At 39.9% G+C, this 144179-nt stretch overlaps 6 protein-coding genes across 6 annotated transcripts in view; 3 read left to right on the top strand and 3 right to left on the bottom strand.

Moving 5' to 3' along the window:
• Nucleotides 1–37656: 37656 nt before the first annotated feature.
• Nucleotides 37657–68466, bottom strand: LOC127620318 (cytosolic 5'-nucleotidase 1A-like). Its single transcript, XM_052093511.1, has 7 exons — nt 68066–68466; nt 58126–58170; nt 55418–55585; nt 55068–55197; nt 41833–41955; nt 40191–40375; nt 37657–39856 (listed from the first exon to the last, which is right to left on the bottom strand). Exons 1-7 carry the CDS (start codon nt 68210–68212, stop codon nt 39500–39502), a joined length of 1155 nt encoding a protein of 384 aa, XP_051949471.1. The 5' UTR covers nt 68213–68466; the 3' UTR covers nt 37657–39499.
• Nucleotides 68467–80380: 11914 nt separating this feature from the next.
• Nucleotides 80381–97438, top strand: LOC127619854 (serine/threonine-protein kinase 3). Its single transcript, XM_052092867.1, has 11 exons — nt 80381–80538; nt 80866–80946; nt 81034–81162; nt 81290–81404; nt 87784–87948; nt 88050–88217; nt 88376–88513; nt 90319–90444; nt 90566–90767; nt 91025–91197; nt 95835–97438. The coding sequence occupies exons 1-11, from the start codon at nt 80516–80518 to the stop codon at nt 95991–95993; spliced, it is 1479 nt and encodes a 492-aa protein (XP_051948827.1). The 5' UTR covers nt 80381–80515; the 3' UTR covers nt 95994–97438.
• Nucleotides 97439–102384: 4946 nt separating this feature from the next.
• LOC127619554 (2-iminobutanoate/2-iminopropanoate deaminase-like) lies at nt 102385–111772 on the top strand. Its single transcript, XM_052092412.1, has 6 exons — nt 102385–102547; nt 105831–105936; nt 106056–106110; nt 106211–106279; nt 110410–110465; nt 110897–111772. Exons 1-6 carry the CDS (start codon nt 102483–102485, stop codon nt 110987–110989), a joined length of 444 nt encoding a protein of 147 aa, XP_051948372.1. The 5' UTR covers nt 102385–102482; the 3' UTR covers nt 110990–111772.
• On the bottom strand, nt 111567–118609 carry LOC127619555 (mucin-19-like). The gene is made up of 4 exons (XM_052092413.1): nt 118204–118609; nt 115494–115700; nt 111790–111840; nt 111567–111702 (listed from the first exon to the last, which is right to left on the bottom strand). The coding sequence occupies exons 1-4, from the start codon at nt 118280–118282 to the stop codon at nt 111683–111685; spliced, it is 357 nt and encodes a 118-aa protein (XP_051948373.1). The 5' UTR covers nt 118283–118609; the 3' UTR covers nt 111567–111682.
• Nucleotides 118610–126556: 7947 nt separating this feature from the next.
• LOC127620030 (60S ribosomal protein L30) lies at nt 126557–128224 on the top strand. The gene is made up of 5 exons (XM_052093102.1): nt 126557–126656; nt 126770–126818; nt 127578–127723; nt 127841–127971; nt 128123–128224. Exons 2-5 carry the CDS (start codon nt 126798–126800, stop codon nt 128173–128175), a joined length of 351 nt encoding a protein of 116 aa, XP_051949062.1. The 5' UTR covers nt 126557–126656; nt 126770–126797; the 3' UTR covers nt 128176–128224.
• A 6477-nt stretch (nt 128225–134701) lies between these two features.
• The window catches only part of LOC127619536 (lysosomal-associated transmembrane protein 4B-like), a 15257-nt gene continuing 5779 nt past the window's right edge, over nt 134702–144179 (bottom strand). Inside the window, exons 6-7 of the mRNA XM_052092384.1 lie at nt 143560–143655; nt 134702–136705 (exon numbers count right to left, since the gene is read on the bottom strand). Of these exons, the coding sequence (XP_051948344.1) occupies nt 136631–136705; nt 143560–143655 (171 nt within the window). The 3' untranslated portion in view covers nt 134702–136630. The remainder of the gene's footprint in view (nt 136706–143559; nt 143656–144179) is intronic.

The raw sequence follows: 144179 nt of genomic DNA, 5'->3' as shown, positions 1-144179 counted from the left end.
ATGAGGGGCTTTCTCAACAAAAATTTGTATATGCGATTAAATGCGATTAATCGGGACACCATGTAATTAATTTGATTAAAAAAATTAATCGTTTGACAGCCCTAATATATATATTAGGGCTGTCTATGTATATATATATATACAGTGAGGAAAATAAGTATTTGAACACCCTGCTATTTTGCAAGTTCTCCCACTTGGAAATCATGGAGGGTCTGAAATTGTCATCGTGAGGTGCATGTCCACTGTGAGAGACATAATCTAAAAAAAAAATCCAGAAATCACAATATATGATTTTTTAACTATTTATTTGTATGATACAGCTGCAAATAAGTATTTGAACACCTGTCTATCAGCTAGAATTCTGACCCTCAAAGACCTGTTAGTCTGCCTTTAAAATGTCCACCTCCACTCCATTTATTATCCTAAATTAGATGCACCTGTTTGAGGTCGTTAGCTGCATAAAGACACCTGTCCACCCCATACAATCAGTAAGAATCCAACTACTAACATGGCCAAGACCAAAGAGCTGTCCAAAGACACTAGAGACAAAATTGTACACCTCCACAAGGCTGGAAAGGGCTACGGGAAATTGCCAAGCAGCTTGGTGAAAAAAGGTCCACTGTTGGAGCAATCATTAGAAAATGGAAGAAGCTAAACATGACTGTCAATCTCCCTCGAACTGGGGCTCCATGCAAGATCTCACCTCGTGGGGTCTCAATGATCCTAAGAAAGGTGAGAAATCAGCCCAGAACTACACGGGAGGAGCTGGTCAATGACCTGAAAAGAGCTGGGACCACCGTTTCCAAGGTTACTGTTGGTAATACACTAAGACGTCATGGTTTGAAATCATGCATGGCACGGAAGTTTCCTCTGCTTAAACCAGCACATGTCAAGGCCTGTCTTTAGTTTCCAATGACCATTTGGATGATCCAGAGGAGTCATGGGAGAAAGTCATGTGGTCAGATGAGACCAAAATAGAACTTTTTGGTCATAATTCCACTAACCGTGTTTGGAGGAAGAAGAATGATGAGTACCATCCCAAGAACACCATCCCTACTGTGAAGCATGGGGGTGGTAGCATCATGCTTTGGGGGTGTTTTTCTGCACATGGGACAGGGCGACTGCACTGTATTAAGGAGAGGATGACCGGGGCCATGTATTGCGAGATTTTGGGGAACAACCTCCTTCCCTCAGTTAGAGCATTGAAGATGGGTCGAGGCTTGGTCTTCCAACATGACAATGACCCGAAGCACACAGCCAGGATAACCAAGGAGTGGCTCTGTAAGAAGCATATCAAGGTTCTGGCGTGCCCTAGCCAGTCTCCAGACCTAAACCCAATAGAGAATCTTTGGAGGGAGCTCAAACTCCGTGTTTCTCAGCGACAGCCCAGAAACCTGACTGATCTAGAGAAGATCTGTGTGGAGGAGTGGGCCAAAATCCCTCCTGCAGTGTGTGCAAACCTGGTGAAAAACTACAGGAAACGTTTGACCTCTGTAATTGCAAACAAAGGCTACTGTACCAAATATTAACATTGATTTTCTCAGGTGTTCAAATACTTATTTGCAGCTGTATCATACAAATAAATAGTTAAAAAATCATACATTGTGATTTCTGGATTTTTTTTAGATATGTCTCTCACAGTGGACATGCACCTACGATGACAATTTCAGACCCCTCCATGATTTCTAAGTGGGAGAACTTGCAAAATAGCAGGGTGTTCAAATACTTATTTTCCTCACTGTACATAGATACTATATGGCCAAAAGTATTGGGCCACACCTCTTAATCATTGAATTCAGGTGTTTCATTCAGTCCCATTGCCACAGGTGTATAAAATCAAGCACCTAGCCATGCTTTACAAACATTAGTGAAAGAATGGGTAATTCTAAAGAGCTCACCGAATTCGAACGTGGTACTGTAGTAGGATGCCACCGTTGCAACAATCAGTTTGTGAAATTTCATCCCATCTAGATATTTCATGATCTACTGTAAGTGGTATTATTGCAAAGTGGAAGCTTTTAGGAACCACAGAACTCAGCCACGAAGTGGCAGACCACGTAAAGTTACAGAGCAGGGTCGCTGAGTAATGAGGCGCATAGTGCGTAAAAGTCACCAATGCTCGGCTGACTCAATAACTGTAGAGTTCCAAACCTCCTCTGGCATTAATATCAGCACAAAAGCTTCATGGCATGGGTTTCCATGGTCGAGCAGCTGTATGCAAGCCTTACGTCACCAAGCACAATGCCAAGCGTCGGATGGAGTGGTGTAAGCACAACGCCACTGGACTATGGAGCAATGGAAACGTGTTCTGTGGAGTGACGAATCACGCTTCTCTATCTGGCAGTCTGATGATTTATTTTGTATGTGTAATATGAGCCAGTTAACTGACATGAAGTGAAGCCTCTTCAGCAGTTTACATACAACAGCTCTTCGTGATTGCATGTATTAGTAGTACTAAAGCTAGGAAATAACTTAAAACGGCTGTAAGCGAACAACTTCAGCATTACGGCTGAGACACAACAGAATGATTAATTACATGAACTGAAGGTGCTTACCTCTTACCGGAGTTTCCACATTGGAGTGGACACACTGTTTAAAATGGAGGACATTGCAGTTTCTTTAGTGAATGACTCTTGCGCACCGGCTACCACGAAATGGGGAGAAACACCGCTTGGACAGCTATTTTTCCACTGAGAAAGCTGATCTTCAGAAAGCTGACAGCATCTCTGCTTGGGAGTGGCAACAGGTGACGCACATGCTCCATCTCTCTCTCTCTGTCTCTCTCTCTCACACACACATACACACATCCATCCAGCCATCCTTGTTTATCCAATAACTTGTTAGAAACAGCACAAGCCGTGAAACTATTTCTGAAGTGAACTTTTTGAATTACTAACGAATGCTTGGACACATCTTTTGGTTTGAACCAGCAATGGCAGATTCTGATCTGCCATGTAATATAGTAGTTCCATGCACAAATGCGATTTTATGACTGTATTCAGTTTAAAAAAAATAAAAAATGATTTACTTGTTCATTGAACTGTTGTATAAAAAGCAATATCACACTCACTATCGTGCTGTATGGCCGTAAATCAGTACTGCTTATCTACAGCACTCAGCCTGCAGCTGAATCATAGCAGTGCTGATGTAGGGCAATATTGCACTCTTGCTCATGTGATATTGCTTAAATATATATATATATATATATATATATATATATATATATATATATATATTAGGGCTGTCAATCAATTAAACTTTTTAATCAAATTAATTACATGATGTCCTGATTAATTAACCATGATTAATCACATTTCAATCGCATATACAAATATTTTCTAAGAAAGCCCCTCATATAACAATATTTCAATATGTAATGATGAAATAATTATACATAGTTATCTTTAAATATAATATATATATATATATATATATATATATATATATATATATATATATATATATATATATATATATACATATTCAGATAATTAAAATGCATTACATTCTTGTGGCAGAAGGGTTAATCATTGATGAGACAATAGAAAAGTGGCTTTAGAATACAATGTATTGTTTACAACCATATACTACCATTTGTCAGTCAGTTCGAGATTTATTATGAGGGCTTGTTTAAGGACACATCAATTTCAACAAGCATCAGACATGCTTGTGTAGCGTCTCAGGTGCGTTGCTTCATAAACATAAATTTTTTAGGTCACTGTGTCAAGTTAAATATAGTTTAAAACTTAGAACGATATTTGCGCTCCATCAAGTGTTTTGAACGCAAGAACGTGACGCATGTTTGTGTTCTTCTGTCTGCTGAAGTGTTGTTTTGTTCACTGTATAAACTGAGCATTGCCACATAGCTGAAATTTAAATTACTGCCCTCTGGAGTAAACAGGTGGTACTACAAGCTTGCATTTCTCAGGAATCGTCCTTATTTCAATCCGGAGGCACGTTACATCGACAGCCCTAATATATATATATATATATATATATATATATATATATATATATATATATATATATATATATATATATTCTATGAATAAGTTGTGACATTGCATACTTGTGCAGGCCAGCATCAGTTTCATTAGAAGATATTTTTAGCTCAAGCAGATGTGTTTCTTTGAAAAACTATTCTTGATAGCATAACCACATATCCTGTCCTGTACATTTAGCTGAAGAACATATTTATTTGTTGCCTGTAATAAATTCTGATGTTTAGGCTCTTAGAAGTAATAAAACAAAACTTTTAATTTAAATGGAAACAGTGGACACTACCCCACATAAAGCCCTTATAACCCTATGTTACTTCTACGGCATGAAGTAAAGAAGTAAGTTCAGCATTGTTCTGCAAAACACTGAAGTCCAGTGTAAACAAATGAATAATATATATATATCGCAGTTTTAAATTGCAATAAACAAGAATTGCAATATCGTATCATGACCCATATATCAATATAATATTGTATTGTGTTAGGTTTTTCTTAACCTTGTTTGTCAGTCATGAAATTGCGCCTGGCAGCTTTACCATTCAACATATGTTTAAAAAAAAAGGACAATCTGCATGCTCAACATTCAGAGAGAAATATCAATATCAAGTACCTGACAATTCTGTTCCCCTAGATGAGATGACATTTGTGCATATTAATGGACCATCAATGACAGCTCTCAAACAGAAGAAAGAGGATGGTCAATTTTCTATTAAAATGTTAATAAGGTGGGGCCAATCTGACATTCAATATTAACTTCAAAAACAAAAAGTGGCAAAGTTATATAAATTCCATTCTGCTGTTAGAATAAACTTTGAGGTACACAGTAAGAGCACTTGCAGTCAGACTTTGCGAATTATTGTTTGTTATTCCCATTACAATTAGCTGAAATTGCCTTACAGTAGTAGTTCATGAAAAACTGAAATTCTTTCATCATTTATTCACCCTCATGTCGTTCCAAATCCATACGACTTTATTGCATTTGTGGAACACAAAAAGAGAAATAGTGAAAAATTTACTTGGCTCTATTTTCAATGAAATTTCAAGGAATGGGGAATGACAAAATATGACAATAATTACAGACTCTTAAGCATGAAGAGTTAAAAATTCAGTAACCTCTCAAAAGTAGCTAATAATTCAGTATTTTTTAAATATGCTATTAATTCAGTATCTCTGATAGTAGTATGTATTAGTATGTTTTGTATTTTATATATTTTGTTTTGCATTTTTATTTAATACATTTTAAGTTTAATACATGTTTAAATTTATAAACGTTTATACATTTTTCTAAATGTTTCAATATTTGATTACATTTTGGTCTGTTACAGTTTGTCACTTTTTTTGACATTTTGCACATTATCATCATATAAAGCTTCTATATAAAATTTGTTATTTTCATTGACTAAAATAGATGCCTTTTTAGCAGAGTAAAATGAAAATTACAGTATTGAATATGACGACTAAATATTGACTACATTTAAATTACCTTTTTGTCAAAAGACTAAAACTATGAGTAAAACATAAAACTGTGCAAAAATTAACACTGGCTATTAATCAGAGAACTTCTGCAACCAAATCATTAATCTCGAGAACCTTTTTTGTCAGATTCATGAATGAATCATTTAGACCAGTTTGGTGAACCAGAAAAACTGATTAATTGACTCAAAAGAACAATTAATTCACAACTCAGACATCAATACTCCTCTCATGAACTCTCCTTAATGCACCAAAAGGGGGCTATGGCGGACATCAATATTTTCAGTGAATGAAAACTTATTTCATTCTGTTCCTCATATAAAGCTATCATATGTCTTCAGAAAACTTGGAATATAGAACTCAAGTCGTATAGAATATATTTATGGTACTTTACGTTGCTTTTGCCTAATTGTTTAAACTAGAACTCTCTAGTCCCAATCATTGTACAGCTTGAAACTATAGTAATAAAATATAATAATATACCAAATAATAAATAATATAATAAAATATACTAAATTGAAGCCAAGAAACACAAGCGCATAACTTCGTGCATCTGCAATGCAGCCCAAGATCTTGTACGGAGTCAGTCCAGAGTCAAACTAAAGTCTTGTATAACAGCAGTTGAGCAGCAAGAGACTGAAAAATGAAAAAAAGATAGAAAACAAAGATAAATTAATAATGATGGTGGAGCCCACCAGCAGCAAGAGTGTGTTGTTGCAATATTGATGAGATCTGAATAGGAGCGAGTCTGAATTCTATGCATGTCTGTAAAGAGGCTCAAAAGCATCAGGAAAAGCTTATTATTGCATATTACATATATTGTTACCTGCTTATTAAACTACATAAGGCTAAGTTTTGCCTCGCAGACAGTCTATTTTGGGAAAGTCAGCAAACTTTTACCAAAAAAAAAAAAAGATACATAATAATGTTGTTTATTCTGCATTGTTTGCTACAAATTAATATGTTTCCTCTAAAAAAAATTCATACATTTCTTCTAGGATATAGAATAACCCACACAAGCTTTGCATTGCAATTTCATGTGCTTGGGTTAGCTTTCACAAATTCTAAATCAATATCTGCTGTACCATCCTTGAAATGACACATCACATTTTTTGTAAAGCATACTGTAGCTGGTTTGTACAATATAACCCAACCCATAAAATGCTGAATTATTTATATAGAAAAGTGCTGAAAGTGTTGATGTAAAAACTGTGAGAAAAGTATTAAAACAAACATTTACCAGTTCTTGTTGAATAAACACAAAACTTTTGAAACACAGAGACATTCACCTGTTTCGCCTGATTTACTTTGCCTTGCTACTGGGTGCAGAATAGATACAGAATGTTTTCTTCACTGATTATTATGTAAGTGGTGGCCATTTTGTCCAAATGGGTGAAGTGTTTCTCATAGGACCAAAAATGGCCACTTATGACAATATGTTGACAATATTGATGCTAATGAATTAAATTGTTATGATGTGACCATTTGTTCCTCTCTTCTCTGACACTAAGATACACATTCACCAATCACTGCAAACCTCCCATCAAAAACCTACACACATACAGACAGAACACAGAAAAGCAGTCAGATTAATAACATACAGCAAATGACGCAATGAGAAGATTCTTAATGGTCATTTGCTTCATATTGCTTTGCAATATTTGGTATTAAATTGTCTCATAGAAATCTGGAAGACATACAAAATGCTTAAACCAAAGGTATGTTGAACTCATTTGTGATGAAGAACTCCATCCTCGCATCAGTCTAGCTGGAAGACTTGGTGTTTGGGAATAACATTTTAAACAAGAGGTATCATATTTTATGCATAATTAATTCCTGAAATCTAAAGTGAATTATAAAATGATATAGTAAGTAACACAGAGTTGTTCAATGCTTTCTGTGTCTTAGCTTTTTATCATTTTTTTGACTTTTGATCAAAGAGACTCGATCTTTCCTTTCCCTCTTATAATTAGGATAGATGATGGTCACAAAAAATACGAAAACATCTGTAGAATTCCCAGAGACAGAAGTGATTATGAGAGCATGCACTCACACCACAGAGTTGCACTCTTGCTGTGGCCAATGGCATGATGTCAACAACCAAAAAATAGCACATGATCTTAAGGTGTTTTTAGGGTAGAAATAATTAAATAAATACAAGTCATAATAACCATAGTCAACATATCATTAAAAGTGAAACATGAACAATTAATCATAACTCGTTATAATTAATTATGAACATTTGGAACGGTTAATAGAATCAACTGGAGGTAGCTGAATTAACATTAAAATCAATTTATCTGTTCATCCAGCGAACACTCAGTATTGTTTGTCTATCAATTCTCAGAAAGGATATTTTTCGTAGCCACACAAAAATAACTCTTTCTTAGCATGGAGCTAGAATCAAATTATAAAATTTTCGTTGATTACAAGCAGACCAGAATCAACTTGCAAGAGTGTACACAAAGGTTTATTTAACTAAAATACGAACACATAACTAATCTAAACAAAAACATACAAACAAATCACTCATACATGGGAAAGGGATGAAGGAAAATAAAATGAAACCGGCACAGATTAGGGGAAATGCAGTTTTGAAAAGAGTCATTTTGACCATCTTAGAGAACCATCAAGCTCTTAATTTTAAAAGCACCTGTGGAGCAGGGGGGTGGGGGGGGCTTGGGGCGTGCTGGAATGTCACACACACGGTCCCCAATCGGCCTGATGGGGCGCATGAGGGATAAATGCGAATTAGGGGCTTGATGGTTCCTTGGGTCAATGGCGTGGAAGTTGCAACAAATTTCTTCCATGTTGAATGAAGAAATAAGGATGAACTCTGGTGTTCATTGACTCTATGGTCCAGGTAGTTTCACGTGGCTTGAGGTGTTGAGGCCGTTCGGCCTGTAGGCCTCGTGGTCAGCAGGACCAGAAGCCGAGGGAAGAGAGACTCAGGGGAAAAAGAAAGTATGAGGCTGGACGTGTCCTTTTAACTCCTAATGGAGGTCCCACCTCTTGAGTCTGGCTTGACCAATGGTGAAAGATGCAATTCCCAAGCGGGAAATGTTCCTTTGTTTGAAAGCTGACTCATTTGCATGATTGGAGGGTAAGTTGTTAATGTGTGCCCCTTTATGCTCTGATTAATATAACATTAATTAATTAATTAATATAACAATGCATGCTATCAGAATTATATATATACCACTTTGCAGTGTGTCACATAAGGATTCATTTGAAAGGAAACATGTAGATACACTAATTGTACATTTTCTGGTAGTTCTGTCATCAGGCATGAATAATACAGTATACAGTACAAAAACAATTTACAAGACAGTAATGATCCTATACACAATGTCCTGGAGATATACATGTGAAATTATGGACAGTTTGTATATAATTTAATGAAGAAAGGTCTGTTGTTCTGGCCTTTGTGTCCATTGCCTATAGTGGACAGGATTGAATCACGCTTTCTGCCATCCTTTGTTGATAACGATCAGACATAGATGGAGCCTGTGTGGGCCTCTGCTTGCTACAGTCTTGAGACATCTGTTGGCTCATTAATTAAATATGACTAAATCTGTATCTGATTGGTCCAGATGCTACAACATGCTTATAAATGTGAATTCTTGTTACAGGTGCACTCAGTACATTATTTTCTTTATTATAAAAGTTTTTCCCCAAAATAAATGAATTGTAGCTACTTTAGAAAAAATCTATAATTCACTGTTACATACTGTATAGTCCTGGAGCGTATTAAGGTAAACATATTTTGGGTTGCGGAGGGCCTTGAGCGTGGGACTTAGCATGAGCTCTGAGGCTTCCTCGCTCAAAGAGCACATCTAGGTGATGATCAGCAATGAGAGCCCAGAGAAACCCCGGACAAAAGGCTGGTCCCGGGAGCACCGTTATAATGGCAAAAGCCGAAGGCAGACTGAGCGGTTACTGCTTGTGGCTGCCTCACATAGGGTCTGCCCAGATACAGGAAAATAAAAGAGATTGAAATGGATAGGTGGAGATGGGGACCGCAGCTGTAATGACTTAGGTGATGGCCACAGCTGGGGTGTCTTCGGATATGTAGTCACACAGCCCGAAAGACATGCTGCGCCTCCTGGACAGAACATTCGTGCTGCTTAGGAGATGTATTGAGTCAATAGCTGGTTTTGGTTTCGCAAGGCTTAGATGCACTGCCCAAGGAGAGGATATTGCAGGCAGTATTATGGGACTTTTCCACTGCATGGTACAACTCGACTCTGCTCACTTTTAGGGGTTTTCCACTGTGGATTGTACCAGATACCTGATACGTTTTTATTACCACCTCGGTCGAGGTTCCAAGCGAGCCGAGCCGATACTAAATCTGATGTCAAAATCTTGCAGATCACTGATTGGTCAGAGAGAATCATCACTACTAGCATCACTGGATTTCTGACACGCGACATCAACCCACTAGTTTTAAAGTTAGTTACACCGATAGCAGTATAATTTGTTCACTTTTGAATTGTGAAAAAAGAAATGGCTGTGTGCAAAACCAGAGCATGGTCAATTAATGAGGTGCAGACGGTCCACTCTTTAGCGATGAACAAAACGAAAATGTCTCTCAGGAAATGTCTCAGCTGTTGGCCGCACACAGTTACCACCGGACCTACCAACAGTGTAGAGAAAAATACAAAATAAATAAAAGTGACTACAGAACCATCAAGGAAAAGTGGAAGTGTTTCGACCAAATGGACGCTATCTAAACCGGCGAGCAATGGGAGGGAGAGGGCTCTGGAGGATGGTACATTTTGTTACGTTAACCCTATACTCTGCTTGAAAGGTTAACTTTATTTATTTATTTAACTGTTACACTTGTGTAAAATCACCTTTATGCAGCACAATGAGCTAGTAGCTAACAGCTAGTGGTCGTGTTATTGTTTTGGTCAGTTTGTGTCGTGTTTAAGATGATGTCACGGCAGTAGAGGTGGCGCAACTATGACCATCAGCCTATATCTATTTAATCTATTTAAAATGGCGGCAGACTTTGCCAAAAAGTGACTCTTATGTTGGGATAAATGACAGTTTATTTTAATAAAGTAAAAGTGAAAGTAATGATTATATTGTTACTCATAGTATAAATGAGTATTTGCTGACTATAAGAAACATGTGCTTGATATTATTTTATTGAAAACCTCTCCTTTGAAATCCATGTATCAAATATGATACAATAGGTCTTTTAGGTATATCTCTCAATCACCATTCCATTCCATTCATGCCCACCACCACAAAAAAATTAAAACATAAATAAATATAAAAAAAAAAAAACACAGAGCTTTAAAAATTCTGACAGATACTTTTTATAAGATATATTTAAAGTGTGAACTAATATGTCTGTGGATTTTCATATATGCAACCTGCTCTGTCATTATAAAGATCTCATTATTTTATATGATGTCATCTTACCATAAGTTCCTCAGACCCAGCAAAAAAAGTTTTACAATTTCCCCTTTTAAATGTCAATATGGTATTTGGTGCATAAAATACAAAATTGTTTATTGAAAAAAGAATGTTTTATTCATATTGTATTTGATGTGCTGAATTCATCTGTGATACATTTCAATCCATATTTATAGACCATGGAGAGAAAGTTCTCATGGCCAAACTCTCAAACATTTGGGATCTCTGAAAAATCTCAGTAACTGGAATAAATTAATTATGACTGACCAAGACTAACTCTTTTCTAAAATGGCATGTATGACTTTTATTATCAATATACAGAATTTCAAACCAATAAAATACAGGCATCAAATTTTCGCCAGCCTCCTATCCAACACTTTATTTTAGGAAAGGAAACATCTCCAAACAAATTAGGTTACTCATTTCCTATTTATTTATGAAAAAATAAATAAATAAATGACTGATGTATCTTAATAACTTGTAATACGTTTCCCTTGTCTTGTTCCAAACCATGATGTTTTCTTGCTTCCATGGAACACAAAAGTTATTTTCCTATTAAAAAAAGTTTGTGTGTGTGTATGTGTGTGTGTGCGTGCGTGCGTGCGTGTGTGCATGCGTGTGTGCGTGTTTGTGTGCGTGTGTGTGTGACAGTAGCAGTAAATCCTTTTAAAGTGAGGATGTAGTAGAATAACTGGCTTGATGAACTTCTGTGACTTTTAGGCCAAACTGTAATTCTCAGTTGATGCTCTACCTTATTGAGATGGGTCAATGTGATCTGCAAGGGATCTTTAATGGGTCTTATGACTCAAAAATCATGCTTTCCAACTGCCTATTTGTTTAGATCAATGTTCATATCTTCTGTGGACATCAGAATGTTTGTTTCAGTAGCAATAAGCCTTTGGAGGGTAGCTGGGCAAAACTTTTGTGCATATCACTTTACACATGCCTCGCAGCTGTTCATTGTGTGGAACATGGCCCTTCAATAATGTATAGCTAGTAATGCACACTTTGTCCATAATGTACAGTGGAACTGTTGGAAAATGAGAACACAATTCGAAAAGTTTTCTTTGATAGATATTAATCAAGAAAAACTCTCGGACACATACAGTGGCTTCAAAAAGTATTTGGACACTTAAGCCACATTTAAAATATATAAATGTCTTTACATTAGATAACAAAATATCAAATCAAGTGTCATTTATTTTAAAGATGTATAACACAAGCCCTTTAGTCTGGGATTTGGAGGGAAGGCCAGAGAAAATTGTCAATGACAATTGTCCTTTCAGTGTAAATGGTCCTTTCAGAATGTCTTATTAATCAGAATCCCACTGATCTTCTCAGTATCTCTTTCACTTTACTGAAAACATTTCTCTGTTTGTTACCATTTACTCATGACGTTTTAACTGTGAAATCTGCTGTACATGTGTCTCTTACCCAATCTCTGTGTATGTCATCACTAAATGTCACCAGTACTTGTCGCTTGTTTAGGAGAGTGTCTCTTTTTATTGTGTCTGAGCTGCCAGCTCTAAGCTTTGGACCAATTTCTCATCCAATCCATCATTATGATGATACGTTGCTTTTGATGCTATAGTGGTGACTTATTATTTTTTAATATCTTGTCTTTTTTACAATATCCTTTATACAGTATGTCAAAATACGATATGATATTTTACTCTTTACTCAAATCTATCTGACTCATTCCTAAATAATAAACCTGGAACAAAAGAGAAATGAATATCAAACCAAAGCTTATGGACTTCTACTTCCTTTAGTGCAGTGCAGTATGCTAACATGATCTATCTAAGAGCGTTATGATCAAAGAGCAGAGCATATCATAGGAGCTATCTATGTAAACATCAATTACATTTGCACCAGTCCAATTTGAGACCGGCTTCACATGGGAATGATTTTAATTAATGTGGATTGCCCTAATTAGCCTCTTTGTGACTGTCTTAATTACTCGGACAAAAACCGGCACATCCCAATCTGAATTAGCGTCATGCTAGAGGATTCTGAGCCTTATTTTTATGCAGCAAGGTCAAATGTTTCCGTTCTGCTCTCCTTGCATTAATGAGAATGAATTTGCATGTGTATTGAATTAGATTTGACAGAATTTTGTTCATTTGCTAATCTCTGCCATTGGTCTCCAGGGAGTATTTTTGAAAATAAAACTCAATAAAAACTTTAACCATTACCACAGGAAAGTATCTAGAGATTTGAAATTGCCTGAACTATGCTGATGTTCAAAAGTTTCACATTGTCTTTGGAGAAATGGCCAAGAAAAGCCAATACAGAATAAGTGTTGAAAACCTATTTTCTAGGTACAATAAATGCATTAGGCTATACGCACAATATTTCTGAATTTCAATTCCATCCCAGGCTCACAAAACAGAAATTTGCAATAATACCATATCAGAAAAGCCTCTGAACCTGAAGCAGAGGATTTGAGGAGCTCCTGAAGTCAGCCTGGCAGACAGCAAGAGACATTACACATTAAGTCAAAACAAACATAACTCGACAGAGCTGATGCATGAAAAGTCGTATGCCAAACAGCCTTTGGCAGCTAAGAAGCTTTAATTAAATGGAGATTGAAGAAAGAGAAGCTTCAGCAAAAGGATTGAGATTCCATGGCAACAAAGCTGGGACGGTTTAATTTATGTGTGTGGGATCTTAAGAATTTTCTTGCTCTTGCTCTCTTTGCCCACATTATGAGAAGTCTCAATAAAGGCATCAATACTATTGGAAAGCCTTGTCATCAAGGGCTGTTCATTGGTCTGAAGATACAGCTCATCAGGCACTATAGCCTAAATATAGCATCAGCGCCGGTAACATATGAGGGCAGATGAATGGTCCCTGGAGTAAATAGGTATTTTAAGAGACATTTGGCAGTAGATATCTAATATCTATAAGTTTGGGGTGTGGCTACTTGTTCAGCTGGGGGAATATGAACACCCATAGCAGACGTGTACAAAGGAAAAGAAACACAGAGACAGAGAACAGATTAAAACCAGAGTGATCATTGCTATCGCCTTTACAAGGTGGAAGACTTTGAGGGGGTTTTTGGGGTTCGATGGAGACGACAATGTTGCAAAGTTACTTCTCGATAGGTTAGCTACACTCAAGGTATTGCCACACAAGTTAGCTCATTACTGTCAAGCTCCAGATTAATTCACAAGATACTCGAAATATGTGTTGTTATGCTTTCTAGTTACCAGAAGAACCAATCTACCTCATGCACCGGATCACCCGCACATCCAGCTGTCATTCTAGTTGATGTTATCGAACGACCCGATTTCGGAGGCGGGATACGCCGTAGTAGAGTACTTGCCGCTACCATCCACCCCAACAGAGCAGCCCTGGCCATCTTCCGGGGGACGGAGGAGCCCGGCCGTCTGGAAGCGGAGGAACGGCCGGCGACCGCGAGGAGAGAAGGGGCTCACTGCCGACCGCCTGGAGTGGGTGAACCGGCAGCTGTCTGTCCTATGTGTGTGTGTTTGTGTCTTTTGGTTTATTATTTATAGATGATTGAATCCTTAGATGTGTATGCGACCATGACAAATAATGCTGTAGTAGAACCGTTTATCAAGCGCAATGTTTAATTCATTCAAATGGAAGAGCCTACATTGCGATCAAATGGGAGGGCACACGCTGCGATTCGAACGGGAGAGCCTGCGACCAATGCACTGAGGCTCACACTGCATTCAAATTGGAAAGCCAGTCCCTGGAAGTAATATTGATGAACCCCTGCAGATGGTGCAATTTCAGGCATTTCTGCAGTCAAAATAGTTATATTTAGTTGAAACTAATACTAGGAAGACATTTTACAACCCTGTGAAATAAGAAATAATCTGTGAAAAGTTAGATCCATGGCAACTGGAGAGTGGGCTGCACTTGCACCACCGGCAGAGGGAAAAACCTCAGACTGCTAATTCTTATTTGAGGAGAAAGCATGCAGTCGGCATGAGTCTAGATAGAAGAGAAAATAAATGTTAGTGACATTTAGAAATAATAAAGTTACAACTGCATACAATTGTCTAAGAATAAAGCGCTGCAGCTCTGCACTGCATATGGAAATGCAGGACAAATGGTCATCCTGGGAAATAGAGCTTTAGAAACAATGTGAACAACAGCATAAAGTTATCTGATAAATAAAAGAGCTTTATAGCTTTAGAGCTTTATGCACTGCATACGGAAATGGGAACTGAGTGGGTAAGGGAATATTGGAAAACATAGGGGACCAGACTGGTCTAGAGACCATGGTGAGGGGAAAAGGGAGGACCTGGTTGCAGGTCTGGTGAAGCAGGACGTGGAACGTGGCCTGGAAAGACAGGACATGGAGGCAGAGACCCAGGAGGTGCAGAGGTGGCGGCCATGGCGATTTGACGTGACAGGGTGGCCATGGCGACATTGCAAGGCGGGGCTGCATGAGTAGCCATAGCAAGCATAGTGGCTTGTTTTATATATGTCTCTCATTAACACAGGGAAATAAACTGGCGCTAAAGTTTACTCTTTGAAGGAATAAAGATTATTTACATTTTCTTTTAACAGTTGTAGCAGTTAATATGACTCAGTGTTAGTCTGTTCTTTCTTGATGGGCCATCTGAAAAGACTCTTGAATGATCTTCACACCATATGATCTGGAAGCAACCCAGTGTACAAGTAGGTTGCCATGGTGAGCAGGGAGAAAGGTTCACCCCGATGGAGACTGACTCAGACAAATTCGAATCGGGCAAAAATTTGCAAGGAGATTTGGCTACAGCAATCTAGAATGGGTTTCCAGCACCTTAGTAAAAAAAAAAACTCCACTATTGTTTCTTTTTTTTTTTTTTTTTTTGTTTATTTGTTCTTCATTTAGCATAATGCAATCTAATGCACCCCCATTTCTGTTCATATACTGTTCATCCACTGTTTGATATTCAGTAGCCATTTTGCTTGATTTATAAAAAATTACCTTCTATATGTGGTGGGAATCTGTTTGCATCAAAAGCATAGAGCATACCGCATGACCAATATATATTAAATATTGTATTATTTATCCATATATGGGTCAATGACACTCTTTTTCTATTAAATTATTCAAAAATACATTATATGCACCTCTTCTATGATGAGCATTTTTTTAGTTACTGAGTTCAATGTTATTTAAATATTTTTTCTGGGGCTTAAAGTAAATAAATGTCATGTAACCATCCAGAGTTGAGAAAAATGACTAGAATGAGTAGTTCGGAATAATCTTTTATTATTATGAAATTTTATATACTGAGTGATTATTTGCACTTGGTGTAAAAAGCACCTGCCACACAGCATGGCTGTTTGCACTCCAATAGTCTGGTGAGAACACATGCAGACATTAAAGACAAACTGCACCCCTAGTGTTGTTGCAGTGACGTGGGGTCATGTGGACAAACCCCTTTTGTCCCACTTTTTCCCACCCTGTTTCCACTCTTAATGTTTCCTTTAATACAACTTATAATAATAAATACAAAGTAATATAATGGTTGGTTGCCTCGCAGTGATTTAGTTACAGTAAGAGAAAGGTTTGATCCGGGTAAAATTAACCATGGTTTTACTATAGTAATATTGTTGTATGGTTCCTGTAATAAAACCATGGTTATGTTTTGAAAAGGAAGGTTAGGGTTAGGTTAAGGGATAGGGATAGGGTAATCACAATAAACATGTTGCAATGATACTCTATGTTAGGTGATTATATACTATTACTAACAATATTTTCACTTAGTGCAAAGAAGATGCTTTTTGTTGTGCACACTAAGTGTAAATAGTCTCTGCCTTTCTTTAAAAAATCAAGCAGTGAAACTATTTTATTTTTAAATATGATTAGTATTTGAAAAACTTTTGTTCACCAAATCGAAAAATTGTTCACCAAATTTTACAAATATATTTGCAAACGTTTTGGAAACTAATGATTACGTTTCGTATGCTCTCATTTATTCAAGATGCAAGGAAAGTATTTGAATACATTTTCATTGATAGTTACACTACACTTCTTAAGTATTTAAAAAATATGTTTTATGTTTTTTGTAGAACATTTTTTAAAACGTGTGAAACCAACATGGATTCAAAGATTACATTTGTACAAACTTGATACATGTGTTTTCAGTTTCATATTGCCCTCAAGTCTCTGGTGACTTAGAATAAGATTAAGTGATTATAAAAAATTCACAATTATTACTGGCTTAAGGTGCACAATTTGAGTGACCTCAAAGAAGACATGTAGTGTCTGTGCACCCAGGGTTGCTGTTATTACATTAGCCTCTTTTGATGAGCACGACCATATGAGGATAGCAGTGCAGTCTGTCAGGGAGTGAGGATAAGTCAACAGTGTTAGGGGTAGATGCCTGTTGTTCAGATCAAACTCACAGAGACATCAAATAACCCTGATTTCTTGGAACCAGCATTTCACACATAGAGCGAATTGTGACTCAACAGTTTAAATGTCACTGGGAGGTGAATGAGTGACCTTTACAGCACATTTTGTTTCTAATAAAAAGCTACTAAAATTAGGCCATCAATATACCGTAATTGTTGGAGGATATGCACAGAGTCGCATATCTGGGGGCAGTTTAAGTCTATCAACTCCCTTGGATGTGAAGCCCAGCTGGTTTTTATTTGTTTGACTACATTATGATCAGTCACAAGGCTTTGGATCATCACATTAATATGTTAGCTTAAAAGGAAACTGTTTGACATCACAGCAAACGTCAATGCCTCACAAAATGTTCTTTAAAACGTCAATGGGTGAGGTACTAGTTTACGTCAGTCCAGAAGCTAATTTAGGAATTCAACTGAAATTCTGTGTGGATACATGTAATTCTGGGACACTCAGTCAACCAGTCAATGAGCAAAACATCTGGAGATGTTGTTTATGGGTAATGTTAACCGCCTCCGCTTCATCAGACTGTTCCTGAGAGTTTTTCAAAGTCATTTAAAAATAGGTAACACTTTACAATAAGGTTCTATTTGTTAACATTAGTAATTGCATTAGACCAAAGATTTACTGCAAGACAGTCCACTCAGCCACCATCTTGGGAATGCTCCAGGGCAGCTGTTTTCAGTGGATACTAGCAGCATGAAAGTACAGCTCCTCTCCTTAAATGGGAGAAGACTGAAATATCCAGAATGGTGGGTGAAGATTATGTTCAAAAAACATATTTCAAATCAGCTGTAAAATATGACAACAATGGTGTCATGAATTGCACTTCTTCAGCTCAAATCATGCAAAAAAAACAATAAAATAAAAAAAAATTCAGGCTGGTCCAGCTACTGCGCATGCACATTCTTGAGCTGACTGGTGATGTTTGTATATAAAAAGTAATTGGCTCTTGTACCTGTAAGGCAGGACTTCCTTTCAGTACATCAGTACATCAGTACGTCAGTGACATCCGGACAATCTCAATGCTGATAGGCTTTCGCGACAACGTGTCATGTGGATTTTTCGCTCAAGTTGAAAATAATTAACTTGCGCGAATACGCGAACGAAGTGATTTCACGCGTTCGAGTCACGCCACTTGCTTCATTCGGCCCTTTGGCATGAATTCGAGTCTATTCGCATCTTTGCATTGATTTTGTATGTAATCGCGCCACGCGAAATGCACGCTTCGCGTTGTTATTGAATGCACCATTAGTGAGGCCAGCAGGGGGTGCTCACCCTGTGGTCTGTGTCTGTCCTAATGCCCCAGTATAGTGACAGAGACACTAAACTCTAAAAAGGCAATGTCTTTTGGATGAGACATTAAACCAAGGTCCTGACCCTGATTATTAAAAATCCCAGGACACTTCGTATAAAGAGTGTAACCCTTTAATCATTAATCATGGCCTCCTAATAATCCCCATTCATTCATTGGCTCTAAAATTCTGCTCTCTCATCTCCAGCAATAGCTGGTGTGTGGTGTGTGATCCGGCGCACTATGGCTGCCGTTGCATCATCCAGGTGGATGCTGCACACTGGTGGTGGTTGATGAAAATCCCCTGTTCACAATGTAAAGAGTGTAGTGTCAGAAAAGCGCTATTTAACTATAACATTCATTCATTCAAAGTGGAGATTAGGGTTAGGTAAAGTAAAAAATGTATTAAATATTGATCTGTTTCTTCCCACACCTATTATATTGCTTCTGAAGATATGGATTTAACCACTGGAGTTTTATGGATTACTTTTATGCTGCCTTTATTTCCTTTTGAGCCTTCAAAGTTCTGGCCACCATTCAGTTATGTTGTCCAGAGAGCTGAAATATTATGAAATATTTTTTTTTTATCTTTGTTTGTGTTCTTCAGTAGAAAGAAGGTCATACACATCTGGAACAGTATGAGGGTCAGTAAATGATGAGAACATTTCTATTTTTGGGTGAACTATCCCTTTTAGCTCACTGTTTGTTACACACATTGTAATGTTATCATCAATGGCCTCCATAGCAGGTGAAGTGATCAAGGGTTTTAGGCCATTCCATTTCAACCCACTGCACATTTCTGGCAGGAGTGGGCATTTGAGCAACTTAAGCAATGACGTACATCCAAGTCTATTATACGGAGTCATTTTAGCGAGTGAAAGGCATATTTTCGTGACTCCAGTGGTTTCAGGAACAGACAGTTTATAAGCTGTAGACATTCATCTTTATTTTCTAAACATTTTAATTATGTTATATAATTGTAAAATAACTTATTTTGTAAAATTGGAGTGACCTTGCAGCCCACTTGGAGGTTTGCTGAGGACCCCTAGTTGGCCCCAGCTATTGTTGAGAATCTATATTCCATGTCGTGATGTGCACCCGGTAAGGAAGTGAATAGTTGACGCATATATTTTTTCAGTATTATTATTATTATCAGGGCTATAAATTGAACACATTAATACAAATACAGTTTGATGGAGCGCAAGTCCGAAGACATGGATCTCACCTGTATTTCTAAGTTTCAAACTTTGTTTAACTTGACACAGCGACATAAAAACGGTATGTTTATGATGCAACGCAATCGAGACGCTCCAAAGGCGTCCGTCTGAAGTAGGTGTACTTTGACCATAGACAAGCCCTTCAAATAAATCTCAGACTGATTGACAAATTCAGTTTAAAATGAATTGCTGTGAACTGTATGCCAATGATTGGATTATGTTCAATAATGTGGAAATAAACAATATATTGCATTCTAAAGCCACTTTTTGAGTTGTCTTTTTTTAATGCTTTAATTGTGTGCCTAAATAATGTCATGAATTTTAATGTATTATATTAAATTATGTATTATACATTTTTTCATTATAGATTTTATTTATAATTATTTAAGTATAACTATTTATAATTATTTAATCATTATATATTTAATTATTGTTGTTTGAGGGGGTTGCTCAGCAAATATTTATATATGTGTTTAATTGCGATTAATTCGATAAATTAATCGGCATACTATCTAATTTATTCAATTAAAAATATTACTTTATTGACAGCCCTAATTATTATCTTTATTATCAAGATTTTAGATTCAAATTTATATGAATATTTTAGGGAAAGTGAACATTTTAAGTGCCAATTTCAACATTTTATGCTCCAATACTTCATATTTCATGGTCCCATTCCTTGACAAATGAATCTGTAAAAAAATTCCATTGAGTTATGATTATAAAAGAATGAGTAAAATGCTGTTTAAAATAGTTTTAGATGGAGCTTTGCATGTTGTGAGGGACCGAGAAGTCAGGAACAAGGAACACCAGCTTTGTAATGAAAAAATGGGGTTTATTTGAACCCAAAAAGAAAAAAACAACTTTACAACTCATAAACTTCTTACAACAAAAATAAACAAACAGAAAATGAAATCCGGAAACAATTAAACAAACAACCAAACAAACTAAAGCTGACCTCTGAAATGAACAAAGCAACAGCTTATAAAGGAAAGGATGGGCCCATTACAAATTAAGAGGGAAAACAATTTAACTACTCATTCAACATACAACCTTACATAAATCAAAATCAGGACAAAAATAGAAATATATAGTAAATAAAATTAAGCAAGCAAAATGCAGTCAAATACCACAAACGTACAACTAAAGAAATCAATTAATAAAAGATATTAACATTCCTTCCTCCCCGGACCACTCCCAGCAATGGTATGTCCGGGCGGAACCAATAACCCTTAAATCTCCGTTCCTGCCCGGACTCTAATTCTCATCGCGCCAGGATACGGCCGTCACTTTCCCCACGCCAGGATACGGCTGCAGTGGACCATGCCTGAAGGTCACCGGTAAACTTAAACTCAAAATAGAGACAAATATAAGTGACAGATACAATGTAACTAATTTGCGTGCACTTCAAATCAGTAACAAAGTAAATAAAAATGTGTTGTAAATGTAAACTTAACAATAAAGAATTAATGGATGTTGTTTGTTCCGTGTAGTTATTGTCCCATTATACTAAACAAATAAATGTGAATGACAAAATAAGGAAAGAAACTTAAGGATTCTGAAATGAATAAATTAATGTCTGTGTAAATGAATGTGTGTGTGTGGGAGCGATGACACAACATTACCGCTCTTGTGCGGACTCCACCTGGGCCGTCACACATGTCATACCGCAGGACAGCCAAAAAGTATTTTCATCTTTACTTTCAAAATAAATATTTCATTTCAGACCCAAATATGGATAACTAAAAGAACAATTTCCACTGAGTTTTCAAAAAGACAAGCTACACAGCATGTATGTCTAGATTGAATGGAAATCACTGCAGCAGAGCACATGCTCCTTGTGGACCTAAAAACCCAAAGCAAGCCACCCACCACTGCCCCGTCCACCCACAACCTGACCGCAATTTTAAATCGAGGTGTAAGGAATAGTTGTCTAAATGAAGCTTACTTTGCCAATTCTCATTATAAAAGTTAGACTTTGCAGCAGGTTAACACATTCAATTTTCTCAGAGTTCTCTAGACGTGGAAATAGAGTGAGTTCAATTATTAAAAAGAAAATCCTGTTCTTTTGCGAAGCCCAAGTCAAGTCATGGAAGATTGCTCTAACAGTGCTACTAGGGCTCTGGTTACTATATGCAGACATCAGTAAGCTGTTTCAAAAACCATAGATTGCCCACACGAGGAACAACTTCATCCTGTTACCATGGATACCTCTTGCTGGCCCCTAAGCCCAGGTTCAGCATAGCGAGATATTCAAATAAATGAATTAACCACTTTACATTACAATAAATTATAAAAATTAAAGCTTGAGGTTACATAAAATGATTAAACACTACAATCATATCAGCACATAATCAAGATGTCAATAATAAGTAGTAATAATATAAGTTTCCATGAGTCTCAATTCTGCACTGCACTGACGTCTGCAGAAAGATCACTGTTATTTTTTTAGAAACAGGTAAATGGAAATCAACGCGCTGCAGTGCATGAGCTTATTGATTAGACATGCATGTTTGCTTAGGAGACATTTCAGTATAGCTGTTGATAAGAGAGAGGAGCTATCTACCAGTACTTGATTTCTTCTACCACAGTGTCACCTGTTCAGGCCTGTCATCAAGAACTGATCGCTCTGTCTGCATTTTGGTGAAGCTTGATGGATCTGTCAGGACCCATTTACTCTCAAATTGGGCTGTCGGTCTTGGTCCATAGGAGTCCTGACATTGGTCTGATTAAGAGATGTCTGTGTTGGAATAGAAAATGAGATAACACAGTGAGAACAAAGAGAAAAGACCATATTCTTGCTTATCTCCTATGTGCTCATGCATGTGGATGCATATTGTCCCGTTTAAATTCCCTTTAAAGTTAGACATCCTAGCCTATGCATTGCACTGTATGATGCACTATTTAATGTATAATTCCTGTTCTTTCCTCTACATCCATGGTTTGCAGCCAGCGGTGTCCACGGAAAAGATATTCGGGATATAAAGCACAAAGAATTTTCATTTTTCTTTTAAACTATGAATAACCTTTTAGAATGAACATTAACTAATGATCTGATAAGTATTATATAATGTAATATTGTTTTTAATGAAAGTTACTAAAAAGTGTTGCTAAGAAAATGTCTTTATATGGGGGTTGTAAAGGTTAAAAACACCTGCCCCACACAGACTTTCAGTCATTATAATGTGCATAGTTGTCACAAATTTTGTGCCAGTGAATTTTTTTTATGCTGGTTTATTTTTGAAAGTCAATTCCTGCATAGCCACACACCTTAACGTCATGGCTTATTAACGTATTGAATACTTTCACCATTGTTGGCCAGGAAAAAAGATAAAGTTCATTGAACACATATTGACCTTTTGTGCGGGGCAACATTTTTCCAATAGCAGGGCATTTTGTCACACTATATAGGGTAAATTGTCACAATTAGAACCTGTTTTAAACTGGTGTTGTTGGTTTAACTTGAACTACCATCCCAACCACCAAAACAAACTCTATGCCTCACTTTAAATCTACTCCTGCATTAAAAAGGCTATTAAAGGCTTTTTAGCAAATTAATATATATATATATATATATATATATATATATATATATATATATATATATATATTATTTTTCTCCCCATTTCTCCACAATTTGGAATGCCAAATGCACTTTAAGTTCTCATGTTAGCGTAGTGACTCGCTTCAATCTGTGTGGCGGAGGACGAATCTCAGTTGCCTCTGCATCTGAGACTATCAATCCACACATCTTATCACATGGCTTGTTGAGCACGTTACCACGGAGACCTAGCGTATGTGGAGGCCCACGCTATTCTCCATGGCACAACTCACCACACGCCCCACCTAGAGCGAGAATAATATTATAGCGACCACGAGGAGGTTACCCCATGTGACAGTTTGGTTGCTTAAGAGACCTGGATGGAGTCACTCAGCACTCCCTGGATTCAAACTCGTGACTCCAGGGGTGGTAGCAAAATTAAAACAAGTCATTATTAATTAATTGTTTAATTTTTTTTATTTGCTAAAAAGCAAAGGTTTTGCTAAAATAATTATCTTATTATTTAGTGAAGGATGACCAAAACTTTGAAGCCCCAAAAATCTCATAAAAGTTGCATAAAAGTAATCCATAGGACTCCAGTGGTTTAATCCATGTCTTCAGAAGCTATATGTTACTTGTGGGTGAGAAACAGATCAAAATCTAAGTCCTTTTTTTTTACCATAAATCTCCAATTTAACTTTCACAGTCTTTCACATTCTGAAAGTGAAAATGGAGAATTTATAATACAAAACAAAAAGGACTTAAATATTGATCTGATTAAGTGCTTGCATTGCTTCTGAAGTCATATTAAACCACTAGAGTCAAAAGGATTACTTTTACGCTGCATTTATTTGATTTTTGGAGCTTTGGAGGTTTTGTATTGTATGAACTTACAGAGCTGAAATATTAATCTAAAAATCTTTGTGTTCAGCAGGAGAAGGAAAGTTATACTCATCTGGGATGGCATGAGGGAGAGTAAATGATGAGAGAATTTAAACTATCCCTCTGACGTTAAATCAAAAAAAATATCAACCCTATTGTTTTGTGTGTGTGAATGGGGGATTGGGACACAGTGTAAAGCGCATTGGTAACCTCTACGGTTAAAAAAAAGCACTATTTAAGTGCAGACCATTTGCCATTTTGTTTTGGCCAAAAAATATTGTACTTGATAAATTGTATGAATTTATGGCAAACATGCCCAGACTTGACTTTCTTGAAAAATGCCTTTGTCCTAAGTACACATTTAAACCTTGAATAAAATCTTCCTTTATAATATAGTTAACCCTTGCCTTGATGTATGTCAATATGATTTGATTATGTTCGCTTATTTACCTAAGAGCTATAACAAAAATTTTTACAATTTTAAAATATAGAAATATGAATGTGAATTATAATCAAAACTCACTAAAATTATTCTTATTTAAGAGGGTTTCAACCTAGGTGTTTGATACCAAAATACAAAATATCTGCAAGAGAAAACATATATTTGTGTAATTGGAATGAATAGTAACAGTAATCATAAATAAATTATGTAAAAAACATTCCCTTTAAAACCAAATATTGTAGTCAGTCATTATGTTGGATTATAATGATGATTAACTCACTGGGCCCATTCCCCATCCCCACATTTTCCCTAATTAATTTCTGCAGCTGCTGATAGAGACTAATTATTGTTATTAGTTGAAAGTCTGGCAATTACCTCACTATTACCTCATTGCCACAAAGGCCAATTCATTGGCTACCTTCAGAGGGGCATGAGACAATTGTTTTCAGACAGGATATTAAACATTAGCTGTACACCGATCTCGATGCAGCCCATCTGATAAGAATCTGTGGAAAATATTTGCTAAAACAGTGGCCTGAATACATATAGACACATCAACACTGGAGACTAAATGATTAACTGAACCGAGCCCAAGCTGAGGGTGGGGGTGTGCTTAGCTGTGGCAGGAAGTTGATGTGAGTTCACAGCACTTTTCCTCATTTGTCCGGTTTATATGACTGCAGTGTGCTGGTTCAAAATAAATCTTCCACCCAACCCTGTTTAAATAATGTAATATCTGGTTCAGTCTAACAGTATAGCGGTGCAACTACTGCCGATACATACACAGAACTGCAAACATCTTATTATGACCAAAAATGCTTTTATTTCTGCACTCTGCATATTACTGTTGCTCTAATTAGCAACTGTCTCAACTGTCTAGTGAGGTCCAATTGGTTTGGATGTGCATTTTAAAAGGGTTAGGTTACCCAAAATAGAGAATTGTGTCATCAATTTACTTTCATTCATCTTTTTTTTTTCTAATAATGATATTTATAGGTATATCAATTCTGAATGGTGACCACGGCTGTTCAGCAACATTGTCATGGCAATATTTTTAGTGAATACCAACTTCACTTTCAGTCTCAAACAAACAACACTATCCTATAGATTTAGAAGTCTTAGGATGCTGTATACAGAAGATCATGAGTCCTATTATGCATTTATGGTGTTTTTGTTTGTTTGTCGTTTTTGGAGCTTTGACAGTCTCTGGTTCCACTTTCATTGTAAAAGAGCAGAATGAACATTCTTCCAAACTTCTCCTTTTGTGTGCCACAAAAGAAAGCCAAATGCATTTCGAAGACATGAGGGTGTATAAATGATGACTGAATTTTTGTTTCGGGGTGAACTATGCAATATTGTGTGCCTCTTTTGTGTTTGTCATATTATTCCACTCTATGAGACCTTATCAGGCCAGCACACGATGAACTGACTTAAAAAAGGAAATAAAAGTGTTGTGAATTTTCCTGAGTGAATAAAAACATGGTATTCCCTTAGCATCAAATCAAGTTTCAGCATCACCATTGATTTGCAGACAGAATTAAATTTCTGCTTGAGTTTTATCACACATAATCTATTTTAAGTGTCTCCAGTGAAGCCAAATTATTTCTAATAAGTATTCTCATTTATTTAGATTTTTCATGCTAATGGGTGAATGATGGTAATATAGCAACAGTTCATCATATATTTAATGTTCCATTTCATTACATTTCATTATATTGTTGCTATACATTTGTAACAATGAGTATTTGAAAGTTTATAGATTGTCCAAATTCTTTTCCATTATAAGTGTATCACTGTAACAGAGATTTTTCCTTTTTTAAAGAAAAGGAGGGATGCGTCTAAATAAATGTTTGTGGTAATCAACATTATGCCACAAATGCTGTCGATTGAGCTGGATTTGTATTAAAGGGGTCATGACATGGGTTTTTTTATTGTATTATTATGTTCCCTTAGGTGCAATTATAGTATTAATATATTTTTTTTAAGAAAAACTTTTAAAATCTAGTGATTTATGACCTTTTCCCACCCTGTTTCTCATCCTCTGATTCAAACAGTCTGTTTTGGGGGCGTTTTCCATTTAAGACTTCAGTGTTAATGCCCACTGTTATGATTGGCTAACGTCAGTGCCTATGTATCAATTATTGACGCTCCAGCCAGAACAATATGCAAGTAAACTAAGTAAAAACACTGTGATTATTCATAATGAATGAAATTGCGCTTTAAAAAGTAGTTTAAAGTTTAAAATAGATTACTTACAGTTTGCGTCGTCGTTGTTCCCAGAATAGTCGGCACGGACTTATCTTTGAGCAACAGTTTTCTGGCAAAGCCAGCATCATTTTGAGATTTGTTCTCAAAACAGTCATCCTTAAAATGTACAGAACAAACGCTTAAGTTAACACTGCCGTGACTGGGACGTCCGCAAAAATAAACTGCATCCATTTTTCCCTGACGTCTGGATCTTTCGGCAGCTTATTCAGAGGTTTTGTTTGACCACAGCCAGGAACAGCACATCTGTGTGGCATCGTAATTTTCCTGTGCACAAGTAGTCTCTGTCAGAGCTCGCTGTCCATCGACTGAACACTTGTGAGGCGACGGCGATACTGAAATGAGCGTAGTTGTCTTGGCGCTTAAAGCGTAGTTATCTTGTGCTGGAGGCGGTCATATGCAAACGCTGGTACGTCACTTCTAACCGTCACGTCACTTCTAACCATGAATCCAGAACGAGCTGTATTTTGAGCTTGATTAAATAAATGATTCGTTTAGAATGGGGAGGACGTCTTAAAATATTAAACTTGCAGGACGTTTTAATGATACAAAGACCTCTTATATACCAAAAGATCAAGGCAAATTTGGTTTCTCATGTCATGACCCCTTTAAACCTGGAATATTCCTTTAATGCAAATAAAATACAAAATGGAAAAAAAACGTATTTGTTTTGTTCTGATTTAATCAATTCCCAATAGAGGTCTATTTAGCAAAGGAATTTACATTTACATTTACATTTATGCATTTGGCAGACGCTTTTATCCAAAGCGACTTACAGAGCCTTTATTACAGGGACAATCCCTGGAGCAACCTGAAGTTAAGTGCCTTGCTCAAGGACACAATGGTGGAGGCTGTGGGGATCAAACCAGTGACCTTCTGATTAACAGTTTACAAGTTATGTGCTTTAGACCACTACACCACCACCACTCCACTATTTTCTTGTGTTTATTTAAAGACTTGAGAATAGTGTATTAATAAAGTGAGCCAGATAGCAGTGGTCCCTCCAAAGCACTTCTCCGTAGTAATAAAATGTAAACGATCTGATCTCTGATCATTCAATTTACACAGGGTGGACACGGATGGCCTCATTACCACGAAAGCATCTCAGAGGCACAGTTGCTTGATAGCCCTCAGGTTTATCACAGAAACTGTGTCTGTGGTTTAGATAGACTGTTGGTGCTGGGTAACTGGCTGAGTTGCAATGATTTTTGTGTTTAATGACTGCAGGAGAGCACTGAGCTGAATTATTTGTAATAAAGGTCAGAGATCACATGCATCCTATTGTTTTGTTTTTTTTTGTACTATAACACAGAACTCAAATTTGAGACATTATATAGACTAATACACAAACTAATACACTGCTTAAATTTAGTGTTCGTGCATCAATTATTTAAGCGTTGTTAAACATTTGTTTTGAACTTATGGTCACATTAACACTTTGCTGTCTTAGACTTTGAAATCATTCAGGATAACATGAGACGTTGCTGCCATCTAATGGTATGCTGAAGAGGTGCATGCCAAGAGCACAATAATTCAAAACAGTTGCTGCCTCCGAATATCCATACTTTCCTATTATAAAGTATGCCAAAAATAGTATGCCAATGGAGTAGTTTATCCGAATCCACAGTATTCATGAAGCAGTAAGCGAGAAGTATCCGGATGACCTACTATTTCCGGTGAGATTCTGAAGTGTGGATCGACTGTACACTTAACGATCCCATAATCCCTCAGGAGCTGATGGGACATCACGTTCAAAACGCTGAATTTAAAAGAACGGCAGTGAATCACGAGTCGGATGGCTCTTCTTCTTGTAATTGCTATATATACCAAGATATTTATTCCATGTGCTTAAATGGTGCTTGTTTAACAACCTGAGCAGATAGTTTTCACGATTGTTGTTCTTATGCCATATATTCTGGTCACAGGACCATGCGTATGTTCCCGGATGTTAGTATGTCTGAAATCTATTCATACTACTCACATGCATACCTAATAAAATGTACTGATTTGCTGGCAGCTAAGTGCAATCTTCATAAAATACAGTACATATTGTGACAGTAAGTGGTTTCGGATGCAGCTACTGTTTTTAAAACAGCACACTTAACACTGATTAGGAGACAGCCGAAATACAATTATAATGTTTCCAACTTTCTCCTGAACGCAGAAGTGTTCCAGGATTCGACTGTTTTCTATTTCCGGTCTCCAGTGTTTTCACTCGCATCGGCATATATTCTTAGTGAGTAATGTAACATTTAAGTTATTACATTTGTAAAAAAAAAATGTGTCAAAAAACATGCCGATACTTCACTGAGTCGAGATGACCGTTTTTATTGACAGTGCCACACCTGAGTGTAAAGACGACAGGAAGCGATGGTCCGAGGTGAGTTATGTTTATATAATTATGTTGTGAATTCCTTACATTTTCAGTTGAAAGTTATTTTGGAATGTCCATAATGTGCTATATCTTGTTACGTAACTACCCTAGTAGGTGTTTTAAAACGTGTACGGACTTAGCGTAAGTTTCGTATTCACTATGGTACGTTACCACAGTGATCAGGCTTCTGTGTTTACCATTCACGTGCAGCGCTCGTAGGTGCAGGGTAAAGTTTGTGACAAAGTAAGTTTCACTCATGAATGTATGTGGTTAATAACTCGGATTGCTTGAATGTATCACAGAATGTTTAATTCTTGCTTTGTGTTTGTTGTGTTGTTGATGATTAGCGATCTATATGAGTGTTATTTTATCATGTTTAATGAGAGGATTATTTCCGCCAGCGCAGCTGCTAATATTTTACTGTTTACGACATTTATTCCATTTAAGTGTAATATTTCTCTGTAAAATAATACATTCCACATTTCATTATTATTACAGTTTTGTATTAATGTTACATTATAATGTTCATGTCTTATTTATATTTCTTTGTTCTTTTATACCACATTGTACTGTATAAAAGTTGTTTGTTTTTGAGGCTGTAATTTACACTTATGTCTATAGAAGTATACAGATTATCTGTATTAATTTACATTTATCCTATTTATTTCAAAAACTACCTCAGACACACATTTGATTTGTGTATATGGTTAAAACTGCACAAATAAAAGGCCAATACCTATCTGATGACTCCGACTCCCTTACCAGAGTTCTGCAGCGGTCAATATCCTTACTTACCAGTTTTCAGTGGGGCAATCCCCAACATTGGTCCTTCGAGCCAGAGCTATTGATTACTGCAGTGATGTCATCAGAAGATAAATCAGCTTCTCTCTCTCATACTGAGACTTCAGATAGACCCTCAAGGCAACGTTGCACACCCAAGCATCTTGAAGAGTACATCCTTGACTATAGTCAGCACCGACCTATCCTTTCCTCCCACTCTACCAGAAAAGAGTCAGAGGAGCAGAGAGGAGCAGCAGGTGGCATGACTAGTCAAGCACAACCAGCCTCCAGCCAGGGTGAGCATCCAGCCACATAATCCAAGCTCCCCAGACTTAAGTATGGGTTCACTGAGGAAATTATTGGAGTCTATATCTGACAAAGAGAAAGATGAGGCTGCTGACATGGCCCAGCTTCGCAACAAGCTTAAACAGTATGAGAAACCACAGCGCCAGGAGCTGATGGAACATGTCACGTCATTCTTGAAGGAAGAAGGGGCGAAGAGGATGATCAAAGTGTAAAGACTGTTACACCTCCTACAAGATCACCTCCAGTAAACTCTCCCTATCAGCATTCATCTTCAAGTAGTTCTTCCCCTTTGTTACAGTCTCCTGATATCAAGTTACATAGTTTAGAGTGAGATAGCGGTAATCCTCACAACACCAGAGGTAAAACCAAATGATGCTCGCAGCTTCCAGAGTTTTACTCTGCAAGTCCACCTTTTAGTGAGTATGCTATTGTCTTTTGAAGGACCTAGAGGGATGGAGCTAAACTCAGAAGGAAAGTGCTGCTGGAAATGTGCTCGTTCCCATGCACTTGAGATTTGTAATTTAAAGAAACCCTGCAGTGACTGTGGTGGCATTCACCTTCAAGTGCTTCATGGTGTGGCCCAAATTCATATGACCAACACATCATCAGCTATCTCTGAGAGCATACAGTGAATACAGAAGTATTCACAGCGCTTCACTTTTTCCACATTTTGTTATGTTACAGCCTTATTCCAAAATTTATTAAATTCATTATTTTCCTCAAAATTCTACAAACAATACCCCATAATAACAACGTGAAAGAAGTTTGTTTGAGATCTTTGCAAATTTATTAAAAATAAAAAAAAATAAAAAATCACTGCCCATCGTGCAGTACGACCAGAAACTACTCACCTCAGTGGCTCCAAGATGACCTTTGAAATCTCTCCCAGAAATAACCCAGAGAAACGTTATCAAGTATTGGGAACATTTACAGACATACCCAGTCCAGAAACTTCAGAGAAGGTATGCACACCTAAGGGGAGTTCCGCTACAACCATTTTACAAGGTACGTCCCTAGGCTTACTGCCTAAGAGCCTATTAGGCAAGGTGCCAGAGGGGGTCCATTAGCAGTCCGTACAGCTCATGGGTGGACTCTCCAAGGAGTAGAAATGAGTACTGCAGACCATGCACCAGTGCAGCAGTTTTTCTTCCTTTCAACTGTCAACCCAGATTATCTTCTCTACCGAAATGTGGAAAGGTTATGGCAACTTGATGTTCAACCATTCACAATGAAAAACTGGTGGTCTGATCTAGGGAAGATAAAGAGGCTGTGCACCTTCTTGAGTCCTGAACTCAGAAAGTCAATGTCAGAGGGGTACAGCGTTTCGCCACCCCTCTTCTGTGGAGACATGGTGCAATTCAACTTAAAGGCTCCATACAAGCTGTACTTGCGAATCTGAGGAGCACTGAAAGGAGACTCAAGAAAGACCATGAGAAAGCCTCAACATATTCAGGAGAGATTGCTAAACTGATTGGGGCAGGTTATGTAGCCAAACTCAGCCATGAGGAAGAAACTCAGTCAGAGGAGGTGTGGTACCTACCCCACCATCTGGTGAGCCATAACAAGAAGCAAAGACTGGTTTTTACTGTTCATTCAGACATCAGGGCCTATCCCTTAATGATCAACTCCTGCCAGGTCCTGTGCTTGGACCGCCACTGTTAGGCATACTCCTATGATTCAGACAGCCTATTGTTCCTAATGTCAGACAGACCTTTTCTCCGATTCATTTGGAGAGACATGCAGAGTGAGGACCGTCCAGATGTATAAGAGTGGCAGGTTCTACCATTCGGTACAACTAGCAGTCCATGTTGTGCTATCTTCGTTCTGCAGCATCATGCTCACAATTCTGAAGCCAAATATCCAGGTTTGCTACAAACAGTGCAGCAAAGCTTCTATGTGGATAAATGCCTGACAAATGTTCCTACTGTCTCTGCAGCCAGAGAAACAGTGGATCAGTTACGCAGTATGTTAGCAATGGGAGGGTTCAACCTCAGACAGTGGACAAGTAGTCATCCAGCTGTCGTAGCTCATCTTCCAACTGAAGCACGCTCCTCAGTTACAAAGCAGTGGTTAGTTCATAACCGAAATGACCCTTTGGAGCCCACCCTAGTCCTCAGGTGGAACTGTGCAACTGACACACTTGGCTATTATTATCAGCCCATTGCTCATGCAGCACTGACTATGAGAGTAGCCTACCAGGTGCTGGCAAAAACTGGTGGTCCGATCTAGGGAAGATAAAGAGGCTGTGCACCTTCTTGAGTCCTGAACTCAGAAAGTCAATGTCAGAGGGGTACAGCGTTTCGCCACCCCTCTTCTGTGGAGACATGGTGCAATTCAACTTAAAGGCTCCATACAAGCTGTACTTGCGAATCTGAGGAGCACTGAAAGGAGACTCAAGAAAGACCATGAGACAGCCTCAACATATTCAGGAGAGATTACTAAACTGATTGGGGCAGGTTATGTAGCCAAACTCAGCCATGAGGAAGAAACTCAGTCAGAGGAGGTGTGGTACCTACCCCACCATCTGGTGAGCCATAACAAGAAGCAAAGACTGGTTTTTACTGTTCATTCAGACATCAGGGCCTATCCCTTAATGATCAACTCCTGCCAAGTCCTGTACTTGGACCGTCACTGTTAGGTGTACTCCTATGATTCAGACAGACTAATGTTCCTAATGTCAGACAGACCTTTTCTCTGATTCATTTGGAGAGACATGTAGAGTAAGGACCGTCCAGATGTATATGAGTGGCAGGTTCTACCGTTCGGAACAACTAGCAGTCCATGTTGTGCTATCTTCATTCTGCAGCATCATGCTCACAATTCTGAAGCCAAATATCCAGGTTTGCTACAAACAGTGCAGCAAAGCTTCTATGTGGATAAATGCCTGACAAATGTTCCTACTGTCTCTGCAGCCAGAGAAACAGTGGATCGGTTACGCAGTATGTTAGCAATGGGAGGGTTCGACCTCAGACAGTGGACAAGTAGTCATCCAGCTGTCGTAGCTCATCTTCCAACTGAAGCACGCTCCTCAGTTACAAAGCAGTGGTTAGTTCATAACTGAAATGACCCTTTGGAGCCCACCCTTGTCCTCAGGTGGAACTGTGCAACTGACACACTTGGCTATCATTATCAGCCCATTGCTCATGCAGCACTGACTATGAGAGTAGCCTACCAGGTGCTGGCATCTCAATATGATCCACTGGGTTTCATACTACCATTTACCACCAGAGCCAAGGTGATCATCCAACAGCTATGGGCTAAAAGGAGAGACCTGGATGACCCAGATTTACCGCCAGACCACCAAGCCACCTAGATCAAGTGGGAAAGTGAGCTTGAACATATCAGTGCAATATCCATTCCTCGTTGTTACTCACCAGCATCCATAACTACCACAGAACAGCACAATTCCCTCCATGTGTTCTGTGATGCCTCTGAACGAGCATATGGAGCAGTGGCGTATTTGGTAGTACATACAAACAGCGATATTCACATCTCCTTCATTATGGCCAGATCGAGGGTCGCTTCTAAGAGGCAGCAATTCATCCCTCACCTGGAGCTTTGCGCTACCTTAGCTGGAGCCCAGTTAGCCAAACTGGTGAGCGGTGAGATGACTCTTCCCATCAGTCAGACAATCCTATGGACAGACTCCATGACTGTGCTAGAGTGGATTCAGTCAGACTCTGAGATACATGAATTAACAGACCACAGATCATGGAGGTCTGTAAATACACAGGATAACCCGGCTGATGACATAACAAGAGGTAAATCCTTCCAAAGTCTTGCCGAGCTTAGTCGATGGAGTCAAGGGCCTTCATTCTTAATACAGAGCCCAGAACACTGGCGTAAGAGACCTAAACTCACACAGTCAGAGGGAGCATCTGAAATGAAAGGTTTTCCCTGCTATTGCCTAATGGCAGTTGAAACCGCATCCAACCTCCCTGATGCCACTCAGTTCAATGCATGGTGGGACTTAGTGAAGGCCACTCAACAAGCCTGTCAAAGGGCGGCCACATCAAATACTGCAAACAGTAATCCTATAACTAAAAGAGAGGCAGAAGCTGTTCTGTTGAGGACATGTCAGAGCTGTCCAGAAGAAGTAGCTGCCCTTAAGGCACATAAACCTATCCCTATACACAGCCGAATATCCAGTCTTGCTCCTGAGTGGGATCCATTGGCCAACATGCTCAGATTTAGGGGGCGACTAAGGAGGCTGGTGAATTCAGATTCAGAACAGATCCACCCCATTGTGCTAGACCCCTGACACCCAGTAACAAAGCTGTTAAGGAAATTGATGAGCACCTGTTGCACCCAGGAACAGGCAGTAATGAGGACATCAGGCTGTCATAGCGGTTCATAGCCAGAAGGGGCCAACCAAACGAGATCCATTCAGATTGTGGCACCAACTTCCGTGGGGCGGATAGAGAATTACGGGAAGATTTTTCTGTCATGGAGCCAGAACTGAAAAACCATCTTGCCGATTACCAGATCAACTTCAAGTTTACCCCACCCAGCGCTTCACATTTTGGTGGAGAATGGGAGCGTGAAGTCCGCTCCATAAAAAACGCACACCAGGTAGCAGCTGGGAACCAAGCCGTCTCGGAAGATGTTCTGTCCACAGGCCTAGTGGAGACAGAGGGGATCCTTAACTCAAAACCACTGGGTTACGCTTCAACAGACGTTGCTGACATCAATCCTATCACGCCTAACCTTCTCCTTATGCATCACTCCCTCAAGTAGCCTATGCACCAGGAGATATGGGGCGGTGGAGATGAGCGTCACTGTCAAAACATGGTAGATCAATTCTGGATACAGTTCACAAGAAACTACTTGCCTATGCTCCAGACAAGACAGAAGTGGCACAAAACTTAAAAAACCCTGGAAGTAGACTCTGTTGTACTAATTATTGACCCTCAACTTCCTAGAGCTCAATGGCCTATAGGCAGAGTTCGAAAGGCACTACTCAGTAGTGATGGATGTGTGAGGACTGCGGAAGTTGTCATTGGCGGTAAAACTTAAATCAGACCAGTTGCCCATCTGATACAGTTGCCCGCTCTAGAGGGTAACATTAAACACAAGTGGAGAATTCCCTTAATTACCCATTTGCTGCTCAAATGTGGGGGCGGCTGTTGTGAATTCTTTAAATTTTCAGTTTAAAGTTATTTTGGGATGTCTGTAATTTACGTGCTATATCTTGTTACAAAACTAGCGTAGTAAGATTTTCAAAACATGTACGGGCTTAGCATAAATTCCATATTTACTATGGTATGTTACCGGAGTGATCAGGCTTCTGTGTTTACTATTCACATGCAGCGCTCGTAGGTGCAGGATAAAATTTGTGACAAAGTAAGTTTAACTCATGACTGTATGTGGTTAATAACTCAGATTGCTTGAATGTATCATAGCATGTTTAATTCTTGCTTCGTATTTGTCACGTTGTTGATGATTATCTATATTAGTGTTATTTTATCATGTTTAATAAGAGGATTATAACAGCCAGCGCGGCTGCTCATATTTTACTTTTTACAACATTTATTCCATTTAAGTGTAATATTTCTCTGTAAAATAATACATTCCACATTTCATTATTATTACAGTTTTGTATTAATGATACGTTATAATGTTCATGTCTTATTTATATTTCTTTGTTCTTTTATACCACCTTGTACTGTACAAAAGTTGTTTGTTTTTGAGGCTGTAATTTACAGTTACGTCTATAGAAGTATGCAGATTATCTGTATTCATTTACATTTATCCTATTTATTTCAAAAACTACCTCAGACCCATATTTGATTTGTGTATATGGTTAAAACTGCACAAATAAAAGGCCAAGACCTATCTGATGTCTCCGACTCCCTTACCAGAGTTCTGCAGCGGTCAAAATCCTTACTTACCAGTTTTCAGTGGGGCAATCCCCAATACATTAATTATTCCGAGGTAGGACCACTAACAACTGCACAAGTTGAGCATGAAAGAAATGTTTACTCCAAGCAACACTTAAATGGTTGTTGTTGTCTGGATTGCTCATTTAGGCCGTTTTTACTGGCATCTCGAGACCAGAAATAGAAAACAGGAAATTAGAATCATCATGGCGCTGCCCAGTGGTTGCTCAGGAAAACTGTGGATATTTGTCTTTTATACAGCATTTGTGTGAGAATTTCTGTCATTATAAAAATGTGCATTCCTTGCAATTTTATGCTTTTATTCAAGGGTGATTTGTGCATTAAATTCTAGATGCAAAGACCATGAGCAAAAATTCACTTAGTCATAAAGGATTCAAGCCATATACATAGACAATACAGATTCTTCATGTGATTATTGTGAGCTATACACTTGCACAATGAATGGTGAAATTATATTTGCTTTTCCATTACTCTTCCATTGCTTCATTCTAGAGTTAGCAACCATATTAGCATCCTGCTGTTTTGAAGTATAGGTTTTTGCAGTATTGGAAAAGTCTTAAGTTTAGCATAGATTTTTAGAAAGAATCTGACAGTGCTGATATCTTGATAATGTATTATCTTTATCTCTATCAGTGACATTTGCAGATAATTTAAGATAAGCAAGATATGCCATATCTGTTATTCAACAATCGTCATGAAAATCAAATGATGGCGTTGAAATATTTCTTGGCAAAATTAACTTAATCTTTATAAGAATGGTGGGGGTTGGGGGGTATTGTGGTTGTTGGTGTAGAAAGACTAACTAAATGTGCCCAAGACAAAAAATGACCAAAACAGCTATTGCGAGTGGGGTGGCTAGGCTTTGGTCCATGGCCACAGCCGCCCCTGCCTCAGACTAAATCATACTTTTCCATAATATAAGCATTCTTATCATTCAAAATGTATAAAGCAATAACAATTCCATCTAGCTGCACAACTCCATAATATCAGGAGAATTACTGGAAGGCACAAATAGAATCTGTCACAGGCATAATTTAAGGTAGATTTAACAATGGGCTGAGAATTAATTTAAGGAGACAGGCTAAATATGTCAACACAATTTGTTTTAATGTTTATAGGATGAATTGTGTACACATTACTAATCAGCACAGTGGTACAGGAAATCAAGGCACCAGAAACATGTGAATAAATAATCACATCATGAAAAGGAAATTGTCATCACTACCCCACACTTAAAGTAATCAGCTGCCAATACAGGATGAAATAAATATTATATATATATATATATATATATATATATATATATATATATATATATATATATATATATATATATATATTATATTATTATATACAACAGTTAGTTCTGGTCCTCGAATCTGATTGGACAAGAGGCGTTCCATGAGCACTGATTGTCTTACACCATTAGCACTCGGACGCTTCACTGTGTGTGTATCACTCCACTTGTGTTCATGCTGTTCTAAACTAAAGTGTAAGAGCAGTGCAGATCTGTTAAGAGCTATGGTTTGTCTTTTTTCTTTTTTGACATTACATATGTTAGCCAGCAGGTGGTGGCAAAAGATTATTTTTATGTTTAGTGAAGTGAATCCACGTCACACCGTTTACATACAACAGCTCTTTGTGATCGCTTACTACACTTACTATACTATGCTACTAAAGCTAGGAAATAGCTTTAAATTACTTTAAACGAACAACTTCAGCATTTACACTCATCACAACTGAGAGACATAACAGACTGATTAATAACACAATGGGTGCTGTTTAAAATGGCGGAGGACATTGCGGTTTCTATAGTGATCGACTCTTGCGCACCGGCTACCGTGAAATAGGGAGAAATACCCCCGCTTGGATTGCTATTTTACCATTGCGAAAGCTGATCTTCAGATAGCTGACTATGTCTCTGCTTGGGTGTGGCAACAGGTGATCGCACTAGCTCCATGTCTCTCTCTCTCTCTCTCACACACACACACACACACATACTATTTCTGAAGTGAAATTTTTTAATTACTAATGGAGGCTTGGACGCATCATTTGTTTTGAACAAGCAATGGCAGATTGGTCGCGTAAGAAAGTAGTTCCATGCACAAATATGTTTTTTATGACCGTCCTTAGTTTTTCCAAATTTTGAAAAAATGTACTTGTTCTTTGAACTGTTGTAACTTTTTTTTTTTTTTACTTTTATCTGTATGCTTATACAAGGATTATATGTAAAAAAAAAAAGAAGGTAAATTAACTGCATGATTAATGGATCGCCCTGTCTGTAGATATTTTAAGCTGTTTAGATGTTTTGTTTCTATATTTTGAACAAGAAAGCGACTTTCTTCACTTTATCATAAACAGATATATGCCCAAATATTTCAAATTGTCTGAGCTGGGAATAAATAAGTACATTAGTTGATCACATATATTTTTATTAATAAGGCCTGTGGGCACATCTGGATCAACCCATGAGGCATTATTTCTGTCAACAAAATATATTATATGCAGACAAAATAAACAGAAAAGTACTTTTTGACTTTACAGATGAGAATATGCCATTCATTACTATTTAAAGGGATAATTCACCCAAAAATTCAAATTTTTAGAAGAAGAATCTACAGCTTTGTAGGTCCACACAATGCAATTGAATGGTGACCAAAATTTTGAAGCTCCAAAAAGCACATAAAGTCATCATATAATCCATCAAACTCCAGTGGTTAAACTTTGTCTTCTGAAGAGATATGATAGGTGTGGGTGAGGAAAAATATCTATTTTAAGTCCATTTTTTACTATCAATCTCCACCTTCATTTCCACATTTTCCTTTTGTTTTTGGCCATTCGCATTCTTCGTGCATATCGCCACCTTGAGGGCAGGTGGAGAATGTAAAGTAAAAAGCACTTAAATATTAACAAGTTTCTCACACACACCTATCTTTTCGCTTCTGAAGATATGGATTTAACCACTGGAGTCATATGGATGCAAGCTGAAAGCTCTCCAAAATAATCTTCAGTTTAGTATATGCCAATGAGTAGTTGTGAGGCCTTGCATAGTTCACATAAAAATAAGGCCAAAAAAGAGATCTGTCCTGATCCAATGTGTGCATAACTGAGTTTACAAAATAAGGATGTCTCCCACTTAAGAGTCTCTACCAAAACAAGAAGGACATTTGCCATATGTTGCCTATGGCATCTCCTCATTTTTTTCCAGCCTGTTATTTTGCACTATTTGCAATTTTCTTATGAGGGCATTTCTGTGCAATCCCATATGGCACGTGAGCAGCAATCGCACCCATCTCTGCAGCCCCCTCCACATGGAACATCTGGTCATCAAAGTAGATGTGGGGCCGTATTTTCTCTAGCATGGGGCCTTTAGGTGCCCCAGCCAGGAAAACAGCCTCATCGGTCTCTAGTCCCCAGGCGCGGAGAGTTTTTAAGGCACGAATGCCTGAGCTTGCTGCACTGCGGGCGGTCACGAGATAGGTGCGGATGGGACAGTCCATACGATAGCCTTTAGCATAGAATTTCTTCTGAAGCTTTCCAAGTACTTCCAGGAAACTCTTCAGTGGGCCCTATGAAATGCAGACATTATTTAGTACATCTACTGCACAAAATATGCAAGAGTCAGAAACCCTCTAGAACTAAAATGCTCAGTTCTGCTCCTGGAGATTTTCCTTCTTACTCTTAATAATACATTTTACAAAAAGTGTTTACTGACCGATGATATAGGAGAACCTTTAACCTTTACCATCAATGTACTCTATGTACAGGTGCTTCACAGAACCCAGGAGGACATATAATGTATTATTTAAACATCAATTTATTATGTGCATTGTAGCATATTTTAGGGTTTGCTTGAGCAAAATAAACAGCACCAAGGTGTAGCAATCAAATTCCTGCACATACATGATCTAACAATGTGTTTTCATTTTCCCTCTCATGCTCGAAGAACTTGTCCAGACCATGGGCTTTAAAAATACGCTCAGACTCATCAGAGAAGAGAACAGCATCACCATCGAATGCCACTCTCAGCTGGGTCTCTGACACCTCTGTTTGTTTTTCCGTCATAAACATGGTGGCTGCTGCAATCCCTGTTAACAAAAAAAAAAAACTCATCAACTTTAGAAAAAGCAGTATGATAAATGGCAGTTAAAGGGATAGTTCACCTAAAAATGAAAATTCTCTTATCATTTACTCACACTCATTCTATCACATATGTGTTTGAATTTCTGTCTTCTGAAATTAGAGACAAATGGAGATTTTTAGAAGAATTGCTCAGCTCTGTAGGTCCTCACAATGGAAGTGAATGGATACCAAAACGCTGAAGTTCCAAACTCACATAAAGGCAGAATGACAGTAATTCATACGACTCTGGTGGTTAAATCCATGTCTTCAGAAACAATATGATACGTTTGAACAGATCAATATTTAAGTCATATTTTACTATAAATCTCCACTTTCACATTCTTTTTCTTTTGTTTTTGGCGATTCACATTTTTTGTGCATATCGCCACCTACTGGGCAGGAAGGAGACTTTTTGTGAAAAACAGATTTAAAAATGTATATATCATATGTCCTCTGAAGACATGGATTAAACCACTGGAGTCTTGTGGATTACTTTTATGCTGCCTTTATGTGCATTTTGGACCTCAAAGATTTTAGCCACCATCAACTTCCATTGTATGAACCTACAGAACTGAAATATTCTTCTAAATATCATTGTTTGTGTTCAGCAGAAGAAAGTCATTCACATCTGGGATGGCATGAGGATGAGTAAACAATGAGAGACATTTTTTTATATTTGGGTGAACTAACCCTTTAAAGGGCATTCTTTAAAGACATTAGTGCCTATTAAGCCACTAAAAAGCAAATATGTCATTGGACTGTAACACATTCACTTGGTTTGGTGTACAGGATAATGCATAATAAACTTAAAGAGTTTATTTCCTAAATGAATGGATAAAAATCGTTGCAAAAACTGCAAGGTATAGCCTACTTATTACTTGCAATGTTTTTTTCCCACCTTCCTATTACTTATTCAAATATTTAGGCAATATATCAATATGATTAATGTAATACTGAGTAAACAAAGCTCCACATGATGCTTACAGGTTCATCTATAAATGGCATACTGCAAATCCTTTGGTGCCGCTTTGACCACTCAGTAATTTGGTACTTCATTTCAAAATCATTGATGGGTTGCCCCTCAAATCACTGTCTAAATATAGTACCTCTACAAGCACACCTGTTCTTGATTTTCAGAGCGTAAAATAGATTTCTTGGATGATTTCCTATGTTGTCAATAAAACTTCTAGAACCTACAGTACCATTTAGGCATATTATATTATTTTATTTATATACCTGTAACTGTACTGACACCAATTCTGTATCACATATGGTGAGTAAACGTGATGTGAATCCAGTAAGATATAAACCTTTGTAAGCAAGTTTGCCAAGCTGGTAACATGAAGGTATTTAAATGCACAACAAGATAATGTACAAAGCAATTGTTGTGTTATCTCATATTTAATGTTTACAGTGTCATAACCTTCAGCGAGAGCTTCCTGAACCTTTTCAGCATCAGCAGACAGATACAGGTTTGTTTGCCATGCTTTTAGGTACCCAATGGGACTGCTCCCTCCTGTCATGCAGAACCGCTCAATGAATAGATCTAAGGACAAGAGAGGAATATTAATTAGTAGTTAACATTTTCATGAGCGCCAGTTATTAGCATATAGCCAGTGGCAGCCTAGACCACATTATTTTGAACATTTCATTAACACTTTATAATAAGTTGTATAAGTTAATATTCAATCAACAGTATTTGACGGTATTTTAAAGCAAAAATTGTGGTTACAATACGGGACTTACAATAGTAGGGAATGGGGCCAGTCCATAAACATTCAAATACACACTGTTTCAAAAGTATATCCACAAAACATTCACATTAAACATTGTAACGTAATTTTAGTGTAATAAAATTACTTACTAACCTAATCTGTGTTACATTATATACTGTATTACAACTTTGTTGTCATGATGACGTAATGTTGGTAAACCGTTGTAGAGCGGAGGAGGGCGGGGTCGGGCTGGAACAACGCACACCCGGTCCCCAATCAGCATGAGGAATAAAGGCGATTCGAGAGAGATAGCGAGAATTACAGTGTGTTTATGTTTGTGTGTTCCCCTTCTATCGCTCTCTCCACGTTGTGTCAGAGAAGCGACACTAGGGGTCTCTCTTGACCACCGATATTCACCTCTGGACTATGAAAAAAGGCCAATGAGAGTTGGCAACCAGTATTTGCGTGTCCCGCCCCCGGACATACGGGTATTTAAGTGGCGCAAATACGGGAGTTCACGATGGTCGTGCATGAACTCTGCTGCGAGTTACACACCAAGTTCCTGGTTAATCCTCTGACGCTCTGCATGCTGTTGGATCTGACGGCGCATAACAGCGGCTTTCTCATTCGTGCACGGCACTCTGCTTTCAGGCCTCAACAGTCCCGGCTCCATGGACGCGGTGTCCCCGCCTTCAGCCTCACAACTGTTCCCCGGCCGGCCGGTTCAGACGAGTCCAGAGGACGCCAGCATCAGACCTCCTCCTCAGTCACGAACCCGCCCCCTGCCGGGTACGCGGAGCAAGGTAAGTGCTTTGAGTTTATTCTCAGCACCGGAGCCTCGGGACGCCACGTTGCCTCCCAACGCCGCGTTACCTGTTCCGCACCGCTGCGAAGCCCGCCGGATACGTCCAAAAACTTCGTCCCCTTGGTGCCCCTAGCACGGAGCTTAGAGGCGTGGCTTTCACTGCCCAACCCGTCACGCTGGCTGCACCGGACCATTCGACTCGGTTACGCAATTCAGTTTGCCAGGTCTCCGCCCCCCTTCGTGGGCGTACATTTTTCCGCAGTACACGGCCAACATGCCCATTCCCTGCGCAAAGAAATCGCCTCCCTTCTATTAAAGGACGCGATAGAGCCTGTCCCTCCAACCGAAACGAAGAAGGGTGTCTACAGCCCTTACTTTGTTGTACCCAAGAAAGGCGGCGGCTTACGACCGATCTTGGACCTGCGAGTTTTCAACCGGACCTTGTCCAAACTCCCGTTCAAACTGCTCACCCAGAAACAAATTATATCTGGCATCCGGCATCTAGATTGGTTCGCAGCGGTAGACCTGAAGGACGCGTACTTCCACGTCTCAATTTGCCCTCAACATCGACCCTTCCTACGGTTCGCATTCGACGGCCAGGCGTATCAGTACAAAGTCCTCCCCTTCGGCCTGTCTCTGTCCCCTCGCGTCTTCACGAAAGTCGCAGAGGCAGCTCTTGCCCCGCTCCGAGTAGCCGGCATACGCATACTCAATTACCTCGACGACTGGCTCATACTGGCTCACTCTCGAGAGTTACTATGTGCACACAGAGACCAGGTGCTCAGGCACCTCAGCCGTTTGGGGCTTCAGGTCAACCGGGAAAAGAGCAAGCTCTCCCCGGTCCAGAGCATCTCTTTTCTCGGTCTGGAGTTAGACTCAGTCTCAATGACAGCACGTCTCTCCAATGAGCTTGCTCAGTCAGTGCTGAAATGCCTCGCTTCCTTCAAGCCAGGCGCCGTGGTCCCGCTAAAACGTTTCCAACAGCTCCTGGGGCATATGGCATCCTCCGGCGGCCGCGCGCTGGGGTTGATGCATATGAGACCACTTCAGCACTGGCTCCGGACTCGAGTCCCGAGACGAGCATGGCGCCAGGGCACGCACAACGTAAAAGTTACTTCTGCCTGCCGCTAAACCTGCAAACCCTGGACAGACCTCTGCTTTCTAAGGGCAGGTGTACCCTTGCAGCAGGTGTCCCGACGCGTTCTGGTCACAACCGACGCTTCCAAATTGGGTTGGGGCGCCGTGTGCAACGGGCGCGCAGCCGCAGGCCGGTGGAACCGAGGCCCGCTGCGCTGGCACATCAACTGCCTAGAGCTGCTGGCTGTTTTTCTGGCCCTGCAGAAGTTTCTCCCGTTAACTCGGAACAAACACGTCCTAGTCAGGACAGACAGCACCACGGTTGTAGCCTACATAAACCGCCAAAGCGGAGTACGCTCCCCCCACATCTCCTCCTTTGGAGTCAGCAGCGACTGGAGTCACTGCGCGCTACTCACATCCCCGGCAACCTCAATGTGATAGCGGACACGCTGTCAAGACAAAGCTTGCCTGGCGGGGAGTGGAGGCTCCACCCCCAGTTGGTCCAGCTGATTTGGGACCGGTTCGGCAAGGCTCAGGTAGACCTGTTTGCCTCCCAAGAAACCTCCCACTGCCCGCTCTGGTATGCCCGGACAGAGGCTCCCCTCGGGGCAGATGCGCTGGCACACAGCTGGCCCGTGGGGCTGCGCAAGTACGCATTTCCCCCAGTGAGCCTTCTTGCACAGGTGCTATGCTAGGTCAGGGAGGACGAGGAGCAAATCATTCTGGTAGCCCCCTATTGGCCTACCCGGACTTGGTTTTCGGAACTCACGCTCCTCACGACAGCCCTTCCCTGGCGAATTCCCCTGAGGAAGGACCTTCTTTCTCAGGGACGGGGCACGCTCTGGCACCCGCACCCAGACCTCTGGAACCTCCACGTCTGGCCCCTGGACGGGATGCAGAAGATCTAGCCGGTCTACCATCTACCGTCATAGATACAATCAGCCAAGCCAGAGCCCCCTCTACCAGGCATCTTTATGCCCTAAAGTGGCGTCTGTTCGCGGACTGGTGTTCTTCCCGAGCCGAAGACCCGCAGAAGTGCGCAGTTAGGTCAGTGCTCGTGTTTCTTCAGGAGAGGCTGGAGAGGAGGCTGTCCCCCTCCACCCTCAAGGTGTATGTCGCTGCTATCGCGGCCCACCATGACACGGTAGACGGAAAGTCTCCTGGTAAGCACGACTTAATCGTCAGGTTCCTAAAAGGTGCCCGGAGGATAGCTCCCTCCCGGCCTAACCTGTTCCCCTCTTGGGATCTCTCGGCCGTCCTTACAGGACTCCAGAGACCCCCCTTCGAGCCGCTTGACTCAGTTGGACTCAGGGCCCTCTCTCTCAAGACCGCCCTGCTGATCGCGCTCGCTTCCATCAAGAGGGTCGGGGACCTGCATGCGTTCTCTGTTAGCGACGCTTGCCTGGAGTTCGGTCTGGCAGACACTTTCGTGATCCTAAGACCGCGACCGGGCTATGTGCCCAAGGTTCCTACCACACCCTTCAGGGATCAGGTAGTGAACCTGCAAGCGCTGCCCCGGAGGAGGCAGATCCAGCCCTTTCACTGCTGTGTCCAGTACGTGCCTTACGTATCTACCTGGACCGCACACAGAGCACTAGACGCTCTGAGCAGCTCTTCGTCTGCTTTGGGGGACAGCAGAAAGGGAATGCTGTCTCCAAGCAGAGACTCGCCCACTGGGTTGTCGACGCCATTTCCCTGACTTATCACACCCAGGCCGTGCCCCCACCTTTTGCGGGTCCGAGCCCACTCCACCAGGAGTGTTGCGTCCTCATGGGCACTGGCTAGGGGCACTGCCCTAGCAGACATTTGTAGAGCAGCGGGATGGGCAACACCTAACACTTTCGCGAGATTCTACAATCTCCGAGTTGGGTCAGTATCGTCCCGTGTTCTCTCAGGTACCGAGCCCGTAGAACTTGGTGGCACGCTCACAATCTGACCGGGTGAATCGCTTGCACCTAGCGCCCTTCCCCCTAACCAGGGGAAACAGTGCGCCTTCATTCCCAGGAGATCTCAGGTTTGGGACACTGGTTGATTCCTCCCTAGCCCTCGTGGGTCACAGTTCAGCAGAGGAACTCGCCGACCCAAGCCAATGCGGGTACCGCAAGCTACCCTGCACTGGTGTAGGTGCTCCACAGGTAAGGCCTCCTTCGGACTCCCCCTGTGTGTAACGCCACGGTTCTGTCCCCTCTGGCGAGTGGACTCCCGTGCTTCCCTTAGGCAGTCACGGCTGCCTTGGTTGCCGTGCTGTATGTTCCCCCCTCTACAGGCTGGATCCACCACCGCACCGACTTTTCCACATAGGCCCTAAGTCAGGCCTCTGATGGTTTTGCCACTTAAACTTGCCTCCCCTCTCGGGTAGGCGTGGCCTCCGCAGGGTCTTCTCCGCCCTGAATAAGGGCTAAGACCCCCTTCCCTCAATGCGTGTAAGGGCCCCGGCCTAAGTTGCTCTATCGCGAGAAACATAGAGAGAAAAGAGGCCCGGCCAGGCTTGGCCCGTTCCCAGGTTGGCAGCCAGCACCTTGTTCCCCTTCGGGGTAACAATAAGGAATCCTGATGGCTTAAATGGGGCATTGGGGAAGGGTACGTGCAGCCTGATACAGTTGGTCGTCCTGCACGTAAGCATACCTGCTCGCTCCTGTATCAGCAGTTCACGTACACGGCTCAGCGCGTGGCGCTTTATAAGTGGACCCCTAGTGTCGCTTCTCTGACACAACGTGGAGAGAGCGACAGAAGGGGAACGTCTAGGTTACGTATGTAACCTCCGTTCCCCGATGGAGGGAACAAGATGTTGTGTCTCCCCTGCCACGTCGCTGAGCCGAGCCACTGTTGTGGCCGGACCATTTCCGGCTCCTCAGAAAAATCCTGAATGAACTCCCGTATTTGCGCCGCTTAAATACCCGTATGTCCGGGGGTGGGACATGGACAAATACTGGTTGCCAACTCTCATTGGCCTTTTTTCATAGTCCAGAGGTGAATATCGACGCTCAAGAGAGACCCCTAGTGTCGCTTCTCTGACACAACGTCTCGTTCCCTCCATCGGGGAACGGAGGTTACATACGTAACCTAGACGTTTTTGGTTCAGTTTATCCTTAAATTATTATTTATATTGCCAAGCCGGTTCTCGCCTCCTCCTTTCCATTGAACTGCGTTACATTGGTGCCGAAACCCAGGAAGGAGGAGGGATGCCCGTCGCGGAGTCCACGACACTGCCGTCCACCCAGGGGAGCGACGCTGCCATCCGCCGGGGGACAGAGTAACCGAACCGCCCGGACGCGGGGAAAGGCCGTGGGGGAGGCAAGTGGGAACTTGATTCCCTGACCACCTGGAGCGATGGAGCTGCTGCCTGGGGTGGAGGAGTGCCCTGGATAAAGGCGGCCGGTGATGACAGTTTGAGAGAGAGAGAGAATTACAGGCAGCTGCTCTGTGTGTTTATGTTTGTGTGTTTTTGGTTCAGAGCATCATTAAACTATTATTTATATTGCCAAGCCTGTTCTCGCCTACTCCTTTTATTGAACTGCGTTACAACCATGTAATCTGGTAAACACTTTAATGCCTGTAAATCCCTGATTTTATAACACTATAATCATCATCAATCAGAAAGAGTATGTATATTAATGATTATTCACTGGCCCCATTCACTTCAATGTTAAGTGCCTTACTGTAACTGCAATTTTATTTAAATTTTTTAATAAGCCAGGGACGAGTCTAATACATTTTTGTGGTATTCAACATTATCTTACAAATGCTGTCGACTGAGTTTAGCTTGAATCCAGAACATTCTTTAACGCAATAATAAACATGAACTAACAATGAACAACAGCTTTTATTAATCTTGATTAATGATTATTGTCTACATATACTCATATTTTAATCAATCCCCTGCAGTTGACAGTTGTCGGACGAACTGTTTAACAGACGAAAAGCTTAGACTGGTGGTAATGTTGGGATTATGTGCCCCTTTTAGCCTGTGACACATAAGTGCTTGAGCAGTGCCAGCTCAACTTAGGACATCATCATCAGCAGGTGTGGTTTACATGACAGCGTCAAGCCAAGTTTGCCCAGGAGGGAACAAGTTGCAATGTGGAACAGAGACCGAAAATGGGCCTAAATGACACTAAAAGACTGATGGATCAAAAAGACAACAATAATGGAAAAGGTTTGAGGAGGAGAAGGTTGAATACTCTAGATGAGAGTATTTAGAGTGTTTCAGAAGAGGGCGGGTCTGTATTAGGCTAATTGATTCTGCTGACTGGACTCTTTCTGGAGATTTGGGGTAGAGTGTTTATTACAGCATAATACAACGTTCCCCAATGAGATTAGGAGTGGAATGCTGGGAGCCTTCTCAACATGCTCTTGGTTGACTTTAGTTATAACATATTATTCAATAATCTTCAGCTAGATTTTTTTCATAACCAAACAATATAGACATTAATTGTTTGGCTTGAGTTCAAGGCATGTCTTGTTACTTTATTCTTTAAATAATTTTTAAATGCCTTCTTTGCAATAATGGGTCAGATTTATTTTAGCTACTATAACAAATATATTTTTTGTTTCAGGTCACAGAGTTTGACTTCACATGGTTCTGGAAACGTCAGCCTATATCCGCATATTTGTTATTTTGTCCATAGAGAGGCCAAAGGATGGACTGATGTTTGTTTTTTCTTGAGTTAGCCATCGGAATGATGAAAACCAGTCCAGCTGGGGCGCTGCAGGGAACTGGGCAGGAAGTGGCTGGTTTGTGGTACAGAGGTTAGAGGTGTCACATGCATCTCTGTGGGAAGATATGATTGGCCAGCTGGAGATTTATCTTCCAGGAAAACATAGGTTACAAAAATAAGAACTCTGAATTTACAGTTTTGTATATTCAAGAATCATGTAGTTATTTCCATCCCATGCTTGACGTATGAATTGTTTGTAAATATAAAAATTAGAGAGTGGGACATAGTTTCAAGTCAAATTCAATCAATTAAGGGTGCATATATATATATATACATATATTATTTTTTTTTACTATTATTTTTTGTTTTGGTGCTAAATGAACATTTCTTTTTTTTTTTTTTAAAGCAGATGCTATTTGCACCCTCATGCAAATATAGGTAGATGCTATTTACACCACAGTGCAAATAGTGGCAAATATAATTTGCACACCTAATGAAATACTAACAGTATTGGAGCATCACTGCAGCATGATTATTGTGTTTATTAATTTTGTCCCACAGACACACACCTAGAGTCTAACAGACACCCTAACCTTCCTTACAAAAATTAACTATGGTTTTACTACAGTAACCATAGTATAACCATGGTATTTTGTAGTAAAATCATAGTAACTATACAATTAAACATGGTTACTATATAAACACAATATTACTGTAGTAACACCATTGTTAATTGCATCACATCTATGGTTTTCACCAAAAACATGCTTGCTACAATATTACTATAGTTAAACTACCATATATTTATTTTTCTGTACAGTATTATTATAAGTAGTATTAAAGAAAACATTAAGAAAGGAGACATGAAACAGAATGGGGTAAAGAGTGCAACAAATGAAAATCAAACCTGAGTTGAAAAAGCACAGTCTCACCTGCGTTACGCCCCATGCCACTGAAGCGATACTCTCAATGCAGTTTGTCATAAAAATCTATGTTTCTAATAGACTATTGGGGTGCAAACAGCACGCTATGTGGCAGGTGTTATTTACACCTGGGTGCAAACAGTTACTCCAATTTTTCACTCTATTACATGCTACTCATCCACTTAGTTTGTCAGTTTCATCAGTCCATCACACTAATATTTTGCTTACATGAACAGGATCACATGGGAAATTAACATTGTGTTGCATGAGCAATCTCTGAGACACCAATTCTGGTCCCATGGAAACCAAGTAATTACGTTCACTCCAAGACGACATGTGATCCAGTCCCGTGAAAACAAGGAAGTAATTGCGTTCACACAATTCTGAGTGCGATTCAGAGGTTGCATTTTCGCTCTAGAATTACATTATTACTCCGATTTAACAGTTAGGTCAAGGACTGGGTTTTTGATTATATGGTAGAGGTTATATGCATTCCTGTTTACTGTACATCATTTACAACTAAAAATACAACTTGCTTTTGATGCCACTCTGTGGATATTACACCTCAAGAACACTTCCAGCTTTGGTCACTGGGGACAGTGGTTCAAATTTCAGTAAACAGAGACCGATTTCAGAAGAACTTTCGACATACACTCACCTAAAGGATTATTAGGAACACTTTACTAATACTGTGTTTGACCCCCTTTCGCCTTCAGAACTGCCTTAATTCTACGTGGCATTGATTCAACAAGGTGCTTAAAGCATTCTTTAGAAATGTTGGCCCATATTGATAGGATAGCATCTTGCAGTTGATGGAGATTTGTGGGATGCACATCCAGGGCACGAAGCTCCCGTTCCACCACATCCCAAAGATGCTCTATTGGGTTGAGATCTGGTGACTGTGGGGGCCATTTTAGTACAGTGAACTCATTGTCATGTTCAAGAAACCAATTTGAAATGATTCGAGCTTTGTGACATGGTGCATTATCCTGCTGGAAGTAGCCATCAGAGAATGGGTACATGGTGGCCATAAAGGGATGGACATGGTCAGAAACAATGCTCAGGTAGGCCGTGGCATTTAAACGATGCCCAATTGGCACTAAGGGGCCTAAAGTGTGCCAAGAAAACATCCCCCACACCATTACACCACCACCACCAGCCTGCACAGTGGTAACAAGGCATGATGGATCCATGTTCTCATTCTGTTTACGCCAAATTCTGACTCTACCATCTGAATGTCTCAACAGAAATCGAGACTCATCAGACCAGGCAACATTTTTCCAGTCTTCAACTGTCCAATTTTGGTGAGCTCTTGCAAATTGTAGCCTCTTTTTCCTATTTGTAGTGGAGATGAGTGGTACCCGGTGGGGTCTTCTGCTGTTGTAGCCCATCCGCCTCAAGGTTGTGCGTGTTGTGGCTTCACAAATGCTTTGCTGCATACCTCGGTTGTAACGAGTGGTTATTTCAGGCAAAGTTGCTCTTCTATCAGCTTGAATCAGTCGGCCCATTCTCCTCTGACCTCTAGCATCAACAAGGCATTTTCGCCCACAGGACTGCTGCATACTGGATGTTTTTCCTTTTCACACCATTCTTTGTAAACCCTAGAAATGGTTGTGCGTGAAAATCCCAGTAACTGAGCAGATTGTGAAATACTCAGACCGGCCCGTCTGGCACCAACAACCATGTCACGCTCAAAATTGCTTAAATCACCTTTCTTTCCCATTCTGACATTCAGTTTGGAGTTCAGGAGATTGTCTTGACCAGGACCACACCCCTAAATGCACTGAAGCAACTGCCATGTGATTGGTTGATTAGATAATTGCATTAATGAGAAATTGAACAGGTGTTCCTAATAATCCTTTAGGTGAGTGTATATTGTTGCCAAATTCTCAGTATGACAAATGTCTATATGATTAATTTCTTTCCTCAGATGGGGATTAGAATTTGTGTGGAAAACTTTGAGTCTGCCAGATTTTTTTCTATCTCATTATATGCTAGGAAAAAAGTCCATATGTGTTAGGAAATGTAAGGATAGGCAATAGTAGGCTACAATAAAAAAAAAAATATTACAATTATACCACCTTAATTCACGTTTAACTACCATATACCACCAAAACAGCTATACTTCCCAGATAGCACATGTACATCCAGTTCCCAAGCGTCCTGGAAAACCTGGAATTTTGCAGTGCAGTTTTCCAGTCATGGAAAATGAGAAAAATACCCAAATGTCCTGGAAATAATTATTTGTCCTGGAAATATTTAAGTACAATTAAACTGTTGGACTGTGTGGCTAACATGGATTTTGTAACATGTACAAATCATGGTAACGATCGGGACTCGGAGTAGGTGTCAAATACACAAATTTGCATAGTTTTGTCAAGGAGTGCACCAATATGACAATTTTAGGCCGATACAAGTATATTATCCTCTATTAGAGCAACACATTGACGTGAACATCTTTTTAAAGATGCCTTTCCGTCTTTGTATGATTCATGGATGAGGCAGCCACGGGTGCTGCCTCATGTGTCTGGGCCACGATCACACTGAGACCGCGTTCATGGATAGTTCATGTTCTCATTACTGTAAGAGGACAGAACCATGGCAACATTGCAATCGCAGCTTTCCTTCTTCCGAGGGATAGCCACTTCTGCCACCCCCACACTGCGCCTTCTACCCACGGGTACGAGGCCGGCCCATCTGGCACTGGAGGCGATTTGTGGAGTTCAATGGGCGCGGTCTCACCAGGTAAATCCCCACGAACCTCCCGTTCCCCAGCACGCTCATTTGTCCCCGAAGTTCTGAGATGAGACCAGCTCACCTCATGGCCTGCTTAACGTCCCGTTTGGGCTCGCGAGCAGGATGAGTTCTCGATCGCTGCATCGGAGAGCGCACTGGTGAGGTCGGACACCGAAGACACAACTGGGCTGCCAACTTCGGGTCTGCCCGCTCAGTCTGAGGCCGGCGCAGAGCTGAACGCTATGCATGCTGCAAGTATCGGGTTGGACTGGAACCCACCGTCCTCCCCTGAGCCATCATGGCTAGATGATTGGTTCCTGGGTTCAGGTCGCCGCTCCCGGTCCTGCCCGCCATGAGGTCTACCCCCAGATACGTCAGATGCGATCATCCCCTTAGTGCCCCTTGCCCGGACCTTGGACGCGTGGCTAGCGCTTTCCAACCCGTAGCGGTGGCTGGCCAGGACAACTCAGCTATGTGGTTCAATCTTGGACCTGCGATTTCTGAACCAGGCTTTACACAGACTCCCGTTCAAGATGCTGATGCAGAAACAAATTTTTACGTGTGACCGGCATCGCCGTTAGACCTGAGGATGCGTACGTTCGGCCTGTACCCTCACGTCTTCACGAAGGTCGCAGAGGCAGCTCTTGCACCGTTAAGGGACCCAGGCTGTGCCCGCCCCCTTGTGGGTTCGAGTACACCCTACATGGAGTGTGGCATCCTCATGGGCACTGGCCAATGGCACCTCTCTAGCAGACATCTGCAGAGCAACAGGCTGGGCAACACCCAATACCTTCGCAAGATTTTACAATCTCTGGGTTGTTTCTTCCTGTGTTCTTTTAGGTACAAACAGGTAGAGTTTGGTAATATGGAACAGCTGGCCAGGTGCATCGCTTGTGTATAGCGCCTTTCCCCACCCCAAAAATTAGCATTTTTACCTCCAGTCGAGTTAACAAAGTCGTGGACCCCGGATGTCCTTCCTCCCTAGATCTGTGGCTTGCGAGACCCACTACAGGGTACTAATATGCCCTGTACTGGGTTACATGCTCCACAGGTGCCGATTACTCCGGTAACCCCCTGTGATGTATTTTCTGTGGTACGGTCTCCCTTGGGCAGACCTCTCTCTGCCCCCTGTCACTGTGTCTGTATAGCTCCTCTCCTTCAAAGCAGGACCTACCACAGCGCCTCTTCCATGAGCGGCTGGTGATCCCATGTGTCATATTGCCACATTTTGACCTCCCCTTTTGGGCAGGATGTGGCCTTCGCGGGGTCTTTTCCCCCTGAAAGAATAGGAAACGAAAAGAACACCTTCCCCGATGCATATAATAGCATTAGATGGCCCCAGCTGAATCTAATACTCTGTGTAGAGAAAACATAGATAGAAAAGGCAGTGGCTGGAGCGGCCAGCTCCCATGCAAGTTACGTCGCTTCCCCCCCTCTGGGAAGTGGGGAGCTACATGATGTCTTTTGGGGCATTGTGGGAGGTTATGTGCAGTCTGATGCATTTGCTATTATGCACACAGCAGCTTGCTTGCAACTGCATCGGCAATTCAGGTAACACGGTTCAGCTGTTATTCTATAGGGACCCCCAGTGTCACAACATCGACACAACGTTGAGTGAGTGACAGAAGGGGAACGTCTTGGTTACTGTCGTAACCTACATCCCTGATGGAGGGAATGAGACGTTGTGTGCCTCTTACCACAACACTGTACTAGCCGCTGAAATCATCAGCACAAAATCTGAATGACTGTGGGCATTCCTTCTCATTTTATACCCGTATGTCAGGGGGAGGGGCATGCAAATTCCACTCATCAATTCCCATTGGCCTTTTCTCAAAGATTTGAAGGTGTTTAGGGGCTCCCAAGAGCGACCCCTAGTGTCACTACATCGACACAATGTCTCGTTCCCTCCATCAGGGAACCCGAGGCAGTTTTTCCACATTAATGTGAGAATGAAACAATAAAATTAAATATGACATGTTCTTAGGACTGCCAACCCTTCTACATTATAATTTCTGTATTTTGCATTTAAATTCAGAGTTATTACTAATTAATCAAATCAACCATAGTTTTTATATTGGCATTTTCATGCTTATAATTGATATGCCGATATTATTATAATTTAGTCCATAATTGGTCAATAAACTGATACAACCGATACATATTTGGGACGAAAAAGGTTTGAATGCACAAATAATCAAATTTAAATTGTGATTATTAAACTGCAAAAGGCTGTGATTTCATTAAATAATGACATTATATAATATGCATTTACAACCTGATTCAAAATAAATGTTTGTTCATTCAGAATTCATAAATATATAAACATTATTCTAAACGTCTCAAAGACATCTGCTGAAAGTCTTATTTACATCTGAGACATACTTATTGACATACTTATAGACGTATTGCAGATGAACAAACATTTGTTAAAAATACTTCTTACAGATGTAAACACACACATACAATAGATGTCTGGTATGTGTGCTATCAGGGTTCAATAATATGAATAATAATTTTCTATTATGAGTATGATTTATATGAATTGAAAAAGTTTTCAGTTCTTGCAGTTATCAGTTTTTTCCATTAATAGATTAAATAATAGATAGAATATTACAATTATATATGGTTGTAGTGTTGGGTCTACAAGAATGAACCCTCCTGATTGTTTTTTTTTTTCTTACTTTCTTTTTTGTTTGTGGATAGTAAGAATACATGTTATGGCAAGGGTCAGTAAGAATACTTACTGTGGTAGTTGATGGTGTTGATGAGTCTCACCCCAACATGGGCATGGTTGTAAGTTACCAGCACAATGTCAAACAACTCCTCGCTGTCTGGATATAGCTCTCGTAACCGGTTATTCACAGTCTCCAGTGCCTAAAACAACACACAAAAAAGTTTTCTAGACAGAAAATACATCAGATTGTCAATATTATAATATATATTGTAAATTAATTTTCATGTTTGTTTCCCCTGCCTCATATTAAAATGAGATCTACGCCTCTCAAATAATTATGTATAGCATATTAACCCATTTGAACTTCATAAAGCATAATATTTGTACTTTAAAATGCTAACAGACATCATGTATTTTTACCTTAACAAATGGGAATGCTGGACCAGGAGCAAAAGGCTCGTTCTCATGTTCCACCTGATACCTGAGGTACTCCTCGATTCCTTTCTGTTCATATACCTTCTGCTCTTTCTCTGTGCGAAACAGCACCCGCGATGACACTGCTATGGTGACCGCGTTCTCTGGTTTGGGCTGTATGGGTATGATGAAAGAGCTGTGAGATATTTATCACTAACACAAAGTCATTTTTAGCAAATATTCTGCAAGTATAATGTAACTGACTCTTCTATTGGTTAAAAGCATGTGTTTCAGACTTTCAAGCTGGGATCTCATGTTCATGATAATAAAGCATAAATCAGAGATCTGGCCTGCTTTACAATGAAGCAGCAATAATTCTGTAAAGAGCAGAAGTCAAGCAGTAATGTTAGATCAGGGCCAGCTCATGCAGCATTTCAGATTATCTTGATCAGGTGAGAAGGAAAGAAGAGATTGGTTAATAAAGAGCATATTAGATTTTCAAGTTTCAGACGAGATCAAGCAGGACCAGAACATTTGAGATTATCGCGGTCATCACTGCAGCTCTTGACCTTTAATGGGCACCAGTGCAGAGATCAATAGGGGCAAAGTTTTGTCTCTGGCATCTCTCTTTATCCATGCATTTGAATGTCCTTATAATATAAGTTTATATACAGTGTATACAGCTTCCTAATAATCCCCATCCATTAACTGGCTCTATAACTCTACTCTCTCCTCTCCACCAATAGCTGGTGTGTGGTGTGTGGTGGGCGTTCTGGCATACTATGGCTGCCGTTGCATCATCCAGGTGGATGCTTCACACTGGTGGTGGTTGAGGAAAGTCCCATGTTCACTGTGTTTTGAGTGTAGTCTCAGAAAAGCACTATATAAATATAAAGTTCATTCATTCATACTCCAGAAAGTGACATCATCATCCATAAGTATTATCATTGGAGTTTATTCATTCTTTAATTTTTTTCTTAGTCATTTTCTGTTTGAACAAATTACACAAATCAGTAAAAATAAATATTTCAAAAGATAAACTTCAAGCTACTGTCAATCACTCACTGAGCAATGGTTAACTTTAACTCTCTTTTTTAAATCCACCAACAATTTATAATTAATATATAATTAATTACGATTAAATGTTTTCCATCAGTGTTTATGTAATATTCAGTGGAAGCTATTGGAAAATGTATCAGATGGCATAGTCGGTAATGTGATTCCCAGCTGTAGAGCATAAATCATGTACAGTCCCACATGCAATTAGTCACATGGCCCACAAATCAGCTGACTGTTCAGTATACAACAGGAAACCACCAGGAAGAGAAGGGCTAGTTAATTTTGGAAAGGGGCTACCGTATGACGCAGCCAGACTGCTGAACGTGCTGTATAACATGTCCTTAGCCCAGCGACTACCCTCCAACCCCAACATGTACAGTCTGGGGGTTATGGGAAAAGGACAAGCCTGTGTAAATCGACCTGTGATGAGTTGAAAGCCTCTTCCCCCAAAGAACAGGAGACAGATTTGCCATTCTAGATGAGGCATGTCACTAGAGCTGGGAAGGAAAGCGAGTCTGGATATTAGGGCATTTCAGGGGGCTCTGGTGATTGAGACATTACAGAGTGGATGAGTGGCCACTGCAGAGGTTTTACAGAGTGAATGGTCTGTTAGGACAGAGGTATCAGAACTGAACCATTCACAATGTTATAGGTGTAACATTTACTCTAAAGCCTTATACTGACTGAGAACATTGACCTGTTTTGTTTCTGTCCCCAAAAGTGAGTCATTATCTGGATTGCTAGTCCTGCTGCCACAGTGTTTTGTCCCAAAGTTTTTTGCCCATATGTGGCACTTTACCCATAGGCTATAATGGACACTAACTGTTAACTGAAACAGATGAAAAACTGTTCTAGACAGAAATGTTGGGACATGATCACAAGTAAAAGGAGTGTTTTATTTGTAAATGTTAAAATACTTTCTCCTTTTCCAGATTAATATGCAGAGACAAGTCATTTGCTGGTTAAAAAGTGTAAAAACTTTGTCTCTGTGGCACTATCAAAATCTTGCTCTATTTGTTTGAGCATCTAGACATGGCAACACTGGCTGAACCAATGGCAAGATTTGGGACATGACTATCTGTCTGTTCAACAGCAAAAAACTTGTTTTAGGGACTATAGAGGCACAAATATTACACACTTCGCCTTTAATGTTTAGAAAAAAGTTGCAGTTTCGCTTTCCGCCCATGCAAACAATTAGGATGTTACAGAGAAATCTTAAATATCAGTGAAAGTAGAATTAACATTAAAAATGTAAATTATGTACTGCATTTATAAAGTTGTTGATCATTTTCAGTGCAAAGTAATATATTCAACATTCTGTAAATGATCACAAGTGGAAAAACATTCACATAAGAAAATACTGTATGTGATCATGTAAGTTATTTTGATCTCCCGTCTCTCTTATGGGAAAATCATTATTCACTATGCATACAGTAACATTTTTGAATGCATTAATACAGGGGCATTAAAGTAAAAAACTTGAAGGCCTTCAGTAAAACACCACCACACCAATGCATTGATCTATTTGTTTGTATGAGTCCATATTTTGTGTCAAGAGAGCATGCGTTTAGTACAGAGCCAAGCGGAACAGGATGTTAATGACACAGCAGAGATGAAAGTCTGCATGAACCATGACACTATTTTCAAATACTTACAAAGAATATGCCTCCCTCCACCTTCCTGGTCCGTCTCACTGGTCCCTTTATAAAATGATATTTCATATCAACCTCCATTTCACAGATATAGAGATTTGTCTGTTATGTAATACACATCAAAATACATTTACATTCTGGTTGGGAGAAATTGCCATTGGAAAAACTGGAAAATAAGCAGGACAAAAAGCACAGGTTAATTGTTTAACCTACTGCATGCTAATAAGAAAACTGCACTGAGAGTGTAAGTGGTAATCTGCTTAATGCTGAAAACCCACAAGCTTATTTTAACAGTAATGGCAAAATTGCTTCTGATTCATTAAAACACACGTCATATTGTGCTTTGAAGTGGATATACTTATAGAGGGGCTAAGCTCACCTACAGTGATGTTATATAAACAGTGCTCGAAAAAGCTCCTCAAATGCTTGCTCAGTAGTATGTGATGTTATTAATGGTTCAATCTCAGTGCTCTTAATATAGAAACACTTTAAAAACACGCCATTGGCACAGTTACAGGTGGGCTCAGAATTGCCTGTTACCAGCAGTAGCTAGTGTAAGGAAACTAACTGTATCATCTCATGGTAAATACATTTCATGAGCATTTATTTTTTCTTTGTCAAACCTGAAAACTTTTCTTTTATCTTAGGACCCTAATATGTAGTGTGCATAGACATTCACAACCATCATGTTGTTGTGAGGTAAGTGAGGACCCAAAAGCGATATAACAGAAAGCAGTCTTTAATGAAGTTCAAAATTAGATCACTACAAAACACAAAGTCTTCTCCTTGAGAGGCGAAAAGGTTAACATAAACAATCCGCAGCGCGGACGAAGAATGAAGGGAGCAGTCCTCAGCGCTCCTTAGCGGGCCTCCCTTAGGCGGCTGCCGGGGCTTGCAGTGTGACGCCGACAGGCTGTGGATTTCCCTGGGGTTGGCAGGGATAGAGGGGAGAGCGTAGGCACCAGACCTCTTGCAGCATGGGGCGAACTGAATAGAACACAAATCCATGTGGTTAACGGAGAGAGGGGTGCAGGGGAGCGGGAACAAATACAGGACAGGACTGGACAGCGACAATTCTGACGGTAGACAGAAACAGCGTGTAGCGTTCTCTAGTGAGACTCAGACAATGAAGGCAGAGAAAGCAGGGAAAGAAGTAGAGCGCTAATCAGCGGGGAAAACGGAATCAGGTGGGGAAGAATTAGACGAAGAATTAGGGGGAGACGAGAGACAGCTGGGGAGCGAGGGAAAAGGAGAGAAGTACCAAAAGAGGGCAAATAGATGGCATGAGAGTAGAAGGAAAGAACAAGAGCAAAACATACGATATGACATGACAAGACATGACAGTACCCCCCCCCCTCAGCGAGCGTCTCCTGGCGCTCTCGAGGAGGAAACCTGGCGGTTCCGGAGGAAATCATCAATCAGCGAACGGTCCAGAACGTCCCGAGAGGGAACCCAACTTCTCTCCTCGGGACCGTATCCCTCCCAATCGACCAGAAACTGATGACCACGGCCCCGGGGACGCATGTCTAGAATCTTGCGGACCCTGTAGATGGGAGCGCCCTCAACGTGAACGGGGGGGGGAAGAGGGACGAGTGGGAGCGCGGGCAGCGGGCTTGACACAGGAGACGTGGAAAACCGGGTGAACACGGCGAAGATAACGGGGGAGAAGAAGTCGTACCGCAACGGGATTAATGACCTGAGAAATACGGAACGGACCGATGAAGCGTGGGGTCAGTTTACGAGGGGCGGACCTAAGGTGAAGGTTGAGGGTGGAGAGCCACACCCTTTGACCGCGGCAGTATCTGACTCTTGGATCTACGCTTATTAGCAGCTTTAACTGTCTGGGTTCTAAAACGGCGCAGGGCCGAACTAACACTCCGCCAAGTGCGTTCGCAACGTTGGACGAAATCTTGAGCGGAGGGAACGCTGGAGTCGGCGAGTTGCGACGTGAACAGCAGAGGTTGATAACCAAGGCAACACTGAAAGGGGGACAGACCGGTAGCGGACGACGGAAGGGAGTTATGGGCGTATTCGGCCCAGGGGAGGTGCTCAGCCCAGGACGCGGGGTTGCGGAAGGAGAGGCTGCGCAGAATGCGACCAACAGTCTGATTGGCCCGTTCGGCTTGACCGTTAGACTGAGGGTGGAAGCCGGACGAGAGACTGACGGACGCCCCAATCAAGCGACAAAACTCTCTCCAAAATAGAGACGTGAACTGCGGACCCCTGTCTGAGACGATGTCGGACGGGAGACCGTGAATGTGAAAGACATTCTCGACAACAATTTGTGCCGTCTCCTTGGCGGAGGGGAGTTTAGCGAGGGGAATGAAATGGGCCGCCTTGGAGAAACGATCAATAACTGTGAGAATAACAGTCTTACCAGCCGACGAAGGAAGGCCAGTGATGAAGTCTAGGGCGATATGGGACCATGGTCGCGAGGGGATGGGAAGTGGTCTAAGGAGACCCGCCGGGGGGGAGTTACCAGACTTAGTCTGAGCGCAGATGGGGCAAGCTGCTATGAAACGCCGCGTATCACGTTCTCGAGTGGGACACCAAAAGCGCTGGCGAATGGACGCGAGCGTGCCCCGGACGCCGGGGTGGCCTGCCAACTTGGCCGAGTGGGCCCACTGAAGAACGGCTAGGCGAGTGGAGGTAGGAACAAAAAGGAGATGCTTAGGACAGTTACGCGGAGAAGATGTGTTACCAAGCGCCCGTTTAACCCGTCTTTCGATTCCCCATACCGCCGCCCCCGATGACGCAACCCTTAGGGAGGATCTCCTTAGAGTCCGTAGGGACCGAGGAAGGAAAGAGGCGCGACAGGGCATCAGGCTTGATGTTTTTAGAGCCCGGACGGTAGGAGATAACAAACTCGAATCGAGTGAAAAATAGAGCCCAGCGAGCCTGGCGCGCGTTAAGACGTTTAGCGGAACGAATGTACTCTAAATTTCTATGGTCCGTCCAAACGATAAAAGGAACAGTCGCCCCCTCCAACCATTGTCGCCATTCGCCTAAAGCGAGGCGGATGGCGAGCAACTCACGGTTCCCCACATCGTAATTACGTTCGGACGGGGACAGGCGATGGGAAAAGAACGCGCAAGGGTGGACCTTGTTGTCAGCAGCGGAACGCTGGGAGAGAATGGCTCCCACGCCTACTTCGGACGCGTCTACCTCAACGATGAACTGTCTAGACAAATCCGGGGTAAGAAGGATGGGCGCGGACGTAAAACGGCTCTTAAGGAGGTCAAAAGCCCTCTGGGCCGAGACGGACCAATTAAAGCGCGTCTTGACGGACGTGAGGGCGGTCAGGGGGGAAGCCACCTGACTGAAATTACGGATAAAGCATCGGTAAAAATTGGCAAAACCGAGAAAACGCTGCAGCTCGACGCGTGATTCAGGAGTGGGCCAGTCGAGCACGGCCTGGACCTTGGCGGAATCCATCTCAATACCCGCGGCGGAAATAACAGAGCCAAGAAAAACTACTGAAGGGGCATGGAAGGTGCACTTCTCAGCCTTAACGTAGAGGCGATTCTCCAATAAACGTTGAAGTACGCGGCGAACATGCAGGACATGAATCTGGAGCGACGGTGAAAAAATCAAAATATCGTCGAGATAAACGAAAACAAAAATGTTCAGCATGTCTCTTAGGACGTCGTTGATGAGCACCTGAAAGACAGCTGGGGCGTTGACAAGGCCGAACGGAAGGACCCGATATTCAAAATGCCCTAACGGGGTGTTAAAAGCGGTCTTCCACTCGTCCCCCTCCCTAATGCGCACGAGATGGTAAGCGTTACGCAGATCCAATTTAGTAAAATATCTGGCTCCCTGCAAGATCTCGAAGGCTGAAGACATCAGAGGGAGCGGGTAACGATTCTTAACAGTAATGTCATTCAGCCCTCGATAATCAATGCATGGCCGAAGAGAGCCGTCCTTCTTAACAAAAAAAAACACCGCCCTGGCGGGAGACGAGGAGGGAACTATGGTACCGGCGTCGAGCGAGGCGGATAAATAATCCTCAAGGGCTTGGCGCTCGGGAACCGATAGAGAGTAAAGTCTACCGCGGGGGGGAGTGGCTCCTGGGAGGAGCTCGATCTTACAATCATATGTGCGGTGCAGAGGGAGGGAAATGGCTCGGGAACGACAGAACACCGCTCGCAAATCGTGATAGTCCTCCGGCACACCAGTCAGATCACCAGGCTCCTCCTGAGAGAGAGAGACAGAGGAGATGGGGGGGAATAGCAGACGTTAAACACTTCACATAACACGAGACATTCCAAGAGAGGATGGTGTTCTTAGACCAATTAATGGAGGGGTTATGTTGAACTAGCCAAGGGTGGCCTAAGACAATAGGAGCAAATGGTGACTGAAAAATAAAAAAGGAAATGGTCTCGCTGTGATTACCAGAGACAGTGAGGGTTAAGGGTAGCGTCTCACACTGAATCCCGGGGAGGGGACTACCGTCCAGAGCGAACAGGGCCGAGGGCTCCCTTAAATCAGAAAGGGGAATGCTGTGCTCTCGAGCCCAAGTCTCGTCCATAAAACAGCCCTCTGCCCCAGAGTCAATCAGAGCCTTGCAGGAAGCGGAAGAGCCGGTCCAACGGAGATGGACAGGGAATGTGGAACAGGACCTTGAAGGAGAGGCCAGGGTAGTTGCGCTCACCAGTCGCTCTCCGATCACTTGGTGAACTCTGGCTTTTACCGGACAGGAAGTGACGAGGTGCGTAGCAGCGCCGCAGTAAAGACAGAGGCGATGGTTAAGTCTTCGCTCCTTCTCTGTAGCCGAGATGCGGATACCCCCTAACTGCATGGGCTCAGACGGCGCGGCCAAGGAGGAGGATGGTAGAGCAGTGAAGAAAGGGGCTGAGATAGAAGCAGCATCAGCCTTACGGGTCCGGCGGTGAAGGTCGATTCTCTTCTCGATGCGGATGGCGAGTTCAATCGCGGAATCCACTCGTGTGGGAACCTCACGGGAGAGGATCTCGTCCTTGACCTCCGCGCAGAGACCCTCCAGAAAGCGGGCGAGCAAGGCAGGCTCGTTCCAGTCGCAAGAGGCGGCGAGAGTCCGGAACTCGATGGAATAATCCGTGATGGACCGCTTACCCTGACATAGTGACGACAGGACTCGGGAGGCCTCCTCGCCGAACACGGAACGATCAAAAACCCGGATCATCTCCCTCCTGAAGTCCTGATAGTGGTTAATGCAGTCAGCCTCCGCCTCCCAGATGGTCGTGCCCCACTCACGAGCCCGTCCGGAGAGGAGAGAAAGCACATATGCGACGCGGGCCCTGCTCAGGGAGTAGGTGGTGGGCTGGAGAGAGAAGACAACATCGCATTGGGTGAGAAAAGCGCGGCACTCCGTGGGCTCACCAGCGTAGCAGGGCGGGTTGTTGATCCTGGGCTCAGGGGGTCCGGAAGACTTGGAAGCGGCCGAAGAGTCGAGGCGAAGAGTCTGGAGTTGACCGGTGAGGTCAGCGACCTGAGCAGCCAGGGCCTCAATAGCATGTCGGGCAGCAGATAACTCCCCCTCGTGTCTGCCTAACATCGCCCCTTGGAGCTTGACAGCCGGCAGAAGAGGATTCGGGATCGCTGGGTCCATTTCTGGTCTGAGTCTTCTGTTGTGAGGTAAGTGAGGACCCAAAAGCGATATAACAGAAAGCAGTCTTTAATGAAGTTCAAAATTAGATCACTACAAAACACAAAGTCTTCTCCTTGAGAGGCGAAAAGGTTAACATAAACAATCCGCAGCGCGGACGAAGAATGAAGGGAGCAGTCCTCAGCGCTCCTTAGCGGGCCTCCCTTAGGCGGCTGCCGGGGCTTGCAGTGTGACGCCGACAGGCTGTGGATTCCCCTGGGGTTGGCAGGGATAGAGGGAGAGCGTAGGCACCAGACCTCTAGCAGCGAGGGCGAACTGAATAGAACACAAATCCAGGTGGTTAACGGAGAGAGGGGTGCAGAGGAGCGGGAACAAATACAGGACAGGACTGGACAGCGACAATTCTGACGGTAGACAGAAACAGCGTGTAGCGTTCTCTAGTGAGACTCAGACAATGAAGGCAGAGAAAGCAGGGAAAGAAGTAGAGCGCTAATCAGCGGGGAAAACGGAATCAGGTGGGGAAGAATTAGACGAAGAATTAGGGGGAGACGAGAGACAGCTGGGGAGCGAGGGAAAAGGAGAGAAGTAACAAAAGAGGGCCAATAGATGGCATGAGAGTAGAAGGAAAGAACAAGAGCAAAACATACGATATGACATGACAAGACATGACACATGTTCAAAAATGTTTGTCTTTTGTTTCCCTGAAGTCCAAAATTAAGAGCAATTGAAATTTTCAAAGAAACAAGAAGAGAGAAGAGAAAAGGACTGATCTTTTGGCTCGTTTGATAGAAGCATGTCTGACTGTTTACATACAGTACATCACAACTTTCCACAACTTATGCCATTTCTCATTACACTGTATACCCTAATGTTGTAATTTCTGAAAAATTCTCGTTGTCTGAAAACATTACTTGAAAAGTCAAGTTTTGGGCTCATAAATCAAATATCTATGTTCCTTGAACTTAATTTTCTTAAAAATCCATAGACTTGGGGGCCTGGGCAGCTCAGCGAGTATTGACGCTGACTACTATCCCTGGAGTTGCTAGTACAAATCCAGGGCGTGCTGAGTGACTCCAGCCAGGTCTCCTAAGCATCAAAATTGGCCCAGTTGCTAGGGAGGGTAGAGTCACAAGGGGTAACCTCCTCGTGGTTGCTATAATGTGTGGTTCTCGCTCTCGGTGGGGCGCGAGGTGAGTTGTGCAGGGATGCGGAGAATAGCGTGGCCCTCCACATGCTACGTCTCTGCGGTAACGTGCTCAACAAGCCACGTGATAAGATGGATGGACTGACTGTCTCAGACATAGAGGCAACTGAGATTCGTCCTATGCCACCATGAGGACTTAGAGCACATTGGGGATTGGGCATTCCAAATTGGGGAAAAAATAACCATTTAAAAAATCCATAGACTTAAAATTTTAAGTGTTAATAGCTTAAAAGATTGAGTATAAAATTGAGGCTATAGGAAATACCCACAATGCCTTGTGCTTGAATTATTGAATTGTTTCCTTGGTCAAAGGAAACTTATGGGGGCATTGAAATAGTTGTCATTAAGAATTCATAGAGGTTTTAGCTCTTTTGTAGTATTATTTATGTTGTTTTGTTGGAAACAGTTATTTCGTGTAATGTCACCATTTGGGCAATCCATGTCGCCTTTGGTCAAGTTGGACTTGTTATCACTATTTCAGTTCTCCTTGTGCATGTTTAAAAAAAAAAAGTACAGGTGTCTATGCATATGATCTAAATTTTTGTCAATTTAATTCAAAATATTAAGTAGAAACAACAACAATTATAATAGCAGATCTGAGTTGTCTACTTGCATCTAGTTACCTTAACTTAAATAGTTAATTTAATTCTATAAGAACACCAAGTAAACATTATTACACGAAGAAGGGCTAGTTAATTTTGGAAAGGGGCTACCGTATGACGCAGCCACACTGCTGTGTGGAGAAGTTATGGAGATGCCATTACTCAGTTTAACTGAGTGAACCAGTTTACTCAATCAATTGAGTAAAGTCAACCTATTAGGGTTTTTAGAGTGGAGAAACATTGAACTTCACTGACAACTATCAACTAGTTGACAAACTACTAATTCAAGTCATTTTTTTAATGGCATTTGGCTAAGTGCTTTGTGTCAATTAATTAATCATCCCATCTATCCTAACAAATTCCCGCAGGCATCTTGCTAAAGAGAAACACCCCCACAATAGGATGTAATCACATACAACACTGAGCGCTTTATTAGGAACACCTGTTCACCTACATATTCATGTGTTTATCTAATAAGCCAATCATGTTGCAGCAGTGCAATTAAGAAAATCATGCCAGTCAGGAGCTTAAGTTAATGTTCACATCAACCATCAGAATGAAGGAAATAATTTGATCTCAGTGATTTCAACCATGGCATGATTGTTGGTGCCAGATGGGCTGGTATAAGTATTTCTGTAACTGATGATCTCCTGGGATTTTCACACACAACAGTCTCTAGAATTTAGTCAGAATTGTGCCAAAAACAAACAAAAAACATCCAGTTCGAGATGACAGAAAGGCTACGGTAAGTCAGATAACTACTCTGTACAATTGTAGTTAGCAGAATAGCATCTCAGAATGCAAAACATGTCAAACATTGAGGCGTATGGGCTACAACAGCGAAGCAAATGTCAGGCACTTTACTAGGACCATAGTGTTCATAATAAAGTGCTCAGTGAGTGTACATTTACATGAATGCATTTAGCAGATGCTTTTATTTAAAGCGACCTACAGTGCATTCAAGGTATACATTTTGTCAGTCATTGTGTTCCCTGGGAATCAAACCCATGATCTTGTTGTTGCTCACGCCACGCTCTACCAGTTGATTCTACAGGAATCACCAGCATCCTTAACTTAAACAGGTATTCTTTGGATGGCAATACATATTGGGTTTTCTTTGGAGGAACTCTAATTGAATTTTATCTGATCTAACCACAACATCTTTTCGACAGCTGGCCAAACAAAAAGTTAGCTAAACAAACAAGACGGCACTTTTTAAGTGTTTTTTCGCATGCAATCGTTCTATACTGGTCAGCTACAAAGGCCAGGTAGCCATTTGTATATTCAGTCATCCAGTTTGGAGAGATGGTTGCATCTTGAGAAGGTTAGTGCGGTGTTATACTATGTTCTTGATTTTGTCCAAATTAAAGCCTTTCTGCAGCTATAACTTCATTATACTAAGTTCTGATGATGAAACCCGGTGTAATCAGGTTGTTTGAATGACCCTAAATAATATATTGCCATTTAATTAAACCAGTCAATTTAGATGTTACCACATGAAACCCATTTTTACAGTGTAGGTATGCTAGTAGACACTGCTGGAAACAAGTTCTAGGTGTCACACTTGGGGGCTCTTGAACTTGTGTTTATAGAGGGCAGTCTGGGGTAAAGAGTGCAGGTACTGAGGCAATGGGATAATACAAGAGGATAACAAAGAAGAGAACAACATTGCAGGTTATTTATAGAAGTGGAAAAGGCCAGAGGCGCTTCAAGTAAGTATAGAACTAATGCTATGGCGGAGAAGGGAATTATCCACATGGTGTTAACCAGCTGCCTGTTGCACATGGTCTCAGCGAAGAAACATCTGTTATTGCAAGTTGGACTATGCAAAGTAAATTTGATAATTTAGAATAGACTATATGAAAATAAAGAGAACAGCATAATTTCAATCACCAATTATAAAGTTCTGCCATTGCCAGGCAGCAATGTCACTATTTTATTCACCAGTACATTTAACAGATGGCGTTTCAATACCCATACACTTGTGTTAGCACTCTCTAAATAAACTGGTGAACAACTTAAAATGAGCTCCATCTGCTGTACCTCAGATGGCATTATCTTTTTTCATTTAGTACTGTTACCTAATATTGCTATCACTCCCTGTCCCTCCTTTCCATCTAACCTGATGTGTTTCTCATTTATAAACACCGTACCACAACCAGGCTACACAGCATGAAAGGCAATGCAGCTCTTTATTTAATTACACTTCAAAACGTGTATTTTAATTATGTTTTATGTAATTATGCTCTCTAGATGATGTCCAGACCTACAATACTTATCTGCATGTAGTTTTATGGAAGAAAAATCAGCTTTTAATGTGGTTTAAGTGACTGACTTAATAATAGATAAAAAGTGTTACTCACTGAAGACAAACAATTATGTAAACATTTCACACACTAAATAGGAGCCAAGTGTGACCTCACCAAAAAAAGGACAGAAGCGGTAGGAAAATCACATCAAAATGAATGTTTGTCAGCTTTAAAATACAATAATATGCAGACTAATTAAATTTGAAATTCTGATGGGGAAAATTACAGATGAGAAACTTACTGATTTGGGCTTCTTTATAGAACCCACATTGTCATGGATATCCTTGCTGTCTTCCCAGGATGATTTACTATCACCATTTGAGGTTGACGGACAGGTGTTGGGCATCGGATCTTGCCCCTTCATGACCAGCACAGGGTCAAGACTCATTTTTTCCTACTGTTCTCATTAACCACACTGATCCAGGGTTGTATTCCTCTGTGCTTCCTCTTTTCAAATGCACACATTCACTGCCTCTTTCCGTTTCTCCCACTTACACACACAGTTTTAATCTGTGTGTCCACCAGCCTTAGGTAACTGAGTATTGTTTGTATCCAATAGTGCCACTGATGGTATAGCTCCTGTTTCTGGGTGTTATGACAGTGCTGGCTTTGGTTCTGTGCAGTTGTATCCTCTTCTCTCTGACGCTTTGCCTGCAATATGCTGCTCTGACGCGGTGTTGATATCTATCCCCTTTTCTCCCGCCCTCCCCTCTCATCCCTCGCTCACGCACACGCTGTCCCCCTGATCCCCCTTACTCTTTATTTCGTGCTATCATCTATCTGCATGCTATTGCTCCCAGCTGGCTACCGTTTCACGCACATCAACAAAACAAAAAATGTCTTCCTTTACCCTTTTTTCCCACTTTCCCCTAGCATTATTGTGAATGGGTAGAAATAGCCCATAACCTAATGAGCAGTTGTTAGGCAACACGTCCACTCTATGTTGACCCTTGCCAGGGATTGGTTGGTTAGTTTTTGCCCTAGGGTGGTGAGTGACAGATCACCCATACTGTTCAAGCTCTAATAGGCTGAGAATGTCCTCTGCTGTGTGAAGGAGGCAGTAGTGCTTTCTTTTTGCTCAATGAGATATCTGCAATACCAAAACAGCAAATACTAAGATTTGCTTAATATTGCTTGTTGTGTTTCCAACGTAAGTAAATGTTGTTATTGTACAACTTTACTGAAGATTTGAAAGGTTCTTCAAAATATAAAGATGCTAATGCTTCAGTCAGCACATTTCAGCTAGCCCAATTGCTCCTGCCAAAGAAGCAGAAACTGAAGCAGTTGTGTCTGTGGGCATATTACTTTATAATAGAGCTGTTCAGCAGTGACGTCAATTATAAGGGGAACCCTGAAGGCTAATTTGTTGTGGGTTCCCTTAGGAATTTCCTATGGGTGTTTACACTAGGGTTTTTCCATTTATAAGTTAAATAAGGTTTAAGGATACTTGGACAACAACATACATTACACACAGTCATAACTTTTCTTTTTTAATTATTTTGAAGCTGGTGTGTTAAAAAAATATTTAGTTGCTAACGAGCTGCTAAATAAGGACTACAAATACCACAAGCATGTGAGTGAACATACCTGATGAAAAAGAAAACTGCTATAGTCCTTATTTAGCAACCTGTTAGCAACATCCTCCACTACTATGAGAGGAAACACTCGCATTTGCAACCAAATGTCATGCAAGGAGGAGGCGAGAACCGGTTCACAATAAAAATAATAGATTAATGAGAAACTTATTAAATGCCCGTATACTAAGTCATCTGCCGCAGTCGGCCTTTATCCCTCTCTGAGGCTTGATTAGCCTGATAAGGGACTGGGTGTGTAAAATCCCGGCCCCACCCTCCGCCCTGCCACAGTGACTAAAATGTATATATTTCGCAAATGGCTGGTAAATGTTTAGATTTCACTCACCAGTAGTTGTGAAGTATAGTGGTGAAGTATTCGTCAGCGAGATCCTTTCACTGCATGTTAAGAGTAAAAGCTGTTCTGTGTAATCTGTGTGTATTGTCCAAATAAGATCCACACAACCCATTTGTCATTGATCAAAAACAAAATAAAAATAAAATTAATCATGCATGGCACAGATGAGATAAAGCCAATGAAGTCCTCTCTGGTTAACATGCCCTCATGTACAGATGCGCTTTACAGAACTGCCGGTTTTGTTAAAGAGACAGTACCGTTTTAGTGCCTGTAAAATAATATATGAAATATTATATTTTATTTGTTGATTACAAGGATTTGTTCATTTTTAAAAACCCAAAACGTGACCAAAATTATTAAAAACGAATTAAATATAATTATTGAAATGAATATTTTCGAAAAGGTCCCTAGTATAATTCACAGCATTAGCTGGAAGAGAATCTCTTTAAAATGTAAACAAAAGGGACATTATAACTGAAATATACCCACATGAATCAATATCGATATTGAATCAAAATCTAATCGAATATGAAAATCTGTATCAATACCGAGCCCTATTTACCACAGACCTTATTTTACTCATAAATCCAAAAGTGACATTATAAAAACCCATAGGAAAATCCTGAGGGAGCCCATAGCTCAAAAATGCTAATTCTCTAAACAGATGTTTATATGTGTAACACAGACTCAGGTAAGTTGGGATCCATAAGCAGTTTTTTATTGGAGTACACAGGTGATCGGAAGTTCGTCCTTCGTTTTCGAAAAAGACCAGCTTTCGTCACCATCGTAGGGTAGGGGAGGGGAAGGGAAGATATGTTCATTGATCGGCAACATTGTGTCGTTGGTGAACGCGCAAGTGTCCGACCAGCCCAATGCGTGCTCTGAATGTCCGGTTGCAGTGGGGGCAAACCGGAAGTGGTGCAGCAGCAGTAGCAATTGGGATTCGGGTTCCTCCTTTTCTTTTTTGTCGTTTTTCTTTGGCTGCAGCAATCCGACTGGCTTCGAAGTTGGTGGCTCCTGATTTTACAGCAGTCCTCCAGGCGTTGCGATCCTGCGTGTTTACTTCCCAGTTGTTGGGGTCAATCCCGAAATCCTTGAGTGTTGCCTTCAGCGTATCCTTGTAACGTCTCTTTTGCCCACAGCGTGATCGAGCTCCATTCTCCAGTTCTCCATAGAAGATGCGCTTTGGTAATCGCTCGTCCGACATTGCGTGCGACGTGTCCACTCAAGCGCAGCTGAATTTGTTTCAGCATTGTAAAGACACTGGGTAGATTCGTTCTCTCCAGGACTTCAGTGTCCGGGATTCTGTCTTGCCACGTGATGTTGAGGATGCGCCGCAGGCAATTGAGATGGAAGTGGTTCAGTTTCCTGGCGTGTCGTTGGTAGACGGTCCACGTTTCCGAGCCATACAGCATGGAGGACAGGACGACGGCCTTGTACATCCATAACTTCACAGACAAACACAGGTGATAACGGGCAATGGTCAGAGAATGGGCAGACAGGGCAATCGTAGGCAGGCAGGGAGAGTGGTAAGGTAGGCAGAAAGTCGGGGCAGGCAGCAAACAGCAATACGGGAAGACAGGCGAGAGTTCATGTAGGCAGGCAGCAAACAAACGTAGTCAGGCAGGCAGAGCAAGGTCGGTAAACAGATAATCAGCAGGGAATGTAAACTAGAAACGCTCGGTAATGTAGCTGGAGCAAACAAGACTTCGCAGTGTGTGTGTAACTGTGCATGGTTTAAATAGAGGGAGATTAATGGGGAGCAGCTGTGGGCTAATCAAGCCCGGTATGTGGGTTGCGGGGAAAGTTAATACTCAGGTGAGTCAGATCTCCGGTGGCCGATCGGGGAGGCGCCTTCGTAGGCGTTCGTGACAGAGCCCCCCTCCTGTGAGAGGCTCCTGAAGCGAGGACGTGATCGACGACAGGGTCAACCTCGAGGCCGGGGCCGGTTCCTCTGGGTGGGTCCTGTGGAACTCTGAGATGAGGTTGAGGTCGAGGATGTCATCTGTTCCGACCCAGGACTTCTCCTCTGGACCGTACCCCTCCCAATCCACTAGGTATTGGATCCAACCTCGCTGATGTCTGGAGTCCAATAATGCTCGCACCAGGAACGCCTCTTCACCGCCCACTGTGATGGGAGGGGGGCCGAGGTTCGCTTCCTCCTCCTCCGACCTCGGGCCACCGGCGGGTTTTAGTAACAAGACATGGAAGGTGGGAGAAATGCGGTAGTTAGCGGGCAGTTGGAGTCGAAATGACACAGGGTTAATTTGCTTGATTATTTTGAAGGGACCCACATACCTGGTGCTGAGTTTCTTGCAGGGGAGGCGTAGGCGTAGGTCTCGGGTCGAGAGCCAAACCCATTGACCCAGGGAATAGGTAGGGCCTGGGCGGCGACGACGATCCGCTTGCCTCTTGGTCCTGTTCACGGCCCGCTGGAGGTGGACGTGGGCCTGATCCCATACCGCCTCGCTGCGCTGGAGCCAGTCGTTAACCGCCGGGACCTCCGATGGCTCGCCGGACCAGGGGAACAGAGGAGGTTGATACCCCAGGACGCACTGGAAGGGAGTTAGGTTGGTCGAGGGTTTTAGGATGGAGTTCTGGGCGTATTCGGCCCAGGGGAGGAAACGGCTCCAATCTGATCAGTTGTGGTGGCAGTAGGTGCGAAGAAACTTGGTGATTTCCTGGCTTAATCGTTCCGTCTGACCGTTTGACTGGGGGTGGTACCCTGAGGTGAGGCTGGCGTTGATGTCTAATAGTCGAAAGAAGGCTCGCCATACCCTGGAGGTAAACTGGGGTCCACGGTCTGATACGATGTCCTCGGGTAGCCCATAGTAGCGGAAAACACAGTGGAGAAGGTGTTCAGTGGTCTCGAGAGCTGTGGGGAGCTTGGGTAATGGTATTAGGCGGCATGCCTTAGAGAAGCGGTCAATGATGGTTAATATGGTGGTATGACCTCGGGAGACAGGTAGGTCGGTGATGAAGTCGATAGCGATGTGTGACCAGGGACGTTGCGGTATGGGTGGAGGTTGAAGAAGACCTGCGGGAGGTTGTTTCGGGGTTTTGGCTGCGTTGCAGGCGGGGCACCCGTTCACGAAATCGGTGGTGTCTTCTTGTAAGGTCCCCCACCAGAAACGATTTTGCAGGAGGCGTATGGTGGTAAAGATGCCAGGGTGCCCAGAGTTCATGGCATCGTGGACCCAGCGCATTACCCTCTCTCGGAGGCTGGGTGGTACGAATGTCCGGTTGGCGGACAGTCGGGTGGAGGTGGATCAGTCGTCTGGGCTTGTGCGATGTCAGCCATGATGTCCCACTGGATGGGAGCCAGAAACAAAGTGGACGGGATGATAGGTTCAGCGACGGGTCTTGGAGGCATGGCATCGTGCTGACGGGAAAGTGAGTCCGCCTTGACGTTCTTTGAGCGGAAACTTGTGAAGAAAAGCGGCCATCGGGCCTGTCGAGGATTGAGTCTCTTGGCGAATACTCCAAGTTGCGGTGGTCGGTAAAAACCTGGAATGCGTGTCGAGCCCCCTCTAGCCAGTGCCGCCACTCCTCCAGTGCGGCTTTCATAGCCAAGAGTTTGCGGTTGCCTACATCGTAGTTTTGCTCCGCTGGAGAGAGTTTGCGGGAGTAAAACGCGCAGGGAAACAATTTGAGGGGGTTACCCTGGCGTTGGGAGAGAATGGCACCGATACCTGTGCCGGATGCGTCCACTTCCACCACGAAAGGGAGGTCTGGATTGGGATGGTGCAGGATGGGAGCTGAGGTGAAGCGTTCTTTGAGCTGGTTGAATGCCCGGAGTGCGTCGGCGGACCAGTGGAGCTTGGTCTGTCCCCCCTTCACCATGGCGGTGAGAGACGAGGTGACGGTACTAAAGTTCCTGATGAAACGTCGATAAAAGTTAGAGAATCCCAGGAACCGTTGGATCTCTTCACCGTGTTGGGTTGTGGCCAGTTTAAGACAGCCCACACCTTGTTCTCGTCCATGGCCACCCCCTCTGGGCTGATGATGTATCCGAGGAATGCGACGGTGGTCAGGTGGAACTCGCACTTCTCTGCCTTGGCGTAAAGTTGGTGTTTGGCTAGCCGCTTCAATACTGCTCTGACCTGCTTGATGTGCTCTTCTAGGGAGTTGGAGTAAACCAGGATGTCGTCGATGTAGACGATTACGCACTGGTTCAGCATGTCTCGGAAGATGTCATTAATGTACGTCTGGAATACAGAGGGGCTATTAGACAGGCCGAAAGGCATCACCAAGTACTCATAGTGGCCGTTAGTGGTGGAGAAGGCCGTCTTCCACTCGTCCCCCTCCCGGAGGCGAATGAGGTTGTAGGCGCAGCGTAAGTCCAGCTTGGTATAGATCTTAGTGGACCGTAGTTGTTCAAGGGCCGCGGGGATTAGAGGAAGTGGGTAGCGGAATTTCACGGTGATATCGTTGAGGCCGCGGTAGTCGATACAGGGGCGCAGGGATCCATCCTTCTTTCCCACGAAGAAGAAGCCGGCTGCTGCTGGTGAAGTGGATGGCCGAATGAACCCCTTGGCTAGCTCCTCCTCTATGTAAGACTTAATGGCGCGGGATTCGAGTTCCGACAGGGGAAAGATCCTGCCTTTGGGCGGTGAGGCACCAGGAATGACCTCAATGGCGCAGTCATGCACGCGATGGGGTGGAAGCTGCGTTGCCTTGGTCTTGCTGAATGCTACACTTAGATCAGCGTATTCAGGGGTATCAGGGGTGAGACGTAGGATTCCTTCGAGATACTGGTTGCTCCTACGGTGGTAGGCGTGACGGATCTCAGACATCTCGCCGTGCAGTCGGCGCCCCACTGTGTGATTTGATGATCCTGCCAGGAGATTTGTGGGTTGTGTTTCCGTAACCAGGGATGGCCGAGAATGACTGGATTGTGGGGTGAGTGAATGACAAAGAAGCGTGTGGTCTCAGTGTGCAGTGCCCCCACCTGCAGGATCACGTCGGTGGTGGTGTAGCACACGCGACCGGTCCCTAGGGGGCGCCCGTCTAGCGCCGCCACTGCCAAAGGAGGGATACAATATATCAAGGGAATGTTAAAACGTCTGCATAATGACTCATCAACAAAGTTGCCTGTCGCTCCCGAGTCAACCATGGCGCGGGTGGTGATATTGACCGAAACGTGAGTGAGTTTGATGGGTACTTCAAGACAAGTGAAAGTTAGGGTAGAAGTAGTTAGCTGACTCACCCCGGATTGCGATGGGCGCGTCGGGCAGTTGGCGCGTAGATGCCCCGCTTGGCCGCAGTAGAGGCAGAGGTGTTGGGAGAGGCGACGTTCTCTTTCCTCTTGTGTGAGATGTGTCCGAACGACCTGCATGGGTTCGGAATCCTCGTGGGGCTGACGAGTCGGAGTTACCGGTGCAGACCACCGGGCTGGTCGTCTGGAGCGGATGAGATTATCGGCGCGTATCGCCAGGGTGACGAACTGATCGAGGGAGATTCCTTCATCGCGACAGGCCAGTTCGGACTGTAGATCGGCATTCAGACCCTGTTGGAAAAGAAGCTTGAGGGTGCTTTCCAGCCAGCCGGTCTGCGTGGCGAGGGTGCGGAAGGAGAGTGCGTAATCCGCCGCCGTGCGGTTTCCCTGACGTAGGGCTAGCAGCTGTTCGCCCGCGCTCTTGCCGCTCTCAGGGTGATCGAAGATGCTAATCAGGCTGCGCATGAAGGAGTCGAAGGTAGTCTGGGTGAAACCCTGGTTAGTCCAGACTGCGTTAGCCCAGTCGAGAGCTCTGCCCGTGAGAACTGAACATACAAAGAGGATCTTGCTCTCATCGGTGGGGTAAAGTGCCGGTTGCTGAGTGAGGAAAACCGAGCACTGCATGATGAAGCCCTTGCACTTCGAGGGCGAGCCATCAAACTTCTCGGGAAGTGCCAGCCGTGGGCTGGTGATCGACTGGTAGTGAGGAGCGGTGACAACCGCGTGACTGGCTTGAGGCACGGTGGGTGCCGGTGTGGGTTGGTGCAGAGCTTGTACGGACCGCATAACTTCTTCCACGGCTGACGTGAGGCGCCCGAGTTGGTGTTGTTGGGCTGACAGCTGACTCGCTTGGGCGGAGAGTTCTTCGGCCATGCGTGATATTACCGCTGGATCGGTGTCTGGCGAAGTCTTCCGTAACACAGGCTCAGGTAAGTTGGGATCCATAAGCAGTTTTTTATTGGAGTACACAGGTGATAACGGGCAATGGTCAGACAATGGGCAGACAGGGCAATCGTAGGCAGGCAGGGAGAGTGGTAAGGCAGGCAGAAAGTCGGGGCAGGCAGCAAACAGCAATACGGGAAGACAGGCGAGAGTTCAGGTAGGCAGGTAGCAAACAAACGTAGTCAGGCAGGCAGTGCAAGGTCGGTAAACAGATAATCAGCAGGGAATGTAAACTAGAAACGCTCGGTAATGTAGCTGGAGCAAACAAGACTTCGCAGTGTGTGTGTAACTGCGCATGGTTTAAATAGAGGGAGATTAATGGGGAGCAGCTGTGGGCTAATCAAGCCCAGTATGTGGGTTGCGAGGAAAGTTAATACTCAGGTGAGTCAGATCTCCGGTGGCCGATCGGGGAGGCGCCTTCGTAGGCGTTCGTGACAATATGTAGCTTCCCTTATATATGAAACTAAATGAAAATCCACTTCAACATTCATTCTCTAAATGTTTTTGGAAATAATTTATGTTGTGTTATCACATCTTTTACACAAGACTGGAGGATTTGCTATTTATAATATTTATATTTGTATCGTTTATTGCTTTAATTTGTCTGTATGCATTTGTGTACACACTAAATGTTTGAGATTTTTATATTATTTAAGATACATTTTATTGAAACCTCATTAAACGTTGAAATAAATATATCGCTATATTGACGCCAGCATCTTTATTGATTCTTGAGACATGGGACAAAACAGGGTGCAACATTTAAAAAATAAAACCTTGTGCTCAGACAAATTAAACAACATGTATGTATCTAACATGTACTAAGCTCCTGAGCTATGCTTTGATACAACCTCCCAACTTTTCTATTTTTTATCAAAATGTGCTTTTTACTTTGCCATTACTTATTTTGGGTCAACACCATCAGACACCAAAAACACAAATACAATTTTACTCACATTATGCTAGACCTTTAAGAAGTATAGTAAACATTAATTTTCACCAAAGCTGACAGAGGCCACAAAACATTACTTTCAATATTATATATATTATATAGATTTCCGTCTGTGTTTTTTTAATTGGGTTGTGTAATAGAATTGTAACTTTACCTTTAACAGCAATCAAGATTTTTTTAAGATTTCAAAACACATTCTCATGTTAGAAGACAAATATGAAATATCATAATGAAATATTATCAAAATATTAATCTGACGGAGGTGACACAGACCTGACACATATCTGACGGTGGTGACGAAAACCAGAATATGTAGTCATTTTAACTATCAAATACATTGAATCAATCAATTACTGCATTAAAACAAACACAACAGTGAGTATGTTATTGTTTATAAACCTTTTAATCAAGATTCAAATTTAAGTATTTTGATATTTATCACTGGAACTCAAATGAACTATAGATGTTTTATCTCATCTCAGATCTGTATGTCTGCAGTGCATCTGCTATGTTAACAAAGTAACTTACAAACAGCTGTATAAAAATAATAAAACAATTAGGTGTCAATTTCTGCTATGCTAACAAAGTAATATTAAACTTTTTAAACAATTGGATGATAAAATGTATACAATTCGTGTTATTCTACATGAAATAAAAATGTTTAGATGTAACAATATAAATTGTCTCATGTGCTTCGATATCATGGTAAATGGTCTGCACTTATATAGTGCTTTTTTTTAACCTTATATGTTACCAAAGCGCTTTACACTGTGTCCATTCACCCATTCACACACCAATGGTGGCAGAGCTGCCATGCCATGCTAGTGCCTGCCATTGGGCGCAACTTGGGGTTCAGTGTCTTGCCCAAGGACACTTCGGCATGTGGAGTCGTGTGGGCCGCGAATCGAAACTGCCATCCCTGCGATTGAATATTCCTCTTTTAACACTGATTTTCTCTCTTCGCTTTTTTTTTTTTATACTCTCTGTTCCTCCTTCTACGCTCTTCCAATGAGAGATGCTGCCTAGCAATGCTGGACTTAAACACACAACAGCACTCTGAAAATATTTAATCATATGTGCCTATACTATGCTAGAGGGGCAGTGTGTCTATGTTCCCTCAACCCTAACTCAGCTAGAGTTGATGACTATCAATCCAAAAAAGCAATATATGCTGTCACATATGCCACATATTTAGTATTTATATATTATTAGAAACTAAACACTATTTCTATATTTAATATAATAAAAATTTGCTTGAAAACCACAAAAACATGATGACTTAACATTGAATGTCAACTCATAGTCCCGTCACCACCGTCAGACAGAAAATCTGACAGAGTTGTCACATTAGTAATTTCTTTCACAAAACAAATGGGAGTTCATATAGTAACCATTTTGTTTTTTTTTTTTCTGTTGATACTAGATGCTAATAGAACCTACTTCAGGAGAATAAAATGATCTAAACATTTAAAATAATTTTGTTGGCATATCATGTTTGTGACACAGGGAATATTAACATTAAGATTTAAAATATACTATAACATTTACCAGAGCCTGTCTAGGAGATACTAGGAGATACAGTGTAAATTTACATAGTCAACTGAAACAAAAGTCTGTCTTTTTGAGAGGTAACTTTGAGAAACTTGAGCTTGTGCTGTCATGGTAACAAGGGGCTGTTCAAACTGAACGTGTTTTTGCGTCCGCTCGCGCTGTTTTTCAATCGTTAACATTCACTAGATGGATGTCTTTTGACAACTGCGTCACATTTCAGAGTGTTTATGGCATCTTTTATGGGAGCGCTGCATTTTTTTATGCTGTGTCAAGTTTAAAATAATTTCTTCAACTGATAAAAACGCGTCGCGGGACACTTGAGTTCTTCTCAATTCGAAAACTCGTCTGTCTGAACCGTTACTGAAGACATGCTTTAGCCAATAGTTAAATGAATGCAACTCATCCTCAATAAAATAAAATAAATGCTTATCTCAAAGTTACCAGAATTGAACGCTTTGGTGTTGTTTTTTTTTAGCAACAAACTCACGGGGGAGCATGCCCCCGGACCCCTTGATATAAAGTTTATTCGGCAGATTTAGAGGTGTGCAATTAATGAAAAAAATAAACAGGCCTACTGATCTTGTTTCGCGCACGCGCTCTGACTTACAGATACGTGCAAACGGACGAGTTAGGGGCCGTTCACACCGAATGTGTGTTTCTGCACGTCTGGGGGGCTGCCGTGCCTTGTTAAAACTGTGTATGATTACTTTTTCAGTACTGTTGAGAATTTTGCCTATGCTTACATAAAATACAGCTATACCAAGAGAAGATACTAGGAGAAGAAATTAGATAGGAAGCGATTTCGGGTTCAGGTCGAGTTCGGGCTTAAATAGACGGTATTGTCCAGGCCGGATAGGGTCAGGCCACAAGGTCTCGAGTACGGATCGGGTTCGGGTTTTATTTTAAGGCCTGTGCAGACCGCTAGGGATATTTCTGTGTTGTACTCTCAGATTAAATCCTGCAGGCGCCCATGATTTACGAGACTATAAGCACAAATACTTAATAAAAGATGACCTTTGTAAGGGTTACTAAATACTGATTCTTGGGTCTTGGGACTTTTGACAAAACACGTTGAGCAATTGTAACTGCTATTAATTTACAAATGAAAATATTTAAAATTGTAGATGTTATGAGGGATTAATAATAGCTAGAATGTATTTAACACAATTTTCCCCTTCAATTTCATTGAAAGATTATTATATAAAATCTATGGCACTTATTGTCTTCTCACTACATCTAAAACAGAATGTCCACAGAGAAGGGTTCAATCATTCATATGCAATAAAATGGATATTTTTTTTTTTTAATGATTAGCCTAAAAACAGCTTGTTTCATCAAAAGCAACAATTAATATCTCATATCAGAGCAAGGTTGTTTTTCAACAACACATGCGTGTCATATGGTTTCAAAGTTGTGTCCCCACTTTTTGTCAACACCTTCAGACATTAATTAAAAAAGTAATAAAATCAGGCAATATATGGGGCAGCTGAGATTCTGAAAGACCCCTTGCCACCTTCCAAAAATTCATAAATATCCCGATATTGTTTTACTGTGTGAGAAACCGCTCCCAATGATTCGGTGTGAGTGAGAGCTCTGAACGAATTGTACTGAATCACAAATTGATTCTGACCGTTTTACAAACCACCAATTATGGCCAATTAACTGAAAATATCTGACTCAAAATAAGTATTAATTCGCAAATTGATATTACTAGTTCTTCTAAACAGGTACACATTAAATGATTGGTGAAATATTCTGAGTAAATATTTATCAGATCAGTCGAAGCGCTCGTGGTACGCACAGTACAGCTGCAGGTGTCACTGCCCTGAGTTATGTGATTATTCTCAGTCATGTTTATAATAATTATTTCATATGTCGAATTCTCTCGGGACTTTTATTTTGAAGTATTTTGTATTATGGAAAATCCCACACGTCAGCTAGCTTCACACATCGCTGTTAGCAGCGGCACGGAAAGGCAGATAGAAGTGCTTCCTGAAAGTCTAATCAAAACATGCGTTATAGCTCCTTAACTTTGATCCTGAGCCAGCAAAGTTTTTGAAATTAACCAGAAAATACTTATAGTAACTTAAATAACAAGAATGGATCAGCCGGTGCCCAGAAAGTAAGTAAAATATCCAGCTCGGCCAACCAGTTATCTGTCTAGCTAATATTTACAGGCCTCAACTCAATAGCCAAACTGAAACTGTAGATCAGTGAACTAACTTTAACTAGCTTTTGTGTTTATATTCATAATTTACCTAGCAAACTATATCTACAGGACGATGTTTGAACGCAGTCTGGATAAATTTAGTTACTGTATTAATTTGTACATTTTCTACACGTAATGTCATTATAATAATTAATAATAATATATTGTAAGTTTCAAGAAAGCTCCTGGTGTATGAACCCCTGACATTTAAAACTGAATACGTTTGTCCTTTCTCAACAGTAAACTGAAGAAGCTAAGTGAAGACAGTCTAACCAAGCAGCCAGAGGAAGTATTTGATGTTCTTGAAAAGCTTGGAGAAGGGTATGTATCAACCTTTCTTTTTTGCCTTGTAATACTGAATGCAGATAATTTGTATATAATTAAAATTTAATATGTGTTTTGTTTCAGTTCGTATGGCAGTGTTTTTAAAGCCATTCACAAGGAATCAGGCCAAGTGGTGGCCATCAAACAGGTACCTGTAGAATCAGATCTGCAGGAGATCATCAAAGAGATCTCCATTATGCAGCAGTGTGACAGGTAAAGACATTTAGTAGATGATAAATAACCTTTTATTGATTAAGGTAACCTTTGCTTGATGTATATTTTTGTTTGGTCTATATTTTGTAATTTCCAACATAGTGATTTTCTCCTTGTACTTTATCAGTCCGTATGTGGTGAAGTACTATGGCAGCTATTTCAAGAACACAGACCTGTGGATTGTGATGGAATACTGTGGTGCTGGATCAGTCTCTGATATTATCAGACTGCGCAACAAAACTGTAAGTAATGGGGTGGAAAGAAAGCAAAATACAGCACATTTTCATCACATGGTTTTTTTGGTAACACTTCACAATACATTTTAATACAACAGAAGTAACTATACACATCCTTTTTTAAATCTTGTTTAATGGTAGTTTCAACAAATAGTTTATATTTATTTAAAAAGTATAGTATTTAATTTAATAAACTAGCATTAAATGGTACCTTATTGTAAAGTGTACTGGTTATTTTAAGGGTCCACAATAATTCACTAGTTAAGCATGAATAAGACAATAATTAATAATTAACTAAATGTTGAGTAAGGCTATCTTAGCCATAAATTTCAACTTATTAAACACATTATTTTTGTGTTGAAAGTAATGTTATTAATACACAATATCAGAGATCCATCATAAATCAAATTTACTAAACAATATTCATCCAGTTACTAAAAATGTAATAACATTTTCTTATAAAGGCAACTTGACCCCTCTTCTAAAGAAAATTGTTTACCTATTCAACTTACTGGTTTTTTTTGGTTTTTTTGCATTTATTAGGTGGCGTTCAAGTTCACTTAAATATATTAATACCTTAATCATGACTAGGCCTGGGTATTGATACAGATTTTTTGATTTGGATTCAAAAGCTTTCGTTTCGATATCGATTCATATGGGTATATTTCATTTATAATATCACTTTTGCTTACATGTAAAATAGGGCTGAAATGATTAGCCGATGTTATCGACAACGTTGACAATAAAAAAAAATTAACATGACATCACATTAATTTAATTAATTAATTTAATTTGACCAATTGTCACACATTATACATACATTTCTGCATATACATGGTGAAATTATTTATTTTTCACATATCCCAGCTAAGCTGGGGTCAGAGTGCAGGGTCAGCCATGATACGGCTCCTGGAGCAGATAGGTTCAAGGGCCTTGCTCAAGGGCCCAACAGTGGTGTCTTGGTGGTGTTGGGGCTTGAACCCACGACCTTCTGATCAGTAACCCAGAGCCTTAACCGCTGAGCCACCACTGCCTTACATTGTAATGATGGTGCGCGAGAGCAGCACTGCAGCTCGCGCCTGACTGAGGAGAGGAAGAATTACACAGACCACAGTCAGGTGATGTAGATCTCAAAGTATGAGGGAATTATAATACAAAATAAGTAAATACAGAAGCACTCTCGTTGTGGAATAAGTGGAGCTGGAGACTGCTCCGCTGAAGCAAATCTTGCCCCTGTGTTACATCTAAAATGCGGTTATATTTAATGCATTTTAGCTTTATTAAAGTGCAAATAATATGGAAGCAGATCATGTAACTAACTATAAACTAGCATTTTTCTGTGTGGTCAGCGCCTGTTCTATGTGTTGTGTGAATGTCCCGATCTAAGGGGAGAGACTGAAACGGCATCCGGCTGATGAACACTCTGTTGCGGGAATGCTTGTCCCTCGAGTGCACAAGCTTAATGCAGACAGATTATAACGCGATGGCTTGTGATTTATTGAATAATAATATATGTGTTACTGTGCATTTCTTATCGTGAAGAAAATTGGCAATACACAGCTTTAATAATATGAGAGAGTTTGTTTTTTGAGAGTTAAAGATTGATTGAAGTGAACAGAAAGGTGAGAGAGGAAGTCTTCGCCCCATTGTACACTGCAACAATATACATTTATGATTTGTTTTTATTTTGGATTGTTTTCCAATATAAATATCTAAAACTCCTTTAAAACAACGTACATTTACTTTAGCAGCTATACTGTGGAAGAATAAATTGTTGAATATAATATTAAAAATACAAATATTTTAAAATATTTAAAAATTCTTTAAAAAAAAATAATATGCATTGACATGAGAAACAGCATATAAGATATTTACACTTGCTTTTAGAGAATAGATCTTCCATATAAGTATATTTTGTCTTAACTGCACTCGCAGAAGTATAACCAAGTAAAAAATACACTTATATATAAAATACACTTATATTTAATATACATTGTCTTAAAGCAAGTCTAAATATCTTATCTGTTGCTTCTCAATTAATTGTACCTTGCTTTAAGGATTTGTAGACATTTTTAAATGGAAAACAAGACAAAACACTTGATTAAAATAGGGTTTTTTTGCAGTGAATTTCATTACGAATTAAACTTATAAAAAGTGTTTTTCACCCCCTTTAATTCAGTGAATGTCATTTAGAGGTAATTTAAGCACATTTAATACAACTTTTTAAGTCGGGATGCAAGCAGAATAATCGGTTAAGAGCTAATGATTAATTTTTGCAATAATCGCAGAATAGTCGAATAATCGTTCTAATAATCGTTAGATTAATCGATTATCAAAATAATAGTTAGTTGCAGCCCTAATGTATAACAACTTCTCTCCCAGCCACAGGGTCCTACTAACTAGGTACAATATAAAAATATATTTTTTACTAATGATATTTTATCAGTTTTTTAACATTTTGGTCACATTTTAGCTTTTTAAAAATTAACAGATCAATGTATTTAATCAATAATTATAATAATATATTAAATATATTATATTTTGCTAAATTGTTATTGTTTAATTGCATAATTTGTACTATTTACAGGCATTTACATTGATTTGAACATGTGCTAAAATCCGGTACTGTCTCTTGAAGAGAATCCAGCATTTCTGTAAACAGCATCTTTAAATGAGCGCATGTTAATGAGAAATACTCTAATGCCGTTATCTTATCTGTGCTATGCCTGATTAGAATGAAATGTTTCTTTTTTGTTGTTGTTTATGATCAGCAACTGACTGTAAAGAACAGAAAGGGTGAATCAATAATCCACTTAGCAGTCCGAACTGTTCTTTGTAGTATTCTGATGTCCGATTTGGTAGTTGAACCAAACCAGACAGTTATTGAAGTGCAGAGGGCAGACTGAATGACTGCTGAGTTGAACTGTATCAGCAGTGACTGTGGCAGGTTAAACTTCCTCAGCTGGTGAAGGAAGTACAACCTCTGCTGGACCTTTTTCACAATGGAGTCAATGTGTGACTTCCACTTCAGGTCCTGTGAGATGATAGTGCCCAGGAACCTGAATGACTCCACTGCTGCCACAGTGCTATTCAGAATGTGAGCAGTGATAATGCTGGGGTGTTCTTACTGAAGTCCACAATCATCTCCACTGTTTTGAGTAGTGTTGATACAAGAGTACAGATACCAGTTAAATTTGACTGTTCTCGATATCATATATTTCGATACCACAGCAAAAATATGCTAATACAATATGTGCTACTGAACTCACCAGTTTAGGTATTTTTTATAATTTAATAATAATTATTATTTTCCAGAACATGTTTTAAATTTCAATTTAATTTAATCAAAATGGTGTCTAATCAATTAATTCTTAAACTTTTAACAAGTGAAAATTGAACTTTTTAACATGTCATTGCGTTTATTTATTTCAAACTTTTATACAACACAGAATTGGCCTACTGAACCAATGTGTAGCTCTGTAAGATTGCAGAAACACTGGTATCCTTAAATTTTTTTATTTTAGTATCGACTTGGTACCAGAGTACCTGTACTTTTGACTTAAAACATTTACATTTATGCATTTGGCAGACGCTTTTATCCAAAGCGACTTACAGTGCACTTATTACATGGACAATCCCCCCGGAGCAACCTGGAATTAAGTGCCTTGCTCAAGGACGCAATGGTGGTGGCTGTGGGGCTCGAACCAGCGACCTTCTGATTAACAGATATGTGCTTTAGCTCACTACACCACCACCACCACTCCTCAAAATAACTAGTTTTAAGCATGTTCAGCTCCAGGTTGCTTTGGCTGCACCAGACAGCCAGCTGTTCAGCCTCTCTTCGGTATGCAGACTCCTCTGCATCTTGGATGAGGCCGATGAGAGTGGTGTCATCTGCAAACTTCAGGAGATTGACAGAGGGGTCCTTGGCGATGCATTCGTTGGTGTTCATGGAGAAGAGTAGTGGGAAGCGCACATCCCTGAGTGGCACCAGTGCTGATATTACATGTGCTGGAAGTGAATTTCCCCAGTCTCACTAGCTGCTGCCTGTCCATCAGAAATTTGGTGATCCACTGACAGAAAGAGGTGGGAACAGAGAGTTGGTTTAATTTAGTTCAGAGAATAGCTGGGATTATGGTGTTGAAAGCTGAATTGAAGTCCACAACAGTTCAAAGAGGTAGTGGGCTGGGTAAGTGGGGTCCAGAGTGGTTTTTCCATTTTTCATTCTTGATGTGTACAGTTCTTGGAGGGTGGGAAAGGGTGAATCAATAATCCGCTCAGGAGTCCGAACTGTTCTTTGTAGTATTCTGAATGTCCGATTGGCTAGCTGAACCAAACCAGACAGTTACCCTTCCAGACTCATCTGCATCTTGGATGCGGCCGATAAGAGTGGTGTCATCTGCAAACTTCAGGAGATTGACTGAGGGGTCCTTGGCGATGCATTCGCTTGGTGTTCATGGAGAAGTGTAGTGGGGAGCACACAAATCCCTGAGTGGCACCAGTGCTGACATTACATGTGCCGGAAGTGAATTTCCCCAGTCTCACTAGCTGCTGCCTGTCCTTCAGAAAGTTGGTGATCCACTGACAGAAAGAGGTGGGAACAGAGAGTTGGTTTAATTTAGTCCAGAGGATTGCTGGGATTATGGTGTTGAAAGCTGAATTGAATTCCACAAAAAGGATGCTTGCATGTGCAATGGTCTGTCCAGATGTTGTGGATATGATAAGCATTTGCTCGATAAGCAAATTGAAGGGGGTCCAGAAAGGGTTCAGGTCCTTCAGGTGGGCCAACACTTGTTTCTCAAATGACCACAAACTTCAGAGCGACGTGTCTGTAGTCATTATTCTTGATCTTGGGTTTCTTTGGGACGGGGATGATGTTGGAGCATTTGAAGAAGCAGGGAATTTCACACTCCGCTAGTGATCTGTTGAAGATCTGTGTGAAGATGGGGGTCAGCTGGTCAGCACAGGCTTTTAAACAGACTTCCGACAATTTCTTTTCCACACTTATTATATCCATGTATGTCGTTACAGATGAATCATATAGAACAGTGAAATCACTCACAGAAACACAGAGACTCCATTTTCTTAAAAGGAGATGGTTGATGCGAGATCCACCGTCACCGTATTCACTTCTATTGATTGTCGCTCCCGATACTCACTCTTCATTTGCATCAAGTTAAACTTTTCTCAACTTTGTCATGTCACATCTAGTTGCCAGAGGTCACTATCGCCGGTGTCATAATCAAATGAGTCCGCCCGTGAAAATGGGTCTGCATCTGACGTCATAGGAATTCCATTGGCTCATAGAACTTTTAATGAGTACTCCATTCACTGCCTGAGTAGAAATCCTACAAAATCCTTTTTATGTTATATGTCAATATAACTTTGTGAATATGACATTTAATCATGTTACACATATGTAAAATTAAATATTTCTTGTTCAGTTTTTCAGTTAGCTTACATTTGGCAATATGTGCCACATAATTAGCCTACTGAACCACAGTGTATAAAATATGTTACTTATTTACAAACCTTACAATCGTATATGCACTCCAGCTGTAATGATGGAAAAATAATTGTGTCCTGAGCAGGTTTGAGTACATTTAAAACGGTTAGCTAAAACCAATTTTTTTCCAAAACATTTCTTTAACTTATGATTGTTTTTTTAATAAGCATGTTCATTAATTATGTGAAGCCAGTCAATTTATTGTCATATCTATGGATTTAAGAATCCATATCGAGATTGTTCAAATAAAGATCGTGATGCATCGGAAAATCTATATTTTCACCCACCCCTACTAATTAGTATTGGTTTTACTAATAAATAATATTGCTATAATGTTGTATTAAAGACATCTTAACTCCCTCCCTGTTCTGAAGTAAATATTTTACCTACTCAAATTATTGGATTGTTTTGCACTTATTAGATGGAATTTTAAATTTATTGAACTATATTATGACTAACTATTAGTACTGGTTTTACTAAATTGTTAATAATGAACTGCATTAATGAACTACTACTAATTAACTAATTTCATTCAATTAAATTAATCTTAAAATAAACACAATCTGGTTCATTTTTGTGACATTTATTAGCTGATTACAGTATTTGCAGTAAACTAAAAAAAGTTTTATTTGAATTGACATATTTTTATAATTTACTAATTACCCTTAATTACTTGCATAATATAGTAAACTTGAAATTTTATCCCTGAAATGGAGCATTTATAACATTACTTTCCAAAAATAAGACATTCAATAAGTTGTAAATGATGGCTAAGATAGCCTTACTCTACATTCAGTTAATTGTTAATTAATTCTTAACTAGTGCGTTATTGTGGAGCCTTAAATGAATGTATTACCCTGTTTTCTTTCTCTTGACAAGCTCACTGAGGAAGAGATCGCCACAGTTCTCAAATCCACTTTGAAAGGTCTTGAGTATCTCCATTTCATGAGGAAAATCCACAGGGACATCAAAGCTGGGAATATTCTCCTCAACACAGAGGGCCATGCTAAACTAGCTGATTTTGGAGTGGCAGGACAACTTACGGTGAGTATCAAAATGTAGGGATTGAATACAGTATATCACAATTAATGAATCCATTTAACCATTCAATGTTTTTTTATATATATATATAATTGCCTCTAAAGGACACAATGGCCAAAAGAAATACGGTTATTGGAACACCCTTCTGGATGGCCCCCGAGGTGATCCAGGAGATTGGGTACAACTGTGTGGCAGATATCTGGTCTCTTGGTATCACATCCATAGAAATGGCTGAGGGAAAGCCTCCTTATGCAGACATTCATCCTATGAGGGTGAGTGGAATATACAAATAAGACAGCAGTTTTACTTTTAACCTTAAAATACCTTGACCAGAAACATACAATATATCAAAATCATGCATTAACTTGACAGACAACTGGATAGCCATAGTTTCTCTTAACATGTTTTGATATTTTTGTCTATACTTCAGGCTATTTTTATGATTCCAACAAATCCTCCACCCACATTCCGGAAACCAGAGCTGTGGAGTGATGAATTCACAGATTTTGTGAAGAAATGTCTTGTGAAGAACCCCGAGCAGAGAGCCACAGCCACTCAACTTCTGCAGGTTGGGAAAGAGCCATATATTGCTTACACACTTGTGGTCATGTATACATGTAGACCGTTGTATGCAGAGGTGTAGTGGTAAAAAAAGAGGTGGGTAAACTATAAATTCTGGTGGACCACGACGTGGGCCACTGCCTACCGGTGTATGTGTATCCTGATGACATCGCTATAGGCTATCATTTGATGGTACTACCAAGGGTATCACTGGTTGTTCCCTCATCATAGGTTACACAATCACTATTCAATTCATACATTAATCTAAGTTCTTGTTAAAGAGACCAAAGAAGGCATAATATGGTTGAAATCTATAAAGTTTACTAAATGACAAAACAGAGAGAACAAAAATATTTAAGAGAGATAGAGAGGGAGGCTTATATCCAGGGCTTCCAATGCAATACTGTACATAATGATTAGGGATTTGGGATTATTTTCATAGTCGATTAATCTGTTGAATATTTTCTCGATTAATCAATTAGTTGTTTGGTCTATAATATGTCAGAACAATGTGGATCAGTGTTTCCCAAAAGCCCAGGAGGATGACGTCCTCAAATGTCTCGTTTTGTCCACAACTCAAAGATATTCAGTTTACTGTCACAGAGGAGAGAAGACACTAGAACATATTCACATTTAACAAGCTGGAATCAAATAATTTTTGCCCGCCACAATATCAACGCAGACCGCCACACATTGATTTTCGATTTATTTTTAATTTTTTACTAAGCCTATTTAAAATCGTATTTGATTGCAGAGAGCCATAGCGCATTCGCGCAGCACTAGGCTACCTCTCTCTCTCTCTCTCTCTCTCTCTCTCTCTCTCTCTCACCCGTACCTCTCGGGCTCTCTCTCCGTCATGGAGCGCCGCTGTATAAATCTGTCCAACACAGCACTGTCAGTTATTACTTATTAGCCAGCATGCAAGGAGCCTAGCTAATAAGGAGAGCTAAGTTATTGTTAGAATACAGCTGGATTTTTGAGGTCAGCGCACTGTATATAGCTAGTAGTAGTCAATATCGATGCACGCGCATGGGAAACACTGGCAGCAGTGCATTATGAAAGACTTCGTCTTAGGTTTAACAACCTATGAAACTAATAATGAACAATATGAAACTAAAACGACATAAGCTTAATTTAAAATGGCTTAGGAACTATCTATTTAGAGGTGGATAAACGCAATTTAGAGGTGGATAAACCCACTTTGGAGGTGGGTAAACGCTATTTCCGAATTTTGGAGGTGCGTAAACGGCGTTTACGTGCGTTTAGCCTCCACCTCATCCCTGGTTGTATGTGCATCTAAAATGCAGAAACAAATTAGCTACATTCTTATAAACTAAAAGATGAATAAGCTGATAGATCATTTTAGTTTGAAGGCCATTTCCCATTTTTCCCAGTCGCAAGTACATGTGTCCACTCATTTAGTATTTATGACATATATTTAAAACTCTCACATGAGTTGGAGACTCCAGTCGTATCAAGCTATTTTATTCTACATATGGTCATTCTCCCCTCATGGTGTGATTCAGAACACATTTTTAGCCTTGTACTGCTAATTTTATCTCAGTAACCCCCTATTATCAAACATTTTCAGTTACTTAATAGATTAATAATGGGTTATAAATAAGCCTACAAACAGAGTATTTTTATTATGGCATCTGGAAACTAAACCTTTGCGTCATTCTCCATCCATGCCAATCAATAGAGACATTTTTGTATCAGTAAGCAAAATGCAAACAATAAACTACTTTGTGCACCTTTTAATAAGTGTTTGCTACACTTTCCAATTTACATATTATTTGGTCTGTTTTACAGCATCCTTTTATAACCAGTGCTAAGCCAGTAACCATTCTACGAGACCTGATTACAGAGGCTATGGAGATGAAGGTAAAGAAACAACAGGAGCAACAGAGAGAGCTGGAGGAGGATGACGAGAACTCGGTAGGAATTGCACTTATTATGAGACCATTGACAAAAATTTGCACAGTTCCAAATTTTCCTGTTTAAGGTGAACCACAGCATTTGTGTTTTAGCTGATGTTGTATTTCACTGTATTCCACAGGAGGAGGAAGTGGAAGTGGATTCCCACACCATGGTGAAGTCTGGCTCGGAGAGCGCTGGCACTATGCGAGCCACAGGAACCATGAGTGAAGGGGCTCAGACCATGATCGAGTACGGCGGCACCATGCTGGAGTCCGACCTGGGCACCATGGTCATTAACAGCGATGATGAAGAAGATGAGGTTGATCTTGGCTCAATGAGGAGTAAGTGTTGGAGTTATTGGTGATTTTAACAGTCATCAAAAACCTGGGATTATCTGGGGATTTACAATTGGGATTGTGGCCCTAAAAAATGCTCTTTATAAATGCAATCTCTATGAAAAATATCCTCAGCCAGTAATGATGAATGAATGAAAGTAATGAAAAGGATTGGACAAAAGAAGTGTGAACCCTGTTTTAGCTTTTCATTTTACATTTTTATGACACATTTAGATGGAAAATATGTTTTCCCCTGTAAATAGGAAATCCTACAGCTCAGCAAGCTCCACGTCCATCCTTCATGGACTACTTCGACAAACAGGACTCAAACAAAGCACAAGAGAGTTACAACCACAACCAGCAGGACCCTTATTTAATTTCCAAGACCGCTTTTCCAGACAATTGGAAAGTGCCTCAAGATGGAGACTTTGATTTTGTAAGTGCTTTGATACCATGTCATTTTAGTGGTCGACCGATATGGACTTATTAATGGCAGATGCTGATATCTAGAGAGCGAGGTTGCTAATTGGCAGGTATAATCCCTATATATATATATCAATGGCAATGGTTCTAATGCTGAGCCTGTGCTAGGCTGGTTCATGGCCAGGGCAATCAAGAGCCTATGGTAAACCGGCCTCACTTTTCCACAGACTTGAGATATTCATGAACTTGTTAAGCTCTATAAACTTTCATAGAGGACTTGTGATTAACCTAGGTGTAGAACCTGGTCATATTCTAGATTTTTGCCTTAGCATATATTATGTTTATGTCTTGATAGAGAATCTCCATCAGTTTACTTAACAGATAGCAGCAATCTTCCTAACAGAATAGCTGGCCAAAAATGACTTCACAAAACAAATGTACAAAATCAGATGAGAATAGTGTAATGAAAGCTTAACAACATTGACAAATGTAATAACTTACCTAGATCAGCTACAGAAGACACTTGCGATTCTGTGTTTTATATCAAGTGTGATCAACGCCCACGTTAGAGCTTACTGGTCGGTATCTGAGCACACTGTTGCTCCGTCCACTGCCGCTTTTGCTTATGTCCTTCTTTTGGTCGCTGTGCTCTCTTGTAAGGTTTTATCTTGCCGTATCTCTTCTTGTAGACCCCCTTTTCAATCAAGTTTATTATGAATCTCCGAAGAGTGCTCATTTCATCCGCTATTGCTGAACATTTTGCTTGACATTTTGTGGGTTTTTTATTGTTGATATATAGTAAAGAAGTACTCATTGCTGCAGATGGTATCAATCTAAACTGTTGTTACATTATCCCACCCTCTGATGTAATCAGTCCTTGCTCGGAGACCAGCAAGTTTTTGGGGCTGGTGCAGAACCAGGTTTTCTGCCCTGGAACTGCTTTTCTTTTCTGCAGTGGAAATGCTCGTAACTGTTCAAGAATGCGCACCGGCCCAGGAACCTGGCCCCGAACCATCTTATGTATAAATTCTGTAATAGGGTTGGGATCGAGAACCGGTTCTTGGTCAGAACTGGTTCTGTTCTTTACAAAATACCTGAATCGTATTCTGCATATCTTTCGGTTCCATTAACTGTTCCCTTGCATGCATTTTTCACCAGTGCGGATGGAACACTGTACTAAAATTTTCTGACTGTGTAGCAATGGATTGCAGCCGGTCAGGAACATCATTTCACGTCAACCATCAGAAGGGGTGGAAAAAATTAGCTCAGTGATTTAATCTGTGGCATGATTATTGGTGCCAGACAGGCTGGCTTGTGTATTTCTGTAACTGCTGATTTCCTGTGAATAGCATCTTAGAATGCACAACATGTCAAACTTGAAGCTGATGGGCTACAACAACAAGGACCATAGTGTTCCTAATAAAGTGCTCTGTGTGTGTGTGTGTGTGTGTGTGTGTGTGTGTGTGTGTGTGTGTATATATGTATATATGTATACACTCACCTAAAGGATTATTAGGAACACCATACTAATACTGTGTTTGACCCCCTTTCGCCTTCAGAACTGCCTTAATTCTATGTGGCCTTGATTCAACAAGGTGCTGAAAGCATTCTTTAGAAATGTTGGCCCATATTGATAGGATAGCATCTTGCAGTTGATGGAGATTTGTGGGATGCACATCCAGGGCACGAAGCTCCCGTTCCACCACATCCCAAAGATGCTCTATTGGGTTGAGATCTGGTGATTGTGGGGGCCATTTTAGTAAAGTGAACTCATTGTCATGTTCAAGAAACCAATTTGAAATGATTCGAGCTTTGTGGCATGGTGCATTATCCTGCTGGAAGTAGCCATCAGAGGATGGGTACATGGTGGCCATAAAGGGATGGACATGGTCAGAAACAATGCTCAGGTAGGCCGTGGCATTTAAACGATGCTCAATTGGCACTAAGGGGCCTAAAGTGTGCCAAGAAAACATCCCCCACACCATTACACCACCACCACCAGCCTGCACAGTGGTAACAAGGCATGATGGATCCATGTTCTCATTCTGTTTACGCCAAATTCTGACTCTACCATCTGAATGTCTCAACAGAAATCGAGACTCATCAGACCAGGCAACATTTTTCCAGTCTTCAACTGTCCAATTTTGGTGAGCTCTTGCAAATTGTAGCCTCTTTTTCCTATTTGTAGTGGAGATGAGTGGTACCTGGTGGGGTCTTCTGCTGTTGTAGCCCATCCGCCTCAAGGTTGTGCGTGTTGTGGCTTCACAAATGCTTTGCTGCATACCTCGGTTGTAACGAGTGGTTATTTCAGGCAAAGTTGCTCTTCTATCAGCTTGAATCAGTCGGCCCATTCTCCTCTGACCTCTAGCATCAACAAGGCATTTTAGCCCACAGGACTGCCGCGATACTGGATGTTTTTCCTTTTCACACCATTCTTTGTAAACCCTAGAAATGGTTGTGCGTGAAAATCCCAGTAACTGAGCAGATTGTGAAATACTCAGACCGGCCCGTCTGGCACCAACAACCATGCCACGCTCAAAATTGCTTAAATCACCTTTCTTTCCCATTCTGACATTCAGTTTGGAGTTCAGGAGATTGTCTTGACCAGGACCACACCCCTAAATGCATTGAAGCAACTGCCATGTGATTGGTTGATTAGATAATTGCATTAATGAGAAATTGAACAGGTGTTCCTAATAATCCTTTAGGTGAGTGTATATATATGTATGTATATTAGTGATGCACCGAAATGAAAATTATGGGCCGAAACAAAAATTTTTATAGCCATTTTAAAATAGTTTTTTTTTATATATATAATTGTATGAATATTATACTTTTTCATTAATTTCATGAATTTAATGAATCTGAATTGAAAAACTACAAATCAATAAAATGATCACACTTTTATTGTAACACCAAAATTGGACAATATATATTATAACAATATTAAATATATTATTCTTTATTCAGTTCTTTAACAATCAAATTTAACAGATTTTTTTTTTTTTAGCAATTATCCAATAAATGTAACGTTCTAGAAAATTCTAATGATATGCAAAACAGCAGTCAAGTAATGAACTTAGCAGCTCTAGGCTAGCATCTTGCAAATACAAAAAGTTTAAATATGTTACGCAGTCATTTTAATGATCACAGACAGAACAGCAGAGGGCCTCTATTCTGTTTATGTAAATGTATTTGTACTTTAATATAAAATTATTGTGCAAAACACAACACAATTTAGTAATAGAACTAAAACCAAACTCAAACTGTAAATGACAGATGTAGCCTCAAGTGAAGAACAAAGTTTTGCAGGGCTAAACAAATTTGAATGTAATTGCTATACACATAGCAAATTGGACTGCTTTCTATTTAAGTTAAAGTGTTTAGGTTTCTCTTCAAGAACAAAAGTTGCTCAACTTTCTGGCAACTCAAGAACATGAGATGCTGCACTGAATCTCTGACTCTCTCTCTCTGTGCTGGTGCTTGGGCAGATATATACCTGCGTGCAGTCCACACAAGCAATGGAAAGTGATCTTTGTTCATGCCCCAGGAGTCAAGAGGATTGTCGCGTTCGCAATATGAGCGTGAAGTGTTCAGACTGTGTTCCGCAACGTGGAAGGGCACCCGGTGGACGTTCTGGTGCCCTCCTAGGGAAAGATAGTGCCCTCCTTGGGAGTTGGTGCACTACGCAGACTGCGTAGTATGCGTATAGGTTGCGGCGGTACTGCTTATTAGTATTATATAGTATTTCCACACCGCTGACATCGGCCTTTGCTTGGAAGTGCCTTGAATGTGATTGGATCGATCGAGAGTGAAACCTGAGCACTGAGGGGCATATATATATCGGCTCATATTTTCGGCCTTTTTCTCTTTCAGCCAAAACAAAAAAATGCCATTTTCGGTGGCCGAAATTTCGGTGCATCCCTAATATATATATATATATATATATATATGAGAGAGAGAGAAAGAGAGAGATCAGCCACAACATTAAAACCACCTGCCATTCTTAGATTATATCCTTCTCACAATTGTACAGAGCAGTTATCTGAGTTACCGTAGACGCTATCAGTTCCATTCTCTGTTGTCCTCTATCATCAACAAGGTATTTCCTTCTACAAAACTGCCACTCACTGGATGTTTTTTGTTTTTGGCACCATTTGAAGTAAATTCTAGAGACTGTAGTGTGTGAAAATCCCAGGAATTCAGCAGTTACAGAAATACTCAAACCAGTCCATCTGAGATCAAATTTTTTCCCCAAATCTGATGGTTGATGTGATCATTAACTGAAGCTCCTGACCCGTATCTGAATGACTTTATGAACTACACTGCTCTCACACGATTGGCTGATTAGATAATCGCATGAATGATTGTTGGTGCTACATGGTGCAAACAGTATTCAATAACTACAATAAAGACTGAATCAAACTAATTGTTCATACAGTGGTCAGTGAATATGCCATTAATAGCAGCCAGTTACATAAATTGCACTTGAAACCGATGCAGATAATTAAAAAATACCAAATAACAGCCAATTTATCTGCCACGGTGATATATTGGTCGACCACAAATCATTGATTAGTCTTGCATGACCTGATAAAGCTTTAAACAGGTGATCACTGTTTGTGTGTTTATTACTATTTGTCTCTGTAGTTGAAAAACCTTGATTTTGAGGAGCTGCAGATGCGTCTCACTGCTCTGGATCCCATGATGGAGCGTGAGATTGAAGAACTACGGCAACGCTATACAGCTAAGAGGCAACCCATTCTCGATGCCATGGATGCAAAGAAACGCCGGCAGCAGAACTTCTAACTGTCAGATCACTGGCTGGCCAGATCTTCTGTTCCCTCCTGTTTTCAATATTTGTACTGATGCTTATTCTACACACCTGCTGTTTGTACATTTGAAGAAGGTCCCAGTGATGATTCTGAATCACTGATTTTGATGTCACAATTAAGATATTAGGAGTTCATTCTAAAACAAGCTGAACAATTTTTAATCTGTCTCATTCTTTCTCCATTATTATGAAGTATTTTTCATTTTTCTTCCATGTCTAAAAAATAAAAATAAATTGCCATTTCTACATCCATTTCTACATACTTGTTCAGTGCTGTTATGAAACCAAGGCAAATTGGTCTGGATGAGTAGTGAAAATAATAGTGAAATAGTGAAAATAACTGAACATTTGAGTTATTTTGGCATAATGCATAAAAACTGCTGGCTGGACTGCTACAAAGTCATTTTTAGGTGTGAATGGATTACTAAACCAAAGACAATCATGTAGAGAATGCCTTTGAGAGCTTGTTAACCCTATTTTTAAAGTTTGCTTTCCTACTAACTATAGGTTAGGATTCTGCTAATGTGGGACCATGTTACAGTAGAGATTAACATTGAAGAGATCTGCTCAGTCTTGAGTCTTAAGGTTACCTTTATTGGTAATAATTTAGAGAAAGAGAAAAGACAAATAATGCAGCTGTTTGTTCTGCTCATTCAAAATTCCCCACAAAGTAAGGCTTCCACTATCCACAGCTTTGTAAATATGCATGGCTTATTTAAGCTGAATGCCACTTTCTTTTTTTTTTTTTTTTTTTTTAAGTTTCTGTCTGATGTCTTTTTTCCCCCCTTATGCTGTTTTCAACGCAACTGGCTCCTTTGATAACGTGTGGAAAATATTTGTGTGAGGAAGTGAGAATTGCTTTTCCTGTGCCCCATACATAAGTTCTTGCTATTTATCTCAGGGTTTGTCTCTCTTGGTCTTTTTCAGAGTAATTTTATTGCAGTCCAATGTTTTTTTTTATTATGGCAATGGTACCATTTATTGTTTTGTAATCTCTCCATACCAAAAGCAATACAGCAACTCAAGGACACAGTAATGTAACTATACCAGTTCTGTGAATTCCCTCAATAAGTATTTTAATGGAAGGATGAGTTTTAAATTGACCTTAAGCAACCCTAAAGCCTCTCAAAATTGTTCATGCTCTGATTGTTGACTAATAAGGTCTATTAATCTGTGTTGGTTTGAAGTATATAGCCTGTTAATGGTTGCATTATTTTAGTTTAAGAGGTGGTTAGGGATGTTTCCAATGCCTTATGTTTCCTGTGGTTGAGTTATAACAGTTTATTCCATATTCTGACATTCACATTTAGGCACATTCTTACTGATCACTCTAATTTATTGTGTATTCATGTTTCATGCTATTTGTTTTTTTTTTGTTTTTTGCACTCTGCGCAGTGTTTTTAAATAAAGGTCTGTTACTTGTCTCCTCCCGCATCTTGGATTATTTAAAACATTTCACACTTTTACGGTAATAAGATATATTTGTGATGTAAATATTTTCTCCTGTCCAAGTTTAACTTGAAAAGACAAGTATAAGATCATGAGACCTGCAAACAAACATAGAGTTAAAAAATAAAATAAAATAAAATTGGTTCATTTTCCTTGGACTATAACACAATAGCATTATACATTTCAGATGATGATTAAATCATTCAGAATAAAATTGTCTGAGTAGAAACACAAATGCAAGGGTTTTAGGATTAGAAGGAAAGGCTTGGGGTTAGTTGAGAAGCAACACTGGCAATGGCAAATACTAGAACAAGATAGAAATATACCAGGGCCTGTATTCACAAAGATTTTTATCTTACCACTAGGAGGTAACCAAAGAGTTCCTAGCTAGGAGTTTTTGCTTAAAATCTATCAACAAAACTGCTATGAGCACGTTTTACTAAGAAAATCTGAGATAAGGCGGAGTTGACCTTGTTTCTATGGATGACATCCCGTTTTATTTAGTCCTCAGGATGACTTCTAAGCTGTCGTGGGTTTAGGAGCTATTTTAGTGTTAAAATTGATAGTGTTATAATTTATGATTTACTCTTAGATTAACATTTTAAGAGTCCTAAAAATAGGAGTGATTTTTAAGAGTTGTCCTAAATTTCCATGTTAGAAGCTTTAGCCTTAGGATTTTTTTGTGAATACAGGCCCAGAACATATTGATTTATTAACCTTAGACTACAAAGTAGTTTTTGTAAAGTAGTTTTATAAATTTAAAGCAATAAAGGAATATTCTGTCAAATTAACATGCATGTGAGGTTGCTCAGGATTAAATATTTTTATTTAAACCATAAGGTTCTTTGGTGTTTGCTGTATTGTGTTGTTCTGGTTTATTTCCAGATACATTCTTCTTGTATCCACCTTATTTTGGGAGTAAGCAGCGGCTCCATTTCTGGCAAATGTGAGAAATTTCAGCTGGCACTGACCCCAGTGCAAATAACTACAAGGTTATAATAACAGAGTTAGTGATCTTAGCTTATAAACTATCACACAACCACAAGATGTACAACAGAATTATCTGCCAATGTCAGATAATTTTCTAATGTCAGCATTTATAGTAAAAGAGTAAGTAAATCATTCACCTGTTGCTGTGTGTTGTTGTTTTGAAGAGACGGTAATAAAATCGGCTTCTTTCTTTACCGAGATTGTGACGATGCAGTCTTTCATTTCTCCATGTAAACCTCCATTCATATGTACCTGCATAACCTCCAATGATGCCTTTATTTATTTCCAAAGGCGGTGTTTCTTAAGCCATGCTGAATGCTGATCTTTGTGTCTGTTTACTATACACCGCTAAGAAAGAGAGAATGCTCTCTGACAAGAACAGCGAGTTAAATGTGTTTATTATTTTTCCAAGATGAAGCAAGATGCAGTTTTGGTGCAGAGAAAGTTGAAGCAGCATTTTCCCTGCATCTTTCTTCTCTCTGCTGGTTGTGTAAATTTTGTGGAGGCCTTTCAGATTGCACCCAGGACTGTCTGTGTCAGTGCCTGATTTCATTCATTCTGCCAGTGCAACAGTGTGTGATTTAAACAATGGCAAATTGTGTTAAATGGTAAAACTATGCGCTTAAAACCAATGAGTTTATGAAAATTGTAATTAATTATAATAATGTCACCATTTATTGCCAGCCTGTAATTTAAAGCAGCATAATGTAGTATGTTTGTATAGCTATAATAGCTGGAAGTGAGTTATACCGGAAGTGGTCCACATGCAAGGTTGATAATGGCGGCACAATAGTTTTGCTGATGAATTAGGTGGATAACTTGCCACAATTCTGCCCAATGTTTTCTTCCATTTCTTGGTTGTGTCAGATGTTTCTTGGTCATTTTTATGTCCATTATTTTCTTTCTCTTTCCAATCATTGACTGAAGGATTTAAAATTGGTTTTAATGTGTGCTCCTGTGCAGTGTGTTGGAAACAGTGCATTAGTCGCAAGTTGATTTATGACACTTATATAGTACTATATTTTCTTTCTCTTTACAGACTTTGTCTGATGAAGACAGAACGTCTGGACATTGTCGATGTTTAATTTTTTTCTTTCTTTCAGACATTGTCTGATGGAGTCATCATTATCACTCACAAATAAATCGTTCATTCACTCCTCCTTGAAGAGCTGCACGCCATTCACCCCTATTTCATTCAAGTGATCCTGTAAATTCTGTCAGCTGGTTCGTTCAGTAGTTTAATTTGTGGAATAATCCTCTTTATTTCTGGTCCTGTGAGCTTTGGAGACCCATGAATGTTCTTTCTGTCATAGCAGCAAAAAGCCGTCAACATCATTGAGGGAATGTTTACTCTTTTTGCTTTGTAACATTTGGTTGCCGGGTATAGCTCCTGTCAGGACATAGGCTAAGACTTTATAATTATTATCAGTGCAGTTTTTTCCATGATCTGTGTAACATTTGACTCCATGTGAGCCCCCAGCTTATGTTAAGCTTTCTTTCTGTGGCACAATTTGGTGAAAGTGAAGGTAGATTGCGCAGTAATGTCAGCTGTGTGACAGCTGGGAAATAAGTGACCACGGTTAACTTTGGGTTTGTCTCTGTCTGTGGAGTAGATACAATTATTAGTTTGACAAATGGCTCAATCATTTAATTGTTCTGTGGTTCAAGCTGCAAAGGAAAAATAAACAAATATGGTTAATAGTCATCTAAAAAACTAAACTTAAAACAAAAGTAGAGGAAATAGAGAAACTAAGTAGTTAAGATTTAAAGCTTTTTAACAATACATTTCTTTGAAAAATATAAAAATGTTAGAAAAGAATGTTAGACAAGCAGTACCTCTGATTCAATCATCCATTCTTGGTTTGGTCTTGTGAAATGGCCTTTTCCAGTATATTGGTAGGCTGAGAACAGAACACAAGAATTTTGTTCTTTGTATCGGAGAGTGTCGCATACCTGTTCTCACCCTGATTATTTTGTAGGGATTTACATACACTCTTAACATACACAAAAATCTCCTACTCTGGATGATGCATGGAAAGCCCAACAGTAGCTGCACAAAGAGCAAACCTCTGATGAACACCATTATTGTTCACTACACGCAGAACGAGTCTTGGGACAAGGAAAAAGACCTTCCATTTTTATAAAGCAGTAATCTGAACTCTTTAGTCTAATTGGTCTCTTTGGGTAATTATTTTTAATGAGCATCCAAAATATTTTATCCGAAATATTTAGTTTTATTTTGTTGTCAATAGGCCATCTCAGTCGGCCCTTGTGTTCTGCTGGCAGAAAATCTAGCCTTCTTTGCTCCTCACATCCAGGAGGACTGTAGATGTGCTGTTCCTTGCTCCTGAAAGGCCTTCTGACCATAGCCATTCTCCTGAAGATACTGAAAATAAATGCATTTAAACCTATTTATCAACACCATCTTTTACAATAAAGGCTTTTATGAATCAACATAAAATACTGTACTGAACTACTCACTCATTTACTTAAAAACGATAGCTTGATGCATATTTAACGGGGCGGTTGTGGCTCAGGTGGTAGAGCGGGCTGTCCACTAATCGCAGGATTGGTGGTTCGATTCCCAGCCCACATGACTTCACATGCCGAAGTGTTCTTGGGCAAGACACTGAACCCCAAGTTGCTCCCAATGGCAGTCTAGCACCTTACATAGCAGCTCTGCTGCCATTGGTGTATGAGTGTGTGTGAATGGGTGAAGTGATTTTAAAACTGCTAATGTACCCACTCTCGATAAATATCAAATTATTTATATCCATCATCTCAGGAATATTTTGATGTAGTAATCCAGAAATCACTATATTTTCACTCTATAGTCACACAGTACAAACAGTACAGATGTGATGAAAACTCAAATCCCGTCTCCCAATGAAGACACGCTGAAGCTCTGCTCACCACTCAAACACACACACACACACATAAACAATATGGGAAACGGGTGATTCTCTTTCGATACTTTGTTGGTTATAAGTTATTTCTGTTAAGAGAATTGTAGAAAGTCAATGAAATGGAAAAAATCCTGCACACTGTCCTGGCTTGCAAAGAGTCTCAAAATGTATTAAGCAATGTTTCAGTCACTCGACCTTCGTCAGGCGTTTATGAACAGAGTCCAACAGTGCCAAATTTAAAATATGTCATGACCAATCAACACATCTGATGACCATGACATCATAACCAATAACAATCAATAAAACAACATTTAAACACCCATAAATACAGAAAAGAGAAAAACATCACATATACAGCCCAAATACATATAATAAATGACACCTGTAAGGTAACCCAGATCGAACAGATACCTTGACTTGACCTTCAAAAATAATCCTACCCCTGATCAATTTTAACTAGACCAGAGTAAAAAGGATGAACTAGCTGCGGTCCTCCACATGTTAATTTGCACTCTGCGCAGAGTGAATATTAAAATGTTACTTGCCATCTTATCCCTCACGTGGACTAAATTGAACTTCACATTGTTTGAAGTGACAAAAGCATTAATCATTTTTTTTTAATTCTAACTTTTAAAATATTTACAGCTTAAGATGTATTATAATTATGTGAAATCATATAGAATAATCATTAAAACTTTCTGAAAGTAAACTGCCTTTGATGAAGATATGACTTGCAGATTTTGGTTGTATCCCTTTGAGATCGTACACAAATTACCGTAATTATTCTACTACACAAAGCCCTTTATTTTTTTAATAACTTGTGCCAGCAACTATTTTTCCACACGAATTTTCAAATCAGCTTGTTTTACCATTTATATTGTGTCTGCCCATTCCCTTCCTCACAACTTTTACCTATTTTATAACCAAACTGTGCAAAATAGGAAAGAATAGACATGAATACAATTATAGATGCCTCTATATGTTGGTAGTTATGGTAGGAATAATGCACACCTTCTGGAGGTGAAGCTGTACAAACCAGCTCTGTCCTGCTTTTCATTGATCAGCTCAACTGATAGTTCGCACTGGACAGTTTTGATTCAGTTGTCTCGTTCATCAGAGATGTCTGTGGTTATTAGAAAGATGATTTACACTGCAGCTGCTCCAGCCGCGATCGGGCCCTACAGGTGAGAGTCTACATTCGGTCAAACACTGTGTTCATGTTCCAAAATAAATGTGCACGTGTCATGCTCTTGCATAGAGATAATGATTGATGAGGTAATGAACTCATGAATGTTTAGTTACGTGTTTAACAACCAGCTTTGTCCGACAAAAGGCCTGATATGAGTTAAACTTAGCAATGCAATATTTGTTCGTGGCATGTTGTTACACACTCAAAATGATCTCTGCAACTTTTACTGTACTGTTTGGACGAGATGATATACACATACAGCCCATATAAGCAGGGCTGTAGCAAGGAATTCTAGGCCCCTTGACTCTATATTTCTCTGGGCCCCTTTCATATGAAAAATACAGTTTACAACTTGTTGTGGGCCCCATTGGACCTGTGGGCCCCTAGAGTAGTTACCACCATTCACCCCATTAGCTACAGCCCTACCTATTTGACAGAGAACATACAGGTAGGAACCTTTCAAGCTTAGTTTCTAAACCTTATTAAAGTGTAATATTGTCTGGATTTTTTTATTATTATGCATAATTACAATGCATGATTATTGTATGCATTATAATACTTCTTGGAACTGTTCTATTCTGCCACAAGAGAGACACAACTGTCTGCACCTGCTGCCAAATACTTGAATTTCCCAATGAATATGCTATACTTTAGTAACCAAGTCAAGATTTAATCTAGTGCTTGCATGCAGCATTATCCCAATAAATTATTTATATCAAATTTAAGGTTCCTTACAAAATGTGTTGATTTTGTTTCTTGGCGTGTAAATTATTTTTAGATGTGGTTATCTCAGGGTGTGTTTATGTTTCAACCAATAGACAGTAAGAGGTGGTGTCAAGATCAAAACTTTGACCAGAGTTCAAGCTTATTAGTTCTGCATAACTGTGTTGTTCTGTTGAATTACTTATGACTGGCCTCATAATAGTGTAATTTGAGACATGAACATGATAATGATCAGGCCATACATAATACATTCAATAATAATCAATGTGTGTTGCTGCTAGGGTGTCATTTTGACAGGATGTATTTTAAACAATAAACTACACTCCTGTTTTAATACCTTTTCAAAGAGATTCTAGTGTGTTCTTAGGGCAGAAAGGAATATTTTTTGGCTTAATTCAGATCATTTATTTCTTCTCTAAGAAGACTTTTCAGTAATTGGAACTCCTATGTACTTTTTGAAATACTGATACCAAGGGAATTTCTTTTTCCTATAGTTGTGCAGACACACGTATGCATAATTGGCACATTCATGACAGACTGAATTGTATAACTATTTGTGAACTGGTCTTAATCACACATTAACTAGGTCTTACTCTTGTCTTGGACTTTGTGGTTTTGTCTCAGACATGGACACAGATATGGACTTTGTGGTCTAGAACAGTGGTCCCCAACCTTTTTTGCCTTAAGTATCCCAACAGGACCATTAGCAAGGCTTAAGTACACATTCATTGACACAAAACCAAAGATGTGTACCAAAGACTATATCATTTAACATTATCATTAATATTGATTATTATTAATGATAATAATCATTTATATTTCAGGTTTAGTTTATTTCTAATGTGCATTTTGCTTACATGGGAAATAAATGTTCTCTTAGCTAATGATCTTCTAACTTTGTACATTTAAAAAATATTAAAGGAATATTAGGATTGTAAAAATAAAGGATTCCTTAGTCAACAGCATTGTAGTCACAGGTTTATGTCTTGTGGCAATTCTTTTGAAACTGAGTATTTTGATGTTTACGTATTGGCCCAATTAACCTCCATTGTAAGTGCCTCACTGTAACACAGCTTTGTACTTTTTTAAAGAAAAGGAGGGACAAGTCAAAATATTATTTTTTGTGGTAATCAATATTATGCAACAAATTATGTTGATTGACATAAACTTGTATTGAACCCGGAATATTCCTTTAACTTTGCAAATTTTATTTTATCCTTAGTTTTTCACAATTTTGGCCCAGTTTTAGATTTTTACAAATTTAAAAGGTTAATGTATTACATCAATAACAATTATGTCTTAGAATTGCACTTGTTTAAGTGGATCTTATTGTTGGACACACATTCACATTGAGTCAAAGCAAACTTTTAACCTCAACATGCAGTGAAAAGTTCTCGGTGCCAAACTTTACGTAGGGTGAAAGACCGGTACCGGTATTCGAGCTTGTTTAAATAATGATCAAGATTAATTGGAAAATCGTTATTTTTACTCATTTATAATTTTATGATTTTTATTTTAAGCTAAACATGTAATTTTGTTAGGTCTAACAAACCAAAATCCAATTTTTTTCGCATACCCTGTGGAACCTTCATACTTACCCCCTTGGCCACACGCAGCCCCGGTCACTGTTCAAGAAGACTATGGTGTGGTATTTGTAAACCAGGTTACTCATTTGAAGTCCCAACTAAACATCAGTCTCTAATATCAAACGAATAGTTCACCCAAAAATGAAAATTCTCTCATCATTTACTCAGCCTCATGCCATCCCAGATGTGTATGACTTTCTTTTTTCAGCAGAACACAAATTAAGATTTTTAGAAGAATATCTCAGCTCTGTAGGTTCATACAATGCAAGTGAATGGTGACCAGAATTTTAAAGCTTCAAGTTTATGGATTATTTCATGCTGCCTTTATGTGCTTTTTGGACCATCACATTTCTGGTCACTATTCACTTGCATTGTATGGACCTACAGAGTTGAAAAATTCCACTAAAAATCTTTGTTTGAGTTCAGCAGAAGAAAGTTAGTCATGCACATCTGGGATGACATGAGGGTGAGTATATTATGAGAGAATTGTCATTTTTGGGTGAACTATCCCTTTAATGAAGCAAGAAAACTTGAATGGGTGTTGGCCTTTTTCTCAACTGCAGTGCGCAAGTTATACCAGGAGAAGGCAGTGGAGAACAGCATTTCTCAAGATGCATTGTTAATACAGTTTTTCTAGATCACTAAGACACATTTCATGAAACAAGAAACAATTTTCCCTGAATTATGACTACACACCTTAAAACTACACATACATTTGTACAAACCTCAAAATAAAATATTTCACTCTAAAAACACATATTCTCTTCCCAATTAAAACAAACCCAGGAAATTAACTGACCATTACACTGCTCACAACACACCAGTGAGATCAGTTCAAGACACTACTACAAGTGTACACCTCTACAATCAATAAAAACTGTAATTAAAATGAATAAAACATCTCTTTCTCCACAATTGTATTTCACCAAAAATTAAAATAGATTTAAATAATTTTGTCATTATATTCAGCCAGGCTGTCGTGGTGGATCACACAATGTACATCTCAGGACAGTTGGGCATGGATGTTGCCTCTGGACAGCTGGTTGCTGGTGGGGTGCAGGCCCAGGCCAAACAGGTGAGACCCAGAAAGACAAAATGCACATAGTGGCCCTTGAATAGATTTGTTTCCTTCCCAGGTTGGGATATATTGAATTGAAGTGCATATTTCTGTGTTTTTTCCTTACAATTTCAAAGGCACTTATTAACATGGGGGAGATTCTGAAAGCCGCTGGATGTGGATATGAAAACAGTAGGTCATCTTATATCACTTGGTTGTTGAGTAACATGTAACACATTTAATGGTTTTGAAACATGTATCAGTCTGTTCATAAAGTCTAACTTTTTTGCAGTTGTCAAGACAACAGTGCTGTTGGCAGATATAAATGACTTCAATAACGTTAACGATGTTTACAAGCAATGTGAGTAAGACTGAAGGAGTCGTGTGCTTGACTCCTGTAAATAGTTTTCATAAAAGCCTCATGTGTGCCTTAGAGTGTGTCGAATTATCGCTATATCCACAACCACAGATTTCCCTTACAGTTTTAGTTAATAAAAAGCCATTGAAAGTTTTGGTAATATCAAAAACCTAAATGGAATTTATGGGCAGTGATACTGATGTACAATATTTTGCCTCTGTAATAAAGCCTAGCCTGGTGTTAACACTTTAAGCATGTTATTTTTCATTGAAATGTTACACAATAATGCATCTGTGCAGCACTGGTTATTTCCTCTTGAGTACAATGCGGATGAGTAATCCTACCCTGTCTGCGTGTAAAGGGATACAGTGCAGTTGTGTAAAACAATAGACTCCTCTCCTTGAGAACAACGCATCATCACTGCCTCCTACAACACAAACTTTCCATGATGTGACATGCAAACCTAGGATGTGAATAGAACAGAATTTACATTCATTCTCTCTATAAAATTACATTTATGATACAGGTAATTATACAAATGGGGATAAAATGCTGTTTCTTGTCTTTTGAAATTTTATATTGATGCTTGTTAATCATTTAAATGGGCCCTCATGTCGTTCATAACCTACAGTGGCAAGAGAAATATGTGAACACTTTGGAATTACCTGCATTTATGTATAATTTGTCTAAAAATCGGGTTTGACCTTCATCTAAGTTATAATAATGAACAAACATAATCTGTTTTAACTAAACACATTTTTGTATTGTTCTTTTACATATTAAATTAATAATTAAAACTTTCACAGTGTAGGTTGGTAAAAGTATGTGAACCCCTAGGGCCTAGGCTAATGGTGTCAACTAATTTGATTTGGGAGCTGGCAAACCTGGCATCCAATTAATGAAACAAGACTTATAAAAAGCACTCAGACATTTTGAGTTTGCCATTCACAAGAAGCATATGCTGACATGGACAATGCCTTGTATAAAAGAGGTCTCGGGTTTCAAGTCCTACCATCAAGTATTGTTGCTTTGAATAAAGCTGGAAAGGGTTACAAATATATCTCGAAGAGCTTAGATATTCATCTCCAAAGTAAAAAAAAATGGTCTATAAATGCAGAGGCTTTAGTACTGTGTCTACTCTCTCTAGAAGTGGCTGTCCAGCCAAGATGACTCAAACCACAGAATGCTCAATGGGGTAAAAAAAAGAACCCACAGTTAAAGTCTTGAAGGAATCATTGGAACTAGTCTGTTCACGAGTCTACTATATGGGAAACATTAAACAGATATGGTGTCCATGGCAGGACGCCAGGAAGAAAGCCACTGCTTTCCAACATAAACATTGCTGCACACATGAGGTTTGTCAAAGAAGTGAGAGCTTACTGGCTAACCTGTTAGAGAAGGCACACTGGATCAGCTTGGTGAAGGGTGCAAGGTGCGGCTTGGTCGGCTGTTCCGTATTACCGAGTTCTACCGGCTCGGACCTGACAAAACACAGGACGAGACGTCTCAACCCTGAGGTTGTTGAACTTAGCAAAGGTGTTGGGTGTTGCCCAACCCACCACTCTGCAGATGTCTGCTAAGGAGGTGCCGTGGGCCAGTGCCCACGATGATGCCACACTTCTCATAGAGTGTGCTCGAACCCGCAAGGGGGGGTGATGGGCTAGGGAAATAGCATTAACAACCCAATGAGCTAATCTCTGTTTGGAGACGCCGTTCCCTTTCTGCCATCCACCAAAGCAGACAAAGAGCTGCTTAGAGCATCTAAAGCCCTGTGTGCGGTCCATGTAGATACAAAGCACGTACCGGACACAGCAACAAAGAGGCTGGGTCTGCCTCCTCCTGGGGTAGCGCTTGCAGGTTCACGACCTGGTCCCTGAAGGGGGTCGTAGGAACCTTGGCACATAGGTGGCGGTCTTGGATGACGTGAGCATCTACTGGACCGAGTTCTAGGCAAGTGTCGCTGACAGAGAACGCTTGCAGGTCCCTTGATGGAAGCTAGCGTGATCAGGAGGGCCGTTTCCAAGGAGAGGGTTTTGAGCTTGACTGAATCAAGTGACTCGAAGGGGGGTTTCTGAAGGCCTTAGAGGACCACTGAGAGATCCCAGGAGGGGTACTGGCTTGGCCGGGAAGGGTTCAACCTCCGGGTGCCTCTAAGGAACCTGATAATCAAGTAGTGCTTACCAATGGACTTGCCGTCTACTGCGTTGTGGTGGGCTGCGATAGCAGCGACATACACCTTCAAGGTGGAGGGTGACAGCCTCTCCTGCAGGAATGAAAGCACTGACCGAACTGTGCATCTCTGCGGGTCTTCAGACCTGGAATTACACCAATTTGCGAACAGATGCCACTTGAGGGCGTAAAGCTGCCTGGTAGATGGAGCTCTGGCTTGGTTGATCGTGTCTATAACTGCAGGTGTTATGCCGCTTAAGTCTTCCACGTTTCATCCAGGGGCCAGACGTGGAGATTCCAGAGGTATGGGCACTGGTGCCAGAGGGTGCCCTGTCCCTGAGAAAGAAGGTCCTTCCTCAGGGTAATTTGCCAGGGAGGTGCTGTTACGAGGAGCGTGAGATCCGAGAACCAGGTCCGGGTGGGCCAATAAGGAGCCACCATGGTGACCTATTCCTGGTCCTCCCTGACCTTGCACAGCACCAGTGCAAGAAGAATCACTGGAGGAAATGTGTACTTGCGCAGTCCCCAGGGCTAGCTGTGTGCCAGTGCGTCTGTGCCGAGAGGGGCCTCCATTAGGGAGTACCAGAGCGAGGGTTGGGGGGAGGACAGAGGGTTCCAGTCCAACCCAACGCTCATAGCGGCCCGGGAAAGCATGTCTGCAATCTGCGCATCAGACTCTGACTGGGCGGGCTGGCCCGTGGATGGGAGTCCGGTCAGGTCTTCAGCGTCAGACTCCTGAAGGCTCCGATGTAGCGGCGATGTCATCATCCAGACCTGGCTCCAGGGATGAGGCAAACTGGCCGTGAAGCGAGCTGCCGTCGCCCTGAGCCCAAATGGAAGCAAACGAGCGCGCCGGGGGTTCAGGTGTTTCATGGGGCCCACTGCCCAAATTGCCTCCATCGCCAGCCGGGTTGTCCTCAATCCCGCGGGAAGGAGTGACGTTCGTTTTGAGAAACGAAAGTCGTGACCGCAACGTTGCCATGGTCATGTCCTCGCAGTAAGAACATGAACCATTCACAAATGCATCCCAGGCACACGAGGCAGCGTCTATGACTGTTGGATCTGGAGAGATACCGGCCACATCCAGGAACTACACAGTGGCGGAAGGGCAACTCTTTTTTGTTGAAGCGCTGTTGAAGTACCCAGGGGCAGAGTCTGCACAACGTGCAGAGAGGAGAAAGCTGCTGGAATGCGCCAGATCCAACAGAAGCTCTCTTGCAGAGGTGGGTGAAGCAGTCGTGACACACAGCTCGCTGATCACACAACCGCTCGGCTCCGAAGAAAAAATCTGTCTGACATTCGCTCCCCTGCTCTCCTTTATACCATGTATAATGCGAGGCTCTCAGAAGAGACCCCTTGTGTCACTACAATCGACACAACATCGAGTGAGTGACAGAAGGGGAACCAGGATTCACATACTTTTCTTGCCACTGTATATGACTTTATTGTGTGGAACACAAAATGACTCGTCAAGCAGAATGTCCAAGTACCACTTTTACATCCATTGAAAGTGGATAGGAACAAGGAAATGCCATGTAGGAAATTTAGCTAGATTTCAGTAACATTGAAGAAGATTATACAGATTTAGTACAATATGGGGGTGAGAAAAGGATGATTTAGTTTTTCCTTTTTTGGAGAATTATGTTATTAAGATGAGGCTGATTTAAGCTTTTTGGATCTCACAGATTGCATGTGTTTCTTATCAAGTAGAGAAAATGCTATTAACTACACTTTCTGTTTGCAGACAATTAACTTGTAAACTAGCACACAAAGTGTTCATCAATGTATTAATCAAGTGATTTTAAACTGCATTGAAGATTTTGTTTACCTATGTCTCGGGCAAAGAAACCAGAGTTTTCTGTTGTTTAATCACTGGTGCTTATTTTTTTATTTTTTGGTCATTGTATTTCATTTCTCTTTTGTTTCACTTTTTCTATCCCACTATCCTTTTTATTTTTTTTTAGTTTTCAGCCAAAATTTCCCAGCTAGAGCTGCCTATCAAGTAGCTGCCTTACCCAGAGTAAGTATTATGTGCAATCTAGTTAGTTTTGTTCAAATCCTTAACCCTAAGTATTAAACTTTGACTTATACCTACAGGCATTGATGATACCGCAAATCATGCGCATTGTTGAGTAGAGGTGTACTGTTACTTTTTTAAGCGATCAGATTAAGGATTTTCACCTGGTAAACAATAAAATGGCCAGAAAATCCCATACTGAAATTAGAGGGACCCAAGCAGGACAAGAGACTTGAGGGTGGGCTCTTTTGACTTGCACCAGAAGCAACCACCCAAAACAAACTTGTAGTTGTCTAGCAATGCCGTGGCAACCACCCACAGTAGTCTAGTATTGTGGTAGCAACGTCAGACATTTTTATATTGATTGAAAAGCCCTGTTATTAGTTTTATACATCCCTTTGTTTTCTTTTTCTTTATTTATATCTTTTTTTCAGGGGGGGCTTGTTGAGATTGAAGCAGTTGCTGTCTTGGGACCCATAACAGACGCCTCCTTACTGTATGACCAAAGAATGCACAACAAATTGTAAATCAGCTATAAGGAGAAAGCCGCAGCCACAAATTAGAAAATAAATCACACTCATTACATCATGTGCTTCAACAGAAAAACAGCTTTCCATTACTAAGTGCATTTACTGTTGTTGCTTCATCACAACATTCACTTAATCTATAATAACAACAATGCAAAACATAGTTCAAGTTCAAGTTTATTTTTAAAATCATTATTACATTAGACCACGCAAAAATTACATTTCTACATTTCTTCCAATTAGAGAGAGTTCTCTTCCATACCCTGTTTCTGTCATGAAAACATTAGCATCCCATCATTGTAAATAATGTCATTATTGTAAATGCATATAATATGCACGGGAGGTTTTCCTTTCATGATAAAGTGGTCATTGTAACATTTATGGTAAAACAAAATGACAATTTAGAATTGTCATATTCTTTTTGGCCTTTGCATCTCCAATATGATATATTTAAGGAAATAAAGAAGGAAATCTATGGTTAAAGTCTGCACTTATTTGCATTCTGTATATATGCTGTAAAAGAGTCTTTGAAGACCAGTGTGTCTATGCCTTGGCAACAAACAAGCAATAACTGTATACTAAAGAAGCTACTGTTTCATTGTATTTTTAAACAATCTCAAGTGAAATCCTGATTGTGCTGGAAATATGTGTTCCAATCTGGATTCTGCTGAAACTCTGGCAACCAATGCACACTTAACTGTCTTCACAGGTAGCTGAAAATGAGTGAATATGGGAAAATAGTTACTGTACATATGCACTAACACTTTTTTATATATATATATATATTTTACTCCACTTACCTGTTGCTTCCTCTGGAGGGGAGGAATCAGCTTGGCCCTCAGTTGTGTTTTCTGTGAACATAAGATTAGAAAAAAATAAAGACCTGCCCTATGGGTTTATCTTCTCTGGGTTCTCGTGTTGAATCAGTGTTGAGTCATGTTCAAATCAGTTGCAGTGTCCTACAGATATGGTATTATCTCTGTTGTTTTTTGTTTGTATTCTGTTGTGTGGTCATTTATGCATTTCTTTCCACAATGCACCCCACATATTTGCATCAGTGAATACATTGTCATTTACATTTGAATTTCTGGCAGTGAAGCATGTTGTTGAACCCTTGGCATGTTCTAGATCTGGGCAAAGGAACAATTTTAAAGAATTGAAAAGAAACTATCTCTAATTTTTCAATTATGTATTTCATATTGTTAATCATGGGCAGCACAGTGGCTCAGTGTGTCAAGAAGGTCCCCGGTTCAAATCCTTGCTCAGTCAGGTCATTTCTGTGTGGAGTTTAAATGTTCTCCCCATGTACGTGTGGGATTCCTCAGGGTGCTCCGGTTTCCCCCACAGTCCAAATCATGCAGGTTAAGTGAACTGGAGAATGTAAATTGCCCAAAGGCATGAGTGAGAGTGTGAACGTGTTTGTCTGTGTGTTAGCTCTGTGATGGACTGGCCACCTGTCCAGGGTGTTACTCTGCCTTTGGCCCAAGACACCTGGTATAGGCTCCAGCACTATCCCTGACCCTACATAGGACAAGTGGCTATAGAAGATGGATGGATGGATGGATATAGTTAATCACAAATGGAAATTATAAAATGTATAATCTATGTATGAACTAGCCAATTGTATTTTTTGCAAATTTCTTTGAGATGTATTCATTTCAAGAAAATCTTTAAGCTAGGAAACCTGGAAAGGGAGACTAAGGCTATGTCTACATTTAATCCGGATACATTTGAAAACTGCCTTTTCTTTTCAAAACGCTCTCCGCCCACACTAGCGTTTTCCAAAAGTTACTCTCCCACACTGAAACGTATGAAAACATTTTAATCATGTTACTGCGCATGCGGAAAATCCCTGTTGCATGTACGGTCTGAAGCGGAATTGTCCTCGTGTTCCATCGCCTGACACCAATTCCGAGTAAACTTCCTTTCACCTTTGAAGGAACGCAATGTGATGGTTGTACAAAGTAACATTTATTTTTTAACAACGCTATGTGAGTATCAAATACAACAGCACCACTATAACACGGGCCGACATCTTGATTGTTTTGGTTGGATAGATCACATGACAACAAATACATCATAATTTTCAGATATATCCATTTTCACAGTCCACACTACAATGCATTTTCAAATGTATCCACTTTGGAGTGCGTTTTCAAAAAAAGTGCTCAGTTTTCACGAAAAAAAAAATGCCATCTCAGTGTGGACGGAAGGCCAAAACGGAGAGAAAAAGATGCGTTTTCAAATGAAAACGTATTAGTGTGGACAAGGCTTAAGGGCAACAGTGGCTCTTGTAAAAGTTAGTAGGACTGTTGTCAGTTTACATAACAGAGTTAAACACTTTGGCACTGCTGTGATTCGGCCGCAGGCCAAATAGCACGATTGCGAGTGTGATACTGCTCTGATACACAACAGTTCAATGAACAAGTACATTTTTTTTACATTTGGAAAAACTGAGTACAGTCATAAAAAACTATGATATTTTCTTATGCGATGGATCAGAATCTGCCGTTGCTAGTTCAAAACATACCTCCAAGCCTCTCAAAAACAGCTTTAGAACTACTAGTATCACGGCTTGAGCTGTTTCTAACATGTTATTGGAGAAACGGGTGTGTTTGTGTGTGTGTGTGTGTGTGTGTGTGTGTGTGTGTGTGTGTGTGTGTGTGTGTGTGTGCGTGCGTGAGAGACAGAGAGAGAGAGACCTGTTGTAAAGGGATCAATGGAAAGGAAGAGGCGAGAACCGGCTTGACGATATAAATAATAGTTTAATGATAAACTTAAAAGACAACATAAACACACACATGACGGACATGTCGGTAAACGATCTCTCTCTCCCACACGATCCCCTGAAGTCGACCTTTATCCCTCACGGAGGCATAATTAGCCTAATATGGGACCGGGTGTGTAGGATCACGACCCGGCCCCGCCCTCCGCCCTGCCACACCTGTTGATAATGCTTTAGTCTGTTAGTCAGCTTTCTGAAGATAATTTTATTTTGGTGAAATTCATCCTATTTTCTCAGTGGTAAAAATTCCTCCCTATTTCATAGTAGCTTGTGTGCAATAGTCTTTCACTATAGAAACCGCAATGTCCTCCGCCATTTTGAACAGTATTTCCTCTCCAATGTGGAAAGTCCGGTAAGAGATAAACGCCTTGAGTTCTGTAATTAATACATCTGTTGTGTTTCTCAGCTGTGATGAGACTTAATGCTGAAGTTGTTTGTTTAAAGCCATTTAAAGCTATTTCCTAGCTTTAGTAATGTAGTAGTAATATGAGCGATCATGGAGTGCTTTTGAATATAAACACTGAGTGATGCTGACTAACTTCATGTCACCAACTGGCTCATATTACACACAAAATTGGTCTTTTGCCTCCACCTGCTGGCTAAAATATGTTATGTCACAAAATGAAATGTAAAGAGACAGATACCTCTTAACACATCTGCACTGCTCATACACTTATTTTAGGATGACGAACACAAGTGGAGTGATACACACAGTGAAGCTTGGGAGTACTAATGATGTGAGACATCAGTACTCATGAAACTTCTCTCGTCAAATCAGATTCGAGGACCGGAACTAACTGTTGTATATTTGTGTTTACTTCCATCTCTACTTTCATTTTAAGTCGAAGGTTCCAATGATGAGAAAACAAATTATGTGCTTTGGCTCATTAAAGTAATTCAGCAATTCATTAAGCATGACTATATATAGATGTTCCTTTTTCTTTGTGGCTACAGAGAAGGTCAAAGTTACTTTACACCAGGTGTAGTGTACCTTGATCCTGAGAACGATTACTTTGAGCCAATTTTCTGAAGGTAATTTGTTTATTCCAAAATTGTTCATGAATTGATAAACTGCTGTCTTTGCTAGATACACAAACTGGCAGAATAGGAATTGTTAAAGGAACAGTTCACCAAAAAAAATGAAAATTCTGTTATCATTTACTCATAATGACATACCCTCATGTCATTCCAAACCCATATGGCTTTCTTTCTTTATAACGCATCCTGTAACATCCTAGCCAAGCTCCAAAAAGGCAAAAAAAAATACTGAAATTCAAGTTCTTATTCACTGATAATGTTAACCACTGCAACCAGATCAATTCAGTTCAAGATTGAATCATTCAGTCAAAATTTGGAAACTGGGCCAACTGATTCACTGAAAAGTTCCAACTAAAAATAACAAGTATTTCACAAATTGGACATTTCTATTTCTCTCATGAATACACAAAGAAACGCAGAGTGGATGTCAATATTTTCAGTGAATAACTACTTAAATTTTGGTCTGTTCCTCATACATCATAAGACTTGAAATATAGCATGCAAGTAATATGGAAACATTTTTGGTACTTCTTTTTCTCCAAAAATTACCTCTGCATTCCTTGGAATGAAAGCCATTCCGGATTTTGAACAACATGCACGGTGAGTTGATAATGACAGAATTCTCATTTTTGGGTGACTTCTCCTTTTTCCAAAATTGTGTTTAGAAAAAAGTAAACCTACCACTTGACGCTGGTGCAGATTCTTCAGTACTTTCGGCTGTTGTGTAGGGGTTGGGTTCAGACTCTGCAGGCTGGTCAGCAGCTGCTTCTGCTGGAGGATCAGCCGGAGCTGCTCCTGGCTCACTGTGAGCTGTAGCAGCCGCAGAACTCTGAACTCCCTCTGTAAAATCTAGATTGGTGTCTGCTGCAACACCACCATTTTCATTGCCTGTCCATTAGAGATTAAGACACTTATTTCACTAATATTTTTTATTATTTCAATAACATTATAAATAAATAAAGTATTTACACACACACATCGTGTGGCCAAAAGTGCAATGCATGAAATCATACGGATACAGTTCAGGAGCTGGTTAATGTTTACATCAACCATCAGAATGGGGAAAAAATTTGATCTCAGTGATTTCGACCTTGGCATGATTGCTGGTGCAAGATGGGTTGGTGAGTATTTCTGTAACTACTGATCTCCTTGGATTTTCATGAACAACAGCCTCTAGAATTTGCTCAAAATGTGAGCAGAATTGCATCTCAGAATGAACAACATGTCAAACCTTGAGGTCGATGGGCTATAACAGCAGAAGAGTACATTGGGAACTTTATTATGACCAAAGTGTTCCTATAAAGTGCTCATATATATATATACATATATATATATATATATATATATATATATATATATATATATATATATATATATATATATATATATATATATATATATACAGAGTTGAGAGGGTTACTTTTGAAATGTATTCCACAACAGATTACAGAATACATGCTGTAAAATGTAATTTGTTCCCATTAGATTATTCAAGGTCAGTAACGTAATCTAAATACTTTGGATTACTTCTTCAGCACTGGTAGATTTTTCACTTGTTTTGACTATAAAAACTCTGCCAGTTCATTAAAACAAAATACACATGTTAAAAATACATTCTCTAAAAAACCTTGTTTCTAAAACAAGATCAATCAAATTTATCTTGTTTTATGAATTGTTCTAATATCAAAGGTCTTATTAGAAAAAAATGTATTATTGATCGTGTCTGGTAACGTGCCTGTAAATGGCTAGAAATAGCATTTTATCTTAGCATAAAGCTGACAATTTACACAAGGTTTATTTCTATTCCTTCTGCTCCAAACGTACTTCAGACTTACTTCTCTGTCTGCTCGTATGACTGTAACACATCATAAGAAAGTGTTTCACCGCTGTTCAAATGCACTTTTGATCGCATCATTTATATGGATAAATGTTTTACATCTGAAAGGACTAAATATTAAATTAAACATATGACAATAAAATGCAAAGTAATCTCTTCAGTAATCAAAATACTTTTTGAATGTAACTGTATTCTAATGGCCAATGATATAAATTGTAACTGTAGTGGAATACAATTACTTATATTTTGTATTATAAATACATAATCCCATTACATGTATTCTGTTACTCCCCAACCCTGTATATACGTATATATATATATATATATTACTGTGGAGTAAATGCAGAACTGAATCATTGAGTAAAGAGTGCCAGAAATGTCGTTTTCTTTATAGGCCTACATCAAATTTGACACATACCCCAAAACTGATGCTCTACCAAGTACATTATTAAAACTTTACTGTAAATAATTAGCTGAAACTGAATGCAAAACATTAACATCCTGGTTTAATAATGAATATCTCAACATTTAACATGTGTTATGCTGAAAGGAAACAGATGCAATAAAATAGGCAAACTAATAGAGGTAATAACAAATATGACATCAGACTTCTGCAGTCTAAAGTACACAACATTTGCATGAAACCTTTTCAGGTCCATAAATACACTTTTTTTTTAAGTGATGCCTTAGGGCCTAATTTCAAATGCCGTGATGCATGTCAACCTGCCTAAGGCTTAGGCAGGTTGACATGCATCACGGCATTTGAAATAGCACCTATGGTTGGGAGGACCTACTCTGACAGTCAAATAATTCCTAAAAATATTTCCCCAAACTCTGAGAACTCATTATAGACACAGAATAATTTGAGAAACATGCATATAAACACATGTCACACAAAACAAAATACAATGTACTGTAATTGGCTTGACAAATTAAATTAAATGATATTGAAAGCACTTAAATTCAAATAGTTTTTTAGTGTGTGTGTGTGTGTGTGTGTGTGTGAGAGAGACTTTCTATTAAATCCATGTGACGATAGAACTGTTTAGCCATATTTTCATGTCAGCCTGTGTTGGGAAAGTCCAATGGTTTAAGATCTGGGTAAGTCATTTAACCTTAGCTTTCTTTATGGAGACTTTCAGTGTAATTCACACTGTACATATTTGTATGAGAGTCGCTGCAGTCAAGTAGAACTTACCTGCATGGTAGGCTGATGACAGCATAATGGATAAGGATCTGGGTCTAAGGTTCAGTTTCAAGTTAGGTAACCCAGGACCCGAAGAAGAGTAACTAAGATCAAAATCACTTAAAGATCTATCATGCATTTATTTTTTATTTTCTTTATTTTAATATTTTTTAGCAATTGTGTCAACATAAATAGTTACAATTGTATCCTATCACATGACCAATGTACCAGATGCATTGCCCATATAGACTACTGTTCACAACTTGACATGACTTGAAACACCAAATCATTAAACAACAGACAGATGACCTGTTTATTAATAACATTAAATGGATTTCAATTATAAACTTATGTCACAGTGATCTTACCAGATGTGCTCCCATCTTGTTTGGTGTTGGCTCGAGTTGTGTCTTGAGTGGTGGTCTGAGTGCTAGAAGCGCATCCCATTGTGTTCTCTATGACAGTGAAGTCAAACACTTTGACGAGTGTTCTCGTGTCCGGCGGCGCACATCGATTTCAAGTGCAGGAAGACTGCGCTATTTTAATGCGCACTTGACAGAGACCGCATTAGATCTATTTGGGTGCGTATAAGCGGAGGACATATGAAAACCTGCCCTTATTCGCGATGACTTTACAGGTCACAATTTAATTTGCAATGCTAAAACAGTCGGGAAGTTTGTTGTTATTTTGATGTTTAGATAAGCACTTTATGCTTATTTATTAGAACTTAAACAAACAAAATGGTGAAATGAGTAACCGAGAATCCGATTTATCGCCCAAAAAATTTAATCTAATTTGAGGACGATATACTGTATTTCAACAGTTGGTTGATTCATTGTTTTTGGCGACACCTGCAGACGACTTCTGTAGTAGCAGCTGTCGTTGGGCGTGATAATGAAGATGATGATGATGATGATGATGATGACGACGACGACGACGATGATGATGATGATGATGATGTTAAAACTGTTTACCGATTGTGAAAATGTTTATATGCACAAAGGGAAGGTGACTGCTTCGAAATCAAAATGTAGGCTTTTTTATATTGATTTAAAATCATTGTATTACTCCCTTTCAACTCATATCTCTTTTATTTAAACTAATTATAGCCTTGTTAGAAATATATCTATCAAAAGCGTGTTCTCTGGAGGTGTTTATTTAATTATTATTTGTTTTTATCATTTAAAATGTGTTTATTTTATCGTTTTATATTGTAACTTTTTTGTGCTTTATTTTTATTCATGTATTCACTTGTTAATTTATGCTATATTAGGCTGGTTCATTGTTGTATATTCCCTGTACAATATTGAAAACCTTTTTTTAAGCCAATCATCTCATTACTCATCAATGATTCTTTATATTCCTGGAAGATAACATTGGAAAAAATGTCAGAAGTTATGATTTATGATCTTTAAGAAAAACGTTTAACAAAAGGTTCATGCTTAAATTACTGAAATTAGAATCTACATGTTGAATTAAAGTGATTTCAAGGTATTCATCTTTTTGATCATGCAATTAAATGCTCTCAATTTGCAGATGATACAGATATATTTCTAAAAAATGAAAAATAATTCAAATTGGCTATAGAATGTCTCCATGAGTTTTCTTTAGTGTCAGTATTAAACATAAATATTAAGACATGTTAATTATTTGCTCTCAAAGATAGACACAATAACTTGTTAGACAAATAAAGGACCAAATCTCTGCTATGGGAATTTAAATTGTACTACTTGTTAGTTAGGGATTGATTCTTAAATGGGAGAAATCAGAAGAGATAACAAGATTGAAAAATACATCTCATTATCTGGATAAAGTAAAACACTATGTAATCCATTTAATCAAGGTGGGTTAAATGTATTTGATTTTGAACTATCCAACATTATCCTCAAATTCGAATGGGTCCAAAATGATATTTGTTCAAATGATAAATTATGGTTTTATCTTGTCTTTGAAAAAACTGGTGGAATTGAATTTCTTTTTAATTGTATTTTTATGTCAGCAAACTCCCAATCAAATTATCTAATTTCCATAAACAAGTTCTGCTATCATGGACGATTATATATTTAAGCACAATTTCTCCTCTCACAGATGTTTAATTTGGACTAATAAAACCATTAAACACGGAAAAATACTTTTTTATTTTTAGACAACTGGTTTAAAAAAAGGTTTCTTTGACTGTGTCCATTGACTATTCTGTGTGATTTGGAGTATTTTATTAGGGTAAATACTGGTATTACACATTTAAGGAAAATTGATATTTCATTTATTTTGACAGTAGTGCTGAACATAACGTATGGTATATTATAAATGTATTGCTAATTTATGGAAAATAAATTCATTCGTAAATACACATTTAAAAATATAATTCATTATTTTTTAACATTAATAGGAGTAAAAAAACAACAACAAAAAAAAAAAAACAGCAAAACCAGAGAGTGTGAATTTCTGTAAAGCCTTAAATATACCTTGTATATTTTTGTATACTTTGCACACTTAAAGGTCATATACCCTTTTTTCTTTTTTTTGTGTTGTTTTTATTGTTCTAAATTTGACTGTTTTGCTGTCATGATGTAATTATGACAGCAATATACTGTATATATACACACACACACGCACACTGGCAGACAAAAGTTTGGAATAATGTACACAGTTTGCTGTTTTGGAAGGAAATTGGTACTTTAATTCACCAAAGTGGCATTCAACTGATCACAAAGTATAGTCAGGACATTTAGTCCATGGGCCCAGGCCACAATTTTCACTAATTGGTACCACCCAAGGTGGCAAATTCTAGTTTGATTTTTTTTTTAGTCCATATCTCTAGATGATATTTCAACATGATAACCTTTTGTAAGTGGTAGCTTTGTCACAGAAATTAGCCTTCAATGAGCAATGACACTAACCGTTGAGCCGAAGAATGAAAAAATCTTCTAACTTTATTTGAACAGAACATGTCATACAAAGAAAAACAAAATAATTATACTTTATTCATGAACTTATTTGGCCATTGCAAAATGTTTCTGTTTATTCAACATCATCATCATCATCATCACCGTCATCATCATCATATTCAACCAGTTTCATGACATCAGTATTCTCCTCCTCCTCTTCCCTCTGATTGCTGCAGGTTTGTAGCTTGCACATTTCTGTGCACTTTAATTTATTGGCAAGACAGGAACAGTCGGGAAGCTTGCAGGTCCATGAACACTTGCAGGCCATAAGCTCCAGAACAGCCATTTCTGTTGGCTGTAGCCTCTTATTTTAGCTGCTCTTAGTAGTGTGTTCCATGAATCTATATTAGTAGGTTCCACAAGGTTAGAGTCATCATCCGAACAGTGTAAACACTCTGGCTGTGTACCACTTGCACTTTGTTCTGCCATACTTCTCTATTTTGTGATGTACCTTGCTCTGAAAATAACAGAAATACCGGTATATCAAGAACAATGAACATTTAAATTTGTGGTGCTAAAAATAGCATCAGGACTAGCTGTTTCCAATTATGCTATGTGCTAGTCTGTGCAACAAAGTATTGTAAAGTAATCTGGTTTTGAACTCGCATGAAATTTCAGCCGTCTTAAACTACTTCAAATCTCTGCATCTCCACACACTCATCAATCTTTTTTTAATTACTCACAAAGTTGTTATTGTATAAAATAGGTATCAAATGAAAAACTGGACCTTCTGCTTCACAGTGATGCTAGTAGATTGTATTGTAGAACAAAGATGGTCTGAGTAATCTTGATTTGAAAAATCTAATTAAAATAAAATTGTCCCACCATCATGGTTCTGATATCACCAGATTACAGACAGTCTTGTCTATCCATATCTGAAAAGATACCCCCCTTAACATCAATATCTTTTGAGATCGATTTACAAATATAACAATTTAGTAGATGCAAAAAATTGTTTTCTTTAATATGAAGGCTAATATAAAACGTATACCGCATATATCATGTCAAATTATTGCAGATCTGGATAGCCCTGACTGTCCTGAAAAAATAAACATATAGCATGTATGGCTACCTCTTATAATAGATTTCATACAAACCTGCGGGGCAGATACTGTAGGGTGATAATGGCAATAATAATGATTGTCCCAAAATATTAGTAAAGCTACTCATTTGAAAAGGTTATCATGTTTCAAAGTACCTATATGGACTCTACAAACAAACTGGTACCAAAGAGATTTTGCCACCTTAGGTGGTACCAAATTCTGGCTTGGCCCATGGACTAATTACTGATGTAAAAAACAGCAACATCACTATTTGAAAAAGTCATTTTTTATCAAATCTAGACAGGCCCCATTTCCAGCAGACATCACTCCCAACACTTTACCCTTGAGTAATCATGTTAAATTGCTAATTTGGAACTAGAAATTCACTTGCCATTACAGTATATCAAACACAGTTGAAAGCTATTTGGTTCATTAAATGAAGCTTAATATTGTCTTTGTGTTTGTTTTTGAGATGCCACAGTATGCAATAGACTGGCATGTCTTAAGGTCAATGTTAGGTCAAAAATGGCAAAAAAGAAACAGCTTTCTCTAGAAACTCATCAGTCAATCACTGTTTTGAGGAATGAAGGATATACAATGATTGAAATTGACAAAAAACTGAAGATTTCATACAAAGGTGTACACTACAGTCTTCAAAGACAAGGACAACTGTCTCTAACAAGGACATAAATAGATGTGGAAGACCAGATGTACAAATAAACAAGATGATAAATACATCAGACGCCTCACATGTCCTCAGCTGACAGCTTCATTGCATTCTACCCGCTCAACATCAGTTTCATGTACAACAGTAAAGAGATGACTCGGTGGTTCAGGCCTTATGGGAAGAATTACAAAGAAAAAGCCACTTCTGAAAAAGAAAAACAAAAATAAATGGTTAGAGTTGACAAAGAAACACAGACATTGCACAACAGATAATTGGAAGAGTGTTATGGATCTTAACCCAATTGAGCTTTTGTGGATCAGCTAGACTTTAAGGTGCGTAAGTGCCTGAGATCTATGGCAAGTGCTACAGGAAGCATAGGGTGAAATGTGACCTGAGTATCTGGTCAATATTACAGCTTGTAGATCACTATAAATTGTGCCTACATATGAATTTCTTTACAAAACATTTTTTTTTACTTATAAATAGATGAGAGACTGAACAGTGAATGAAAAACATCCCACAAGTCAGTACTATACAGTACTTCATCACTAAAACATGGTTACTATGATAACACCTTTTTGCTGTAGTAACAAATATGGTTACTTGCATTAAAACTATGGCTTCCACCAAAAAACATGGTTACATCAATATTACTTTAGTAAAACCATGGTTAATTTTAGACCTTCATCATGACCAAGTCACTGCAAGGAAATAAATCTTTATATTCATTTGATTTATTATTATAAGTAGCATTTTAGAAAAAATATAAAAAGTGGAGGCAGGAAACAGGATGGGGAAAACTGGGTCAAAAGCTGGATTAGAACCCAGATCATCCACATGGAAAAAAGCACATTTACAATATCTTATCACACTAAGTCATTGCAGTAACACTTGAAGAACACTTGTTAGTCTTTCATTACTTTGTTTCCACTAGATTATTTCAGTGTAAATACCCGCACTGTGTGGCAGGTATTTACACATAGTGCAAACAAGTGTAAATGTGTATTGTTATCCGTGATGATAATAATAATAAGTCAAGTCATTTTTATTTGTATAGCACCTTTCACAACACACATAGTTTCAAAGCAGCTTTACAGAAGATCAGGCACTAACTTAAAATTAAACCGTAATATCTATAAAGTCTTGCAAGTCATCATTGTGTAGTTTGATTAAATAAGATTATGAATTGTGTTCAAAAATAAGTAATTCAATAATAATTGTTTTTATAATCCCAGTGAGCAAGCCGAAGCCGACTGTGGCAAGGAACACAAAACTCCATAAGATGTTGGTTAATAGAGAAAAATAACCTTGGGAGAAACCAGACTCACTGTGAGGGCCCGTTCCCCTCTGGCTAACATCATGAATATAATGCCAATATTAGTTATATATGTGCAGTGCAAGTCATAGTTTAGATTTAGTAAACTAAGTGTTAGGGGCCAGTGTTTAAACAAAGATTAACTTTAAGATTAATGACTAATGTCTTTATTACTAAATATATCCTGGATTTACTGCAGAAGTTCACATAGATGCAATTGTCCTTGTTAGTTGGCTGATTAAATGTTTTGTCGGCAATTCATTGATAGTCTATATCCCATTATAAGAGTGTAGTCCATCATTAGACCAAGGTGATGCAGGCAGAGATCAGTGAGGTTCATTGCAGTTCAACTGGCTGGTAATTTCGGTGAGGTCTATCCTAAGCAGTGGCGGTCTTAACATAGAGGCATAGGTAGGCGGCTGCTTGGGGCCCCCTACCAGCGGTCGAAGTAGGGGGGCCCCCAACCAACCTAAAACAAATAATAAGAAATAATCAAATAAAAGGCCCCTTATCATCATGAACGCTTCAAAATCATAGTACATTTTATTAACATTCTTAAGAAATACGTTGAAACGTTGAAGTACTGGTTAAAATGTCCAGTTCATGGTTATCTGTCCCTACACATACACCCCCTATTGTCACAATGAAATGGACTAGTCCGTAACGGTGCGCGCCGCGAAAGATAAACACACAGTGTCAGGAGGACAGGGATGTACACAAACAGAGACGAAACAAGACGAGTCTAAACGCGAAAATGAAAAGAAGTTACCCAAGCAGCTCAATTAAAAGAAAAAAGCGAAAAGACGCTGATAAGTATTTGGCAACGCTGCCAAAGATGACAGACTTTTTTACGGCTAACGTTACTGATACAGACAGGAATAAAAACGTCCAACGAGTTGAACATGCCGCTACAGCAGCAGCTAGCTGTGAAGTGGTGCTAGGTGAGGATAACATCAACCAAGTAATTGAAGAGGGCATCGCGTTGTTGCCGCCCGCCGTCACCGACAGTGTTATCGAGGTTGACACTGAGGAAGAGTTGTCCAGTGATGGCCATTTTGACAGCGATGAGGAGGCTTTGGTGAGTCAACCTCTGAAATTTACGGTAAAACATTTTTTTTTTACTAACGTAATTGTAGTAGCCCTATGATTCTACAGCATGTGATCCATCATATGTTGTGATAACGTTAACCTGAAGAATTTGTAAAACATTGTTCACAATGAAGGTTTGAACTTTCAGACACACACAAACAGACATCAAGATTCAGCACAATGGATCATTATCAACAACTGTGATGATATAAGTGCAGTGCATGATGGGAGCCATCAATCAAAACTCATCAATATCTCCCAGCATACATTGCAGCATGAATAAATTATGCTGAATTGCCTAAAGGTGATGATACACAGGGCAACTTTTTGAGCAATGTTGCTTGGGCACTTTCCCATTGAAAATGGGCAGTACATTTCTATCTGGATATTTTAGATCGGTCGTAGGCCCTGTGTCTCATCTGGTTGCCTGTTGACGGCAACATTGCCCAGCAACATTGCTCAAAAAGTTGCCCTGTGTATCATCACCTTTAGTATTTTCTTTTATTATTATTATCTGCTTTTATTTTTGCTGTTGTTATTGTTGCAACTTTTTAGTAGCTTGTTTTGTGATGTTCAGAGTTTTATCTGATTATTTTGTTGATTGTCACCGTTGTTGAGATTCATATGCTGATTCTTGATGTCTGTGTTGGTCTACATCATACTGTAGTTTAAAACCGTTATTGTACACCATGTGTTTTTGAAGTTCTTCAGATTACCTGTTTGGCACTGCTAGCTCGCATGCGGTAGGTTCACAGAGCTTTAATACTCAAAAACGTGAAATATTAATTCGTATTAAGCATTCCTCTCTGTGGATCATTGAATCAGGCCACTACATAATGACTATGTCATCATCAATAAATAGCCAACAACACCTGATCACATTTTCTCTCAGATTTTCATGCCATAACGAATGTGTTTTATAATCAGCCAGAAATCTTTTTGTAAATCAAACTGTTATTTTTTACTTTTTTTTTTTTTTTTTACAGTGTAGTAATAGCCCAAGCCCTAGCTGTGCTAATCCTGCTGCCACCGACCAAAGCACTGTAGGCTTGCTACGGGCCATAGATTAGCTTTACCTGCCTATCCCACCATTCAGTCTGTAAATTTTTTTGGTGGGGGAAGAGAGGGGGGCCCATACATACCTTCGCCCTGGGCCCCCAATTTGCTAAATCCGCCACTGATCCTAAGTCCAAGGTTCAGGCAATGGCACATGTCTTATGGTTGGAGCTGGCATCAGTTCATCCTCTGAGGTCCATCATAATAGACTGAAGTGATGTTTGGCTGGCACCGGCTGCATTTAGTTGTCATCACTCAGTGACGCGTAGCAGTGGAGTCCGATACCAAGCATAGGAGTCACGAGGTTGAGACAGGGAAACAAAAAGTATAATATTAGCATAGAACTGGCAAATTTATTGCACAGTTACAGATTATGAGAAATGTTTCTGGTTCCGGCAGACCTAACTAATCAGCCTAATTGTGTGGTGAAGAATAAATTAGGTGTATGCCTAATAATGTAATATAATTGATATTATTGAAGTTATTAATGCTCTCCATCATACGCTGAGATGCGAGGGGAAAAAGCACAGGCGAAAGCATGAAACAGTATACGCATGCGCAAGAACGGGACAAGAGAGGGTTCCCTTCTAGACACGACCGTCTCTAGTCTTCCGCGCTCTCGCGAGGCGTGCGCGTGAGTTTATGCGCGCGGTGCACGCTGGAAATCCCTTTCTCAACGAGGCCATCTTGGTGTGTTCAGGAGGTAAGAGCTGCTCTAGTAGAAATGATTAAAAACACTAAATTTTAAGATTCTTACGCGGAATATACATCATAATTTTGAAAGCAGATCTTGATATGTCGATTTGCTGTGTTCAGGTTGGCCAGATCGGACTAATCAGGAACTATGGTGGCCGCAAAGAAAACGGTGAGTTGAGCACAATGTTGCGCGTGCCGGAGAACTTCACGTGGAAATCCAGTACAGGCCTCGGGACGAAAACTAAACATGTCATGTCTAAAACGATGTTTATCACTTCGATCATGCAGTGTTTTTTTTTTTTTTTTTTTTGTTAGCCATTATATTTTGCAAATGCTTATCTCTGATTGCGTGTGTTGTGTGTACTTGATGTGAGCTAGTAAAAGTTAAGCAGCTTCACAGTATTTCTGCTATCTTTTTTATCGTAAAATCAGTAGATGATGTTGAACTGTTTCCGGAAACGTGGTGTAGAACTTCACAACACGTATTATTGTGAATTAAATGCACATTCAAGAAATAAACTCTGGAGATAAATGGATTCCGTTAACTGAAGAGTTAGTAGTGCCAGTGCACGAGACTTCTAGTTGTACATAAAATATTAATATTGTTTTCATGTTGGGGTTCATTGACGGATTCATAGAGAATGATTTATCGGCCCAGTCTTTTGAATTAATTGTTCCCCATCTTAACATTAAATAGCTTTAATTGCCTTATAAATTGAATACATGATTAGGCAAATTACTTTCAGTAAATGTGCTTCATATTAGCCTAAATTATTATACCGTTTACACTATTGCAAATTACAAATCTCAAATGTATTTAAGACACAAGTTTGTGACATGGTGTTTTGTTTTTTTCTTTTTGTGTTAGGTTTGTTGCTTCGGACCTACATGATATTTATGGTTTTGTCCCATACTTCTCTATTTGCAGAAAAAGTCCTTGGAGTCCATCAACTCCAGACTGCAGCTTGTGATGAAGAGCGGTAAATACGTTCTCGGATACAAACAGTCTCAGAAAATGATTCGCCAAGGTAAAGCCAAGCTAGTAATCCTGGCTAACAACTGCCCTGCTCTGAGGTATGTGGTGTTTGGTTATTTCCCAATAGTTAGTGACTTCTAAGACAGTATAATTTGTGAACAGACCGTTTTGATTATGTTTTGGATCTTCTAATTATTCAACTATATTTTTCCCAGGAAATCTGAGATTGAGTACTATGCTATGTTGGCCAAAACTGGAGTCCATCATTACAGTGGAAACAATATTGAGCTCGGCACAGCCTGTGGCAAATACTACAGGGTCTGCACATTGGCCATCATTGACCCTGGTATGTATTAATACATCCACAACACTGAAATCTAGTGTATCTATGAAATCGTCTTTGGTGATTTTTATATTCCTGCCTCAGTTTGAACATTTCAGTCAGTTGAAGAAATGGCAATGTTCTGTAAATAATGTATTTTCTCTTGTGTCAATAGGTGATTCTGACATCATCAGAAGCATGCCAGACCAGCAGCAGGGAGAGAAGTAGAGCCTTTTCCACCAGATGTTATTATAAATAAAATGGAATGAAACGGTCATTGTGGTTTTTGGTTATTTATCAACTTTTGTTCTGGTGTTCTTGAAGTATTAAGTCGTTAAAGGGGTAGTTAACCCAAAAATATTTCTAATTTACTTATTCTGTCCTAAACTCGAATGACATTCTCTCTTTTCTGGAACACAAACTAAGATTATTTGAAGAGTGTATTATTTTGCAATGCAAGTCGATGGGGTCCAAACATTTCAGGCTTCAAATAGGGGCATATAGTCTCTTGACATCTGGTGTGATTGGAAAACTGTACAAGCTTCAAGACTGATTATTTTAATGCTGCATCTATTTTCCAGGTACTCTATCCTAGTGTCATTATACAACATTTGTCAACCATGGTATATTTAAAAGGTATCCAAACAAAAAAAACCTTGTAACTATCATTTTGACTACATTGCATTTTCAAAAAAGCCCAACTTGCTGTGAAAACTGCAAACATGGCAATGCTGTGTCTGGTTTGTTTATCTGGCTCTTTTGTGAACAGATGTTTTCTCAGGAATGTGCCAAGGAGACTGCAGATGATTAATTTTGGTCTTTTTTTTTTCTTATCCTATCTCATGTAAAGACATTTATTAAACAACTCGAGGGTATGGATGACTTGTCATTTTTAGAGCTAAAACGTTTAGGACACCTATGACTTTAATTGTGTGGACAAAAATATATTATACATCCTTAAACTCTTGCACCACTGAAAGGATTGATTTAAATCCTTTTAACCATTTACTTAAATCTGAGTAATTGTAACAAAAAGCCAAACATCACAATGTATGCAAATTTTGCCACTAGAGGGCACAAGATTTAAAGTTTATTCTTTTTTGTCTTCACAGTGCTTAAGTAGAATAATTTTATAAAACGTTTAGGATGCATTACAGCACCTTTTAAGGGGAACTTTTTCTTAGAAACCTTTTTAAATATCTTTCCAGTCCTAAACCTGTGTAAAAGGTAGAGTGGTTTCAGCTGAAATAGTATCATTTCACCACATTTGACTCGCAATGTTTCTTTTCCATTTCACTTTGAGTAGCACAGATCTAATAACAAACATCAGAACATGTAATGTTATATTTTATGTTAATTAGATCAAATTAACATAATTCCATGCTTGACTGAAGTTAGAATCATTAAAGGAATAGTTCACTCTAAAATGAAAATTCTCATTTTCTCACCCTCATGCCATACCAGATGTGTAAGACTTCGGCAGAACACAAAGATTTTTAGAAGAATATCTCAGCTATGTAGGTCCATGCAATGCAAATTAATGTTGACCAAATCTCTAAAAGCTACAAAAAGCAGATTAAGAAAGCATCATTCTGAAGCAATCCAGTTGGTTTTGGGTCATAACAGACCACTATAGGACATGTAATCGAGCTTGAAATCTTGGCTGTACTTCTGATATTTTGGTCTGTTCTCACCCAAAAACTGGATTGCATCAGAAGATTTAATCATTGGAGTCATTTGGATTATTTTTATACTGCCTTTATCTCCGTTTTAGAGTTCTGGTCACCAATCACATGCATTGAAAGGACCTACAGAGCTGAGATATTGCAAAAAAAAAAAACATACCTTTTTCAGGACACTATATTTAATATAATTTTGTAAAAATCCAAATAAGATCTTTATTATAAGGGTTTAAACAATGTTTCCCATGCTTGTTCAGTGAACCATAAACAATTAATGAACATGCACCTGTGGAACGGTCATTAAGACACTAACAGCTTATAGATGGTAGCCAATTAAGGTCACAATTATAAACATTTGGGACACTAAAGAGAGACCTCTCTACTGACTCTGAAAAACACCAAAAGAAAGATGCACAGGGTCCCTGCTCATCTGCGTGAACATGCCTTAGGCATGCTGCATGGAGGCATGAGGACTGTAGATGTGGCCACAACAACAAATTGCAATGTCTGTACCGTGAGAAGCCTAAGACAGCACTACATGGAGACCAGAAGTTCAGCTGATCGTCCTCTCAGTGGCAGACCACGTGAAACAACACCTGCGGGACAGGTACAGGATGGCAACAACAACTTTCGAGTTACACCAGGAACACACAATCCATCAGTGCTAAAGACTGTCTGCAATATGCTGAGAGAGGCTGGACTGAGGGCTTATAGGCCTGTTGTAATGCAGGTCCTTTCCAGACATCACTGGCAACAACGTCGCCTATGGGCACAAACCCACCTTCGCTGGACCAGACAGGACTGGCAAAAAGAGCTCTTCACTGACGAGTCATGGATTTGTCTCACCAAGGGTGATGGTTGGACTCGTGTTGACATCATGGGAAAATTCAAAGAAATTAGCCAAGACCTCAGAAAAAAAATTGTAGACCTCCACAATCCAGGTTTATCCTTGGGAGCAATTTCCAAATGCCTGAAGGAACCACATTCATTTGTACAAACAACAGTACACAAGTATACAGTAAACACCATGGGACCACGCAGCCATTATAACACTCAAGGAGGAGATCAATTCTGTCTCCTAGAGATTAATGTAGTTTGGTGCGAAAAGTGCAAATCAATCCCAGAGCAACAGCAAAGGATCTTGTGAAGATGTTGGAGGAAACAGGTAGACACGTATCTATATCCATAGTAAAATGAGTCCTGTATCAACATAACCTGAAAGGCTGCTCCACAAGGAAGAAAACACTGCTACAGACTACAGTTTGCATGTGCACATTGAGACAAAGATCCTACTTTTTGGAGAAATGTCCTCTGGTCGGATGAAACAAATATTGAACTGTTTGGCCATAATGACCATTGTTATGTTTGGAGGAAAAAGGGTGAGGCTTACAAGCCGAAGAACAGCATCACAACCATTAAGCATGGGGGTGGCAGCATCATGTTGTGGGGGCGCTTTGCTGCAGGAGGGACTGGTGCACTTCACAAAATAGATGGCATCATGAGGAAGGAAAATTATGTGGATATTTTGAAGCAACATCTCAAGACATCAGCCAGGAAGTTAAAGCTTGGTCACAAATGGGTCTTCCCCAAGCATACCTCCAAAATTGCGGCAAAATGGCTTAAGGACAACAAAGTCAAGGTATCGGAATGGCCATCACAAAGCCCTGACATAAATCCGATCTGAAAAAGCGTGTGTGAGCAAGAAGGCCTATAAACCTGACACAATTACACCAGTTCTGTCAGGAGGAATGGGCCAAAATTCCAATATTGTGAGAAGCTTGTGGAAGGCTACCCAAATTAGACCCTAGTTAAACCGTTTAAAGGCAATGCTACTAAATAATAATAAAATCTGCAGCCGTGGCCAAAAGTATTGGCAGTGACATACATGTTGTGTTGTGTTGTGGTGTTGATTCACATTGTTTCTAGATTATTGTGCAAAGTGATCAGATGCATTTTAAATAATTGCAAAAAGCTTCATTGGCCAAAACTTTATATAAAAAAAAATAAAAATTCACAGTTTTTTGGCCCTGGCACAAAATGACCAGCTAACATCATTTCACTAACCATATCAGCAGCACCTGTGAAAGTGTGAACGAGTATGAAATCACTCAATCATTCAATCATTCTGATTGGATAATAAGAGCAGACTGATTGCTATAAGAGGAGGGAAGATGTGCTTCCAATCATTGTGTTCTTGATAGCAATGGTTACCTCTAAAGAAAGACGTCCAGCCATCATCGTTTTGCATCAAAATAGCCTCACATGCAAGGAAATTGCTGCAAAGAATATTGCACCTGAAAGAACCATTTACCGGATCATCAAGAACTTCAAGGAGAGAGGTTCAACTGCAGTGGAGAAGGCTTCAGGATGTCCCAGAGTGTCCAGCAAGCATGTTACAAGGCACAAGTAATAATGAAGTGGCTCGGAAATCGTTACATTGAAATTTTAGATCAGTAGCCAGGCAACTCCCCATATCTTAATCCCATAGAGAACCTGTGGTCAATCCTCAAAAGGTGAGTGGACAAGCAGAAGCCCACAAATTGTGATCAACTCCAACACTAATAAGGCAAGAATGGATCGCCATCAGTCAGGATTTGGCCCAGAAGCTGATATCCAACATGCCAGAGCGAATTGCAGAAGTTATGAAGAACAAGGGTCAACACTGTAAATATTGACTCTGCATACTGAATTGAATGTTTTTGCCAATGAAAGCCTTTAAAACATATGAAACGCTTATCATTTTTTCCAGTATACCATAGAAACATGTGAAAAAAAAAAATCTACAAATACTGAAGCAGCAAATTTTGAAAAACACAACATTTATGTCACTGCCAATACTTTTGGCCATGGCTGTATGTAAACTTCTGTGTGATGAAAGAAATAAAAGCTGAAATGAATCATTATCTCTACTATTATTCTGACATGTCACATTCTTAAAATAAAGTAGTGATCCTAACTGACCTAAGACAGGGAAGGTTTTCTACAATTAAATGTCTGGAATTGTGGATAAACTTGAGTTTAAATGTATTTGGCTAATGTGTACACTTCTGACTTCAATTGTATAAAGTAATGAAGAGCACTGATGTTTATGAGAAAACAAAGTTACACAAGCAAAGGTTTGTTTCAATGTCTTTAACTCTTCTGCAATGTTTTCTAAAAAGACACTGAGATTTTGGCCTCCAAACAATTTTTTAATTCCACATGACGGCAATAGTTTTAGATCAGGTGGCGACATTAGAAATGTGCTGCTGCAACAACATAGTTTTTTTCCTAAGCATTTACAGACAGAAAGAAAATGTGATAGGGCAGAGAAAAACATCAAAAGCTCTCCCCACAGAAGTGATTGCCCTAGTTTCTTCAGTCACGTGTGCTCAGTTTTGAAGTCTAGGTATTAAATAATCGCATATATAAATATAATTACTCTAAACTGAACACGTTCAGTGAGCTTGCAAAAAAAAAAAAAGGATACATTCAGGGAATAGGAAAACAAGTGGGGCGTTATTTATGAGATTTCAACAGTGTTACAGAAAGGACCTCAAGCTTTGTTTTGCATCACTTGACAGAATCCTTGGAATCCCAAGCCATCAGAAAATAGGTCAGTGGATGAGATAACCCAAGTCTTTGCTCCATTCCCTGACAAAGTTGTGCTCATGCAGACTGAAAATAGGTGAACATGTTTCCTCTGAACACACAATGCACCATACATTTGTGGAGACAATCCACTTTGATTTACCCTAGATTTCCTTGGGGATCAGCCAAGTACCTGCAATATAGGGCATAAATAAAAATGTATAGCCACATTTAAATCAGAATTCTGTAACAGTTGTGGCAGGGCGGAGGGCCGGGTCGTGATTATACACACCCGGTCCCTTATCAGGCTAATTAAGCCTCCGAGAGGGATAAAGGCCGATGGGAGACGGTGGTGCGACGAGAGAGAGATTGTTTGTTTTAAGTTTACCAATTAAACTATTATTTCCATTGCCAAGCCGGTTCTCGCCACCTCCTTTCCATTGACTGCTTTACACTGGTGCCGAAACCCGGGAAGGAGTAGGGATGCCTGTCGCTGAGTCCTCGACACTGCCGTCCACCCAGGGGAGCGCCGCTGCCATCCACCGGGGGAGGGAGTAGACCGACCGCCCGGACGCGGTGAACGGCCGCCGTCCGCGAGGCGAGTGGGGACTGGACTCCCCGACCACCTGGAGCGATGGAGCCACTGCCAAGGGCAGAGGAAAGCCCTGCCATCCCCCAGAAACACGGAGGGGTCGGAGGAAGACCGCCGTCCGCGAGGGGAGGAGGGATCCCCAAGGTATGGCCGCTGCCAGGGGTGGAGGAGTGTCCCCACGAGTCGCCGAGAACGCGGAGGGGCGTTCTGACCGCCGGGGGTCGTGAGTCTGACTCTGGTCCGCCCGGGTAGAAGCGGCTGTCGTCCACCTGAGAGGGTGGAGAAGTGATCGAGGACCATGTGACGGTGTATCGGAGAACCGGCGAGTAGGTTTTTTCTTTTTTCATCTCTCTTTCACTGCCGCTCTGCGTTGGCCTTTTCCCTCTCGTTTAAATTTTAGTGTTTTTTTGGGGGGTACTACACTGTTACAGGAATTACCCCCCATTTTAATTATTTCTGTTTCCCTCCCCTTGTCCCCTCCCTCGTCCAGGTAGATGGGGATGGCCTGCCGGCAGACAAGGTTTAAAGCACGCCCTCCCCCAGGGAAAGGGGGGGGGGGGGTGTACATCAGCCTGAGAGAACGAGGGAGGAATGTGGCAGGGCGGAGGGCGGGTCGTGATTATACACACCCGGTCCCTTATCAGGCTAATTAAGCCTCCGAGAGGGATAAAGGCTGATGGCAGATGGTGGTGCGACGAGAGAGATAGTTTATGGACATGTCCGTCATGTGTGTGTTTGTGTCTTCTGTTTTTAAGTTTACCAATTAAACTATTATTTACATTGCCAAGCTGGTTCTCGCCTCCTCCTTTCCATTGCCTGCTTTACAAAAGTATACTTGATTATATTATTATTATGACACACAATCATGTAGATATATTAATGAAGAGATCCACAGCCAAAATGAAGCATTGCTGAAATATTTTATTGTTTAGAAATAAGACAAAAGCCAATACAGGATGTGTAACAAGACAAAAAGAAATACAGGCATTCTACTCACTGACAAATATTGTACTGATGATTTGTGATATCAATAGATTTACAATTAGTAAACTGTTCACCAGGAATATTAATACAGTATATACAGTACAGTGGGGTTCAAAAGTCCACATGTGAAAATGCTTCTTTTTTGCATTTTTCTAAATTAATACAGTTTCTGTCACTACAAATTATACTGTCAGCATAACGATTTGAGTGAAAAGTAAATTTACATGGATTTCTCAACAGTTTAGTATTTTTGTCTCCCTGTTGCTTTACTGACAGCATGCACTCATGCTATAAGTGACCTAGAAATAGTGCAGAATTGTAAATATTTCAAATACATTTTTACATTTAAACCTTTGTTTTATATTTTTAAGTAGCCTAAATCTTTGTTTCCAGGTTTTTTATAGAGTAGATGTTGAATCCCCGATGTTCAGTGTGAACTCAATTGAACTCAATTTTTGATACCAAACAAATATTCCAAATATACAGATTTTTGTAAGTTATCTGCCAGGATACATAGAAGGTTTATTGTAGGTAAACCACTTCCACAATAAAATGATAGTTATGTGAAGTTGAATTTGCGATGCTGAAATGAAGATGGCACAGAACAATAAAAGGAAAATGCCTACATCTATCAATTTGAACATTCTTAACATTTTCATTAATGGTTCTATACCCAACATCACCATGACTAATAAATGCAAGAATAATGTAAGCTATGGATGCATATGACAAAACACCCTTGCATAGCCACTGTATATAAAAATTAAAAATGTGCCTAATAACAGAAGCATTTTTATGCTAAAACGTGAATAAGGAAGATGCCGTTTCATTTGAACAGAGATTGGTGCAAATCTGTTGTTGGGGCCACATCTTATTTCATTGGTCACAATTACTGATTAACACATGGATTAACACAGACAATAACATTAATTAATAATATTTATATGTGCAAAAACATTGCAATCTGCAGCCATAGATCGTAACCTTGTGTTTATGAGTTATGAAACTTCTCCGAACAGGAATAGTTGACAAAAATGATTTCCAGACACCAACAATTCTCATTTACGTATTTGAGCACTATCAAATTTTAATGTGTAGATATTTTAACCTGTTATGTTAATTCAGATACACAGTCAACAGAATCTATTTTAAGATAACTTGATTATCCATCTAAACCAGTGTCATAATGTAAATGTATACAGCTATGCATGTAACTATTCGTAAAAAAAAGAAGTTCCACTAGGAACATCTTACACCCCCTCTGATTGAAATAATTAACAATTGATTGAAAGAGAACATTAACCAAAGCCTGTGAGTTTAACATGTAAGACTGATCAAGGAAGACAGTAGATTGCTTAAGATAAGTTTTTAAAACCATTTTAGTTATATTCTGAATCAGAATTTCTTAACATTTCTTTCAGTACAGTGCAACATTTGCAGAAAATGTAAGTGAAAAAAGCCTCCTTACATTCTAGATAATTCCCATTTGAAAAGTGCTCTTACATAACTCCCATGTTTTTCACACTGCATTTAAATCTCAGGTATATCAGTAGACAAAAACACTTTACTGAGAAGTTCATAGTTTTAAAAAGGCCAGTGCCACATATAATCACCGAAAGTGCAAATCAGATTGGAGCTGACACACACCGTTGGGTTGCCAGGACAGCAGGGCAGCATTGTATAGGGAAGGGCATCTCAATGTCATACTACTGCCTCCAGAGAGGAGTGGAGAAGACACTTACGTCACACAGCGTCAAGAAAAGATGTGGGCAGCGGAATGGGCTATGGTGGTGGGAGGTTGTGTCTTTGGAGAAGGTTAAGGGGAATTGAAGAGAAAGACAGTGGTATGTCGATCTCAAGCCGATACATATTGGGGAGGGGGATCCTTCGGTGGAATGGCTACTGCCTCCTCGTAGGGTGGAAGTAGTACCTAAAAAAACAACACCATGTTAGTAAAAAAAAATGTATGATTTCCCTTTGCTGCCATGTACTATGCTACTGTAGACTAATCTTGACAAAAAAATAAAAATTGTTATAGCCGACATCAAGCGGTTAGAGCATGCGCTCTAGACACATTAACTGTTTGGAATAAAATATTAGCTTACTACTTAAGCCCAAAGTATGCTTCTGTGACGCAAATCACATCATCAGCAGAGAGCGAGCACTGCCCGATTTTTCAAACCGCATATCTTTGAACATGCCTGGAGTTATTTGCACTAATTAGTGGGTCCACAAGGTGGCAACACTTAAATTTTGAGGCACTGCTATCACGAAGAAGCGCTAGAAGATGTAATCACTGCTAAACATCAGGAGATGAAGGTAAAACCAACAACAGTGGATGTGCAAGTCAAGAGAGCATATGTAAGGAGGTCTGGAGATACCTGCATTTGTATAACTTCAGTCTAAAGGAATATAAAGACATCTTTATTGGTCTAAACTCCTAATGAGAAAGTCGGGTGTCTCAAAGCAGTCGTAGCATGCAACTGCCTGTGTATGCCCACAGTTATATAGAGTATATTTTGACAGGCTTGCGTTCAACTACGCTGGTGCTGAGCGTTCGTGTACCATGGCTTTACTGTGCAGTATATACTGTATACTGCCAACTATATAAAAAACATTTCTGTGAGAGAAATTATTATGCAACAGAAATTATTTTAACAGTCAAACACTTTGCACTCCATTGATTCACTTCAAATGCATCGCGGAGAAAAAACGCGGGAGACTGGAAACACAAGCTCAGGCAAATACATTTTAGCATTTCGCTGTGAACTAAAGTTAAAGTTTGGTGAAATCTGACCTGAGAATTTGGATGAGTATACGTATGACCAATAGAAGATTGAAATGTGAAATACTGACCTCTTGGCCTAATAATAAGAATAGGTATTTCAAAGCTACATGTTTTTATTGATGCTAGAAAGTGAGTTAACTTTATTTGTTATTTGCAGTGTTGGGTAAGTTACAAAATGTTAATCTACTACAAATTACTTACTACTTAAATCAAATTATAATCAGATTGCTTTACTGATTACTTCATTGAAAAATAATCACATTAGTAATTACATTACTTTTAAGTTACTTGTTACAAAATGTTATTGTTTTTTCCACTCAACAAATTCAAAATAATGTTGCATTGTCACACACACTTCAGTTGTCACAGAAACGCTAACAGTACATATGAACATATGAATTAACATTTTAATTATATTACGCATAAAAAAATCTTTTTTATATTTGTAACCCAAGTAATGTATTAAAAGTAATTTCTTTCAATGAAAGTCAGTAACTGTAATCTGATTACAAGATTTTAAAATGTAATGTTAAACTACATTTAGTGCCTAAAAGTAATTAGATAACATGAATGAATTACTTTGTAATCTAACTACACCCAACACTGGTTATTTGTGATTTATTGTTTATTAAAATCAGAAGCCCCCGAGCTTGACATCATATCCTGTATTTTGCCGTCTCCAAAATAATTCTGCATGCTCAAAGCCTAGTGTGACCATGGCTATATGCTACATTGTTGTCATATGACCTTGTCATCAAGCTGCATATTTAATTAAATTCATGTTGGAAATAATAACTGTTATTTAGCATTTTTTTTGTCTAATTTTATGTAAAAATCAAAATTTCTTGCAATCAAATCAAATAAAGAGAAATTGAAAATGGAAGGTAAAGGATCAATAGTCAAGTTGAGCACATTGCATTGTGAGAAATAGGATTCCATTTAGTGTGCTCTGGTTGTATATTCCATATTTTGCCAATTGTATTAGGCTACCTGGGTAATCCTTGCATAAAGAAAAATTACATAATGTGCACTATATATATATATATATATATATATATATATACTGAATAAATAATATGTATGAAGAATAGTATGATAATATGCTATTAGTACAGAGCCACTGAGTTATGGTGCTCATGTGGGAGATACAGGTTCGAATCTAGCTAGCGTCATGCCCACAACTCATTCCCCCCTACACTTCCCCTCAATTTCTTGTCCTCTCTTTTGTCCCTATATCAATAAAACAAAGCAAAAACAAAAAACATTTTCAAACTTGGCAAAAACTCTTGTTTACTTTTGTTTGTATAAATGTGTATTTGCTTCTCTAGAAAGTAACTTGCCACCTATCAACCATAGCAGTCTCACACTTGAAAGTAAAGCACATTTTGTAAGTCACTGGATAGAAGTGCCTAAATTCCTTCAACGTAAATTTAAACGCTATCAGAAAAAAGTCAGTCAGCCTCACAAGAAGAAAGACCAATCAAAAGCAGCCTTTGTTCATGCAGGTTATACATGTTATAAAATGTGAGCTAATTTGTAACATGCTCAGGAATGCTCTTGGGGATCACATTCTCACCTTGTGTGGATGGTTTGAATGCGTCAACTGAGAGGATTTCAAATGAACCAAACAAGTGTGGACAGCTATGTAATGGCCTGCAGCTGAAGAGCATGAAAGCCTTAAGCTTCTCAATGGCCTTTTATTTATTTTCTCTCTGTCTTTTTTAAAAGAATCTGACCACTCATTTAATTAAAGAGACAAAAAAACATATTTTGCATAAAGAAAATAAAAATGTTAGGATCATTAATTTTTTTGTATTGTGACAAAGTTTATACATTCATGCTTTTTTCAATTAACCCTCTAAGTTCTGAGGGTGTTTTTAAAGATTTCCTGTTTACATGTCATACCTAAAATGAAAGGCTTATAACTTGGCAAAAACAAGGAGTGTCAAGTGTATCATTTAAAATAAAAACTGTATGATATGTAAAAAAAAACTTTTTTTTTTATTTTCTGAATTGACTACAGTATATATCTCAGCTATAATATAGCTCAGAAAAACTACTTTTGTTTTGTTTGTTTGTCAACTGTAACTGAATTAAATTTTGTGTTGATACGACAGAGCAATCAAAAGTTATAGCATTACAAATATAATTTATCCTAGTGTCCAAAAGCCTCTCCAAACAAATAAACATAATAATTCTACATATGAACTAATGACACATGCCAATATAACAATGACTAAAGGTACGTTCACTCCAGGGTTGGGGAGTAACAAAATACAAGTAACTGTATTCCACTACAGTTCCAATTTATATCATTGGTCATTAGAATACAGTTACATTCAAGTATTTTGATTACTGAAGAGATCACTTTGCATTTTATTGTCATTTGTTTCATTTAATATTTAGTCCTTTCCGATGGAAAACATTTATCCATATAAATGATGCGATCAAAGTGCATTTGAACAGCGGTGAAACACTTTCTTATGATGTGTTACATTCATACGAGCAGACAGAGAAGTACGTTTGAAGTAAGTTTGGAGCAGAAGAAATAGAAATAAACCTTGTGTAAATTGTCAGCTTTACGCTAAGCTAAAATGCTATTTCTAGACATTTTTCATGCAAGTTACCAGACACGATCATATTTTTTTTTTTCAAGAATAAACATGTTGGATCATAATTTCTTTTTTTCTAATAAGACTTTTGATATTAGGGCAAAAATCATATTCTTGATAAGAATTTTTGTATTGTTTTCTTGTAAAAATATCAAAAAATCCTTAAAACAAGATCATTTTGATTTAGAAACAACACTGCATAAGATATTTGGTTTTTTTCAGAGAATGTATTTTTAACATGTGTATTTTGTCTTTATTTGAGTTTTTAATAGTGAAAACATTTTACAGCATGTATTCTGTATTCTGTAGTGGAATACATTTAAAATGTAACCCTCCTAACCCTGGTTCTCTCTCCGAAGCATGCCGGCATGAGTAACAAGATCTCATTCAGTTCCATTTTGTGTCATTTGAGCCATCGAGTCTGTATCATGTACTTGGCACCATGTCCTGGTGGCCATATGCAATTTGAGTGAACAATCCTCTCTGCCCATATTTGGATGAATTCCACCTCTGGTTGCAATCCTAATACGATTGGTTTAGCATTCCATGAAGCTGCAGAACATACTACATAATCTCCGATGAATTCATCTGATCCAGGAAACCTAACGTGTTTATAGCCAGATAGCACATTATGTTCTGTGCACATTATGCTTTGTGTGGTTTATCTGATGATCTATGCATCCGATTATGTTATGTGTGGGCTTGTTTGAAAGATAATCGCCTCTTGTAAGTAATGGTGTGTGTGTTTGTTTGTTATTTAATGTTCTATTTATTTTTTGTGAAGTTATAAGCAAGAACGTGACATATCAGCAATACCTGTTTACATGTAACGTGTAAGTCAAAGCCATATACTTAGCTATTACTCTGTTATTTTTATCTGTGAATTAAACAATTAGGCTGGTTGTATTGTCTTCATAATAATGTCACCATGCAAAAAATCTTTATTGTTGTAAATTAGCCTTCATTTTCTTTGAGCAAACTGTAATTATGTAACGTAGCTGCTGGCTTAGGCAATGACGATGACGACCAATTTATGAAATAAACGTGAAAACCCTAACTACACACGTGAACTAAACTAAACAAAACATGAACACGACTTGACTTAAAACTTGACTTGACTTGACTTGGCATAAACATGGCTTGACATAAACATCTACACTCAAATTCAATACTAGACAAAAGACAATGGTAAACATGAGGGTCTAAAGACATGACATGGGAGGAAACATAAACCAATGATCAAACAGAACACTAAACAAGATAACAAGACAATGACCATGAACCAATAGGAACAAGACTCGTGAACATGAGGGAACAGGATAAATCACATGACATGGCACTACTTTTCAAAATAAAAGACATAAACACAAAACATGAACACATCTAAAGTGACATATCCCCCCTCTGGGGGCTTGGCTGAGACATGGCATGGAGCAGGCCAAGGCGTGGCTGTGACATGGCATGGAGCAGGCAGAGGCGTGGCTGTGACATGGCCTGGCCTGGAGCTGACTCTGGCGTGGCTGTGACATGGCCTGGCCTGGAGCTGACTCTGGCATGGCTGTGACATGGCCTGGCCTGGAGCTGACTCTGGCATGGCTGTGACATGGCCTGGCCTGGAGCTGACTCTGGCGTGGCTGTGACATGGCCTGGCCTGGAGCTGACTCTGGCGTAGCTGTGACATGGCCTGGCCTGGAGTTGACTCTGGCGTGGCTGTGACATAGCCTGGCCTGGAGCTGACTCTGGCGTGGCTGTGACAAGGCCTGGCCTGGAGCTGACTCTGGCGTGGCTGTGACATGGCCTGGCCTGGCGCTGACTCTGGCGTGGCTGTGACACGGCCTAGCCTGGAGCTGACTCTGGCATGGCTGTGACACGGCCTGGCCTGGAGCTGAATCTGGCGTGGCTGTGACATGGCCTGGCCTGGAGCTGTCTCTGGAGTAGCTGTGACATGGCCTGGAGCTGACTCTGGCGTAGCTGTGACATGGCCTGGAGCTGACTCTGGCGTAGCTGTGACATGGCCTGGAGCTGACTCTGGCGTAGCTGTGACATGGCCTGGAGCTCTGTGGTCGTGTACATGGGCAGAGACTTTGAAACGACCTCCATGGTCGTGTACATGGGCAGAGATTTGGAAACGACCTCCATGGTCGTGTACATGGGCAAAGACTTGAAAACGACCTCCGTAGTCGTGTACATGGGCAGAGACTTTGAAACGACCTCCATGGTTGTGTACATGGGCAGAGATTTGGAAACGACCTCAGTGGTCGGGTACATGGGCAGAGACTTGGAAACAACCTCTGTGGTCGTGTACATGGGCAGAGACTTGGAAACGACCTCCGAGGTCGTGTACATGGGCAGAGACTTGGAAACGACCTCCGTGGTCGTGTACATGGGCAGAGACTTGGAAACGACCTCCGCGGTCGTATACATGGGCAGAGATTTGTAAACGACCTCCGTGGTCGTGTACATGGGCAGAGACTTGGAAACAAAAGTCTTTCTCCTCCTCTGGGAGGCCGAAGTTGGCAGCGTAGGCTCTGGGACGGACAAGGCTGGCAACGCTGACTCTGGGACAGACGAGGCTGACAGCTCATTGGCCGTGTCAGGCTTGGGCATTGGCTTGACAAAAACGTGACTTGACATAAACATCTACACTCACGTTCAATACTAGACAAAGGACAATGGTAAACATGAGGGCTTAAATACATGACATGAGGGAAAACATAAACCAGTGATCAAACAGAACACTAAACAAGATAATAATACAATGACCATGAACCAATGGGAACAAGACACATGAACATGAGGGAACAGGATAAATCACATGACATGGCACTTCTTTTCAAAATAAAGACAAACAAAAAACATGAACATGAACAAATCTACACATGACAAATTACATGTTTCTTTCTTTTGATTTGGGGGTTAAATATGACCTGAACATATTCTTGACAATTTCAAGATTCATCCATTAATACATAACTAACTCAAGTGAAGTATATTTGAGTTGTCAGTGACTGGAGGGCTGTGAGGGTCAACAGAGCAGTAGAAGAGGTAGACAGAGGCAGTAAGACAGGATTACTTATGGCAGACAGTGTTGGGGATTAGAGGCAGTACAAACACACAGCACAGTGCCCTCTCTAATGCCCTCCATAAACACTGACTCAACAGTATGGAGGGCATGAGGAGACCGTCATCATTATCCTGCTGTCATGCACGTTGTAAAATTCCCTATAGCTGTGCAGAGATATAATATACTAGGAAAACTGCAAAACATACCACTGCATTACACTGTTGCTTATGAGTTCATTATGGTAACAACTGCAAGTGGGAATGTTAGAAACTAAGATAACATTAGACAGTCTGATGAGTTCAAATAAACATTAGACTTACTGTAGTGTCATTTGTGGTGACATAAACTAGGACCTCTGTAGTTCTTCTTCCAATGACATATCTATAGCAGTTCCACACACAGGCAATAAGGTAAGCCTAAAGAAAGAAAACAGCAGTTGATGCTAAATAAAACACCCTCACATTTAATTAGCAGTGCATATGGCTTAGCATTAACAATAATGAGCCACAGATACAGTGCCCCATCTTCATATTTAATTCCAGTTGGTAAATATTTATAACAAGAACTTATGTGACTTTAAGTTAAAATTTTAATATACATAATTTTTTCTACTTTTTAATGCAGTTCACTTAAAAGGATGGTTTACCCTAAAAGTGATTATTTCCCCATTATGTATTTTGTTTCGAACCCATATGCTGTTATTTTTTAAAAACACAAACATTTGCTTGTATTGTTTACAACTTATGAATGTTGTTTACTACGTTTTATCTTATTGATTTCTACTAAATACTTATGCATATATTTTGATTTAATAACATGTGCATTATTTTCAATATTACTCAATTCTGTTTGATGGAAATTTTCTCATACAATTTAAATACGTAAATCTTAAAAATATAAATATTTGTGTGAATATTCTTCAGAAATTCAAAATAGTGTA

The sequence above is a fragment of the Xyrauchen texanus genome, chromosome 26 (assembly GCF_025860055.1).
Source record: "Xyrauchen texanus isolate HMW12.3.18 chromosome 26, RBS_HiC_50CHRs, whole genome shotgun sequence".
NCBI classification, from domain to species: domain Eukaryota; kingdom Metazoa; phylum Chordata; class Actinopteri; order Cypriniformes; family Catostomidae; genus Xyrauchen; species Xyrauchen texanus.
This window is presented reverse-complemented; position numbering and strand designations above follow the sequence as displayed.

Coding starts and splice junctions, on each gene's coding strand:
- LOC127620318 (XM_052093511.1), bottom strand. CDS start 68,212: ATGAGTCTTGACCCTGTGCTGGTCATGAAGGGGCAAGATCCGATGCCC. Junction 55,586..58,125: donor TGGAGGGAGGCATATTCTTT/GTAAGTATTTGA, acceptor ATACCCATACAG/CCCAAACCAGAGAACGCGGT. Junction 40,376..41,832: donor TCAGGAAGCTCTCGCTGAAG/GTTATGACACTG, acceptor TTTTGTTAACAG/GGATTGCAGCAGCCACCATG.
- LOC127619854 (XM_052092867.1), top strand. CDS start 80,516: ATGGATCAGCCGGTGCCCAGAAA. Junction 80,539..80,865: donor GATCAGCCGGTGCCCAGAAA/GTAAGTAAAATA, acceptor CTTTCTCAACAG/TAAACTGAAGAAGCTAAGTG. Junction 80,947..81,033: donor CTTGAAAAGCTTGGAGAAGG/GTATGTATCAAC, acceptor GTTTTGTTTCAG/TTCGTATGGCAGTGTTTTTA.
- LOC127619554 (XM_052092412.1), top strand. CDS start 102,483: ATGTCTGTGGTTATTAGAAAGATGATTTACACTGCAGCTGCTCCAGCC. Junction 105,937..106,055: donor TGCAGGCCCAGGCCAAACAG/GTGAGACCCAGA, acceptor ACAATTTCAAAG/GCACTTATTAACATGGGGGA. Junction 106,280..110,409: donor TAACGATGTTTACAAGCAAT/GTGAGTAAGACT, acceptor ATTTTTTTTTAG/TTTTCAGCCAAAATTTCCCA.
- LOC127619555 (XM_052092413.1), bottom strand. CDS start 118,282: ATGGGATGCGCTTCTAGCACTCAGACCACCACTCAAGACACAACTCGA. Junction 115,701..118,203: donor ACAAGATGGGAGCACATCTG/GTAAGATCACTG, acceptor TCTAATGGACAG/GCAATGAAAATGGTGGTGTT. Junction 111,703..111,789: donor CCCTCCAGAGGAAGCAACAG/GTAAGTGGAGTA, acceptor ACTCATTTTCAG/CTACCTGTGAAGACAGTTAA.
- LOC127620030 (XM_052093102.1), top strand. CDS start 126,798: ATGGTGGCCGCAAAGAAAACG. Junction 126,819..127,577: donor TGGTGGCCGCAAAGAAAACG/GTGAGTTGAGCA, acceptor CTCTATTTGCAG/AAAAAGTCCTTGGAGTCCAT. Junction 127,724..127,840: donor AACAACTGCCCTGCTCTGAG/GTATGTGGTGTT, acceptor TATTTTTCCCAG/GAAATCTGAGATTGAGTACT.